This window comes from Caretta caretta, chromosome 6 (assembly GCF_965140235.1).
Source record: "Caretta caretta isolate rCarCar2 chromosome 6, rCarCar1.hap1, whole genome shotgun sequence".
Classification (NCBI taxonomy): Eukaryota; Metazoa; Chordata; order Testudines; family Cheloniidae; genus Caretta; species Caretta caretta.
Window position 1 is genome coordinate 71,028,670 of NC_134211.1, and position 117,047 is coordinate 71,145,716.

General features: G+C 43.3%; 4 protein-coding genes and 1 non-coding gene across 7 annotated transcripts; 2 read left to right on the top strand and 3 right to left on the bottom strand.

The window, feature by feature from the left end:
• Window positions 1-6,091: 6,091 nt before the first annotated feature.
• On the bottom strand, window positions 6,092-51,858 carry KNL1 (kinetochore scaffold 1). 2 transcript variants are annotated; one of them, XM_075129701.1, is made up of 27 exons: window positions 51,737-51,858; window positions 46,562-46,616; window positions 46,087-46,126; window positions 43,734-43,793; window positions 42,614-42,675; window positions 42,050-42,099; window positions 41,014-41,053; window positions 39,564-39,601; window positions 39,166-39,218; window positions 32,345-37,417; window positions 30,271-30,418; window positions 29,053-29,120; window positions 28,812-28,910; window positions 26,422-26,537; window positions 24,172-24,262; window positions 19,795-19,911; window positions 18,902-18,989; window positions 17,498-17,578; window positions 17,020-17,059; window positions 16,792-16,893; window positions 16,221-16,321; window positions 15,849-15,917; window positions 15,568-15,677; window positions 14,792-14,910; window positions 9,559-9,621; window positions 8,692-8,814; window positions 6,092-8,555 (listed from the first exon to the last, which is right to left on the bottom strand). In XM_075129701.1, exons 2-27 carry the CDS (start codon window positions 46,594-46,596, stop codon window positions 8,441-8,443), a joined length of 7,101 nt encoding a protein of 2,366 aa, XP_074985802.1. In that variant the 5' UTR covers window positions 46,597-46,616; window positions 51,737-51,858; the 3' UTR covers window positions 6,092-8,440. The 2 variants fall into 2 exon arrangements, with proteins under 2 accessions (XP_074985802.1, XP_048710799.2); XM_048854842.2 differs by lacking the exon at window positions 9,559-9,621.
• A 320-nt stretch (window positions 51,859-52,178) lies between these two features.
• TRNAS-GCU (transfer RNA serine (anticodon GCU)) lies at window positions 52,179-52,260 on the top strand. Its single transcript has one exon. It is a non-coding gene; the product is annotated as a tRNA-Ser (tRNA).
• Window positions 52,261-63,049: 10,789 nt separating this feature from the next.
• Window positions 63,050-69,980, bottom strand: RPUSD2 (RNA pseudouridine synthase domain containing 2). Its single transcript, XM_048854392.2, has 3 exons — window positions 69,470-69,980; window positions 67,842-68,138; window positions 63,050-64,257 (listed from the first exon to the last, which is right to left on the bottom strand). The coding sequence occupies exons 1-3, from the start codon at window positions 69,953-69,955 to the stop codon at window positions 63,475-63,477; spliced, it is 1,566 nt and encodes a 521-aa protein (XP_048710349.1). The 5' UTR covers window positions 69,956-69,980; the 3' UTR covers window positions 63,050-63,474.
• A 5,698-nt stretch (window positions 69,981-75,678) lies between these two features.
• Window positions 75,679-89,438, bottom strand: LOC125638073 (protein-L-isoaspartate(D-aspartate) O-methyltransferase). 2 transcript variants are annotated; one of them, XM_048853333.2, is made up of 9 exons: window positions 89,301-89,438; window positions 83,381-83,528; window positions 82,303-82,407; window positions 79,844-79,875; window positions 79,184-79,288; window positions 78,015-78,135; window positions 76,761-76,846; window positions 76,372-76,541; window positions 75,679-76,013 (listed from the first exon to the last, which is right to left on the bottom strand). In XM_048853333.2, the coding sequence occupies exons 2-9, from the start codon at window positions 83,496-83,498 to the stop codon at window positions 76,001-76,003; spliced, it is 750 nt and encodes a 249-aa protein (XP_048709290.1). In that variant the 5' UTR covers window positions 83,499-83,528; window positions 89,301-89,438; the 3' UTR covers window positions 75,679-76,000. The 2 variants fall into 2 exon arrangements, with proteins under 2 accessions (XP_048709290.1, XP_048709291.1); XM_048853334.2 differs by lacking the exon at window positions 89,301-89,438 and adding an exon at window positions 89,172-89,260.
• Window positions 89,439-89,482: 44 nt separating this feature from the next.
• CCDC32 (coiled-coil domain containing 32) lies at window positions 89,483-96,321 on the top strand. The gene is made up of 4 exons (XM_048853338.2): window positions 89,483-89,649; window positions 90,520-90,775; window positions 92,024-92,180; window positions 93,294-96,321. Exons 2-4 carry the CDS (start codon window positions 90,532-90,534, stop codon window positions 93,430-93,432), a joined length of 540 nt encoding a protein of 179 aa, XP_048709295.1. The 5' UTR covers window positions 89,483-89,649; window positions 90,520-90,531; the 3' UTR covers window positions 93,433-96,321.
• The last annotated feature ends 20,726 nt before the right edge of the window (window positions 96,322-117,047 follow it).

Consider the following 117,047-nt stretch of genomic DNA (forward strand, 5'->3'; position numbering starts at 1 on the left):
ACAGTTTATTGCCCTACTTTCTATTGTTTGTGTTGGTGAGATATGGAGTCATTGCATTAACTGTTTGTGGGAACATATAATGGTCATAGGTGCCAGAGATGGGGGAGTGAGGACAAAAGGCCATTGGACCTCCCCGACTTTTGAGAACCTAAACTTAGGAGGGATGCAATGGGAGCGGGGGTAGCCCCACCCCTTGTCCACGGACTAGAGCTGGGTGGAATAAAGGCAGAGCCCTGCTGGCATGGAGGGGTGACCAGGCCAAATTTGAATGAGTGGCATTGTGTCCTGGCGCACAGGATCACAAGTAATACCATTCCAATTTGTCCCAGTTTGGTTGCTTTCCCCTCCACCCCATCCCCCCGCTGTCCTTTCAGCATACGTGACAAGGTCTAGAACCTAAGTCAGGAAAAGGAGCCTCCAGTTAGCCAACAAGTTCCAATTAACAGATAATCTGATAAGATGCCACTGCCACTTTATTCATAATTTATATAAAATAATTTTAACGAAAGTAACAAGACATGTCAAGGCAGGGGTGTGCTTAAACAGGAGTATCTACATTTCATTGGTGCATGCCTTAGAATGACCAAGATTTGTATGGCATCCTAGCATTCATCTGCTACTGATCAACAAGAAAAAGGAAGATATTAGGACAAAATGTAATGGCATGGTATCATTATAGACACTGACAGGAAATTGTCTTAACAACATAGACAAAGCATTGCCTAAGCAGGATAGCATTGTTTGTAGATACTTCTAAGTCTTCATGATTTCCATTAAGATATTTAATCTTTTAGTACTGGCAAACTACCAGGCATGTGGACATGTGCAACAGTAACAGCCATCCATAGAGAGAATAGAGAAGATTTTAAAGGTGGACAGCCTGTCTCATATTCAGTAGTAAGAGAGAGCATTTTAGGATTAAGTATATTAAGTAGTACAATATATACACAGCACTCACATTCAGGGTTTAAAAGTCATAACATTTCATGAGCCACCCCCTCATAAGTCAACAGTGGTATCAAGTTGGGGCGGGGGGGGGGGGGGGAAGAACATGGTGAATCTTAGGTAGAGAACAATGTTCTATCCCTCCGCCCCCCCCCCTCACTACTTGATACCACTTTCTTACCTTTTATTTGCATTATGTCCTTCCAATGTAGCTCATAAGTATCTCAAGGCAGAGACCTTTAACTCATTTGTAAAATGCCACATGTAGGTATGTGGCACTATGAAAGTACTACTTGATCTGCTAATTATTTTTCAGTGGTCTTATTCTTTTGCTTAACAAATTGTCTACTTTATATTTGGCAGCAGCTACCATATAATGGTAAATGCCTAACTTCATAAAAAGCAAGTCCTGAAAAGAGCAGTACTTGCCAAATGATCAGCCTTAAACAACACACACACAGATTATAGTATATAGAATCAAAAAGCCATTTCCACTGTAAATTTTTGATCATGCCACCATGGCTTTCTTATCACTGTCAGTACCTATTCTGCCTCCCCACCTCCCAACTAAATTTAAATAAAGCCTGTAAAATGATCTCTTTATATAAAGTCCTCTGCCAAACTAGGTTACAAATTCTGAGGTGAGCTTTAGTTTTTGAGAACTGTGGGCTTTGCAGGAGGGAGACTGGAAAAAGGGAACTAGTTATCTCATAAAGCCTGATTTTCTCTCATTGCGGAGAAATCCCCAGCACAAGAGGAAGCCAAAGGGTTACCAGAGGTGTTGCAGCCTTGGATTCATTACTGAACTTTGCTGACCTCATAGCACTAAGATGAAAGAGCAGGAAATTATTGGCAGTTGTAATCCGACTCCTGGAACCACTCATGCCAACTTTCACTGGGCTGGAAAGGTTAGGAGCAGTTTACTGCTCACATGCGCTGGAGCCCCAGTCAGGCAGACAGGAGCTTCATACGGCTTAGAGCCACACCAGTCTGAAAAGGAGGACAGCAGCAGCCCCAGTTTTTCACATTAACATATAGAGTAGTTCTGATGATAGAGGGGCCTTTATAGGTTTGATTAGAAAAATAAGGTACAAGTATAATGAGAAGTAACTACAAATATCTACCCAGACCAACAACTGCATTTCATTGGCTGGACTGGAGGAATCATAAAAAATATCCACAGCTTTGGGAGCCTGGCTGAGAAAGTTCTACACAGGATTATCAGTTTATCTGAATAAAATTAAATGAGCTGTGTACTGTAAGTGCAAAAGTCTAAGCCATTAGATGTAATGAAGTCCTTGATACCAAACAGGTCATTCTGAGTTAAACGGAAGTAATTTTGAAAGCATAACCCTGAGAAGCATATTTAGAGACCCCATTTCTAATCCAGGAGCATGAGAAGAGGTTTTTTCCTCAGAGTTCCTAAAAAAAGAATGGAATTTACATTGAAGCTAAATATTAGTAGCTTCCATATCTGCAGGTGATGTAAAAAAAGTTTGTGAAATACACACTAAGTTAAAATTTAAATTTTAGTTATTTTACAAGTATAATGGCACATGGGGCTCTTTAAAAAGAACCTGGTTTCTCAAGTGCTAGAGGCACTGGGCCCAACAAGACAGAGGCACAGGCAAGATCAGGCTTTACTCTAAGTCTGATTTTTACTAGATCTTCTGCTGTGGGGATAGATGTAAATCTAATCCCAACTCAAGAGTTTCCTTTTCACTCTCTTATTATCTTCGATGAGTAGGCTAATCACTTGGCATACTACGTTGGGGCACTACCTCGTGTACATGCCTGAAGGCAGAGACTTGAATGGGAGCAGCAGCATGCACCTTCTTTCAACCAGTGCATCTGTCCTAGGGACAGAGTTTTAGATGTTTCCTATGAAAATTAAAGTTGAGGGCACGAGAAATACAATATTTATAATACAGGGCAAAGTGACCTTCATCCTCGTCCTTCATCCTCACCTTAATCCTTCTGCAGCTATTTGGAGAATTTAATCCAGCATCAAATTTGATTTACTCAAGCAAGATGTGAAGACTGAACATGAAGAATGGACACCATGAGCGTTGAGTGGCTTCTGCACTTACCACTACACAGAAATCAGTCCCAAATCAGTAACTGGAGAGAAACTGATACCCTGTGTTTCCTCAGAAAGATTTCCTTCTCATGACACTGTGAATTTAATTTCCGAGTGTAGACAAGCCTTAATTCAGATTAAGGGAAGGTGTGAATTTAAAGTGAATTTAAAGTGAAATAGCTATTTTGGATTTATTCTGAAATAAAAACTTCTACACAACGAGTTAATCAGAAATAGCTATTCTGGAATAGTTCCCTGTGTAAACAAACCATTAGTCAAATTGGAACCCCTCCTGAAACATACACTGTTTATTTTACACGAATGATTTTTTTGTAATTGGTTATTTTAGATGCCTGTACATCACTTAATATTTACAGTCAAAAACAGGTGTTTCAAATTAAATCAGATAAGTGAAAGTACAATAAGTACAATTACCATGTTTTATCACCAATATCTATAAAAACTATCAAGACAGAACACCACAGTCAAGTTAGGATTTAAGTTGAGTGTTTATATTAGGGCTGTCGATTAATCGCAGTTAACTCACGCGATTAACTCAAAAAATTAATTGCAATTAAAAAAATTGCAATTAATCACAGTTTTAATCACACTGTTACACAATAGAATACCAAATGAAATTTATTAAATATTTTGGATGTTTTTCTACATTTTCAAATATACTGATTTCAATTACAACACAGAATACGAAGTATACAGTGCTCATTTTATATTTTTTATTACAAATATTTGCACTGTAAATATGATAAATAAAAGGAATAGTATTTTTCAATGCACCTCATACAAGTATTGTAGTGCAATCTCGATCATGAAAGTGCAACTTACAAATGTACTTTTTTTGGGTTACATAACTGGACTCAAAAACAAAACAATGCAAAACTTTAGCGCCTACAAGTCCACTCAGTCCTACTTCTTGTTCAGCCAATAGCTAAGATAAACAAGTTTGTTTACATTTATGGGAGATAATACTGCCCTCTTCTTATTTACGTCATCAGAACGTGAGAACAGGCATTCGCATGGGACTTTTGTAGCCAGCATTGCAAGATATTTACATGCCAGGTATGCTAAACATTCGTATGCCCCTTCATGCTTCAGCCACCATTCCAGAGGACATGCTTCCATGCGGATGACTCTCATTAAAAAAAAAAAAATGTGTTAATTAAATTTGTGGCTCCTTGGGGGAAAATTGTATGTCTCCAGCTCTGTTTTACCTCCATTCTGCCATATATTTCATGTTATGGCAGTCTCGGATGATGACTCAGCACATGTTCATTTTAAGAACACTTTCGCTGCCGATTTGACAAAATGCAAAGAAGGTACCAATGTGAGATTTCTCAAGACAGCACTCTACCCAAAGTTTAAGAATCCGAAGTACCTTCCAAAATCTGAGAGTGATGAGGTGTGGAGCATGCTTTCTGAAGTCTTAAAAGAGCAACACTTTGATGCGGAACTACAGAACCTGAACCACCAAAAAAAGAAAATCAGTCTTCTGCTGGTGGCATCTGACTCAGATGATGAAAATGAACATGTACCAGTCCACACTGCTTTGGATTGTTATTGAGCAGAACCAGTCATCAGCATGGACGCATGTCCTCTGGAATGGTGGTTGAAGCATGAAGCATATGAATCTTTAGCATATCTGGCATGTAAATATCTTGCGATGCCAGCTACAACAGTGCCATGAGAACGTCTGTCCTCACTTTCAGATGACATTGTGAACAAGAAGTGGGCAGCATTATCTCCTGCAAATGTAAACAAACTTGTTTGAGTGACTGGCTGAACAAGAAATAGGACAGAGTGGACTTGTAGGCTCTAAAGTTTTACATTGTTTTATTTTTTAATGCAGGGGTTTTTTTCATAATTTTACATTTGTAAGTTCAACTTTCATGATAAAGAGATTGCACTACAGTATTTGTATTAGGTGAATTGAAAAATACTATTTCTTTTGTTTTTTACAGTGCAAATATCTAATAAAAAATTTGATTCTCTTAAAGTGTTGAGCTGGGTTTAGAACCCAACACCTCTGAATCCCAGGCCTGTGCCTCTTTTTCGAAAGCTTGGGTAGTTGTTAGATAAAGTGAGCAGTATACACATCGTATTCTGTGTTGTAATTGAAATCAATATATTTGAAAATGTAGAAAACACCCAAAATATTTAAATAAATAGTATTCTATTATTGTTTAACAGTGCAATTAATTGTGATGTTTTAATCGCTTGACAGCCCTAGTTTATATTAAAATAGGGTAGTTCTGACTCATGTTCCTTCTTTTGCATCACCAGCCTCTTCTACAGATGGCATTGTATTCTTATGATAAAAGAGAATTTAAAAAGGAGCAAATACTGTCATTTGTAGATTACTCATACTGAAGTCATCTCTCTCTTTTTATGCAAAATCTAACAACTACCCAGGCTTTCGAAAAAGAGGCATAGGCCCGGGATTCAGAGGTGTTGGGTTCTAACCCAGCTCAACACTTTCAGAGAATCAAATTGAAGACGCAAATGATCAGATACTTTAGAGTTATTCATGGAGTTGCCTGACTGAACAATGGGCATATGCAGAATAATTGTGAAAACTTTAGAAATGAGGTTCTAATTGAATTTATCTTTGCAAATTAATTCTAGTAGATATATTACTTCTACGTTTAGAGTCATAAGTCAAGTCTGAAACCGTAGAGGAAAACTGGGGGAAATTACTCTTTGAATGACAATATGCCGTTAACGTCAACTTCTAAAATCCTTGGAGGAGTTCATGTGTACACACACTATGACTAAAAATTATATGCAAGACTAGAGCTGCTTCATTTCTGCTGTGCTTACATTCTCTCTGCTATTTCCCCTACCCTCTAGGTCTCCAACTAGAGCAGCTACAAAGATCGCTCTGATCAGACAATTCACCATATTCCACCCCAGTCCTTCCAGTCCCCTGATTTTCTTGGCTTAGTTTTTCTTTGATGTCTCTCAGACAATTCATTTACCGCCATGCAGCACAGCACTTTATGAAGTATTGCAGGAGCACCCTCTGCTGGTTAAAAATGTCAAGACTTCATCAATTTAAATATATATTTTAAAATGCATTAAAAGTAGTTTCTGGTACTGCCTCTCAAGAGTCTTCTGCCAGCTTGTGGTCATTTTCCTAGGGTATTTTTATATATATTTTTTCTCCTGTTTTGTGAAAGTCATTCACAGACAATGGGAGGAAATTAAGACTATATACAGGAGAATCAGTGGAACACACACACAGTCAAATTTACAAACAAAAGACAGAAGAAAAATATTGCTGTAATAATTTACAGGTAATGACAAAAGCTAGTCCCATGCTATTAGATAAATTTTCAGATGGAAATCTGATATGAGTTGACAATATCCATTTAACTTCTAAATTATTTCACAGTAAAGAAGAGAAGAAAAGTATTAATGATACAAATGTTTAATGAGCTTTTCTCTACCTTATGTGGAAGGAAAAATTGGAAAAACCAGAGAAATTCATAAAAATATATCAATGCTTAAACATCTGAAAACACATTTTAAAATACTTATACTTTACAGGCATATAGAAACAGTCAGGCACCTACAGAATGGAGAGTTGAGAAGTGCTAGATGCTTCAACACCATAGGAACAGTGTCTGTACACCCAGGACATGACCATGTCAGTCCCGACAATCTGAAGAATATACTTTATTAAGACTAATAAAACAGTCCAGAGTATGCCAAAGGTATTATCCAGATCTCCTAGTTTTGAAACCAAAGAATTCAGTCTCTATGAACAAAATTTGCTACAAAGACTAACATTGAAATATAGTGCACTGATTGCTCCTTAAGGCTCCTAGAACATTACAGCTCATGCAATTTATAGGAAACTTGGGGACAGACAGGATGTCAGTTAGTGATTTCTGTGGCAAATTATATACCAACTTCTCCAGGGCATTCAGCAAATGTTTAGAATTTGTTACTAGTTTATCTATTACCAGTATCAGTACAAAGAGTTAAAGAAAAGCAATGATCTGGATGGTTTGCTAAACAAGGATCCTATTCCAGTGAGGATACAAAAGGAGGACAGGTAAAGGAGATTGTATTTGGAAGAAAAATGCATTTATGATGAAATTTAAAAAAAGGTTTTGCCATAAAGTATCCATAAAGGTAAAGCAAAAAATTCTAGTAGTGGCAGTTTCATTAAAGTTACTAAAATTTTCTTTAGAAACTTAATTATAAAATAATTAAGCAAAACATGATCAATTTGACTGAAATACAACTAAAAGAGCTGCTTGTTTCTGAGACCATAGTACACATCACAAGACATTTTCAGATAGCTGGAATTTGTTTAGCTGGATTTGTTGTATCTATTATAACCATTTGTACCAATACTGCAGATAAAAACAGAGCAAACACTATTTGGGTCTCTGTTTAGGCAGAGAAAAGTCCATCTATTTAATGAAAATCACCACAGAGTTTTTTTTTCTAAGGAAACAGCTCCCTCAAGCAAGATAGTATCAAAATGGTCGGTGCTAGAAGTGTGCTTGATAGATCCAGCCCTTCTGAACATCTCCTACCATGTCACCTCCTGAATACACTAAGCAAAAGCAGATTTACATATCTAGCCTTCTTACCCCTTTGAGAAATAGGGAGCCTAGCCTAAGTAAGTGCATCAAATAGCTTAACACCTTAGCAATAGAAAAGGATCTATGTGCAGAATGATTAGAACCAAATACCACAATGAAAAGTTCACAACTTGATCCATGTGACTTTGGGGTCTGTTGCGCTGCAAAATCAATGGTTAGAAACAGGGATCTGTAACCTTAAAAAGAAACTTCTAACTGTGTGCATGACATTTGTGAATTTCGTAAGTTATAATTTTGTCAAGCAGCAGAAACCAGAATTATAGTTTCTGTGATCTGAGCGACATTCCAGTCAGCTGATATAATCAAACTTGAAATCTGGGCTAGTTAGTGATAATAACTTCCAGTCATGCAAGCCTTGGAAGATAGACAATAGCCCTTGGTAATAACAGACCAGAGAAATTACCAGGCTAATTCTGGTGGTTATAGGAGCTAGAATTTCTTTTATGTGGCAGAGTGTAACAAAAGGGAAACCAAAACCAGCAGTAGCTGGAAGGGTTGGGGAAGAGGAAAAAAATATGAGAAAAGTGGGACAAATTAATGGAAGCCATCTGAAATTCCTCCTTGGCTCTACAGAGATTTCTGCATTCCCTCAGCATGCTTTAGTATAGGAGAGGTATTTGGTAGTAGGCTTACTGAGATTTCATTTCAGTGGTTTAAATATTGGACAATTTCACAGTCAGTTGCTAAATCAGATTCTCATAGCACTGAAAGAAGCTGGCAACTCTTGTAAGTTTGAAGAGGACAGACATCCAGCTTGAGAACTGTATTGACCTGAGTGGATTTAGTGAATGATCAGGGAACCCTGGAGCAAGTTATGATGAATCATTTTGACCATTCTCGTCAGGTAGTTGGTGCCCAGTGGCACATTGGACAGAACAGCAGAAATTTCATCATGGCTGGGAAAGACAAAAAGAAATCATCATCTCAGGTGAGCTTCTGACAGTATACTTCTTAGCATTTAAGCTTCCTGTTCCCTGCTTTGAAGTGAAAAGTATGCCCAAAGTCCTTTATTCTTCTGCTTGTGCTACTCACCCAAGGCTCCCAATCCATTTTTGGACAGTGAAAGGGAGTGGAGCTGATGGGTAGTTGGCAGATAGAAAGAGTGTCACCTCAAACTTTGCAAAAGCTGTGGAAGTGGAGAACAAGAGCTTCACTCTGCATGGAAAACAAAATGTACATGCAGAGGGTTAAGTCGTGGCTTTCTATAATACAGCTTCCTTTGAAATTGTGTCTCCAGATGTGAAAGACTAGTGTCTTAACACAGACGTTACACACAGCCTCACTGTATATTCTTCACTGTATATTCTTGAAGAGCATCAATAGAATTTGTTTATAGTGTAGCAGTGGGTAAGGTTGAAGGAATCTTCCCATTTTAAGTAATAAGGCCCAAGTTCCCCTCAGAAGAAACCAATCTCCCTAAAGGTTAATATGCCACATTTTGTCTTAAGGCAGAATTGTTTTGGAAGGACTAGGGCAGGAAGGGAGAGGAAAGATTCCTTTTCTGGATTTCCACCCTTCAAAAAAAAATAAATAAACAAACCTCATTTCTCCAAATATGTAACTGCACATTTGTTTTGTTGACCTCGCTAAAGAGTACTGCCTTTTCTTTTGTTATGTTGTGATGAGGGACACAGGGCATTAATGAGGGATATTACCAAAAAAATCCAGCCTGTGTATATACCCCACATTAAGGAACATAGAGAAAGGGTTAACTAGAACAGGGATACAAAGAGGCAATGGAAATCTGGAAGAGGGATCCTGCAATGAAGAGTAAGTACTTTTCCAGCTCAGCCCAGCCATGCCACAGGACAAGGAAGCACCATGGGAAAGTGGGAACTGGGAAAATGAAGGATTACTGTGCTTTAAATGAACTAGAAGTTAAGCAATGTGTTTTTCTACCTGTCTGAAGCAAACTTAAGATGTCTTCGCTTTGCTGTTTTGATTTTTTTCCCTGAAGACCAACTGTAAGAAAAAGACAGTTACTTACTGTAACTGAGATTCTTTGAGATGTGATGCAGCTGTGTATTCCACTTAGATGTGTGCGCACCCAGCACACCGAAGCCAGAGAATTTTGCCTAGCAGTACCGTAAATGGGGAGTGCTTGTGCCTTGTAGCCACAGCCCCTCCTTTGGCCATATGAGGTGGGGGCGCCCCAACCCCCCTCAGTTCCTTCACACCAACGTGCAGAGACTAGACTCCGATGCAGAGGGGACAGAAGTGGGTCACAGAATACATGTCTGCATCACATCTCAAAGAACCACAGTTACAGTAAGTAACCATTTCTTCTTCAAACAGATGCAGCAGTGTATTCCACTTAGGTGACTCATAAGCAGTACCCTCCACCCAGAAGGCAGGGCTTAACGCGGGGTGGGCAAACTACAGGCCACGGGCTGGATCCAGGCCCTCAGGGCTTTGGATCCAGCCAGCAGGATTACCCCCTGTGGTGCCGCAGGCCCCATGCTGTTCTCAGAAGCGGCCGGAACCACTTCTCTGGGGCCCCGTGCATTGCCCTTGCCTCCAGGCACCGCCCCCGCAGCTTCCATTGGCTGGGAACGGGGAACCACGGCTAATGGGAGCTTCGGGGGAGGTACCTGGAGGCGTGGCAAGGACAGCACACAGAGCCCTGTGTCCCCCTCCCCTCCCCCCCAGGGACCGTGCAGGGACATGGTTCTGGCTGTTTCCCGGAGTGGCGCGGCGTGGGGCCAGGGCAGGCAGACAGGGAGCCTGCCCTTGCCCCAGTGTGCGCTGCTGCCACCCCAGAGCCACTTTAGGTAAGCGGTGCTGGGCCTGAGCCCGAACCCCTCCTGCACCCTGTCCCCCAACTCCCTTCCCTAAGCCCCCTGCCTGCACCCTGCACCCCTGTGCACCCCAATCCCCTGCCCTGAGCTCCCTCCCGCAGTCCACACCCCTCCTGCAACCCAACCTCCCTTCCCTGAGCCCCCCCATACACCCTGCACCCCAACTCTGCCCCAATCCCTTGCCCTGAGCCAGTTTTTGCACACCGCACCCCCCCACCTCCTGCACTCCCTCCTGCACCCCAACCCCCTGCCCTGCATACAATTTCCCCACCCAGATGTGGCCCTCGGCCCAAAAAGTGTGCCCACCGCTGGCTTACAGCCTACCCAAACAAAGATTACAGGACAGCCCTACCAAAGCTTGCTTCTTCCCTGGCAGATGCGATAACGGCATAATGGTTCGTAAATGTATGGATGGATGCCCACTTAAGCAGCCCTGCAAATGTCCGAACTGTTGTGGAAGACTGCCTCAGTCTGTAGTCTCAAAGGTGGCAAATCGCCTGAAGGCTCTTGGTAGGCAAAAATGCTCTCAAACTCTTAGAGTTTATTAGGATCCCAATGAACTCTATTTTCTGCGCGAGAACCAAAGTTAACTTACTGAGACCCAGACGGGTCAAGCAAAGAGACCCAGACGGGTCAAGCAACCGTAATGTAGCATCGACATGGGAAAGGACTTCCTCTCTGGGACCTGCCTCTCAGTAACCAGTCATCCAGGTACAGGAAGATGTTGATTTTTTCTTCCTGAGGTACACCATCACCACAACCATGCAGTTGGTAAAAACCCTAGGGGCGAAAGAGAGATCAACGGGAAGCACCATATACTGAAAACGGCACTCCACTATGATGAATCAAAGGAATAGTCTAAGGCTTGGCAAAATCACCATGTGAATCGTGTCCTGAAGGTTCGGAGCAGCAAACCAGACATTCTGAGACAACGCAGGGAGGATAGTTGATAGAGTGACCATTCAGAACCTCATGTATTTGATATATTTGTTGAGGCCGTGAAGGTCAAGAATAGGTCTCATTTCTTCCTTGGATCTGGACACCAGAAAGTACTGAGATTAGAAGCCTTGACCCCAGCGTTCTGGCAGAACATCCTCCACTGCTCTCAAAGCCAGTAGCAAGCAAACCTGCTTGAGGAGCACTATCTCATGAGAGGGGTCCCTGAAGAGGAATGGGGAGGGAGGGTCGGTAGAGAGGTGGAAAGGAACTGGATGGCTTAGCCCAATCTGATGGTTCTTAGAACCCAGCTGTCTGGGGAGATCAGACCCCAAGCATTGTGAAAACGAGTCAGCCAGTCCCCAAACAAAGGGTACCGGAAGAAGGGAGTGACCCCTGGAACTCTGCTCTGGACCAAGGAGTCAAAACAGGTGCTCGGGGGGTGCCAGGTGAAGGTGTGTGGGATTGGCCAAACCCCAGACCCAAATGCCTCTTCCTCTGGGACCTATGCCCCTTTCTGGGGTAGTCCTGCTGTCGTGGGGGAGGGAAAGGCTGCCCAAATGCATGCTGTGGATGATACTGCTGCTGATATTGATCACAGCAGTGGTCCCTCTCCACTGCCGGTGTGTACACCCCTGAGAACCGTAGGGTAGCCCTAGAGTGTAGAGTCTCATCCATCTTGTCAAACAAAACACTTATCCATCGAAGGGCAAATCCTCTATGGCCTGTTGCATGTTGGGAGCAATGCCCAAATTTCAGCGGCTAAGATGCTTTCCTCATGGTCACTGCCAAGGTCATCACTCTGGCTGAACTATTCGCCACATCCAGTGCAGACTGCAACAAAGTCTTAGCCACCAACCAGCCCTCAGTGATAAATGCCTGAAAGTCCTTCCTCGAGGCTTCAGGCAGCTAGTTTGCAAACTTAGACATAGCCATCCAGTTCACAAAATCGTATTTGGACAGCAGTGCCTGCTGGTCAGCAATACACATCTGCAAGGAAGAGAAGGTGTAAATCTTCCTACCCACCAGGACCATCTATCTAGAGTTCTTGTCGTTGGGAGTGGAAATAAACCTGCCCTGTTGGGCTCTATTGTTCACCGCAGTTACAACCATGGAGTTTGATGCATTATGGGACTAAAACCCCTCAAATCCCTGCACTGGAATGAAGTAGAATTTCTCCATGGGTTTCACATTAGGCAGTATTGAATCCAGAGTGCTCCAGAGAACCTTAGCAGGTTCTAGGAGCGCATTGTTAGTAGGAAGGGTGACTCTCCCAGGGACAGATGGCTGCAAGAGATCCAAAACATATGGGTATTCTTCTAGAGAAACTCCTCCTGAATACCCAGGGAGGTCCTGGTATGCCTTGACATCCTCTGGTACTGAAGGAGAGGAAGAGCTTGGCAGTGCAGAATTGTTCGAGGATAAAGAGGAAGTGGTTAACTGTGCCATAGCCAGATCCTGCTTCAGGACCAATGGACCTGGATGGACGAGGCTGGAGGTGATGGGAAGGTTTACTGGTGCCTGGACCTATGGTGGCTTGACGGTCACTGCCACAGACCTGCCTGGTGACCTCACCTTAGGGCAAGATGAGGAAAATCCATGGATTCCACAGGTATAGGTAAGGGCATTGGTGGCCAATAGGCTTCCTGACCACAAGACAAGCACTAATTCTGATTGCCAGTGTTCCATAAATGGCCCCCGATGGGAGTCAGACAATGGAGAGTGGGAGAGGAGGAGGAAGATCCCAATCTGGATGCTGATGAGTCCTGGGCTTAAGAGGATAAAGGTGGAGCCAGCTCTGAGGGTGACAGCAACCAGTCTGGCTCATCCGTAGCCCACAACAAAGATAAAACTGACACAGATGGTGGAAATGGTATCGCTGGCACTGAGTACACCTCCATTGTTTCCAGTGGTGGAAGTAGAGTCGACCCCAAAGTCAGCCCTGGTACCAAGGTGATTGACGGTGCTGAAGTGGAAGGTGATGAGTGCCACCACAGTAACACCTCAGCTCCAACTGCAACAGTGCCAAGGAGTTTCCCAGTGCTAAGGTCCCTTCCATTGAGCCTGGTACTTCCCCAGTTCCAGACTGTGGAAGGGGAACACTGGGGTGTAGTGTCAACAGACCTAAGGGTTCAGTGGCCTGTCCAGCCAATGGGGCTAAAAATGACTCAGCCGTGGCAAAGTCTAGGACCAAAGGAGAGGTCGGGGCAGAAGGGCAAAGGAGGTCTGCAGCCACCTGGTATGGTACCGACATGGAAACAATCTAACAGGGTCTCTAACATCCCTACTGAGTCCTGGGGAGCGGTAGGGAGGTTAGCACTAACTCTGTGCTGCTCCATGCTCTTCCTGGAAGAGGCAAGAGTCCCCACAAGATCTAGAGTAGTCTTGATTGGCCTTACATGACCTTTTCGTTGGTACATGCCACAGGGAACGGCTCCTCCGTTTCTTCGGAGAGACACCTGCTCCAGGGCACAAAGTGGCAGCACTCTCAGAACCTGAGAGTGACCTCTGATCCAACAAGGGCCTTGGTATTGAAGCAAGCCACATGGCCTCTTCAAGCAGGTGCTGTTTTAGGCAAAGGCCCTTAGCCACTTGAGTTCATTTTGTGACTGATTTACAGATCGAACACTGCTCCTTGACGTGGGCCTCACCCAAACACCACAAACTCCACGTCTGAAGAATTGTTAGGGATCACTCCCCGACACAATAGACCATGTTTAAACCCTGGTAAGGGCATCAGAAGGGAATACTTAACTAAATACAGCTAACCCTAATTTAACTACCACTAAGTGTACTAATTAATTATATACAACTAGAAAAAACACTAAAATAGTGAGAGGTTAAGACCACACAGAGCAAACAACTCCAGCCACAAGGGGAAAGAAGGATCTGGGAGGAGCCGGGTGGAGGTTTTGGGGTGATGCTGCCCCATAGAGCCAGGGAGGGGCTCATCCCTCGTGGCCACAGCACTGCTCCTCTACTGGTACTGCTAGGCAAAATTCTCCAGCTCCAGTGTGTTGGGTGCGCATACACCTAAGTGGAATACACAGCTACATCTACTTGAAGAACTCTTGGTCCTGACTCCCTGATCTAATGCTTTGGATAGAGGTATGTATCAAAGTGGCAGGTAGCAAGTGATGAAAGATGTGTCAGTAATGAAGCTGACAGAATCCCTGAACTGTTCATTTTCTGCTATTCTGAAGTTAGGGTTTTGTTTTTTAAAAAAGTGCTGAATTTTTAAAAAAAAACAACAAAAACAATGACGTTTTTGGATGTCAGCTGACTTCCATTATTAAAGTTAGACGGAAAGTGTGTTTCAAAGTCTTCTGTTTGTGAGTAGTCACTAACAGCACTTTTTTGGCGTTGAATTGCAGTAGGTGTGATCTTTAATCACTCACTTTGTATTGTCCACTTCTGTCTTCAGAAGATTAAACTTTCCACCCCATCTGTTCAGAAACACAATCTCTTCTCCTAAGAGTCGACAGCGATTCACCACTAATGAGACCTCATGCAGCATCTAAGTGGACAATCAGATAAAGTAATCATATTAGAGTTTACTCTTGTAAGCTACATAACATTTTAAATTGCAGTTCTACTCTAGAAAGTACATAAAAAACCCCATAATCTTAACTGCTAGCTCTACACTCAGTCTGGGATCTAAAAATGAAACTGCTCAAGTATCACCATAGATAAAAATTCCGCTGCCCGAGTTCTGCTCTCAAATATACCTCTGCATCGTTGTGGGAAGGCCAAATTTGGTTCTGCAATTAAAACCACTATTCTATTAATTATGTAGGAACCAGAATAGAATTTCTGTCCTGGATGGTTGTGCTGTCTCTGTAGTACTAACAGAAGCAGTAAAACATTTCAATTGTAAAGCAAGCAGACATCAATCAGGGAACAGATCTATTGATTGAGGAATCTACAGTTATACAGAGTAACCATTCAGAGCAGAACCAGATACTTTACTGTATGATTTATGACTGATTGAAACTACAGCTTTAGAATCACTTTCCTTATGGCAAACACTTAAGCAGCAGAATATGAATTAATTCAAGGCTGAACTTTATTTTAAGAAATCATTGTTAAAGAATATCATCTTTATTCTGTTGATCAGAATAGATTCCATGATCATCTTCTCAGGGCTCCGTAGTTTAGCTTCTTGGAACATTACCTGGGGCAGGTGGTCCATTGTTGTGCATTTTGTATGCCAGGAACCCTGACTTTCAATAAACTGGAAGATGAGCCTTTGGACTAGACATGATGAGAGTGGAGCTTTTTCTTCTGTAAGACAAAAGAAAGAATTATTCTTCAGAACTGTTTATATTTGTAATCAATAATCTCTGTTTGGCACTGCCAGGCAATGCACTTGCAGATAAAGTGCAAGTGTGCAGATGCCTTCCCACAAAACGGCAAACCCAAGGACCAGAGCAGCAAGCCACTTCAGAGCCTTACCATCCAACAGAGATTCAAAGCTCATATCAACAATCTTTCTGCAGGGATTGTGATTGAAAATAGCACCATCTGTGAGAGACCAAAAACAAACCAGATTATAAGGGTGTATTTCCAGACTGTGTGCACTTCCTAACACCTCAGAAATCTCTCTAGAGCAGACATCCAGGTTGTATAATTTAATCCTTTTGTTAAAAAAAAAATCAGGCCCAGACTCCAATCCATAACTACCGTAACTCACAGTTTGAGTGCTTCCATTCTAGTATGTTTGCCCTCTCCTACTAGTATAAGGTCAGCCTGATCTGATGGATTTATATTATGTAAACCTTTTGGTTTGTAAGCCAGAGAAAGCTCCTGCCAGATTTTGCCACTCACCCACTGGTGGTCCAAATGTAATAGTCAGTTCTATAGAATCATAAAGGAAGAAGAACACTGCCTGTTGGTCGCTCCATTCACTGATCTCCCATTCAGTGAAGCTAAAGAAGAAAAACGTGAGTTACAAACAAAGACACAAAGTGGAAAAAGATAAAAGTACTAGATGTACATACAACATCTAGCACCACATAAATGTGCTAATAGAAGCCGGCATTTTGCTGTCCCTGTGGACAGATGGAAACAGTAGCATGAGCATGACCTTCCAGGAAATATTTAAAATTTTGTCTTCTATTGAGAGGTAACACTAAACTTTAAAACAAAAATACTCATTTTGGAAGGGGAGGAGACTGCTATAGGAAGAGATTTTGCAATGTCTCTTTTGTATATAAAATCAGTGCATCCTACTATGCACTAAACTCACAGAAACTTTACTGCTAATTCTACATTACCAGGAGATAGGCTCCCAAATGTAGCAACAATTAAAAATGCATTAGCACTACCAATGTGGGGAGAAGAAACTGGTTGATCTCTGGGATAAGAATCAAAGGTGAAGACCCTTCCCTTCTCTTACTTGTATTTGTCAAGGAGCTCCTCACAGTCACTTGCTTTATTCTTCAGACGGTTTATCTCAGAAAACCCCTGCTTCTTCTGAACCTCCAGATTTGACAGATCCCTACAGAAATATAGCAACAAAATCAGATGCTCCTGGGAAGACAAAGCACCCTGATTCAATCTCTAGAACCTTAGTGCACATGCAGGCTTTAAATAGATGTAAAAGAATCATTGTGCGAAATTCTACCTTTGAAGCTCCTCTTCTTGGACTTTGAGGTTTTCAAGTTCTAAGAAATTTTAAAAAAAGCTATGAAAGATCTGCAAGCAGTATGAGAAGCATGAAAAAAAAAACCCGACTGGCTGTGCAGCCCTGGTTCTCAACATCAGGAGAGACCCCAGAGTGACGGTAATTACCCTTTCTAGGATGTCAGTAGAAATGGGCAATTATTCAGCACTTGTAGAACAATGCACTATAGCCAGCCCATGTTCTTTTCAGCTCATTGTATTCCAAGTTCTGATTTTCCAGAAAAAAGACAAAATGCAGAAAGGATGGTTTTTGTGGATAGCCATCTCCCAACCCAGTGAAGACAACTGTGGTGGTAAGATGCCCACCGTCCGTGTTTGCTTTCACACTAGCCTGGAGGTAGATATCCCCTACTCTGGATCACAAACCTTTCCATCCCCAGAGTTCATTAATGGAAATACACCTCAGCTGGCCCCATTACCTTTCTCAGAGTTTCTCACTTTGGACTCCCACTCTGACACTGGATCACTGATATCTGCTTCACATTCTTCCAACTTAGTAACTAAAGGAAAGAAGCGTTAGAAGCCATTCTCTACCTACCACACTATTCTGAAGCACAGCAGTAACTTCTGCAGGAATTCAGCCTCTCTTTGTATCAGTCAGGCTCAATGTTTAGGTTTCAGTTGTCTTCAGCTATTATAACAATGAGCTGCAGTTTTACTTTGTCAAAAATGACAATATAGACACATGTGACAAGAAGCCTGTAGTTCTAGAGTTTACACAGAAAATTTCAGGTAGCAGTGGATGGTGGGTAAAAATCTTATTTGTGCTATATCCCAGTATAGCAATTTTGAAACTCATGGTGCACATTTCACTTAGTCTCCACGTCCTACTTACAAGGTTCCCTTAAGCCAAATCTACAATCACAGGCCTATCCAACCAGCCTCGTACAGACAAGTTACTCACAGTACAGGACTTGTAATGCTCCAACACCCCTTTGCTAGTTTCTGCTTGTAAGTGATCATTTGAATAGTACAGGGGTGGGCAAACTTTTTGACCCAAGGGCCACATCAGGGTTGGGAAACTGTATGGAGGGCCGGGTAGGAAAGGCTTTGCCTCCCCAAACAGCCTAGCCCCCGCCCCCTATCCGCCCACTCCCACTTCTCACCCCCTGACTGCCCCCTCAGATCCCCCGACCCATCCAACCCCCCCAGGAAGCTGCCCCAACTGCCCTCCCAGCCCCTATCCAACCCCCCCTGCTCCCTGTCCCCTGACTGCCCCAACCCCTATCCACACCCCCGCTCCCTGACAGGCCCCCCCGAGACTCCCACGCCTATCCAACCTCCCATATTCCCTGTCCTCTGACCACCCCCTCCCAGAATCTCTACCCCATCCAACCACCTCCTGCTCCCTGACTGCCCCGACCCCTATCTACCCCTCACCCCCTGAGAGGCCCCCCTGGGACTCCGTCTATCCAATCGCCCCCTGCTCCCCGTCCTCTGACCGCCCCACCCCAGAACCTCCGCCCCATCCAACCACCCCATTCCCTGTCCCTGGAAACCCCCTGCCCCTTATCCAACCCCCAACCACCTCCTTACCATGCCACTCGGAGAGGCAGGACTGGCTTATTGGAAAGCCTGGGAGGTGGGCAGGCACAAGCCACGCTGCCCACGTGGCTGCTGGAAAGGGGGGACAGCAGGGGCAGGGCCAGGAGCTAGCCTCCCCGTCTGGGAGCTCAAGGGCTGGGCAGGACGGTCCCGTGGGCCAGATGTGGCCCGCGGGCCGTAGTTTGACCACCTCTGGAATAGTAACTCTTCCAGAGAAGTTAAGAGGTGTTTATACTCCAGTAAATGAAAATTCTTGAACTAGGATCTGAAACACTTACTTGTTTCCAGAGCAAAAAGACAACTATCCATCTCCCTGAGGAATTCATCCATTTTTGCTATTCTTGACTGTAGTTTCTCCCATTGGATCTAAGAGTAAAATTGAACAATTATGTTTCATTTTTGTTTGGTAATATATTTTCACATAAATCTATGGCTGTATTTAAATAATAGTTCTGGTTTTCTAGGACTCTCACACTGATCTCTGCTTGCTAGGAAATGGACCAGTGAAGCCAATGCAGTCTATCATACTTTGACCTAAAACCAGATAGACAGCAGTTAAGGCAATCACAGGATTTCAGATGACACCAGAGCTGCTTTGCCATAATCTTTCAATCACTTTTCTCAGGAAGAGGAGAGATGATGCAGGGTGCTAACTGAGAAGATAGTTTTTGAGCAAATGCTAACCTGTTTGACCCTTTAAGAAATAAGCAAATTCTGAGATGTCCTTCACAATGGGACAAATGCTCCATTTATTTCTCTCACTGGTGGCCTATGCTGATATCCCCACTCTCATTACTTTGTAGTGCAATATGATCACACCATAAGAAGATAGCAGTGCCCATGTCATTGCTACTCTCCCCCTCCCCTTTCGTACTTTGCAGTGTGTAGCATCCACAGGTCTGAATCAGGAGCAAGGTCCCCACTGTGTAAGTGCATAGAAAGATATTGCCCCTGCCCTAACGTGTTCACAATCAAATTTAAAATAAGATTCCACAATATGAGGGAATAAGTAGGAGATTAACAGTAGTAGAATGCATATTTACATAGGATAGTTATGTGCATGATTTGATAGTCCCAACTCACCTTACACATTTTAAATATAAATGAAATAAATAAATCAGGAATCCCTAATGGCTCTCTACCACCCTCTTCCCTTCTCCAACCTTAATACCTGTGTGTTCTGCACCAAATGATCATACAATTTCACTTTCCCCTTGTGAGCCAGGACTTTACTCTTCTTGGTGAAACAGGATTTCATTTTATTCAACTCTGTTCCAAAGTTCTTCAGCTGCAATGGATGGGAAGAACAATAGGCAAGGTGAATTAGAAAGTTACATAAAGTTAATCTTTGGGACTGATTCAACTGTCTAGTAGCAGCATATGAAAGTCACAAGTAGAGCCCAGCAAATCTGCGGATATCCATGGACCATGTTTGCGGATCACAGATGAATGCGGATCCAAGTTTTATATCTAGAGTCCTGCAAATCTGCAGATATCCTTGTGAAACTGCATTCCATATTCACCATAGTGATATGATTATGATGCATCTTGTTCAAAATATGTCATGAGGTGTGAATGGAAAAGTTATGGTTTGCTGCATATGATTATCCTATATGTATGCATGTATCATTTTTGTATCTGGAGTTATGAATATTTGACTATGCATCTGTATTTCAAATTTGCTTTCTCTTGGGTAACTCCCATAAGGTAATTTACATCCAGTCTAGGTGGCATATTGTGATGGGTCTATTCAAGGTAAGGGCCCATCAACGAAAACAATGGGCCATGGGAAAAGCTTAGCCTCACCTGATGAGTTTTCCTGTGGACACTTGAGCCAATATATAGGTAATGGCTGCTATGACTCATCGAAGCACGCAAGGGCACATGACTAGGTCATGTGATATTAAACTCCATCCTGTGTCAGTATTTTTCCACTAACTGTGGTGGGGCTTTGCTTGGAGCAATGAAGTCCCCTCCACATGGAGGAAGCTATAAAAGGGGGGAAAATGACACCACCACTGGCCTCACTCCCCCTACAACACATCACCTGGAAACACCTTAGGAACAAAGACTGATCTGAGGAAGAGGGTCCCAGGCGAGAAAGAACAAAACACTGCCTGTGTATGGAAGATTGGTGGACTACTGGTACCATCAGGGTAAAACACTGCTTATTTCAAATCCTGTCTAGTTTATAAAATTTAGATTGTAATTTTATTTATTTCTTAGGTAACCAACTTTGATCTGTACACTATTACTTATAATCACTTAAAATATTTCTGTAGATAATAAATTTGTTTTATATTTTTACTAAAACAGTGTGGTGTTTGAAGTGCAAAGGTAAATCTGCTCAGGAACAGGGGCTGGTGCATTGTCCTCTCCACATTGAGTGAGGGGTGGACAGGGAAATAAACTTACACTGGTCAGGCTTTTGACCAGCGCAAGCTGGTACAGCTCTGGGGTCCTAGGCTGTGGAGTTGGGAGGGAGGGGGGCGAAGCTGGCTGGAGCCTCCCTATTCTTGGTTCATGACTGGCTAGGAGAAGCATTCATGTAACTGCAGCTTGGGGTGTCCCAGCTTGTGTATGGCTGTGTAAGAATAAGGCCTGGAGAGGATTGCAGCTTGTCACTGCCTCACAACGTGAGAGGGGCCCAGGCTGGTATGCCAGAGGTCTCAGCGGTACCCCAGTTCCAGGCTGCACCCCAAGGAAGTCCATCACAATCCTCTTTGGGACAGGGGCCAGGTTTGTGGATCAGATGCAGATAAAAATTTTGTATCCATACAGGGTGCTACACACTAGGAATCAAACATTTGGGTCAGGAAGTTCCATAATGATAATCAGGCTCAATACAATTTAGTACTTTATCCTTTGCACAGACTTAGCAAATTGGAAATCCCTTATTCAAAAGGTAGAGTAGCACACAAAGTATCTAAACACCAATAGCATTGGACACTTATGTCCAATAACCAGAGAAGAGGAGCTTTCAGAACATAAAAGGAGTGATATGTATTTTTTTTGCCTTACTGTATATCCTCGTTCATTAGCCCGTTCGTTTCTAAGCCGACACCCCCCCTCCCCAAGATGGATAGGTAAAAATAGTAAAAACTGTATGACCCTTTCATAAGCCGACCTTATATTTCAGGGGTTGGCAAACTTTGGCTCCTGGCCCGTCAGGGTAAGCCGCTGGCGGGTTGGGACGTTTTGTTTATCTGGAGCATTCACAGGCACAAAGCCCCTCAGCTCCTTGTGGCTGCGGTTCGCCGTTCAAGCTCCCATTGGCTGGGAACGGCGAACCGCGGCCACAGGGAGCTGAGGGGCTCCATGCCTGTGAATGCTTCAGGTAAACAAAACGACCATGTATTAGATATTCAATTCAATGATTTCATAGAGTTTAAAATCATCAAATTTTGGTGTAGACCCATTTATAACCTGACCCCCACTCTTTGATGCAATACTTTTGGTAAAAAAGTATTCGGCTTATGAATGAGTATATACGGTAAGTACTCTGAAATTTGTTGCCCTGGTTATTTGAGACACTTAGCAAAACTCTACAATATATATATGGTATTGCCATACTGAATTACATTTGTGGTTCATCTAGTCCAATATCTTGGCTCCAACAGTGGCCAGCTCTAGAAGCTTCAGGGGAGGGTGAAAGACACACACCAGCCACACTCTAGACATGCAGATACATTACAATCTACCTCCACATGAAGGTTTCATTCTAATCCCTAATAGAGATTGGTTTAGTATCTCTTGCAACATTTGTTAGCATTAGCTATAACAAATATCCAAAAGTTGTTATCCATAATGTCCAACCCATCTCTGAATCCTGCTAAGGTCTTGGCCTCAATGACATAATCCTATGACAATGAGTTCCACAGTTTAATTATGAATCGTGTGATAAAGTATTTCTTTATCACTTTTGATTTTACCATGTTCCAGTTTCATTGAATGTCCCCTTGTTCTTGTATTGAGACATTGAAGCTCCTGATCTACTTTCTCAATACTATTAATTATTTTGTATACTTTTATTTGTCCCCTTTTTTTTCAGATCCAAATGTTTTCAATTTCTTCATATAAGAATTTTTCCATGTCCCTAATCATTCTCATTGTCTTTCTCCAAACCCTTGCCAACTCTAATACCCCTTTCTGAGATGGAGTGACCAATGCTGCATACAGCATTCCAGATGGGAGGCAGCCCACTGATTTATATAATGGCATAATATTTTCTGTATTATCCATAACTAAGGCTACGTTTTAGTCATGGGTATTTTCAGTAAAAGTCATGGACAGGTCACAGGCAGTAAACTTGGGCCAGGGGGCCATGGGTGCTGAGGGAGCGGGTGGCCCAGGACCCCTGCTGGTGGTTGGGGGCGGGGGAAGGAGACTCAAGTGGCAGCACATGGCCTGGGACCCCTGCTGGTGCTGGAGTGGGAGAGGGGGGGCTGGAAGGGCTTCCTACCCCTTACTAGGCTCCCTACTCAGTCCTAGGAGCTACAGGAACATGCCAGGGGGAGCCCCTCCCCCAGGTAAGCGCCGCCCTGCACCTCAATTCCCTCCCACAGCCCTGAGCCCCCTCCCACACACCCAAACTGCTGCTGCTGGCGCAGGGGCTGCCTGGCTCAAGCAGCCTCTGAGCCAGCACAGACTGCTGCAGAAGTCACGGAGGTCATGGAAACTCACGGAATCCGTGACTTCCATGACCTCTGTGACAGACAGACAGCCTTATCCATAACATTCGTTACGCATCCTAACATCCTGTTTGCTCTTCTGACTGTAGGAGTGCACTGAGCAGAATTCTTCATTGCATGGTCTACAGTGACATGCCGATCCTTTTCCTGAGTTGATGAATTAATTTAGAATCCAGAAAGGTGTATGAGTAGTTCAAATTTTTCCATCCAACATTCATTACTTTGCATTTGTCAACACTGGTCATCATCTGCCATTGTGTAGTCAATTCTCCTAGCTTGGTTAGGTCCCTCTGAAATTCCTAAGTCTTCTCTGAACTCAACTAAGCCAAATAACTTTGTATCACCCTCAAACTGAAGATTGAAACTAGACAAATTCAGACTAGAAATATGGGGTAAATTTTTAACAGTTGTTAAAACAATTTACCAAGGATCCTGTGGATTCTCCATCGCTGACAATTTTAAAATTAAGATTGGATATTTTTCTAAAACTATACTCTCGGGATTATTTTGGGGAAGTTCTACAGCCTGTGTTATACAAGAAGTGAGACATGATAATCCAAATGGTCCCTTCTGGCCTGAGAACCTATGAAATTTTGCTACCTTACAACTCACTCCCCTTTTCCAGATTGTTAATATACTAAAGCACAAGACTTAATATACAATTCTTAGCTATTCTGCTGTTAACTTTTTGCCATGATGAAAATCATTGTTGATTCCAGCTCTTTATTTCCTGTCTCCTAGCAGGTTTTGAATCTAGAATAACAATTTGCCTTTTGTCCCACAATTAGTGAGTCATGTCCAGTCACCATTCAAGTTTTTATAACTGCATGCAATAAGACTGTAACAGTTGGTATTACCTCTTTGTCAGAGAAGGTCCTCATCACCTCCCAGAGGCTCTTATTCACATCCACCAAAAGTTTATCCTGGACTCCTGCACATAACTTTAAACTGAAATATGAAAAAAGGTCAGAGAACGGTCTTGTTATAGCCATGTAAGCCAGCACACAAGAGGTTATGCATTTTATGCAAATCTACTACACTGAGTTTTAACTAAGCATGGAGATGTAAGTATTTTTTTTAAGTAGGACTCAGTGCCTTTGACTAACTTGTCAGACCTGACTCCCTCACTACCCTTTCACTATCTTTTGGATATTACCCCTCTTTTGATTAAAAATTCCTAACAGACAACATTGTGAAGGAGGTAGTCTTCACAGAATATTTAATCTCCTCAATTTCTTTACACTTAATTATGTTATTCTTTAATCCCAGTTACAAAATTACAGGTCAACAAACTCCAGAAGCGTGAATTTATGTAGAATAAAGGGGCATAATCTCTTTTTGTTGTCCAGGGAATTAAATGCATGAAGACTGCTATATCAGAATGAAAGTAGAACTGTTGGTTTCTAACTGCTGTATAGCTGCTTTATTCTTAAAGAAGCATTTCCGACCCAATTCAGCTCCATTTGTACTATTGTGGCTATGTGAATAGTATGGGTACTGTGGGTACAGCTTAAGTGTGGTTCCTATATTTATAGGAAAAACTCCTCAGAAGTAAAACTAACTGGACTGACTGATCTCCGAGGTTTATATTCGTACTCCTCTTGCTCAAGGTTAATGTACGGCTGCTGGGAGAGTTAGTGAGTAGCTGCAGGTAACATCCTCAGTATGCTGTCATCATTCAATTTATTTCCATATCTGAGCTGGCTGGTTCAGTGCAGTGACTTATTTGGTGTCTAAGATTGGGGCATGGATGAGATCAAGGTGACTAAGGATGAAATCCTGACCCCACTCAAGTCAATGGAGTTTTGCCTTTGACTTCAGTGGAGCCAAGATTTCATCCATAATGTTTACAGGATAAGTAAGGCACCCAGAAGTAATTCCCAATATATCAGAACCTACGCCAATTAACAGGATAAACCTACAGTTTTATTCACAACTTGGAGATTTTGTTGGATATCCATGTAAAAATTTACCAAAAGTGTTTTTTATTTTTATCCTCGGCCTGGGGCATAAAGGCTGTACCATTTTTTTTTTTAATATGGACCATGCTATGGTTATCAAGTCTTTTGTCACCTTGAAGCTGGATTATTGCAATGAAATCTAGAAATTCAAGTAATCTGAAAATTGCAGCTTGCTTTCAGCATGAAAGCACATTAAACATCTGCTGCTCTGATATCTCCATTGGTTACTAGCTGTGTTCCAGGTGAAGTTTAAGGTGGTGTTTTTGAGCTATAAATTCCCAAGTGGCTTTTTCCTTGATTACTTGAGAGACTGCCTCTTCCTGTGAGATACTGTGTTAGATTATCCATGACAGTAAAGCTAACAGTCCATTGGTTTAAACAAGAGGCAACCTGGAATTTATTTCCATCTCAAATCTGCACAAGCCCAGATTTGATGACCTACAGAATATGATGCAAAGCTCATGTTTTCCCCAACTGTCTTTTTTTTTTTTTTTTTTAGGGAAGGCTGAGCATGCAGGGAAGAGTTGTTCAGGGAACAAAGGAGGAGGAAATGGAATTGGTGTTACGGTTGTTAAGGTTTTAGGACGGCTTTTACATTCTATTTCCTATATTTTGTTTTAGCACTTTAACTGCAGTGTGACTAAAGAATCAGATACTAGAATCAATCATGAACAGGAAAACTTAAGTCTCTGGGATATCGTACGGTCTGTATTTTAATTTGATAAATTCTGGAGAATTAGAACAGATAATGGCAGATTATAATCCACCATGATCTTTCTTCTGTTTGCTATCTTTTATCGGCTTTGATAAAAATGTTTACTTCTGCTAACATTAAGTTACATTTACAGGTCAGAGGAGATAAAGAACAAATTAAATCACTGTTGGCAGATTTGTCTCTACCCACCCCCACACCCACAAGTCCTACCAAGACTTTCCCACATTCAGCTTTAACCCATAGGTTTAAATGATACTTGTTTAAAATTAAACAGGCTTACTACAGTCTTGAACTTTTTTCCACCTGTCCATTGGAAAATAATGGAATTACTCCCTTCAGGCCATCCTGCATGCAGCCAAATCTAAGATGATGGGTTAAACAAAAAAACTAACATTCCCTGTGAATGACAAAAAAAACAACCCCTCTCTTACTCTTCTATCATCTGAGAGAGAACCTGGCAATCTTCTTCATAAATCTGCAGCTTGGGGCGATAAATGTACTGGCTGAAAATCAGGTCTTCTGGAGTAGGAGCTGTGTTTACTGCATACTAGAGAGGGAAATAGGAATGAAACTGAAAAATCCAAGAGAGTGCATTTCAGAAACACCAACTTCAAGTCAAATCCACATCCAGAAATTAGTTCCAGGATCAAGATAGTTATTTAGCGGAAATTTTATTGGAGAGAAAGTTCCTATGGCTGGCAGCATGGCCTAGTGGAAAGGGCACAGCACTAGGAGTTAGAAGTGCTGAGTTATATTCCATCCTGTACCAAATTTACTATGCATCTTAAGGTAAGTCACATCACTTCTATACCTCAAATTTACTCACCTTTGTGAAGCACTTTGAGATCTAGGGATGAAGCATGCTACATGAGTGCCAAGTATTTTTATTCTTAAAGGCCAGTCCTAGAGTATCTGTAGACAGGTTACAGTTCAGGAAAACTGGTAGAGTAAAACATGAAGGCTACAATTTTCAAAAGCACCCATGTGACTTAGAAGACCAAGTCCAACTGACTTTCAATCAGACTCCTAAGTGCTTAAGTCACTGGATGCTTTTGAAAATTTTATTCATAGACAAGAATTTACGTAGGCTGTTCTAACTTGACGCAAGGATGGATGAAGGAAGCTTTTGGTTTTGTTGACTGTTCATTCACTAGTAAAATGGCTAGAGTCTGCAAATCCATGTATAACCGCTTTATATCAGCGGATATACGCATCTGTGGATGCAGATGCAGATATCCACGGTCCATTTTTGTGGATTGGATGCGGATACAAATTCTGTATCCATGCAGAGCTCTAAATATAGGATCTCAAAGGCAGGGAAGCAGCTGTCTTCAGCTCTATAGCCTATGAGGCTACTTCCACATCTTCCAGACCCTATATTCCCTCTCCCAACACGTACAGAGAAAAGGGAGGTGATAGATCAAGACAGGTAGCAAAATCGCCCATGCTCCTATTGCCACAGTTTAAGAAGCCAAACAATTTAGGAAACCTCTCCCAACATCATTGTCATATCAGATCAATTGGGGAGGGAGGCAGCTACTTCTGCAAATTAAGTCAGGAAGCCATATTGACTTACTTTGCAGAAGCAGCTGCTTCCCTCTCCAACTGACCTGATACAGCACAAATTAAGCACTGGCTAGGCAGCTGAAGAACAACTTCACCCCCATCTGTGCCCGTAACCCCTGCACCAACCTCCAACACTCCTAACCCTTGCACCAACCTCCTGCACCCCTAACCCCTGCACTGTGCCCCCTTTACCCCTAACCCTTGCACCCCCTCCTGCGCCCATCTGGGGAAACTGATCTGGAGTCATGGAGCGCCTGCTATCATTGCTCCTCCCCCCCCTCACCCCCCACAGTCCTCTAGGGCAGTGGTCTCCAAACTGGGGTGCGCGAGATTATCCCAGAGGGTGCGCGGCAGCAATAGCGCCGCCGGACGGCGCTCCACAGTTTTTTTCTTCGGCAGCAGCTCTGCACGTCCACCGCTGGTGTTCCCCTCCGGCAGCCCACCTGCAGCTGGTCTTCTGGTCTTCTTCCGTCAGTGGCCCGCCTGCAGCGGGTCACTCTGGGGGCGTGCGAGCCAAGAAGTTTGGAGACCACTGCTCTAGAGGGCTGCGGAGGATGACCTGCCAAAGCACTGGCTGGGCAGCCAGAGAGCACCTTTATCTCCCTCCTATGCCCATCACCCCTGCACCACCCTAACCCTAAGCTACTCCTAAGCTAGACAGAGATTGCTGTTATAAGAAGCTAAATGTTCCCACTTTCCAGGAGTGCTGTGTGCATCATCTCTGGCACAACGAGCAGTTCCTATTGGCACAAGGAAGAAATCAGAAACAGAAATTGGACTATTAGACGAGCCCCAATGTAACCATTGCCATTTTACCAATTAGAAGCTGCACTACAGAATATATTTACAAAGCCAGTTTCAAAGCAGAGTACAGGATATGGGAGTAGATCAATGCATACAAAAGAACTACTAGTGCACGTTAGAAGGGCCCACACAGATACTTAGTGCGCAGCAGGCTAGCAGGGGTAGATTCACACCCTGGCATGCCACAAACTAAGCGTTCATGTAGATAAGCCCTTTGTGTGTAATAATTCTGAAGCGCTCTGATCTACAGGGCTGGAAAATAAACTGTCCAGATTTATTCAGAAGTAAACTGGGGGAAAGGGAAGGAGGCTGGTTAGTCTGTGGGCCTGGTAACAAAGATCTTTACAACTCAACTTCTTTAGCTGTCTTTAGTCAGATTCTATAAAATAATTGAAATAAATACATTTTAAGTGGCAGTGATGAGTATGCGTTTGAGAGGTTAGATACTCACATTGGCTGGAAGATGACTCTGCCGGGGCTTCTGAATTAGAATATGGACCTGGAGAAGCGTAAAAAACTCCCCTACTGTGATAACACCATCCTGAAATTTCTACAGAGTGAATAAAGTGTACACATCAATAATTAGAGTATGCTCATTAGCAAGAGTGCATGCAAAAGAGTATCTAAAGAGAAGACAGGCAACATATCTCTTATTAGGAAAAAAATTAATGGCCTTTTAGATACCTACATACCTCAAATAAATTCTGTTCACAAATACTGTCCATGAGAAGCTGACTCTCCATCTGACTGCTTCGCTGCACTAGAGAGAAAGGAGATTGCTGCGGTTCAAAAATAAAACTTTATGAAGTCATGACTGTAGGTCCATACCAGTTCAGATTATAAGAACAATTTTCATACAGTTCAGAGTTTGACCTTCATACCATATGAAAATGCTTTTTCTGCCTAAAAATATGCTTACTCAGAACTTGTCTACACATACGGTACTACAGCGATGCAGATGCACCACTTTAGGGCTTAGTGAAGACACTACCTATGCCAAAGGCAGAGCTTCTCCCATCGGCATAGGTACTCCACTTCCCTGAGAGGCAGTAGTTATGTTGACAGGAGAAGCCCTCCCGTTGACATAGCGCTGTCTACACTGGGAGTTAGGCTGGTATAACTGTGTTGCTCAGGGCTGTGGATTTTCCACACCCCTCAGTAATGTAGTTATACTGATGTAAGTTTACAGTGTAGACAAGGGCTTAGCAGCCAAAGAAATACTGTTGGGAAAATTTGAGGTAATAGGAAAGTTCATTAGTAGTTAATGATATGAAGTTTCTAATGTTTAGAAATATATCCTAATATCATTCGAATATTATTCACATGACTTATTAGGCTGGTGGTGAAAAGGGTTATGGGATCAGAGTTAAGTTGCTTATGAACCTTAAGTCCACCTTTCTCAAATTTCAAGGCTGTTTTTGTTTTTAAATTACATTTTAATTTGATTTTCTGTTCAAAGTATATTTCCAACTTTCAAATCTTATTTGTCTGAATAATCAAATGAAATAAACTTAGCTATATTTTCTTCAGTTCTCTCTGTTATACATTCCATTACTCTCACTTGTATCATCTCAATTGATCTGTGACACCTGAGCCTCTCTATTATGAATACAACCACCATTTCTGGTGAGGACAGAGAAATATTATTGCAGGCCTTCCTTCAACTGGTAACAAGAGTCTGCTTTTTCTAAATCACTTCTTAAGAAAAATGCCATTACAATTTGTACTCATCCACAGAATCGAAGAGCTATCTTAACTGAAAAAGATTAATACATATTACCATACAGCGCTTACATGACATGCAACATCCCCAGAGAAAATAAATGCTGGTAAGAGACCCTTATCTACTGAGCTGATTAAAACCGAAATAAGTTAACAGTTTTAGGTGAATACTGCCAAGAGAGTCTTACTGCTAAGATCTGTGTCAGCTTTAAGAGAATCCAGACTGCTGCTGTTGCTAGAGTTGCTCCTCTCCAGGCTTTTAGCTGATAGACTTGGAGGATTTTCACCCTCATGAGTTTCTACTTGGGTATGAGATAAAATGATACTGGAGGTAGCCTGAAATCAAACAAACATTTATTAGGACACTTGCTATACAACAGCTACATTGTTACTTTCAATAGCAAATCATGTTTAGCTTCTGCATATTTATATGTAGGGCCCTACCAAATTCACGGTCCATTTGGTTCAATTTCACAATCATATGATTTTAAAAATAATAAATTTCATGCTTTCAGCTATTTAAATCTGAAATTTCATGGTGTTGGAATTATACGAGTCTTGACCCAAAAAGGAAGTGTGTGTGGGGGGTCGCAGTACTGCTACCCTTACTTCTGTGCCTTCAGAGCTGGGCAGCTGAAGAGCAGCACCTGCTGGCCGGGAGCCCAAATCTGAAGGCAGATCCACTGCCAGCAGCAGCGCAAAAGTAAAGATGGCATGGTATGGTATTGCCACCTTTACTTCTGCGCTGCTGCCTGCAGAGCTGGGCACTCAGTCAGCAGCCACCACTCTCCAGCTGCCCAGCTCTGAAGGCAACACAGAAGTAAGGTTAGCAATACTGTGACCCCCCTGCAACTCCCTTTTGGATCAGGACCACCATTTTGAGAAACGCTGGTCTCCCCCATGAAATCTGTATAATATAGGGTAAAAGCACACAAAAGACCAGATTTCATGGTCCATGATGCATTCTTCATGGCCGAGAATTTGGTAGGGCCCTATTTATATATACTAAATAGTAGGGCATCCCACTATAAGGCCATACCAGCCACCTGTCTAACTCCCAGCTCTTCTGGCAGGTGGGACTGCAGTCACCTTTCCAGCTTTTGGACATTCTCACCACTCTTTGTGAAGTAAAAGCCCAGTTCAGTTCCACTCCAGAACATCACTCCTCCAAGGACAACCAGTCAGTTGCCTCTTGTTTTGTATGCAGTTGCTAATGCAAACTATTTTGCTGTTTGTCTGCTGTTTCATACCTCCCACCTGCTCTCATTATAGAAATAGTTTAAGGAATTAAAAAATATAATTTTAGAAAAGAGCCAGGCAAAGTTATAAAAATAGAAGTAGGGCAAAGGAATTACAAATAAAGAAATAGAAAAAGCTAAGGGATTAAAAAGAGCCAATCAAAGGCATGACTCATGACTAGTCTATATAACCACATGACCTCACTATTGTTATCCTTGTTCTCCCTATCCCTTCTTCCTGCTGTTTATCCCTCACTTGTTGAGCCTTATCTCAGCTAAAGCTATTCAGGACAAGGACAATATCTTATTCCTTGTTTTCATTCAAAGTTGCACGGTGGTTTAACTCAAGGTATGATTTTAAACAGATTTAATTAAATCTGTGCAAAACCCTGTGTGGACACCTCCAATTCAATTTAAGACAGGATAAGGAATCAGTTTAAGCTAAATCTCTGTTACACACAAAGAACATTATTAAGGGTGCAAATTCAGGCACTGAAAAATGCTAGAATTAAGGTTGCCTGTGCATTTGGCAGGGATGAAATTAAATATTCTGCTAGAGAACAGGTCATAATTCTAAGTATTAACAACATCCTGCTCCATCTTTCTTACTAGCAATACAAGGGTTGCTAAGTTTGGGTCTGTAGGGGAAAGCAAATGAAGCAATGTGACCTTGTCAAATGGTCTGATGACTATGAACACATGTCAAGGAAAGAATTAGCATGAAACTATTAAGGGTGGGTGCTTTAAAACTGGCATGAAAATCAGTACTCTGTTGTCCCAAATTCCTCTCTCTTCAGAAGTGAGTTCCACACATCAATTTATTTTGTAGCTCTGGCAAGAGACAGGAAAGATAGTGGGGAAAGGCAGAGAACCATGATCATTAATGAACTGGTGACTGAGAGAATCCCAAGGAGTAAAGACTACACTAAAACTTTTTAATTCACACGCCTATAATTGAGGCAGAATGAAATCAAAGCCCTGGGGACAGCTGACCACATTCTGATTACTGAGTAATTAGGCTCACCCGCTGTTCTGTTGTGGTATCTTCATCCCAGCTCTCAGCCCTCTTGATCTTCTTTCCTTTCTGGAGTTCCTCTTCCTCTTGTTCCCAAGCTCTCTTCTGGTTGCTGCAAGTTTCTTGCTCCTCTAATGGACAGCTTTTATTGTGAAAGATCTCTTTTTTATTCATCTCTTTACAGGTTCCATCAAGGGGCTCATTTATAATCTCAACTGAATCCATTTCCTCTGGGCATGTAGGAAGCAATTCCTCATCTATATACTGAGAAGGGCTCAAGATCTGCCTTCCAATGGGATAAATGTTGTCAGAGGTTTTGCTGGTGACTAAATTTATTTCTGGAACCTGAGCTTCTACTCCACCCACTGATTTGGCATTGAGGTCTTCTACACTTGGAACAGTGGAATTTCTTTTGTTTGGCAATTTAGGCAAGAAGATACCTAGGGGTAGCTTTCTCACTTGACATTTATCTGTATGTGTTGTGTCTAGGGGTGCATCTCCAGTTTCAAAATATATATTTTCCTCTTCTTTGATATAAAATGCATTAATGGACTCCTTTTCAACATCTTTTCCTAAGTTCAAAGGATCTTCTGGCTGTGTCACCAATTTGGGAAAATTGTCAGCAAGGTTAGAGACAGCAGCAGTTTGAGAGAATGGGACAACTTCTGACTTCCTTCTACAATTTTTCAGCCTTGAACAAATGTTAACAATACCTGATAATTCAGACACAAGGCTGGGATCTACTTGTTCTGCAGGAATGTCATTGACTTGGGAGAATTGCTTAATCTGTTCAGAGTCTTTTTGGGAGTCTTTTTGGGAATCTTTTGTAAGTTTTTCCCATTCAGCAGACACTCCCTCATTTTCCTTAGTCTCTTTGTAAGAAAGTATAACAGTGTCTGCTCCATCAATGTCTAACTCTGTGGATCTGCGTCCATGTCTAGATGAAGTCAACTTCCCTGGATCATCTTTCAAGTCTATACTACCAGTATCCAACATATTAACTGCACCCCTGTTCAAACTATCAGTGATCTCCTTAAATAAGTGAGACTGCTGGACTGGAATTTGAACCCGAGACACACCATTATCATTTTCTCCATCACAATCCAAGAGGCTATTCTCAGCAACTTCTTTTCTTTGACTTTCAATCTTGTAAGTCGAGGATTCTATCTGGTTCTCTGGAAGCTTGAAAGACACTCTCTTTGATTTAAGTTTTACTTGTTTTTTCAGATCCTTGCAGTATACAGAACTTGAGTTGCCCTTGGAAAGGTTAATAACATTCTGTGGTTCCTGAACAATATCCAAAGTGACTTCAGGAAGTGGCAGAGTGACAGGACCAATGGACTTTTCCGTGGCAACATTGTGGATTTTGAGTGTATCTGTTTCTTCCTTTTTATAGGGAAATACTAAAACTGACAAAGCAGGGAAATCCAGGCCATGTTTGTCCCTAAAATCTGAGTGGCATCCCTTATCTAGATCTTCTACGTGCATAAAATACATTTTCTCTCCACATGTAGGGGCCGATGTTCTACATAAATTCTGCTGCTGGTGGTTTTTACTTGACACTTCTTGGTTCTCAGATCCTTTAAGATTATTACTATTAATATCAACAGTGAGAGATGCAGTGATATCCATCTTATCCTGGTTACATGTAAACACAATGGTTTCATTAACAGGAAGTACAGGACCAACGTGGGTGGTTTGTCCACCTTGTAGGGCAATATCATCTGAGGACACTGTATGGATTTTAGTGGTCTCCATGTCATCACCCATCGCAAACACAACTGTTTTGCTATTTGAAAAAGCTTCCTGTCCAACCCCTTTATCCAGTTTTAATCTATCCCCATGCATGACCCTTTCCATAGTTTTATCAATAGTGTGAGATTCAGTTATTTCCAAATCATCCTGATTAAACATAAACACCATTTTATCTCCATGAACTACAGACTGGGTTTGAGGTGCTCTCTCACCTTGTGAGGCAATTTCACTGTTTATTGCTGCTATATGGCTCTTTGTGATCTCCATGTCATTCTCACCACACAGTGAAAACACAACAGTCTTTTCACTAGTTGATCCAATCAGACTTTTCCTTCCAGTCCCTTTACCTAGTTCTGGCACAGTCTGGGATGCAGCCTTTTCCATAGGTTTATCAATTACAACAGTGTTGGGTCTAGTTATTTCCATGTCATCATTGTATGTAAATACAACAGTTTTATCTGCAGGAATTAAGGGTATTACATTACTTGAACTCTCGCCTTGTAGGTAAATTTTATTGTCTGATGCCATGGTGTGACTTTTAGTCATCTCCATATCATCATCCACTGAAAATATGACAGTCTTCTCATTTGAAAGAAACAATGGCTTTAAGCCATTGTTGCTTAACATCTTCTTGCCATATATCAAGGGGCACTGGTCACATCCTTGTTGCTGCACACTATCTGCAGCTATAATGGTAGGGCATGAGGTCAAGTCCTTTTTCTTTGGAAATAAAGTATCTTTTCTTTCCGTTAAAACTGTATCAGGAACATTTACTACACAGCTACCAGTCAAATCCATATTTTCTTCAGAGAAAAACACAACTGACTTTTCCAAAAGAGAAGCCATCTGTGAATTTTTTGTATCTGGCATTGATGTTCTGGCTGTTTTAATGAAGTCATGTTTTGAAGAAAGTGAAGCTGCTTTACTAGTTGAAGAAAGTCTCTCAGAATTTGCAGTGTTTGACAGTACCTTGTTTAATGCTGCCATAGTATGGCTTTGCTGTTGCAATTCAGAATTTGAGTCAATGTGTATTCCTGCTGTCTTCCCAAAATGCACATTTCCTTTAATATCAGAGGGAAGGGTCTCATCACCAGAAGTGAAAGCAAATCTTGGAGCAGCAAGGGCTGGAATTTGGTTATTTCCAGGAGTGTCATTCTTTTGATTTGAGTTCATTCCGAGACTCCCACATTCTATTGCCGCAGTCTGACTTCTAGTAATATCTATATCAGAACCATCAGAAAATAAGAGGGTCTTATTTTGTAGTTGTTGTGGTTTAGATATTACATTGTTCTGAGTATGTGTACTCTCATATTCTTGTGCTACTAGAATAGGAGCAAAGTCAAGAACAGCAGTATGATTTCTGGTTATATCCATACTTTGATTATCTGGAAAAACAACAGTTTTGTCGTTCGTATAGGCAAGTGAAGGGTTGACTAGGCTTCTCCTCAATTGTTGAGATATTTCACAGTTTTGTCTTTGCAAAGGTTTCAGCACACAGTTGTTGCTGGCAATGGTGTGGCTTTTAGTGACTTCCATCTCTTGCTCTTGTGATGAAAAAATAATGGTTTTGGGATTGGGATGGCTTCTTTTAATATCTATGTGATCACCCATTCCTGAAAGAGGATATTCCTTGTCAAGGTTTAGAAGACTTACAGCTTCATTCACTTCGTTGTTCCAGTTCTCTCCTGGAATAGTTTTAGACTGCATTTGTTGTTGGCTTGTAGTTATTCCAGTGTTTTGATGGTCAATGACTACAGCATGACATTTAGTTATTTCCATTTCTTCCTGCTCATTTAAATTAGAAGAGCTAGATTTGTTACCAAAAATTTGAGGTTTGAATTTCACAGAGGTGGACATACCAGCAGAGACAGGGGGAAGTTGACTTGCAATGCCCTTTTCGACATCCTTGGCAATATAACTTCTAGTCAAGCCCATATCTTCCCCTGAGAAGACTATTGTTTTGTCACATGGCCGTGAAACGAGCAGAGGGGTCACTGTGCTGTGTTGAAATGTGCCCTTAGAAGTCCAAGAACCAGGATTTGCACTTGAATTTAGACCCAGAGTCTCAGAAGCAGCTCTGTGATTTTGGATCCCTTTTTCACTTCCGTTATCTGGCACAGAAGATATTGTGTGTGCATTGTTTTTACATTGCCTGAGAACTTGATTATCTGAAGTTATTTGACATTTTGTAACGTTCATGTCATCATCTCTTGAAACTGTATTTTCCATTAGCAAAGAGATGGCATTTTCTGGTTTTTGAAAAGCTTCATAATAAGACTTGCCAATTGCCTTGGAAGTTTCATTATAGTTTACAAATGTACAATTCCCAGTAACTTCCATATCATTACAACTGGAAAAGACAATGGTTTTATCACCATGGAAGATGGGCTCAAAAGAAACACATCCAGGAACCACAGTCTTTGTTCTGCAACCTTGATTAGAGGTTTGTGATGCTTTGTGATTGTCTATCAAGATAGTATGGCTTCGAGTAATACCTTCCTCATCTTCTACACTTACAGTTTTCTTTTCAACACACCTTTGGGGGTCCTGTGGAACAATCAATTGATGGTTAGATGTTCTCTTTAATCTAGATTGGTCAGCAACAAAACTGGATGATAAATCCATTCTGATGGTCTGACTTTGTTTCTCAGTGTTGAATGTGTTATTTTTAGAGAGGGACATTTTTACAGTTTGGCTGGCCGTCATATCCATATCTCCACAAGCCACAGTAACATCACCACATTCTAATTGCTTTGATATGGCCTCACAAGTATTGGGGAACATGGTATTAATGTTAGATACATGACACTTTGTAATATCCATCCCATCATCTTGTCCACTGAAGATTCTAGTCACATTGCTGGTGTTCTCTTGTGCAAGGGAATATACACACTCCACTGGAGAAAATGTACTAGTTTCTGGAAGTTGTGAAGGGACAAAAAACAGGTTCTCCTTGTCAGGTCCTTCAAGAGTGGGGTTGACAAACATTTCACTTGACTTCAGACTTGTCAAGAATTCACTGAAATCTATTTTCTTTACTGGCTCAAAGTCTGGCTTCTGTTGAAGAGACGGACATGCATAATTTGCCTCTGTAGGATCACAGAAAAAACGAAATTCCTTGTTCATTTCTGGCCCTTCATTTTTAGATGTTAACCCAGCTAAAAATGATTTGATGTCTATTTTCCTAGGTTTGTCAATTTCTTCATTGCTTTTAAGGTTACGTGTGATCACTGCAGTGTGACTAGCTGTCATATCCATTTCATTTTCATCCAAAAAGATAAGTGTTCTGTCGTTTCTATTCGTTTGATTGTTGTCTGTATCATGCCACTAATAAAGAACAGGAAATGACAGTTACTGACATATACAAGAAGCGCTAAACCAATTATTCTGGTTAATACACGGCTCAATTAAAATGGCCTAAAGGCCAGTTTTATTTATTTATTTATTTAAAAATACAGACTATCACTTGTATCTGACCTTCTAGGTGAGCAGTAAATAGACACAGCTTTAGCTAAAAATGAAAGCTTACACACCTTCAAGGAAAGAGACAGGGCTCCATAATTACAGCATAATGCTATGTAACATTTTAGAGTTAGAGTTTACTTCAGAACTTTACAGCGATATATAAACTTCTGATATGTTGGATCTATCTTGCTTAGATTATGGCTGGATCACTGATCCTTATTCATAAAGTTGGGTCACTTATGGATCAAAAATGTTCCATTTTTCTTTCCAGTTATATGTTGTGGCCTAATCCTTTCTTCTTGGCTGCAATCAAAAGCCCTCCCTTGTTGCTGGTATATGTATGCTCATATAAGCAATGGGATCTGGAAGTTATACAATTCTTTTTCCCACAACCAAGACGAGAATGAAGAAAAGATTTAGACAGGCTCAACCAATCTAACATAGTGAAAGAAAATTGACCAATAATGATCCACAATTGACCAGGGTCCTCATATTTTATAAAGTGTAGATCAAGGGAAAATATTCTATACACTTTATTTAAAGTACAATTATTTTATGCAATAAGCAGTATGCTTGAAGAAGCATGACCTGTTTGGACTTTTCTAAAACGATCAGGAGCCTAGGCTTTAACTTGACCAGTTTAGCATGTGTTAAGGCAGGGGTCTCAAACACATTGCCCGTGGAGTTATTTCCTGCGGGCTGCCATAGGCAGCCAAGCTCCCCTCACCCCCCCGCCCCACTCCTCCACCTACCTCCCAGTGCTTCCCGCCGCCAAACAGCTGTGATTTGAGTTTGAGATCCCTGTGTTAAGGTATACACTGCCTTGTCTACACTAGACTTTAGAACATTTTAGTTAGCTTGTATTAGATAACCTCTTTAAATCCTAGTCTAGAAAAAGCCAAAGGGCATTGCAACAGCAGCAAGTATCTTGGCAAATGCCTGCCTGGAAAAAAAAGAAGTACGAGCATGTTCCACAACACTGGATTACATGCTCCCAGGATCCATGAGTGAAGTGTAAGAACACACAAGCTCAATGATTTACATGACCAGGATTACAAAAATATTAGCTGCAAGGTTGGATTTTTCACTGCCTGAGTCAGTAGGGAAAACTACAGAGACATACTCAAACACCAACTGTTTACTATCTTTCTGGAACGTTGCAGTGGCCATAGGGATAATGGGATAATGTATCTATTCTTACCTCCATCTTTAAAGGAATATCACTAGATGAGAAAAGCATGGGTGAGCTCTCCCAGCTATGAAAAGGCGGTTGGCACAAAAGTCTCTTCTGCATACCCCGAGATCACAACTAGAAATAATGGAGAAGCTCCCTCTAATGCTGAAATTAGCAAGCTACTTTAAAGTAGAAGTCTGCAGTATCACAATATGATATTCATCAGATTGGAGGGAAATACTTGGAAGAAAGTCTGAACATTTTTCTCTTCCCAAGAGAATTATGAACAAAGATCCTTTTTGTTCAGTAACTCATTTACATTTTAAGTTGTATTTTCATCTTTGTTGGTTAGGCCTCTTGCATTCATTTGTGTAGGAAGTAATAGATTTTTGGACCCAAATATTCTCAGCATGAAAGAGTGAACGTATTCACATACCTCAGTCTGCTGCACCGGTGTTTGGATTGGGGCATGAAGCAAAGTGTCCATCCCTTTTAAGAGAAAAAAGTATTGCATCCATTGAGTTCAGGATCGTAGGAAATGGGGATCTGTGAACTTACTCTACATGTATCAGTAACTGAGTGTGGATAGAACACAAATACAGCCGACTATGATGAAAACTTATTTTAGGGTATATTTGTCTGTCTCTTGTGAGGAAGTAGCTGAGGTCCAACAGCAGGATGCTTGCCAAGCAGTTATGGGGTAAAAACCCCAGTTACACAACAGTTCTCTTCATTAACAGACAGATTGTTCCAGGACTGCTCACATCCTTTATCACAATAAGTAGTTTTGGACAAAAGTAACTTGTTAATAAAGAAATCTATTTTCAAACTTACCAGTAATCTCGCACTGAACAGTTTCAGACCCTTCATTTCTAAAAAAAAGTAGTTTTACATAAACAGTTTACTAAAAGATTTCAAAACACAGAGCTCTCATTTCGGTAATATAGCAAGAAGTGAGCATTAGGCTTGGAACAGTGTTCAGGTATTGAACAGCAGGTAACAGATGCTGTGAGTAGATCTGTAAGATACAAAGTTGCAGTCCAATAACGCTGAAGAGAGTCCTTAACCCAAGAAATTACTGCAACATTACATGTCAAGAAGATACTGCCCGTCCCAAATATCTTGCATACTGGTGAATTATTACTTGCCACTGAGGAAGAGAGAAGGGCTAAAATTAATTCCTTATTCTAAACCCAGACCTTTTGCTTTAGGTTATCCCCTTCTGCTCCCAATGGGCTATAAGGCAGTTTGAGTTCAATCTTCTGTAAACTAAAAGGCTCCAGTAATTCCATCTAAGGAAAAGGGGAGTATCAGGTAAACACCTTGTTCTGCTCTCAGTGAGACTTCTGATGTCCTTTACTGCTCTTTCAGGACAGACAGACTTTAGCATGATGAAGGAAAAATGTGGGGGGTGGGAGAGAAGTGGGAAGAGGGTTGGTTTAAAGCATGTTAGTACCTAGACAGGGCTTGACTCCTTTAAAAATGTTAGCTGTTCGTGGCCAACCCTAAGCTCCTCCCTCACCAACTAAAATGTTTTAAAGGCATCAAACTCTACATTCATGAGGTGCATCAATATGTTTTAAACACTTTAATCAAAATCACACTAATTCTTTTTTTAAACACCACCATTCCCCCTCATTTAGACAAGGCCTTAGAGCACAGATTCCATGGGCTTGTCTTCACTATGACAAGAGGTGTATTTTTAGCATGAATTAGTAAACTCAGTAGGGTTCACTTCAAAGAGCTAACATGTTCAAAATATTTTTATCTAGTATAGAATGATACAAACTATCTTCCCTGTCCCATTAATTTGTTTTTGAAGTGCAAATACCACCACTGTGGTACCTCAATGCTGCATAGGGAGTGGAAGTCTTTGAAACATGCAGGTCTTATTTCTGTTCATCCTTTAAAAATCTTTCTGAAAAAATCTAGGCTTTGTTATTTTCCAAAGACTTCTACTCCCTTCATAGAACTAAGCATCACTAGCAGCAGAAAGCTTGAACAAGAACCTGTTCTAGATTCTTTGGGAGCTATGACTAGTGGCAAATACCATGACCCATACAGCCTTATTATTCTGAGTGGCTGAACTGAACATGCGCTTTCTTCAAGATTATTGTTTCCATAACCAAGCTAAACCCCTTAAACTAATTTTTAAAATAAGAGTATGCCATGCTTAATCTTGTTTGAGAGAAACATTAACTTTGATAGTTGTGTCATGTAAGGAATTTCCCCCCCTCAGAGCATAGCTCTTAAGGTGTGCAAAAAAGCAATTTTCCAAACTTACTGGTTAAATAGGATTTGATTCCTTATATTTGCTGCTCTCTCTAAAAATAAAATGAGAATATAAATATTAAATCAACAAAAGGAGAAGCGACATCAAGACATTCAGAGATAGGAATTAACTGCAGGAAAAAGGTTCTACTCTTTCTGACTTTTGATGTGCCCTCTCAGTCAGAAAACCAGAAGAACAGAACAGCTTGACGTTCTGTTAACTCTTTTCAGGTACTTGCTACACAAACTTTTGGAAGCTGGAAATAGATAGAAGGATATTCTGCTGGGTCTGTAGAAACTGAATGCTAAATACACCTCTACCCCGATATAACGCAGTCCTCAGGAGCCAAAAAATCTTACCACGTTATAGGTGAAACTGCGTTATATCAAACTTGCTTTGGCCTCGAGCATTTCCATTATTAATAGTCACTTCCTGCCCCCTGACTGACCCATCCAACCCCTGCCCCCCTACTGCGCCGACCCTTATCCACACCCGCCCCCTGACAGGCCCCCCGGGACTCCACGCCCTATCCAACACCCCCGTTCCCCGTCACCCAACCGCCCCACCCCCAGAACCATCCAACCCTCCGCTCCTTATCCCCTGACCACCCCCCAAGACCCTCTGCCCCGGCCCAGCACCCTTAACACGCTGCTCAGAGCAGCATGTCGGAGCCAGACACACTCACACGCTGATCCACCGGAGCGCGCAGCCCCACCCCCCAGAGCACTGCTTTATAGTGTTATCTGAATTCGTGTTATATTGGGTCGCGTTATATCGGGGTAGAGGTGTATATAGAATAGGAACGTTTATTTTGATCAAAAGTTCCCTCTTAGTTACATGATCTACAGAACTGTTAACTAATGGGCTCTCTCAGCCTGCATGCAGCTACATAGACTGAATCAGACCTTTCAGTCACTGACAGTTGGCCCCGCCCTACCCTATCAGTGACTGACAGGTCTAGTTCTGCTTATGTAGCTGCATGCAAGCTGAAAACCCACTGGCCAACAGATCTGTAGACCCTGTAATTGAAAGAGAAAGAAATTTTTACCTGTATTTTCTGGCTCTACCACATTAGTTTGAAGATCTGTCTGGAAAACCCTGAAACAAAGAACAGAACAGACATTTTATAAGCTACACAAAATTCTCTCTACTGGAACAAAGGGTGTTCTGTTTAAAACCAAGTTAAAAAAAAATCAGTTTTGATTTCAGCCCTTCTCTATATTGTATGTTCTACAAAATACCTGAACACAAGTGCTCAGAAAGACAAGAACTTCCTGAACTTACCTCCAACTTCCCATGGGAAATTATCTTTATTAGACTTAAAATGAAAGCCACAAAGTGAATTAATGACACAACCAAAACATTCTAGTTATAAAATCTTCCCTTTTGCCCTCTTTTCGAGGCAGGCAGAAGAATGGGTTAAGGATCTCTTCAAATTCCTGAGGTCTCTGACTTTCCATTTTCTCCTGACACCAATAATATTCAGTTCCTTCACTTGAATTCTCATGCATTTATGCAAACCTATCAGTTTCACTGGCCACCAGCTCACTGCCTGGGATGTACATTTATACATAAACAAGCTGTAGATCAGCAACCTTCAGATTAAACTTACTTTATGGTATCTGCAAAGCTGACACGGCGAGAATTCTTCCGACGCTTCTCAGTTTCATAATCCTAAAGATATAGAGAGGACACAACAATATGATTTACAGACGACTGTAGACATAGACTTTAGACATAGTCTGAAGACCCCCAGGAATCCTCAGACCACAAGTTGAAAACCCTACTCTCATGATACAGGACAGACTGTGCGGGCAGACAGGAGTATTTTGAATAGAGGAGTTGAAGAAAAATGGCCAAGATAGTGATTAAGTAAATAGACCATAAAAGAAAGACACAGAAATTAACTAACCACATTCAAAAGCTCAAAGGTCAAATATCGGCATCCTGTATATCTTTCTTGTACTCCTCAGTGAAAAATGGGACAAGCAAACAATTGAAAATTTAAATTCTGTGATCAGTGAAAACCACATGTACACAGCAAACTCCTTCTGGTGAGTAAGTTAAATTTTCCACATCCATATTTATCATAGTGTAATGAACAGCAAAGTCCATGTATAGCCTAGAGCACAGATTTAAAGGAATGTATTACAAACTTGCAGAGCGGCTGGGACTACGTCCACATGTACTATGGGGTGGCAGACATTTACTTGAACTAAATCATGTACTAAAAGTTACTCTGTATAAAATGAAAATATTAATGTTTGTTAACCTTTACCTTAAATAGAGAGTTTGCTGCCTAGTTTTTAACAAGTTAATTTTAGCTTTTCATATGTAAAATCATTTTAACTGCTATAATAGTCTATAAACATTAATCAGCCTTAAAACTCTAAGTCTTATGGACTGTAACAAAAGCAAGTAATATCTACTAATTTGTTAATCATTGCTCTCTTCCCTCTCCTTTTACTTTAAGTAAGTTTGCTTTTGTTAAAGCAAACAAAAAAATAAAACACTGACTGGAATAAACACTTTAGTTAGCCTACAAAATATCAGATAAATGTTACAGGAAGTCCACAGAATTTTAGCAACTGAACCATTCATATTCTTGAGCAGTTATAAGAAGAGTTTCTACATGTGCAGCTATGCCAGTGAGGTGACTCAATCGATGACATTTGTTCAGAACAGATTGCAGTCGTTAAAAAAATATTGACGAGTAAAGGGTTAATCCCTACCTGAGTGAATTCATTCCCACTCCCAAGGTCCTTGAGAGGACTCCGCGGAGCTTTTAAAATCTAAAAGGAAATATTTATAACAGTTGAGAAAATGATTTCTGCAGCTTCAACAATTGGCCTCCTATAAAAGATCAGGCACTCAGGAAAGCTAGCAAATGAGTAACATGTTCCAATACAGACTCTCTCTCCTCTACTATGATCAGAATGCTAATCAAGCACACACTTTGCTGCTGCTTCCTGATTTCTAGAACTTCACCTACCACAAATGACAATTTTATATGAAGATTTCCAAAAAGCAAGACTGTACAAAACTCCATCTGAGAAAAGTAGTGCGCAGGATTGGGACATTAGAAAATGGATGAGACAGTAAGGTTAATTTGGTATTGCACATTGGTGCAGAAGATAAGATTTTTTTTTAAAAAGAGATGTTAATGACCAAAGGAAGATGAGAGTGCAGCAGCTCTTAAAACCTCTTAGGAATTTTTAAAGCAATCATGCAAGATATACATCTTAGGCAAAGAGCTCACTCTGAATTTCTGAGCATATGTCTCATTTCACTGTTTTAAGCACTTCTAATTCTTCTATTAGACAATAAGGTACATAAGGTTGTCCCTTTCAGTAATGAGTTCTTACACTTTTGTCAGAAAGATACTAAATGAGCCCACGTATGTTTTTTCTTAAATTATAAACCTTTCCACGGAAAGGGTGTCAAACTGTGTTAGGTCATTTTGTTATCAGCAATGCTTCCATCCGCTTCCATCCTCTTCCATGATGCAACATACGAACCACTAAATAGTTGTCTGATCTACCAGTATATCCATCGAGCAGCTATTTCAATATGCTGTGGAGAACGGTGAGGACATATCTTCACTACAAAATTAAGTCAACATAAATTAACTCGACATACAGCCACCAGAATAATTACACCTCTACCCCGATATAATGCGGTCCTCGGGAGACAAAAAAAAAATCTCACCGCATCATAGGTGAGACTGCGTTATATCGAACTTGCTTTGGCCACCCTGTTCCTTGTTCCCTGACCGCCCCCTCCAGAGACCCCCATCCCTAATCATCCCCACCAAACCTCCCCGCTCCCTGACTGCTCCGACCCCTATCCACACACCCCTGCGGCAGGAAGCAGAGCGCCGTGGCTGGGAGCTGGCGGAGTGGAGCAGGCTGGGGCTGGGCTGCTCCGCTCCAGGCTGCTCCACTTCTGCCACTGCCGGTGAGTGCGGGGGGGGGATCCTTTCCCCCCAAACCCCCTTCCCCCAGAGACATGGCTGGGTCGAGGGAAGCGAAGTGGGCTGCTCCCGGCCTCCTGCTAATCCCCCGGGCCACTCTGGGACTACAGGGCCCCCAAAAGTGCCCCCCACAGCTCCTGCCCTGTGGTTCCTGTGGGGGGGAGGAAGGGAAGCCACCGAGACCCTGTGGGGGGGGAGGGAGGGGGAAGCCACCGAGACCCTCTGCCCCTTATCCAACCCCTCTGCCCCGGCCCAGCCCAGCCCCCTTAACACACTGCTCAGGGCAGCATGTCAGAGCTTTATCGCATTGTATGTGAACCCACGTTATATTAAGTCGCATTATATCGGGATAGAGGTGTAATCTGATTTTTAATGTCTACACTATGCTCTTTCTGTCGGTGGCTCGCATCCTCATCAGGAGCACTTGCATGGATTTAACTGACAATGTGGGGCACTGACAGCCTGAGCCCCGCCACCTGGGCTCAGACTCTCCCCCCATCCTCCCCAAATCCCTCACCGTGAGGCAGACGAAGCTCAGGCTGTCCTTCCACACACACACCCCCAAATCCCTCACCAGGAGCTGGTGGAAGCTGTCCTTCCCCTCTTACCCCTCCTCCATCCCTCACTGGGACGCAACCGCAGTTCGGGCTCTCCTCCCCACCTACCCTCAAATCGTCATTGGGCAGTGGAGGTGAGGTTCCAGCTCTCCTCCCCACCACCCGCAATTCCTCACTGGGAGGGCAGCAGTGGGCTCTGGCTGTCAGCCCCTGATGGCAAAGGGCGATGTAAGCAACACAGGCTCTACATGGACACTGCATTGACTTAACTACATCAACTTAAGCACTACGTTTTCGCAGAAGTGGAGTTATTAAATTACTGTAGTGAGCGACTTACATCGGCAGGAGTGCCATTTTAATTTAGACGCTTACTGAGTAAGTGGCCAGACTGCACTATAGAAAGCAAGTAGAACAATCAGAAAGAGATGGATAGGCAAACCCACTTGACTTATTCTTTTTTGACTCTGAGGATTTTCCATATGCTAGGGAGAAAAGCAGGCTCATCTATACCAACTTCCACTACTGATAAATGATCTTATTCAAAGTCACACTCACCGAGGAAAGCCTTTGCCTTCTGATGCATTCTGTATGATCACTGAGAAAAGAAAAGAGAAACTGTTAGGGTGTAAACTCACACAAAGGATGTCCTTCTTCAATGACACTATCTTTAGCAACAAGTTTCTAAAATGGGCAGGATTTCATTATTTTTATGTTTAGAAAATAATTCAATCCAAGCCCTCTTGGCACAGCTGATCCCAATGCTAGAGAGCAGAAAAGAAATTCTGGAAAATATAGTGCTGTCCCCCCGTCCCCCCGATGAGACCTCAAACAACCTACTGCTATGAAATATTTGTAGAACTTTCCCTTATTGTAACAACGAAGCTCCCTCTGTCCTTTGGGTTTAATGGAGATGTTAGCATCTCTGGGGACAGCTGCTGTGTGTAGGGCCAAGGACAGGAAATAATCTTTATCCACTAAAACAAAACAATGTTTGGCACCTTAAAATTCTCAGTTGGAAGCTTCAACTTACTTTTCCTCATTTGATTCTGAATAAATCCTGTCCATTTCTGAAGGGCAAGTTTTTCCTGTAACAAACACACAACATTTAAATCCAAAAAACAGCTAAGAGTCAAAGCAATAGGGAAATCACATTAAGCCATGATACTCAACCACTGCCACACCCGGGTCATTGAAGTGGTGCAGGATAACAATCACTATTGTTAAGGTTGCATCATGACATCTGTTTAAAGGTGGACCTAAGTCCTCTAAAATCAACATGCTTAGTTGGATTTCTTTGAAGTTTGGTGTGCCTCAGGAAGGTGCAGGGCAGGGTTAAGGCTCCAAAATTGGAATAATTTAAGCCTGGAGTCACAGAAAAGTTTCTAGGTTTTTTTTTTGGTTTTTTTTTTGCCCAGAGCTACAAGTCAAACTATTGACGCAATGTGGATCAAAATGGTCTCAATCTGTCAAGTTTTATCCAAGGTATTGTATGGCACTCACTAAATCTTTGGGGGACCCAAATTGAGAGTGGTATTTAAGAAAAATGTCCATTTACACTGTGCACGTGCCAATACTAGGAAAACAGCTAGAGTTCAATTCCTGACATTACAAATGCTTTAAACTTGACTTTTGTAAGTGCTCTAGAATCCAAAATGTAACTCTGATTGCTTTGAAATTTGGTGTGCCTCAAGGGAGGACAGGGTAACATTAGTGATCCAAATTTGAGGTCATTTGACCCAGGGGTTCCTGAATTAAAGCTCCCATTTCCAAATGGTTTTCTTTTGCAGCTTCGTTAAAACTGAGAGGTACTAATAAAAACGTAAGAGCTGCCATACCAGGTCAGAGCAATGGTCCATCTAGCCCAGTATCCAGTCTCCAACAGTGGCTAATACCAGAGTTTCAAGGGGGATGTACAGAACAGGGAAATTTTGGAGAGATCCACCCCGGCTTTTTCTCTCTTCATTCCAGGCATGGGGCTACATCCTTGGCTAATAGCCATTTATACACCTATCCTCCATGAACCTATCTAGTTGTTTTTTTCCACCCAGTTATGTTTTTGGACATCACAACATTCCATATCAATGAGTTCCACAGGTTAATTGTGCATTGTGTGAAAAAGTATTTCCTCTTGCTTGTAGTAAACCTACTGCCTATTAATTTCATCAAGGGACCCCTGTTTTTTGTATTTTGGGAAAGGGTATATAACATTTCTCTATTCACTTTTTATATACCATTCATGATTTTATAGACCTTTATCATATCTCCCCTCAATTATCCCGTTTTTAAGCTGAACAGCCCTAGTTTTTTTTCAGTCTCTCCTCGTATGAAAGCCATTCTATACCCCAATCACCTTTGTTACCCTTCTCTGAACATTTTCCAGTCCCACCACATCTTTTTTGAGACGAAGTGACCAGAACTCGACACAGTATTCAAGGTGTGGGCATACCGTGGATTTATATAGTGGCACTGTACTTTGTCTTATTTTCTATTCCTTTCCTAATAGTTCTTAACATTCTATTCAACATTTGACCACTGATGCACATTGAGCTGAAGTTTTCAGAGAACTATCCACCATGACTCCAAGATCTCCTTCTTGAGTGGAAACAACTAATTTAGACCCCCATCATTATATTTGTGTAATTGGAATTATTTTTTCCAATGACTGGATGAATGACAGACCTCTTAATGGCCGTGAGCCCACCCTTCAATTAACAGAACTAAGGAAAAGTAAATCATAAGTCCCCACCTAAGAGAAAAGGAGTTTGAGACTGAGCAGCTGGAAGTTGCTGCAATTTGTGAATCACGGGTGGCAGTTTCATTTTGGAGGGACTATAATCACAGTATTTGGGGGGGAGGGGCAGAAATAAGACAAATTACTTCTTGGGAGGGAAAGGGAAAGATATTAGGGGACAAAGGAGTGGGGGAATAAGAGGTTGGGGTTTGGAGCTTCAGCAAGGAGAGGGGTCTTACGGGGAGGTGGATAAATAGGGTTGAATACTAGGGAAGGCAGGAGAGTTTGTAGGCTCAGATGAGGAAGGTATAGCACTCCCAGCTCTTCCAGTGCACCCCAATACTCTGCACCCCACAACTCTGCCAGTATACTCCAACTGCACTGCTCTCCCAGCTGCCCATGCACCCCAACCAGCCTAAACCTCAACTCTCCTGCATCCCAGCTCTGCCAGTCCCCGCCAACCTCCTGCATTGCCAATTCCCCCAGTCCCCTGCACCTCAGAGCTCTGCCAGTGTGCTAGCTCAAGCGGAGGTAGCACAGGTACATCTACATGAACTAGGAATCACATCTTCAAGGTCAAATGCAGAAGTACTGTTACTCACAGAATACAATTTCAACCTATACTTTAACTTAACCATCATTAAAGCATTAGAATTCTCTCCTATTCCACCTCACTGCTGACGATATCCTTTATTATAAAGGCCCTATGCCTTGCTACTGACATTCTACTACATTCTGCTCCTACACAATTCTGCATAGAAATAATGCATACTGCATCCTGAAGACATACATGCACCTCTTCTCTTTCTTTACACTGGAGGGTGAAAAACAGATTACCTCATCTCACAATCATAGCCGTCTCACACCTCAAAGTAATCCACAGATCTTGACCAAGCAGAATTAACTAAATACCTCCACTGTCAGTTAATCCTGGGGGAATTCTGCGCCAAAGATATAAAAATTCTGCACTAAAAAATTAAAAATTCTGTACACAATATTTTAAAATTTTGCAAAATTCAGCAAATTTTATTTGTCAAAATAACACTAGATAATCACACCAGTTTCAATTTTAGTAATTTATTTCAAAATACCTGTCAGCAAGTATGTCTGCAATATTACAGACACAAAAAAATCCCCCCCAGGAGTAGAGAGTTAAAGAAACCCCTATGACAACCCAGTTCATGTTTCTCTGCCCGCTTTCTCCCCCTCCCAGAGCCCAGCCAGGGTGCCAGACACCCACAACCCCTTCCCACGCCACCCCCCTTAGCATTTCCTGGGTTTCTGACATTAGAGTTTTGCTCAGCTCAATGTTCTGCAAGGGGATAACATATATCACCAACCAACCTTATCTCTGCATTTTGCAATAGCTTTTTGTCATTGAATTATAATATTTATCTCCTCCTGTCTAGTCACAGAAAAGCATGGAGCACTCAACGTCCATATTTTCTAATCTAAGTTACCAGTTTATTCAACATTTGTGCTAGACCAGTGCTTCTCAAACTTTTGTACTGGTGACCCTCTTCAGATAGCAAGCCTCTGAATGCGACCCCCCCCCTTTATAAATTAAGAAAACACTTTTTAAAATATATTTTACACCATTATAAATGCTGGAGGCAAAGCAGGGTTTGGGGTCTAGGCTGACAGCTCGTGACCCCCCATGTAATAACCTCATGACCCCCCGAGGGGTCCCGACCCCCAGTTTGAGAATCCCTGTGCTAGACAATCTTCAACAATCACAACCCATCCATTAAAGTCTCTTTAGAACACTCCCACACTAGCATCAACTTCCTAGACACCACAATCAGCTTCATCATTGGAACCCACAGACAACTGTACGGAAGAAACCTACAGATTGCCACACCTACTTTCACAGACCCAGTAACCCCTTTCCTCCCCACAATTACACCAAAAAATCTGTTATCTAAAGCCAGGTGCTCAGATAACACAGAATATACTCCAAAGATAAGGTCCGGAATATACACCTTAACATTCTTAAAACCATCTTCACCAAACAAGGACAGTCCCCCAAAGAACTAGATCATGTAATGGAACGGACCACCCAAATTCTCCGAGATAACTTCCTCTAATCCCATACCCCTAGTTGCCACCTACCACACTGGAACCCATGTGTGGTATCATTAAACAATTACAACCCATACTCAATGGGGGCCACATCCTGAAAGAGATCTTTCCTGAACCCCCTTTTCTGGCCTTCAGACAACCCTCCAAGTTAATCATCAGAAGCAACATAAGAACGGCTATACTGCATCAGACCAAAGGTCCATCTAGCCCAGGGGTTCTCAAACTGGGGATCGGGACCCCTCAGGGGGTCATGAGGTCATTACATGGGGGTCACGAGCTGTCAGCCTCCACCCCAAACCCTGCTTTGCCTCCAGCATTTATAAGGGTGTTAAATATATACACAAGTGTTTTTCATTTAAAAGGGGGGAGTCTACTCAGAGGCTTGCTATGTGAAAGGGGTCACCAGTACAATAGTTTGAGAACCACTGATCTAGCCCAGGTTTCAGAGTAGCAGTCATGTCAGTCTGTATCCGCAAAAGTATCCTGTCTTCCAACATTTATACATTATACATGTAGACATAGCCTTACAGATTTCCCCTCACCAAAAGACGTCGATCCAATGAAAGATTTACCTTACCCACCTTGCCTCTCTAATATTTTGAGACCTACACAACAACAGCCCTGCGTATGTGAGAAATAAACCATACCAGCAAAAGCGCTGTTCTACTGGTACGATCTGCACTAGGGCTTTTGTCAGTAGAGAAAGGTCACCAAAAAAAATCACATACCCCTAACCAATATTAGTATACCAACAAAAGTTTCTCATGTCGATGTGGCCTAAGAAGGGGGAGGAACAAAATATTGGCACAAACTAGCTATAAAAAACAACTGTCTGGGCTTAATAACGTTAGCATGCAAATGGTCCCAAAACTTATTAATGGGACAGGCTGCATGGAGGTCTCCCCAGAACGGCTGCTGTCTGGCTGAGAACAGGTTTCCATCAGCGGCGGTGGCCGTGTTCGCAACGGAAACAGAAGGGTTTTAAAAACGGAGCGCTCAGCATCCGCAGGCAGCGGCACAGAACCGGCGCAGAGACCTGCACGCGCGGGACCGAGATCTCGGCTTCCCCCTAAGGCCGCGGCGAACACCTCTCGCAAGACTGAGCTGGTCCCATGGGACAGTTACCGTCACCTCACGGCACGCAGGGGAGCGGGAGGCGACCCGCCCTCAGCCCCAGCCCGGGAGAGGGGCCCATGGGGATCCAGGGAGCCCCCCGCCCAGTCAGACACCCTCCCGCCCGACACAGAGCGGCGGCGGCGGCGGCTCTCATGGGACCCGCCCTCCCTGCAGTACCCGGGCCGGGCCCGCTCCCTCCCACCTCTGCTCCGAGCCGGCCCCCCGCAGAGCCCGCTCCCAGCCCCTCACGAGCCGCCGCCATTACGGACTCCTCACCCTCCACAGCTCCGCTCCAAATCCAGCCCTCAAGACACCAACGCCTCCTCGCCGCCGCCGCTTACTCCCACGGCGCCCATCAGGCTCGGCTAGGGCCGCCGCTTCACTATTCAAACCTAACCGCCTATTCTTGCGCATGCGCCCTGACAAATCGCACTCCACAAGTACAATATGGCGGCCCCTACATCCTCCGCCGTACAACATGGCGGCCACCGAATTTCCGTACAACATGACGGCCTCGGTTTAGTCAGCTCTACGTATTGCATTACAATGTCTCCTCCTAAACTGTCTCAGGGCTCGCCCCGAGGCAGAAGTGGAGCTAGGAGCATTGTTCGTTCATGGTGGGAATTTCTTTAGGTGTACTCTGTACAGGGAGCCCAGAAACAAGCTGAGCCTGGCTAGACTCGTTTCTTATAGACTACTGGAGGTTGTAGGTTTCTGTGACGAGGTGGCCGAGTGGTTAAGGCGATGGACTGCTAATCCATTGTGCTCTGCACGCGTGGGTTCGAATCCCATCCTCGTCGCGAGATGTTTTTTCTTCTCTCTATTTCATATATGAAGCGGCTGGATTTACATTATTGCTGGCTGGGAGGGCGGTTGATTATTTAGCAGCGTGCCGAACATGCCCCCCAGCTTCATTGATCTCGATCACAATCGCCTATCAGGGCGCTGGGTGACTATAAAGTGATGGGGGAGCTCGCCAGTGACAGTGAATGCCTCCCCAGCTGAAAGGCAGTTTTCTGCCCCCCCAGCAGCTCCGTAGGGGGCGGGGGGGGGACGGACGCGTGCTGCCTTCCGTCGCACCGAGGCGGCCCAAGCGGCTGTGGTCCAGGCGGAGGAGGCTGCCCGAGGCGGGACGCGCGGGCTGATCCGCACTGTCCCAGGGCAGCGCGCTGGCAGAACCCGAACCGCTCTCTCGTGTAGGGGAAAGATCTGCCCTGTTTTCTTCTAGGGGACATTTCAGGTCTCCGTCATGGGGCAGGCGGGGGGAAGGGGCGCACATCGGGACTACTGAATTATGGGAGACAGCCCCCCTGCTCTTGGTTAGGGGGTCGACTCGCACCTGTCCTTTTTGTTACAGTTTCTGGGCTGCCCCTCTGCTGCAGGCAGGCAACACTTCCTTAGTTACCGAAGAACGCCTGGGCACCTCTTTGTCGCAGAATAGCTGCTTTCCTGTGGCAGGGAAGACACTTGTGCGTCTCACTGTGGTAGGGGGATCATCTGTGTGCTTCTCTCCAGGACCGGCTCTCCGCACCAGCAGAGCAAGCAGGTGCTTGGGGCACAATGCCAGGGGCGGCGTTCCCGCCACCCTTCTTGTTTCCTTTGTTTTGTTTGGGCAGTTGCGCTCTTGGAACTTGGGGCAGCAAATTTTTTGCTTGGGGCGGCAAAAAACCTAGAGCCGGCCCTGTTTCCCTCTGCTGTGGGCTGGTCTGGCCCAGACCTGAAGAAGAGATCTGTGGAGCTCCAAAGCTTGTCTCTTTCACCAGCAGAAGTTGGTTCAGTAAAAGATAGGACCTCACCCATCTTGTCATTCTAATATCCTGGGACCCACAGGGCTGCAACACTGCAGACAACAGTGGACTAGGGAGGCATCTGGGCTTCCATAGTGGGGAGACATATGGAGCCAACAAATGGGCTTTCCTCTGTTATTAGGATAACCTGAAAATCCCTGCTATGATGGTTGCAATATTTGCTTCGCTCACCCTGTGATAAAGAACAAAAACTGGGTTTGTTCCTGTAGTAGGAGTAACCTCACTGAACTATCCACTTTTCCAGGGAGCAAGGAATTAACATCTGGGCTTCTTGCAAGGGGGACTTTTGACCTCTGTCACTGAGGTGAGAAAGTGCAGCTTGGCTGTCCCCTGATGGTGGTAGCGATTTATCTGGATTTCCCTATTTTAACAAGCTGAAGTGTGCTGCTTTCTGTTCTAAATAAGCTTGGAAGGGTTAGATTTTTCATTGGTAAATGTCAGTAAATGTTGATTTCACCATAGACACACAAACTGATGAAAATTATTTCCATCAATAATAATCAAAGTTTACAGATAAGCAAAGTAAGAAAAATTATACCTCAGAACTTATTAGCCTTTGATTGAAGGATGTTTACTTTGTATATTTTTGACATGTCACATTGACAATTTTTATTTTAATGGGTGTACAGCTTTAACTTTTGATTCTCAACATCAGCTGTCCCCTCCCAGCACTATATTACACCTCTCATAATTTCCTGCAGCTGTGAAAATTTAAACTGATAAAAATTGAAAAAATGCTTAAAAATGAACATAGATATTATCCATCAAAATTATATTTAAAAAATTGAATTCTGCCAAGCCTAGTTATAGTGGATGGACATCTGTGCTTCCTTATAGTAGAGAGTAACAGCTGAACTTTCATGAACATTTCCTGTGTCTATATGTTTCCCACTAACACGTATGCCTATCCTCCCAGCTACATGCTTTAAAGGTGATTAACAAAGGAAGTGGGGAAAAGACTTATCCCCTGTTCTAGTTCTTATTTTTAAAGGTCAACAAAGTTCCTTGGGAAAAATGGAAAGAAAGAAAAAGAAAAAAAAGTCCTCCCCCCTGGTTTTTTGAATGAAGAGGTTCCGCTCCTGTCTAGAGTAGAAGACTACAAGCCGGTGAAATTGCACAAATCAAGAGAATAAAAGCTGAGCAACTGACAGTGGAAGGAATTTTTAGTCAGACTCTTTAAAACTCCAATTTTATCTATTTACAACTGTTTAATATTCGTACCTAATATTTTAGAGAAAGGTTATCTTTGCGTGATCTGGTCAGGTGAGAAGCAGCGGACATTGCCCTGGTTATTAATACAGACAAAACTAAGTCCCTGGCCATCGCCATCAAGCACCCTCCAACTCTAGATTACAACTAGCTCACTGTTAACCTGTCCAGATGGGACACTTGGCAGGTAGCAACTGTACAATACTTGGGAAGCATCACAGACAGTGCTGAAGGATGCCAGCGAGAGGTGGACACCCCGCTGCTGCTGCTTTGTTTCGAGCCCTTCAGCAGCCTCTGTGGCAATGTTAAGGAGTACTTGTGGCACCTTAGAGACTAACCAATTTATTTGAGCATGAGCTTTCCTGAGCTACAGCTCACTTCATCAGATGTTTACCGTGGAAACTGCAGCAGACTTTATATACACACAGAGAATATGAAACAATACCTCCTCCCACCCCACTGTCCTGCTGGTAATAGCTTATCTAAAGTGATCAACAGGTGGGCCATTTCCAGCACAAATCCAGGTTTTCTCACCCTCCACCCCCCCACACAAATTCACTCTCCTGCTGGTGCTAGCCCATCCAAAGTGACAACTCTTTACATAATCAAGTCGGGCTATTTCCTGCATAGATCAAGGTTTTCTCACATCCCCCCCCACCCCCATACACACACAAACTCACTCTCCTGCTGGTAATAGCTCATCTAAACTGACCACTCTTCAGGTTTAAATCCAAGTTAAACCAGAACATCTGGGGGGGGGGGGGTAGGAAAAAACAAGAGGAAACAGGCTACCTTGCATAATGACTTAGCCACTCCCAGTCTCTATTTAAGCCTAAATTAATAGTATCCAATTTGCAAATGAATTCCAATTCAGCAGTTTCTCGCTGGAGTCTGGATTTGAAGTTTTTTTGTTTTAAGATAGCGACCTTCATGTCTGTGATTGCGTGACCAGAGAGATTGAAGTGTTCTCCGACTGGTTTATGAATGTTATAATTCTTGACATCTGATTTGTGTCCATTTATTCTTTTACGTAGAGACTGTCCAGTTTGACCAATGTACATGGCAGAGGGGCATTGCTGGCACATGATGGCATATATCACATTGGTGGATGTGCAGGTGAACGAGCCTCTGATAGTGTGGCTGATGTTATTAGGCCCTGTGATGGTGTCCCCTGAATAGATATGTGGGCACAATTGGCAACGGGCTTTGTTGCAAGGATAAGTTCCTGGGTTAGTGGTTCTGTTGTGTGGTATGTGGTTGTTGGTGAGTATTTGCTTCAGGTTGCGGGGCTGTCTGTAGGCAAGGACTGGCCTGTCTCCCAAGACTTGTGAGAGTGTTGGGTCATCCTTTAGGATAGGTTGTAGATCCTTAATAATGCGTTGGAGGGGTTTTAGTTGGGGGCTGAAGGTGACGGCTAGTGGCGTTCTGTTATTTTCTTTGTTAGGCCTGTCCTGTAGTAGGTAACTTCTGGGAACTCTTCTGGCTCTATCAATCTGTTTCTTTACTTCTGCAGGTGGGTATTGTAGTTGTAAGAAAGCTTGACAGAGATCTTGTAGGTGTTTGTCTCTGTCTGAGGGGTTGGAGCAAATGCGGTTGTATCGCAGAGCTTGGCTGTAGACGATGGATCGTGTGGTGTGGTCAGGGTGAAAGCTGGAGGCATGCAGGCATGCAGTTTCCACGGTAAACATCTGATGAAGTGAGCTGTAGCTCACGAAAGCTCATGCTCAAATAAATTGGTTAGTCTCTAAGGTGCCACAAGTACTCCTTTTCTTTTTGCGAATACAGACTAACACGGCTGTTCCTCTGAAATGTGGCAATGTTGTGACACCAAGCTTGCTAGGAATCTGCAGCTCTATGTAGTCGTAGTTGTATGGCAGTGAAATGTGTGCACTAAGGTAGGCTGAAGAGCAGTTGATTGGCATTTATCTCTATAAACTGTTCCATATTAAGTGGCAGGACAAGATCAAAAATGAGAATATTTGTAGCCAAACCCACCAACCACCTCCATCAGCGCTGGTTCCATTTCAGCAGCTTTCTTGGTACAGACATAGTATTATGATGGCAGATCCACAAATTATAAAGCATATTTACTAAGGAATCTTGCCACATGGAAAGTGATCATATGGTTACCAAAAGCTCGGGTGATGCGATAAGATTACCAATGATGGACAAAGACTGAATATCCAGCCAGACTGTCTTAGGAACCTAGCTAAAGATTGATTGGAGTTGTGCTTGATCTGCAAGGAGGCTACATCCCTTTGGGATTTGCTTTGGTGGTGATGATAATGATGAATGAAGATGTCTTTGCTAAAAGATTCAACCTCCCGCACCCCTTCAATGAATGTTTGAGAGGTCACAATAACTATCACAGAGATCTTGATATTTCCACAGCAAAATAGAAGCAGGAAAACAAACTGATTCAGTCTTCTTTAGACATCATAAAGCAGTAAAACAAAACACAAAAATAAAACTATGGAAATTCAATTAAAAAAACTCCTTACAGGTTATCTTTAAAGGGCAAAATGCCTTGGAAATCAGAGAAACTGATGGATTTGCTTTAGCTGTTTTTTAAAAAATATGAAACTGGGAGAGATCAAATTTGTGTTAATAATTTACATGTAAATAATACTTTTCATCTGAAGGGTTCCAAAGTACTTTGTAAACTAAGCACAGCGAACACATTAGGGCAAAGCAAAAATCAGCTGCACATAAGACTGGCCATACTGAGTCAGACCAGCGGTCCATCTAGCCCAATAGCCTGTCTTCTGACAGTGGCCAATGCCAGATGCTTCAAAGGGAATGAATAGAACAGGGCAATCATGGGGTGATCCGTCCCCTGCTGTCCAGTCCAAGCATCTGGCAATCAGATGCTTGAGGACATCCAGAGCATGGAGTTGCATCCCTGTCCATCTTCTCTAATAGCTGTTGATGGACCTATCCTCTATGAACTTATCTAATTCTCTTTTGAACCCAGATATAGTTTTTGCCTTCACAACATCCCCTGGTAATGAGTTCCAGAGGTTGATTGTGTGCTGTGTGAAGAAGTACTTCCTTTTGTTTGTTTTAAACCTGCTGTTTATTAATTTCATTGGATGACCCCTGGTTCTTGTGTTACGTGAAGGGGTAAATAACACTTCTTCTCACCAGTCATGATTTTATAGACCTCTGTCATATTCTCTCTTGGCCTATTCACAATATCTTTATCTATGCAAAGAGGCACATTGGCAGGCTGATGAGTTAGTAAGGTAAGCAAGATATGACTACATAGATCTTGGACACATTTTAGAGGTTCATTCTCTGTTAAATTCCTGCTTCCCAGGCCTTGATGCATTCTCTGGGTCAGGTGTAGTAAAGCAAAGCTCCCAGAAGAGTTTAACAGAGCTGCCAGCAGGGGCTATCGCTGTGTTACTTCTGGGAGAATTCTGTGCCAAAAAATTAAAAATCATGTGCACAATATTTTAAAATTCTGCAGATTGTGTGTGTCAAAACAAACAATATAATCACACCAGTTTCAATTATTTTGGTAATTTATTTCAAAACACCTGTCAGCAAGTATGTCTAACAATAGAGAAGACAAAGATTCAGGAATTTTTTTTTGACAAATAGATTCTAGGCATACTTATACTAGGCATATTTATACAGAACTCTGAGTAATAACTCATTCAAACTACAATACAGAACCATATTTCCCACACCCCCAGAAGCAGTGCAAAGACTTGGGGGAGTCAGGGATAATGGAGAAGCTCAGGGAGAGGGAAATAATTGCTTGAAAGAAGTCTGGGTGTGAACTTGGAGGGTTGTTGGGTATGGGTGGGAAAAGTATGGAACAGGGTTTTTTTTGGGGGGGGGCAGCAGGGTGGGATTATTAGGGAGCTTCCCCCATGCAGACCCTTGCTGACCCCAGCCTCTCCCATTCAGGCATATCTTCCCGTCTCCATGTGTCCATGCACCCCATTCCTATGTATTTCTGTGCTCCCGCATTCCCCCTAACACCCCATCCCCATGTCCCACACCCCTCAGCCAGCCCCCTCCCCATCCCGATATAGCTCTGCACCCATCCTGTGTCCTTGCACCCCCTCAGACAGCCCCCACCCCTCATCCCCATGTGTCCCTGCACTCCCTCCCCCATCCTTGTGTCTCTGTGCCCCAACTCAGCCACCCCCCCTCCCCCATGTGGCCCTGTGCCTCCACTCCATTCAGCCCATGCCCCAGTCTGTCCTCCCCCACTAGCCCTTATGAGCCCCTGTCTGACCCCCAAGCAGCCCCATGCTGTCTGTCTCCCCATATCCCCTTTCTCCTGACCTGGCCCGACAGGCCCTGTGAAGAAGAGACTGCAAGTTCTCTCTCTTCCCTAGCTGACTGCTCTGTTCTAGTGCCACAGCTCCCTTGGGTGGGCAAAAGGCAGAACTGCAGCAATTTTCTGGCAGAAACTATTTTTTGCGGAAAAAAAATAAAAGTACGTGCAGCACATTAATTATGCACACATGCAGAATTCCCCCAAGAGTAGCGTGTTCACGCATATTGCTCTGGAGTGTGGCCATCACTCTACAGGTCCCGGTTCATTACTGGGATTCCTGTGCACTACAGCAACACAAATAAGTGGTGACTTGCATGTAAAGGTAACCAGCCTCCTCTGCCACATATTCTAGTCCCTGTTGACCCAGGGAGCAAGGGATGTATTTGCCCTCAGCAGCCCCAAGCTAAAAGCTGCTGCCTGACAGTGCATGATGCCAAGATAGCACGCTGGCCAAGTCCAATCTTTGGAACCCACCCAAAGAGCCTCATCCACATTAAGACCAGAGCCTGTAGCATTCACATCACACACACAAATATCACAATTAGCCCCCCTTGTTGTCAGTTTAGCACAGAGGGCCAGGAATGAATGAGTCACAAGAGACTGACCAGCCAGCAGCCTCTTTAGATTATGGTTAAGGCACATTAGCAAATGGGCAAGAAGCCTGTACTGTTGTTGTCACTGAAGTTCTCTCTACAAAGAACAGGTACAGCAATCTCAACAATCTTCACTTTCCCCGAGCATCATATCCACCCACATGAAACATGCACAGAATCACTCCACGACGAAGGCCCGCTACCCCATGGTTTTAGCTTAGAATTTTTTTTTTTTTTTTTGCTTAAATCAGTCATAGAGCAGGGTTTATGGTAAACATGTTGACATCTTTAATTATACTACCTTGTAATTGCCTTTGGTATGTTCAATTATCTTTATAAAAAGGAAACAGATTGGACTGCACAAATCTGGCTATCTGCATACAAATTACAACTCATACACACACAATATAACGTAGACAGCAGCTTTTAACTCAAATAAAACAATTAATTGCAATGTTCACAGGGAGGATGCTTGAATAAAAAAACCGTAACCTCCCACAGTTCAAGTTGTTTTGGGGCCAGTAATCACAGGCAGTTTCTCTATCAGCAATGGGACACAATAAATAATGTGGTGGTGTATGAAGGCCTTAATAGTAACTGTTAAGCATGGCCAGAAAAAATGAAGTGGAGATATAGCACTCAAAATATTATCTGTACTTACTCCTTCCCCCAAATTTTCCACAATAGGTCTTTCAGTCTTCCGTTCTCCACATAGGAACATAAATTACTTCCACACTTTAGCATTATAAAGTATTTGCTTCATGTGGTAGTCTTCTTACAGAAGAGATAGAAAAGGCAGCAGAATTAAATTTGGGATTACAGTTGGCTGAAATTTGGAATTTCCAGGTCATGGGAAATTTCAACATTAAAAATTTCTCATGAACTGGAGATTCTGAAAAATTGTGTTTCAGAAACTCTAAAACAGTATTTTCAAAATGAAATATGAAGGGGGTGCTGAGAGTCATTAAACCAAACTGTAAGCCCTGTATATAATGGAAACCATTTCAAGGCTGGGGGTGCAATATCACCCCTAGATCCAGCACCTATGGAAATATGCTCCCAGGTAATTGCTTAGTGAAACTGAAATGATTCGTGTCAGTTTCACTACTTCCCCTCACTGAATAGCAGCTATCAAACTGTCATTTTCAAGGCTACCATTCAGTCCTGAGCAGCCATGAAATGGACATGAACCAGGTCAGCAGCTGCCAGGGATTCCATGGTCCACTAGCCCCATGACAGCCTGACCACATGGATGGCCCAAGGCTGGCAACCCTAGGGCTACCAAATTCCCATGCCAGCTGGCTCCCTGAGCTAATAGAGTATAGGCATCTGGGGCGCAAGTTGACCAGGGAGCCTGGCTCAGTGGCAGACAGCCTGGAAGCCCCAGCTGGAGATGTGGCTCTCCGAGCTTCCAGGCTCCCTATGGTACTGGGAGTCCAGATCCTGAGAGCAACAGCTTGAGGTAGGCCTGCCATGCCCTCATCAGGAAGCATGGAAACCCTGAGAGCTCCAGCTGAAGCTTTCACGGCTTCCAGGCTCTCTGCTGTAGAGCTGGGACCTCAAAATTCATTTCTTCAAAGGATGGACAGAAGAGTTTGCCTATATTGATAAAACAGCACTTTGTTCTTTACCATCAACTTTATGCAGTGATCCACCAAGGGTTTTTTTTTAAAGTGTGTGTGTATATTATATGTGTAGGGTGGGCTGGTTTTTTGTTTTTTTTGTTTTTAATGTGTGCATGCACTCTCAGCAACTCTGGTCTTTCCTGGTGTTGCTAGAGGACCTCTCTGTTGGATGTGTTTATTCAAGTGGCAGAATGATAAATTCAACACATTCTTCAACGTGTCAGTCAGCAAAGATAAACCAGAGTTAAAAAACCCCTTCCCCTGGTGGTGTTACCCTAATGATCTTTCATTTTGCAGAATGGGGCACTGTGACATACTAGCTGGTAAATCATGGAGCCTCTGTACTCTCCCCCCACCACACACACTATAGCCACAGAATAATAAAGAAAGCACTTAGCATTAACACACAAATTACTAGGGAAAGTGGCAGTTGTGCAGTTTCTTACTTTAAGTCACCTTTGTATTTCACAGGGCCAAGATCATGAATCCTGAAGAAACCCTCTTTGAAGATATCACTCCTGTTTGGGCATATAGAAGACTAGATGCGAATGTTCACAGTTAGTCTGTAAGCCTGAACAGGGCAGGGGCTACCTTCTTATTAGGTGTGGGCAATGCATACCATGGTAAGGCTCTCGTCAAGGCCTCTAAGTGCTGCTATAATAATAAAGGGACTATGTATGTTGATCAAACATAGCACTGGGTAGTGAGCGAAGATTTTTGTTTGGCCAAAATCCACACACACTTTTTTCTATTCTAGATGCACTCTTGGCATCGTTAGAATAAGCCGATAACATTCTAGACTTCCTAATATCAACTTACCAGCAATGCACTGGCTTGTACAGGTTTGGGTTTACTGTCTAATGCAGGGCAAGTACAAGCAGCTAGCACACATCTACCAACATTAGCATTATTATTTAAGGTTGGGATGGAAAAATCCACTTTGCCATAGCAAACAGGAAATGTCCCAGTGAGTACATCACTGTCCTGCCCTTCAAAAAAAATAAAAAAATGAACACACAAAAAACAAAACAAAAACCCCACACAAGGTTAACATTTTTTTACATCCTAAAGTCTCTCACACACAAACAGATGGAGTGTTCTAATTCTTGAAATGCCTCAGGTGTGGGTTAGAACTTTCAGAACACGCTGAAACCAAATAACCAAAGTATTTTCAGTTTTACTTCTACTATTCAGAACCCTATCACTGCTGCAATCAGGTGTTTCATTCTGCAGCAGCTCACAAAGTTTCTGAGTAATAGCAGAGGCTGATACTGAAGCTCCTTCTACGGAGGCTGGGAGCTGCAAAATGAAGGCTAGGGTAGTAGAAACACCCCTACTTAGAACAACCAAAAAGTCAAGAGGGTGGAGTAGAGCCATCCCTGAAACAGCAAGCCCCTGCCACCTTCCTTATCAGACTTAGCTTTCTGGCTATTATATGTTTGGTATGCTTTCTAAGCCCTGTGTGTGGGTACATGGAAGGGGGTGGTTAAGATATGTTAGAAAAGATATGCACAGTACAAGATGTACAGTAAAAGGCGTAATGGGGGTTAAGGAATAAGGAGAGGAACTATATGGGAGGAGTTAAAAAATATAGGGAAAGGAAACAGACTGATTAAAATATGTAGAGATTGTTTTGGATGGGAGTACCTACAGATATGGACTCATTAACAGCAAACATGACAATTTCTTTGGGCTACTGAATTTTTAGTTGGAGCAGTATGCTTTTCCAAGGAATTTTGCAAAGCTGATTTAAGGACAGACTATACTCCATCTAGAACAAACAAAAAACAGAATCTGGAAACACACACAAGGATGGAAACGTCTTAATGAGGAGAACTGCACAATGCAACAGAACTCCAAATAAAATGAATGAAAATTAACCTGCCAGGAAAAGAACCAGCTTGCAGTGCCTTGGTATAAACAAAACTAAGAACACAACTGAAACTGATCTGGGTGTGACACCTGAAGTATTTTAGATTGACTAACATCTCCCCAACCCTTAACCAGAAAGACAAGGGAGTTAGATGACAGACACAGGAAAAGGGCCAAGATGCTGATTGTCTTAGTTGTATGCATTTAGTAAGCAACTGCATTCAATCTGCAAACAAGGATGCACCCTGAACACCATGTGGTGAGAAGAGGAAGCAATTGTTCCAAGCTTCCCACCTTTGAGTAATATTTTTTACCCATCACTGTTACCATCTTAAAGGAAAACATAGATAAAGTGTCTTGGATTAACCATCTCTCCCTTCAGTAGCTGTCAGCAGGTTCATTGTTAGGAAAGAGTTCTCAACGCTAATCAGGAAGAACTCTTCCCACCTCCTCAAAATTCACAAGCAATCCAGGCACAACACAATAAATAATGATGGAAGATCGCAGTAGCGCCAATGAGATATTTTTACCGCACACAAGTTCAGGACTTTACCAAATACTTTCATTTTAGTTTTGTTGGAAGGAAACTAAAAAGTCTCAGTATCTATTCTTAGCTCTCATCCCAGTCCTCTAGAGCCCAGTCTGGCATCTTGGAATTGTATTCAAACTCTGCTCCCTTGTAGCGTAAGGCATGCAGGTACATCACAAGCTCCCTAGGAGATGGGTCCTGCCTCACTATTTTACACTCCTCACACAGAGGGTCCTTTTCTTCTGTATGTCCATCCTGATTCCCACTTGAACTAGCTCCTTCAGGGTTTGCTTCATGTGTTTCTGGTCTGGTGTCAGAATTCTGCAAACAAGCCTGTATTTCAGCTTCTTTCTGATCCTTAGAGTCCTCAGTTCTGCAGGAGTCTGTGCTTATAGGCATAATCTCAACTGGCTTAGTACAGTAACCTGAATGGTCACATTCTTTACTTCCCACAATGGGCCTCAGGTCCTCCTCTGAAACGTCCAAGATGCTCAAGCTCTGTTTGGAACGATGTTCTTCCACTAAAGCCCTGAGAAGCTCCTCATCTGTTTTATTAATCTCACCACCCTTACCCTTAGTAGGACCCCAGGCTTCCATATTGTAGATGGGGTCATTGACAATAGGATATCCCAGGAATTGCAAATGGACCCGGATCTGGTGAGTGCGACCTGTGTATGGAAAACACTTGACCACACTGGTCTTGCCATTATAACTAAGCCTTTGGAAGACAGTTTTACAGGATTTGCCTTTGGGGTCCACACGACACACCCCCACTTTGTAAGAAACAACCAGGATGGGTTCCTCGCAGGTCACTTCATTTTCTGGAAACTCCCCAAGCACACGGCAGACGTACTCCTTTTCCAGCTACGGGGGAAAACAGAGTGAATATCAGAAACACATCAATCCAGACAATGTAAATCTCTCTCGAGCTCCAAATACATTAAGCTAAAACTAACCATTCCTGCCCTCCCCTCCACTTACAGATATGTGGGGAAGTTCAGACATTTCAGTTATAGGATTGCAGCTAAACAGGAGAAGCAAACAAGCATCTCAAGTGTACCTCATTACAAAGTGAAGTCTTCGATTTAGACCTACAGTGGCTTCTGTTCCATTCAGGTGTACTTTATTAATGGAATTTGATAACTTCATAATTCAACATTTCAGCTAAGACCTAGGAAACTATTTTAACATTAAACCCAAATTTATTTCAAGATTTATTCTCAGATTTGTGTTACATCCCATACTTTTGTGCCCTTGCTGCAAATCTTAAAAGCCAGAGTCCCACACTGGGATTGGCAGGTTGCGGGTGTGACACCCTGTATCCCACGTTCAGCATTTTTAGATGGTTATGATGTATTTTGTACAAAGTATGCCTTGTGAGGTATCTACAGAACAACACTGTCCTGTCAAAATTTGTGTATCAACATTGTATATGGAGCTTTGAGATTTTACTTTATGATTGTTACTGAAATATGCTGTAGTTCTGGGTAATGCCCACACACTATTTTCTCAAAGACAAAGGCACACTGGCAAGCCAGCTAGGTGCCAAAAGGCCATTACCTGCTTAATCTGAGATACACCAGCAGGAAAGTTGTAAACAAGAAATTGATAATTCACCTGAAGGACAGTTGGCAGTTCACATACGCCATGGAACTGCCGACACCATGACCCAGCAAAGATTTTTCCAGTACAAAGAGTCAGAGTATAAGAAGGGAGAAAAAAATGCCTCTAGAGACCTCTTTTCGCCCATCTTTACTCACAGAAGATCACTTAAAAGACAAAACGTGCATCACTAAACTAAGGAGAGCAGGGGTGCTGGAACAATTTTTATAGTGGGGGTGCTGAGAGTCACTGAACCAAGCTGTTAACCCTGTATATAATGGAAATCACTTCAACATAAGAACGGCCATACTGGGTCAGACCAAAGGTTCATCTAGCCCAGTATCCTGTCTTTCAACAGGTGCCAATGCCAGGTGCCCCAGAGGGAATGAACAGAACAGATAATCATCAAGTGATCCAGCCCCTGTCGCCCATTCCCAGCTTCTGGCAAACAGAGGCTAGGGACACCATTCCTCCCCATCCTGGCTAACAGCCATTGATGGACCTACCCTCCACGAACTTATCTAGTTCTTTTTTGAACCCTGTTATAGTCTTGGTCTTCCCAACATCCTCTGGCAATGAGTTCCATAGATGGACTGTGCGTTGTGTGGAAAAATACTTCCTTTTGTTTCTTTAAACCTGGTGCCTATTAATTTCATTTGGTGACTCCTAGTTCTTGTGTTGAGGAGTAAAGAACACTTCCTTATTTACTTTCTCCACATCAGTCATGATTTTTATAGACTTCTATCATATCCCCCCTTAGTTGTCTTTTTCCAAGCTGAAAAGTCCCAGTCTTATTCATCTCTCCTCATGTGGAAGCCATGCCAGACCCCTAAACATTTCTGTTGCCCTTTTCTGAACCTTTTCCAATTCCAATATATCTTTTTTGAGATGAGGCACCACATCTGCACGCAGTCTTCAAGATGTGCGCTTACTATGGATTTCTGTCTTATTATCTGTCCCTTTCTTAATGATTCCCAACATTCTGTCTCTTAATGTTTTCCCAACATTCTGTCCCAACACCTTTTTGACTGCCGCTGCACATTGAGTGGATATTTTCAGAGAAACACCCCCCAGCTCCAGCACCTATGAGGGAGAGTGGTCCTAGCCTGAAGGTTTTTCCAGCCAGTAAGACTACTGAAAGTTTTTGGGTGAGACAAACTTTTTGCTTTTAAACTTATTAACCTTGGTAAAGTTTAGGAATTTGCTTGCGTGTTTATCTTTTTTCTTCTTTTGTAACCAGCTCTGACTTTTATGTCTTATCACTTGTAAATCACTTAAAATTAGGGCTATCAAACAATTAACAAAATAATCACAATCGCAAGATTAAAAATAGTTGCGTTTTAATTGCACTGTTAAACAAGAGAATACCAATTTAAGTTTATAATAAATTTGTGGATGTTTTTCTACATTTTCAAATAATTGATTTTAAATTACAACAGAACAAAGTGTACAGTGCTCTCTTATTTTTGAGTACAAATATTTGCACTGTAAAAAAAAAATAGTATTTCAATTCACCTCATACAAGTACCGTAGCACAATCTCTATCATGAAAATGCAACTTACAAAGGTAGAATTATTATTTTTTGTTTTTACATAACTGAACTCAAAACCAAAACAAATGTAAAACTTTAGAGCCTACAAGTCGAAGCATGAAGGGCATACAAATGTTTAGCATATCTGGCACGCAAATACCTTGTACTGCCGACCAGAACAGTGCCATGCAAAAGCCTGTTCTTACTTTCAAATTACACTGTAAATAAGAAGCAGGCAGCATTATCTCCCGTAAATATTAACAAACTTGTTTGTCTTGAGTGATTGGGTGAACAAGAAGAACTGAGTGGACTAGTATGAGATGAATTGAAAATTACTATTTCTTTTATCTTTTTTACAGTGCAAATATTTGTAATAAAATATAAAGAGAGCATAGTACATTTTATGTTCTGTGTTGTAACTGAAATCAATACATTTGAAAATGTAGAAAAACATCCAAAATATAATAAATTTAAATTGGTATTCTATTATTGTTTAAGTGTGTGATTAAAGCCACGATTAATTGTGACTTTTTAAAATCTAATTAATTTGTTTTGCGTTAATTGCATGCATTAACTGCAATCAATAGACAGCCCTACTTAAAATCTAAAACAAGTTTATTAATTAAGAAAGATACTGTTTTATCTAAACCAGTGTGTTTGGAAAGTCTCACTTGAGACAACAAAGGCTTTGTAGGAATGACAGACTAGTTTACGAGCTTGTACGGTCCAGTGGGCTACTGAAGGTACAAAGCTGGGACTCAGGGATATGTGGGTGTCTCCCTGTATCTAGTTATTGATGGCAGGGCATATCATTAATGTACTCAGCTGAGAGAGACTTTGCATGCTGGTGGCTGAGAGTGATCAGAGCCTGGAGGTTTGCTGTTTACTAGCAAAGCAACGTAAAAGGCATCCCAGGCTGGAGAGCTAAGGGGCCATAGCAATTCAGCATGCACCCTGGGGAATGTCAAAACAGGATATTGCATAGAACATTTACAGGAAAATTTGAGTCCTTCAAAATTGAAATAGACTTTTTATTAAAACATCAATAACCTCTCAATTGTTGTCTCACAAACTAGCACACTTATCCACTATACAACCTACTAAGGCACCCAAATTCTGCTCAGTGGAGCATCACATTAGCATTTTACCAAGAGCACAAGGGGTGCATGTAATTTGCACCTGTCTTCATCTTAAAGAAGGCTACTTGTAAACTTTGGGACTTGTGTTTGCCCAACAGTCTGTACTTGGACCAAACCTGCTTCGAAAGCTCTTTAAAGATGTACTTTAAAAAACACTTAAGTCCTCAGCCCTCACCTGTCTCTGCCGAACTTGCTCATCAATCCTCTTAGACACTTCTGCAGTCTTGGCAAACATGAGCACACCGGAAGTCATGCGATCAAGCCGGTGAATAGTGTGCAACTCCTTCAGGTTATGCTCTTTGCCCAAGATGAAGATGACAGTATTGTGTCGAAATCTGCCGCATGGGTGTACGGGTAAAGACGAGGGTTTGTCCACGACAACCACCTCGTCATTCTCCACTAAAATCTGGATAGGCTGAGCAGTGACTGGAGGCTCATGGCGATGCACTGTATTCCTCAGAAAATCGTTATTCTACAAGCAAAACAGATTATTAGAGTAGATAGGATTTCCCCAAATAGCCATCTGTGAGAAATAAGGGACAGAAAGCACAGGTCAAGAACAAAGTGGGACCCAACATTAAGAAACCAGCTAAATATATACTACGAAATAGGACTGTATTATAATCATTAAGCATACTGGTTTATCAAATCCTAGCTCAAACACTGCTCGCATGCCTAGTATTCTTTAGGCAGGGGGGAAACTCAATACAAAAAGTCACTTGCATGCAATGCTGTCTGAGGGAGATGAATGCCTTCCTGACTCATGCAGGCGAACAGCCTATGTCCTGAAAGTTTGATCAATTTTAACTAATACAGCTTCAAATACTGTCATGAAATTACATCCAGCACTTTTGGTTTAAAGTCACACCTTAAGTTATGCTGAAAAGCATCCACAGGCAGAGAAAGCCTTACTCTGCGCTCATCATTCATAGAATATCAGAGTTGGAAGGGACCTCAGGAGGTCATCTAGTCCAACCCCCTGCTCAAAGCAGGACCAGTCCCCAGTGTTTGCCCCAGATCCCTAAATGGCCCCCTCAAGGATTGAACTCACAACCCTGGGTTTAGCAGGCCAATGCTCAAACCACTGAGCTATCCCTCCCCCCCCCATGAAGGAGTAGTTCTTCCTGGATGTTTGTACTGCACGTAACTTCGGGTCCTACCACAATACAAACTACTATGTTTAAACGTGGTTGTGGCCAAAATATATTACATTATTTTCTTTTCCCATATGAAGAGAAGAAAAAAACAACATCATGACATGTTAGAGAACTAGGTTCTCTTTATGTAGGCTAGTCTCCTCCCCACTCCAGGTCACCACAAATTAGCTACACACATTTCAAAATATTGTTTTAATTATCAGTTTTTTGTAGTCTAGATAGGGGGCTTGGGGCTCTAGCTGCTCTTGATTTCTTCTAGAGTGGGAAACATGATACCCCTTCCTCCACACACGGAGCCAGGCAATGAACCCGCAACTGCAGTCACTGTTGTAGAGAGCCACCCGGCCAGAGGGCAGGGCTGCTCCCCACGGAGGCAGCCAGGAGCGGCCAGCTGGGGCCATGGGGGTAGCAGGAAGGAGAGCGTGAAGTAGACGAGGGGCCAGGTGGGGGAGAGGGGAGCTCCACGCGGGAACGGATCTCTCTCCCCAAGGGTGGGGAGCTTGTTTCTGAAACTAGCAAATCGATGCGCCTTCCGCCCACCCCCCGAGAGGTAACCTGCGGCCGCCCCCGCCGGTGCCAAGCCGCGGGAAGGTAACCCGGGGTCTGGCGCAGGCGGGCGAGTGGTGGGGTGGCGCCGGGGACCTGCCTTGAGCACGACGCTGAGGTCCCGCACGGGCTGCTCGTTGAGGCGCAGGCGGCCGGCGCTGGCCGCGGCCCGGTAGGAGTCGAGGGGCTGGGCGCGGAACTCGGTGCTGAAGACGTGCAGCAGGCTCTTGCCCACCCAGCGGCCCTTGCAGTAGGTCTGGAAGTCGAAGTGGTAGGGCCGCACCTTGCGCAGCCCGCCCTCGAAGTAGTAGCGGGTCTCGGCGAAGTGCGGCTCGCTGAAGCTCACGCCGGGGTTGCGCTTCCTCGGGGGCGGCACGTAGCGCTCGCCGGGGCCCGGCCGCTTCTCCTCCCCGGCCAGCAGCCGCCGCCTCTTGGCCGCGGGGGGCGCGTCCCCCGGGCCGCTGCTCCCCGGGCCGGGCTCTTCCATGCGGCCGCCCACGGGCGCTAGGGCGGCGAGCGACCAGCGGACTCTCGGGCCAGCGAGCAGCAGCCACGGCTCGGCAGCCGCCGCCGGCCTCGCCCACATGGCCTCGGACTGGGATACGCCGGCGCGTGACGCCCCGGCAGCCCAGCCAATCACCCCTGCCCACTCTGGGTGACGTTGAACACAAGCGGCACGAAACTCCCCGCCCCGAGAACTAGGCGCCGCCCCTCTGCCATTTCCGCGCCGCGGCTGCTGGCCGTGCTGCGAGCCGCCGCCCGCTCGCGGGGGGAGCGTGGGCAGAGCGGGGCCGCGCGTCTCCCCTGAGTCCACAGGCGCAGTTTGCGGGGGGAGCCTGGGGGCCCCTCTACGCTGAAGCCAGTTCCCGGGGGGGTGGGGGCGAGACCCTGCTGCTCCGGCGGCCTGAGCGCTCTGGCACTGGCAGCTGCGGTGATGTGGCTGGTTCCAGAGGAACAGCCGTGTTAGTCTGTATTCGCAAAAAGAAAAGGAGTACTTGTGGCACCTTAGAGACTAACCAATTTATTTGAGCATGAGCTTTCGTGAGCCACAGCTCACTTCATCAGATGTTTACCGTGGAAACTGCAGCAGACTTTATATACACACAGAAATCATGAAACAATACCTCCTCCCACCCCACTGTCCTGGTGGTAATAGCTTATCTAAAGTGATCAACAGGTGGGCCATTTCCAGCACAAATCCAGGTTTTCTCACCCTCCACCCCCCCACACAAATTCACTCTCCTGCTGGTGCTAGCCCATCCAAAGTGACAACTCTTTACATAATCAAGTCGGGCTGAAGGTCGAAACAGCAGACTGGACTTCTACATAGAGTGCTTCCGCCGACGTGCACGGGCTGAAATTGTGGAAAAGCAGCATCACTTGCCCCATAACCTCAGCCATGCGGAACGCAATGCCATCCACAGCCTCAGAAACAACTCTGACATCATAATCAAAAAGGCTGACAAAGGAGGTGCTGTTGTCATCATGAATAGGTCGGAATATGAACAAGAGGCTGCTCGGCAGCTCTCCAACACGAGTTTCTACAAGCCATTACCCTATGATCCCACTGAGAGTTACCAAAAGCAACTACAGCATTTGCTCAAGAAACTTCCTGAAAAAGCACAAGATCAAATCCGCACAGACACACCCCTGGAACCCCGACCTGGGATATTCTATCTACTACCCAAGATCCATAAACCTGGAAATCCTGGGCGCCCCATCATCTCAGGCATTGGCACCCTGACAGCAGGATTGTCTGGCTATGTAGACTCCCTCCTCAGGCCCTACGCTACCAGCACTCCCAGCTACCTTCGAGACACCACTGACTTCCTGAGGAAACTTCAATCCATCGGTGATCTTCCTGATAACACCATCCTGGCTACTATGGATGTAGAAGCCCTCTACACCAACATTCCACACAAAGATGGACTACAGGCCGTCAAGAACACTATCCCCGATAATGTCACGGCTAACCTGGTGGCTGAACTTTGTGACTTTGTCCTTACCCATAACTATTTCACATTTGGGGACAATGTATACCTTCAGATCAGCGGCACTGCTATGGGTACCCGCATGGCCCCACAGTATGCCAACATTTTTATGGCTGATTTAGAACAACGCTTCCTCAGCTCTCGTCCCCTAAAGCCCCTACTCTACTTGCGCTATATTGATGACATCTTCATCATCTGGACCCATGGAAAAGAAGCCCTTGAGGAATTCCACCATGATTTCAACAATTTCCATCCCACCACCAACCTCAGCCTGGTCCAGTCCACACAAGAGATCCACTTCCTGGACACTACAGTGCTAATAAACAATGGCCACATAAACACCACCCTATACCGGAAACCTACTGACCGCTATTCCTACCTGCATGCCTCCAGCTTTCACCCTGACCACACCACACGATCCATCGTCTACAGCCAAGCTCTGCGATACAACCGCATTTGCTCCAACCCCTCAGACAGAGACAAACACCTACAAGATCTCTGTCAAGCTTTCTTACAACTACAATACCCACCTGCAGAAGTAAAGAAACAGATTGATAGAGCCAGAAGAGTTCCCAGAAGTTACCTACTACAGGACAGGCCTAACAAAGAAAATAACAGAACGCCACTAGCGGTCACCTTCAGCCCCCAACTAAAACCCCTCCAACGCATTATTAAGGATCTACAACCTATCCTAAAGGATGACCCAACACTCTCACAAGTCTTGGGAGACAGGCCAGTCCTTGCCTACAGACAGCCCCGCAACCTGAAGCAAATACTCACCAACAACCACATACCACACAACAGAACCACTAACCCAGGAACTTATCCTTGCAACAAAGCCCGTTGCCAATTGTGCCCACATATCTATTCAGGGGACACCATCACAGGGCCTAATAACATCAGCCACACTATCAGAGGCTCGTTCACCTGCACATCCACCAATGTGATATATGCCATCATGTGCCAGCAATGCCCCTCTGCCATGTACATTGGTCAAACTGGACAGTCTCTACGTAAAAGAATAAATGGACACAAATCAGATGTCAAGAATTATAACATTCATAAACCAGTCGGAGAACACTTCAATCTCTCTGGTCACGCAATCACAGACATGAAGGTCGCCATCTTAAAACAAAAAAACTTCAAATCCAGACTCCAGCGAGAAACTGCTGAATTGGAATTCATTTGCAAATTGGATACTATTAATTTAGGCTTAAATAGAGACTGGGAGTGGCTAAGTCATTATGCAAGGTAGCCTGTTTCCTCTTGTTTTTTCCTACCCCCCCCCCCCAGATGTTCTGGTTTAACTTGGATTTAAACCTGGAGAGTGGTCAGTTTAGATGAGCTATTATCAGCAGGAGAGTGAGTTTGTGTGTGTATGGGGGTGGGGGGGATGTGAGAAAACCTTGATCTATGCAGGAAATAGCCCGACTTGATTATGTAAAGAGTTGTCACTTTGGATGGGCTAGCACCAGCAGGAGAGTGAATTTGTGTGGGGGGGGTGGAGGGTGAGAAAACCTGGATTTGTGCTGGAAATGGCCCACCTGTTGATCACTTTAGATAAGCTATTACCAGCAGGACAGTGGGGTGGGAGGAGGTATTGTTTCATGATTTCTGTGTGTATATAAAGTCTGCTGCAGTTTCCACAGTAAACATCTGATGAAGTGAGCTGTGGCTCACGAAAGCTCATGCTCAAATAAATTGGTTAGTCTCTAAGGTGCCACAAGTACTCCTTTTCTTTTTGGTGATGTGGCTGCTTCCCTATCCCATCCCCCCCCCCACTGTCCCCGACCCCCCTGCCCCCTCAACCTCATGGACACTCAGTTGTAGGGGTGCCGATTTTGGTGAGACATATTCCTAGAGGTTTCATCACAGGAGAAGCTATAATGAAAGATTAATTTTGAACTTCAGGCGACTCCAGGGCAACCCGGCAGAGTTGGCAACCCAAGCTGTTGTACAGGAAATAGGTGGAAAGAAAAGGAGGACTTGTGGCACCTTAGAGACTAACCCATTTATTTGAGCATAAGCTTTCATGAGCTACCGCTCACTTCATCGGATGTGGTGGGCTCTAGAACCCACGTAGCAGCATCCAGCTGCAGAGACAGCAACCCGGAGTAGATGCTGCAACCTGCTCCCTGCCCGGCCCCACTGCGCAGACAGGCGCCCGGGGGTGGGTGCGGGGATGGAGGCAGCACAGCATAGGATGGCTAGAGCTCCCCTCCCCTGCTGCTTGGCCCTCACAGAAAATCAGGGGTAGGGAGTGGCACATGACCCCACATGCCTCTCATCTGTTTAGGGGAGCAATGCCCTCCTGTGGATGCAGCTAGAGATGTAAATATTGTTTAAAAAGTTAACTGGTTAAACGATTACAATTATATAGGTTAACCGAAGTCCCTCTAGGTGGGCCCAAGGCCTGTTCCAGCCAGCACACCCAGGCTGGAGTTGGCCGGGCCAGGAGTGGGGGGAAGCTGGGGTCCCTGTGGGGGTTAACGGTTTAGGTCGGTTAACGGTAAGCCGAATGCTTACCATTTAACCTTTTACAGCGCTAGTGGGAGCTTCCTTATTTCAGCCCTATTAATTCGATCATCACCCTTCAGGGCCCAATTTGAGGAGAGAAAATAATTCCAGCTCCTAGAACATGCACAATTCAATTTCAGAAAAGATTCCACAACAATGGTGCTAATCAGCATCATATGAAACATGGGACCTGTCTGTTTCATCTTGAAGAATACCTATTTTTTTCCTCTATTGAAAAGAAGTGTCTCATTTAAGAGAGTCTTAGGAGCCTGTATCTCAATTCTGAGTAAGCATACTTGATTGCTAACATCAAGTCCTGGCTTCATCAGGGGAATTGTGTGTTGATACAGCTGATTAACTAGCTCACTAAAAAGGGGATGAGAAAAGAATACAGGAACTCCTCGCTTAAAGTCATCCCAGTTAACGTTTTGTTGTTACGTTGTTGATCAATTAGGGAACATGCACATTTAAAGTTGAGCAATGCTCCACTCTTACATTGTTTACCTGCCTGCTTTCTCCACAGTAGGCAGCCTCCCTACACTCCCCGCTTTTTCCACAGCGGGCAGCCTCCCTATGCTCCCCCCCGCCTCACAGCATTCCCCAGCCCTGGCAGCGCTTTTCCCCTCATCCCCCCCCCCACGGCAATCAGCTGGCTTGCTGTATTTAGGAGGCAGGAGGACTGGGCGCGCAGGCTCCCTTTACCTCCCCTGCCTCCTATGAGGCAGGGGGTAGGAGCAAGGAAGCAGCCTGCGAAGTAAAGGGGGATGAGGTAGATGGGGGAGGAGGGGAAGAAGAGGCGGGTCAAGGGTGGGGACTTGGGGGAAAGGGGCGGGTGGGCGGGCTGAGGGTTAAGCCCCCTACCTCTGGTGCTTGCAGAGTAGGGGAAGCTGCCACTGCTGCTGCGCAACGTGCTTCTCCTAGCCTACAGGACCTTCAGCCTCCTTGCCTACAGCACCTTCAGCCTCCTTGCCTGCCTCATTAAATCTTGTTAAGTCACTGGAGACAAAGATATTGTCCCCACTCTGAAGAAAGATATCCTTGGCTTGGCCAAGAAAGCAGGTTTTGATGAGGTGGAAGAAGCCGATGCTACACAACTTCTGCAATCACACGGAGAAGAGCTAACCAGTGAAGATCTGATGCAACTAGAGGTGATGAGAGCAATGGAAGAAGAGGGCCAAGAAGTAGAACCACCACCAAGCCATCGAAATTTGACTGCCAAACATCTTTCTGAAGCTTTCCAAATGATTGAAGCTGGCTTGCAAATCCTGAGTGATGACGATCCTGACCGGGAACGCAGATCCAAAGTGATTAGGGGAGTTGGTCATCTAATGACTTGCAAAACAAAATTTACCAAGAAAAAAAGAGGAAAGCAAAACAATCTCTAGATGTGTTTTTTCGAGTTCAGAAAGTTCAGCAAGAGGAGCAGCCAGACAATCTACCCTCTTCCATTCTCTGACTCCACCACCTCAACCAAGCTTCATACTCAGCAATGATTGTAGTATTAAATTGCTTGTTTAAAATGTGTATAATGCCTTTTGTCTGGCAAAAAAAAATTTCCCTGGAACCTAACCCCCCCGCCCCATTTACATTAATTCTTATGGGGAAATTGGATTCACTTAATATCGTTTCACTTAAAGTCACATTTTTCAGGAACATAACTACAACGTTAAGTGAGGAGTTCCTGTATGTTACACATACATACTGTAATTTTTCTTCAAGCATCTGATGAGCAAGTGATGAATATAATGCACTACCATTTAATCAAGTACAATACAAATGAATTCTCAAATCTGAGACAGTATTGCACATTCTCCATTCTTTATTTACATAGATATTGTATGTGGAGCAGACCAAAGAGGACAACTGGGCTTATCTGGTTTTACTCAGTCCAGGAAGAAATCAGACAAAATCTCCACAGCTTAGGAACTGGGTGCTGATTGATCTGGAGGAATATTCTTCTCTCACTCCTCCGTATTGAGTTCTTTAAAAAAAAAAAGAAAAAAAAAAGGCCTCTGTGATGTGTCCAAGTTTAAAAAAAAAAAAGATTTATAAAGCAAAGCCATACACATCTATAGTTGCTTCTTCAGGAACTGTTTCATGAGCTTTTTGTAAATGATACTCTGTCAGACTTCATCCCTATGGGTGGAAAAAAAGGCAACTGTGTTACTGCTATGGATAAATTCAGAATCTTCCTTTACAATGATAATGCACATGAATAGAATATTTATGAAAACAAAAGGCTAGATTGTGATGGAAGCTAGCAATCTCCATTATTCTTTAGTCTCTAAAATACAAGGAAATGCACACAGTTCTCTTGCTGTGCCCGAGGATGTATGCCCCTTCCGTTCGTCTTGCTGGCTGCACCTGCTAGGATTCTGGGGATGGATCTTTCAGCCAGCGGATTCTGGAGGAATGAGCGTCTGTCAACATCATGCCAGTGATAAGGGCAAGTGGAACAAAAGACAAATTACAATCAGGGAAACATATTTTTTACCGAGACCACTGCTTCTCCTTATCTGTCAGGGGAACATAGATCACGCCCATCAGTTGTGTTTCCACGATTTGCCCATCACTGTTTTTGTCATACTGCATCAGAACCTGGTTTGCACCTGCAGGCCCAACTGGCAAGATCAACCGGCCACCTGGCTTCAACTGTTTCAGCAACTGGCAAACAGAAGAGTCAATATCAGCAAGGACCAGAAACAGTTTAAACAAGGAAAGAAAGACAAAAGTAAAGCTGATTATGAGGTCTACTATGTCCACCAAAGGCATTTACAGGTTTGCTAGTTTCACACAGAACAGAAAGGAAGCTATTCCAGTTCTGTTACAGCCACGGGTGCGAGGGAATGAATGCAGACAGACGACATGTCTGTTCATTCTTACCTCCTTTGGTACAGTGTCTGCTGCTGCTCCAACATGGATGGCATCATAAGGTGCTTCTTCAGGGTATCCCTGCCTGCCATCTCCAACTGCAGAGAGGGAATGTGCAATGAAGATGCTTGTTCATGTGGCAACTCAACCTAGAGAGCCCTCTCTCTTTCCTTTCACTTGAAAGGTATGCGAGGAAGGCTTTTGTATGTCAGTTGTGTTGGCAATTTGGATTTCTACAAGAAGCCTACTAAGACAGGCTGCTCTATAAAGTTAATTTTTAAAGGAAGACAGATTTTGGAAACAGGCAACACCATTAGAGGAAGGAAGAACCAAAGCTGGGACGGACCCTACATGACAAAGGAGGTTAGTGCAGACACAGGACTCCAGAGACCTAGGTTTAAATTTGATGGGTCATAGATTCAGAGATATTTAGGTCAGAAGAGACCATTATGATCATCTAGTCTGACCTCCTGCACAACGCAGGCCACAGAATTTCACCCACCACTCCTACAAAAAAAACCTCACACCTACATCTGTGCTATTGAAGTCCTCAAATCATAGTTTAAAGACTTCAAGGAGCAGAGATTCCTCCAGCAAGTGACCCGTGCCCCATGCTACAGAGGAAGGCGAAAAACCTCCAGGACCTCTTCAAATCTGCCCTGGAGGAAAATTCCTTCCCGACCCCAAATATTGCCATCAGCTAAACCCTGAGCATATGGGCAAGATTCATCAGCCAGATACTACAGAAAATTCTTTCCTGGGTAACTCGGATCTCACCCCAACTAATAGCACATCACAGGCCATTGGTAGCCCATCACATCAGAGTTGGTAGTTTCCAACAGTCAAATACAGTTTTTGATACAGTCAAAAACCAAACCCAGTTAATTGGTATTAACTGCAATCTTTACTTAAAAGGGGCTTAGTACTGACATAAAAGAGTTGTTGCACACCTATAAGGACAAAGTTGTATTGAAAGAGCTGCTTGGAGAAGGATCAATTGAAGGGCACCTGCCTACATTATATATGGCTTCAGTCAGTGCTATTAGCCACCTAACCTTTAATTTGCACTTACATGTGGAAATTTAGTTATTCAACAGAAAAATAGTTTCTTAATTAATACTACTGTGACCAGTACCTGAGTACTAAGAAAATTATGCCAACCATAGAAAGGCAGGTCTCCAGAAACAGCAAGGGCTAAGCACTGCCAGACTACAATGCATTCAGGTACAGAAATGAAACACCAAGGTCATGGGCTACAGAGCTCACCAAGAAATTTCACACGTCCAGAAGTGAGCAGAGTTGGATCATCTTCTCTGACATTTCTAATGGATTCACGGACCAGCTCTTCAATATGTTCTATGCCTACTGCTTTCCCTGTGGGACTCACCTGAAAACAGACAGATGCTTCATTATGTGCATACAGAGACTGTGCATTTTACAGGGTGTTTTACTGTTGCAGTGGAAGGATTAGAGAGAATTTCCAGGGACTTGTCTATTATGGGGAATATCTGATTAGGAGGTGCAAATTCTGTATTAAGTTAGTTTTAATGATGGGTAATCCTGTTTATAGAATCATAGGACTCGAAGGGACCTTGAGAGGTCATCTAGTCTAGTCCCCTGCACTCATGGCAGGACTAAGTATTATCTAGACCATTCCTGACAGGTGTTTGTCTAACCTGTTCTTAAAAATCTCCATTGATGGAGATTCCACAACCTCCCTAGGCAATTCCAGTGCTTAACCACCCTGAGAGTTAGGAAGCTTTTCCTAATGTCCATCCTAAACATTCCTTGCTGCAATTTAAGCCCATTGCTTCTTGTTGATTAGGAATCCCCATAGACTGGGCTTGTCATCTTTCAGGTAACATGTATGTGTGTGTATGATGTGTGCACGTACGTACGTGCACACACACACACGCTTACCCAAAAGATGACTAGCCCAGTCTATCGGGATTCCTAATCAGCATTCATTAGGAAAGATGTAGGCATCCGCTACAGGTGGATTGGGAAGAGGAACCAAAAGCCTTCCTTGTCAGGATTTCTTTTTGAAAATGTTACCAATTCCCTGTAGGAGAGTGTCGTGGGCAATCTTCTAGTGCTCTAAGAGTCTATTTTCAGAAACTCTTTTCATTAAGTCATTTTCTGTAGAGTATGTTTCTTAAATTCAACAAAGCAAGTGAAAGTCAGAAAGTGACCGTTTCTGTATATGGCACTTAATTCACTCCCTTTTCAGTGTATACTGGGTTAATCTGTCTACTAGATCATACTTCTGTTGGCAGATACACCATCTGTTTATACTCAAACTGACTGGAAGGATCACATTTATCTCTTGTTTAAGCTGATCTGGGGAGAAAAACCACAATAGCTTGCTTTAAGAAGCAGATTACTTCTCTTCATATTTATCTCAAGCAAAGAAGCAAATCTTGTACTTTGCTCACCATTCTAGCAAAGCAAGCTGTGAGGTAACCACTTCCTGATCCCACATCCAGGGCCTTTGCTCCTTCCACTAGCTGATCCTTCAGCAACTCCAGAGCATGGGCATGCTATGGGGATAACACCAACAAGATGATATCATGATGCACACTTTCACACAGAGATATTAATTTCTCTCATGCCCCTCCCCCAGTTTTTCCAGTCAGAACTGTGCTAATTGTGCAAGCATATTATGTTTAAAACAGAACTTTTTCCTTCCCATGACTCATTTTGCAGTGGTGTCCCAATGTTGAGTTTGTAAAATCATTCTGATGACAGCACTTTCAAAAGTTGTTAGGGATATGGATTTCACTAGTGGAATGTTTAGCAGAAAATATCTGGCTTGTGAAGAAGAGGATCTCTTGAAAAAATAGAAAACTTCAATTATTAACCTTCATAAGACAGAGTTATTGTTTAAAGTAATTGTTCAAGGTTGACTGTCCTTCCTTAAAACTGTTTGTAAGCATTTCACACAGTTGTACAGGACACCAGTAATAAATGACATGTGGTACAAGACAGTGTCCAATGCTCAAGCATATAAGACCTATGTCAACTTGCTATTACATCTTTTAAATTAAAGCTACCTTTAAATTAAAGCTATGAATAGAATGGAAAGTTTATCTTACCATATGGGGTGCACTGATTGTAGCCTTATATCCTGAAAAGAAACCACTGACAGTTAAACACAAGTAGTATGAAATTATGACCATGTCTGAATAATTACTATTAACTACTTTAAAAGCAGTTTGTTTTTATTTTTCTTTCAATATTGCAAACCTTTTCTGTTCTCCCTTCTATCTGAGACCATGTACTGACTTAAACTACCTCCTCTAGGGGGTGTTAATGACAGCAAAGCAATATTTCAGCTCCTGACTGTTCCCATCACCACCTAAGTGTTCCAATCAACACAACTTTTCAGGCTCATTCACAACCAACACAGTTCTTCTGTTGCTTAGAGCCCACTTTTGCAATCACTCCAATCAATAAGAATTCTGAGCACAGAATTGACCTGTTACAAGTTTGTTCATAAGGAAGGGGAGGGGCGGGGGGAGGTAATAGCCACCAAAAATAGTTAAGTACTGTAATACCACAAATTGTCTAGCATTAAGCCACAAAGTGGATAAGCTCAAAATAGAAGACCAAAAAAAAAAAAAAAAATCAAACAGATATTTCAATATGCTTGGTGTAGAAAAATAAGTTGTCTGAGAAATCAACAGAGATGTGGTAGTGGAGGCAGCAGGGAGAAGTCTCAGAATGGATAATAATAATTCAAGGTTCACCCCTCAAAATTTCAGGAAAGGAGGAAGAAAAGCTACAAACACTATCTGCCCGTGCTACAGATGTATGTGTCTGGAGGAAATTTAGATGTCTGTGCTGTGATACCGCAGTGAGAGAGATTTCAGCTTCAGTTTATTTAAAATGTTGATTTAGACCAAGTTGCGAGGGAAGCTTTCAGGGCTGAGTGTGCATGGGTGAAATATCAATGTGAAGTATGGTTACTATGCCTTGTGACTTAGGGAAAAGACCTGTCCCGTAGAACGGAGTAATACTAAAACAAAAGTGTGGGTGTAGTGTTTAGCTGCAGTCATATCAGTTATATGTACCATTCATAATATTTTCATGGAAACTATTCAGTTAATGTGGACATTCATGAATGAGGAGTCCTTGTGGACCTTAGGGACTAACAAATTTATTTGGGCATAAGTTTTTGTGGGCTATAACCCACTTCATCAGGTGCATGGAGGGAAAAATACAGTAGGACTATTTTCCCACAAGGACTCCTTGTTGTTTTTGCTGATACAGACTAATATGGCTACCCCTCGGACACCTGTATTCATGAACGAGCAAGTCACAAAATGGCTTCATCCCTCAAATGCAGGAATTCTACAGCCTAACCCCAAATTTTTTATTTTCCCTAACATCCCCTCCCCCAATTCAAACATGCCTTGTGATTCAAGGTGATAGGTGCCATGGATTTTATTGCAGAGTCAGGATTTTTCCTATTATCTTGGAGCCATCCTTTTTTTTTAAAAAAAATCCCATTTTCTGACTTTGCATGTGGAAGGAAAAAGTTATTTCCAGGAGGCTTTCACTCTAAGTATCACAATCCAGTTCCGGAGAGCACCAAATACTTTACTCAGGGCATACAGAAATACTGTTTACTATTTTCTCCTTTGAGTTTACACTGTTTGCATTTATCTATTTGATTTTTGGATCTACAGATGTTTTAAGGATTTCTTCTTTTCTGGCTCACAAATGACTATTCTCAAAGGTACTGAGTATGCACAACACAACTCCTGCTGAAGTCAACTGGATTTGTGGGCACTTCTGAAATTCACACCAATGGCTTTTTGAGCAGTATGTAGCATACACTCACTACACATGTAGCTGCAGCCTGCTTTCACTGCAGCCTGTATCCACATTTGCCACTACAGTGTGTAGCTACATGCAGCAATGAAAGGCTGCAGTCGGGGAGGCAGCAAAGAAAGGCTTGGGTGGAGGGGAGCTGCCGGAGCCTTTCACTACAGCAGGGAAATGCTCCAACAACAGGACACTACACTGCTAAAAACAGCCGTGTAGACATGAGCTGGTAAGGTATATAGCCTAGAGTTCAGACATACTGGGCACTCTACTTGCCCACCCATGCCAGCGGGACATGCAAGTGTCAGTATACCATACACTGCCCTAAATGTAGACATACCTTGTGTCAAAAAACAATGGTCTATCAACCATCAGGGCTAATCTTCCTATGCTTCATAAAGAGTTTTGTTCTTTAAATATAATGGCCCCATGATCACATCTGAGCATTCCCAGCCTCCAAAGGGCAGATCCTTTTTCTGTTTCTCCCAAAGAAACCCTCAAGTAGACTCATGCTGATACTCTTCTTGATGAGCCAGCAGTAAGAGTGCACATGAAATGTTCCTCTTTCCCATTCTTGACACTATTCCATATAGGCAAGACTTGCTAGCGTTGTAAACCAAGACGTACAAACTCACCCTGTGTCTTCCCTCCACCGTTCAATCACTGAGATTAGTGCAGCCATTACACACACCATAAAAGTGTCAATCCGCTACAAATTTCTTACCTATTGACTGAGGAGAATCCATGTATGGGAAATACTTGGTGTAGTGGGCTCTATCTGTGGCCGTTAACACATCCAAGACCCGTTGAGATTTAATCACTCCATTTTCTTAAATAAAAGAAACCACAGAAAGAAAGATTTCAGCTATTTAGTACTGTAACATATTCAGGTTGGACAGAGGCAGTGGAGGGTTTGGGAGGGATAGGCAATAGAGCTACTTGCATGTCTCCAGGTTTGTGGTTCACATCTACCCCAGGTAACTAGTGAGTAAAAGTAGCTACCCTCCAATAGCAGTTTGATGCCCTGCATCAAATAAGTTGACAATCTCAGGTCAGTTCCTGGCAGGCAAGTGCCTGCATTACCAAGCAACACACTTGGCAGCATCAGCAAAGAGGCAAAGGACTAAATGGACAGATTTAATTACACTCTGACCCCCTTATATGGTTTCTTCAAGTCATATTAAGGCACCTTGGCAGGATGTAAAATTATGAAGTTAAGGAGAATGACTGCAGAGAAGTTCACAGTTCCTTCATTCCTAATTTCTCTGCAGTAACTCCCGCTGAGAGAACAGCTGTGTGGCTCTAGCAACAGGGGAATTCAAAGCTATTACCGTTACAACCCAAATCATTTGCCCAAAATGGAGTAGGAATACCAATAACTATTCTAGTCCCAAAACAGCTCATTGGAGTTAACCGCATAGAGCACTGACTGTAAAAGTCAGTTATATCAGCTTCAGTCTCCCTATGCTCTATGTAATTGATTACAGAATCATACAAGAGGTGTTTTGCACATACCCAAATAAGTGACACATATGAGAGACTTTGGGTCTGGATAGTTTTTCCTACTAATCCTAGCATCCTGTCCTGTTTAGGATTAGAAACAGAACAGTTTCAGGCTGTGACATCCAGATTCTGAAGTGGCTGAAGATAAAAGTGCCAAGACTACTGCAGGACATTTTAGAATGATGGATTACAATCCCACTCAGTCTAATGTGAAAATCAAACCTACAACTGTTAAAGTACTGAGAAGTTTCATTATCAGCTTTAAATGTGAGCCCTGAGGGGCTGCTGGTGGTACTCACTGTAAAGATTGTTGAGTAGCTCAGCATGTGTTTTCCCACTTGAAGTCCAGGCCATGGTTCTTGTGAGCAACAGTCCCATGAGCACAGTAAATATAGCACACTGCAGCACACGGCTCATGTCTCAGAAATGCACAGTGGCCTCCCAGGCCTTGCATGCCAGTCATTGGGGGAGGGGGGGGAAGAGGGTGCAGAAAGCAAGAGAGAGAGACAGACAGACTTTAAAACAAGCTCGGATAACACCCAGCAAAACTCAAATCCTTCCCAGTCACAAATGGCCAAGATTAAAATGATATACACATCCTATAGCCATTAAACAATTTTAGCAACCACTACATTTATGTTACATGATGTGCCTCATTACCAAGCGTGAAGAATCAAGCCCTCTGACCAAACAACAGACAGAGCACGGATTGCTGCAATGCAAGAATTCCTCATATTGCTTTGCCAACACGTCTTAATGTGGACCTAGAGAAAGCACCTCCATGAATAAAAGGGTACTTCAGTTTAGGAACAGAGATGTCAGTTAGGGCTAACTGATGATTGTTCATATGATGTGGACACTTATTCCCAGAGAATATGGAATTAAATGCCCAAACACACATGGCAACAGCTTTCTGTCACCACTAACCTGGGCTGGATTCTAACTAGCAGTATAGAAATAAAAGGTTCTGTATCCAGTTATCACTTTTTTGCACTTCTCTGTGTTATGACCAACAGTGACCTCTGTTTTTGAAGATTCACCCATTCCGAAGATATGAAGATGTCCCTGGACTCACATAAGCCCTTAAATTCATTTTCTTTAATTAAAAAATTAACCAACATTACAAACACAACTTGAATGTCTAAAGAAGGAAAAAACTAAACACTATTGCTACACAAGTCTATAAGTATACAGACTATTATAGCACATAAACACAGCTCCTGCATTTCTATATTTTGCAGCAACTAAAAATTGATTCTCAAAATTCAAGGAAGTGGGGAGGAATCTGTGTCATTTAAGGGCTTTATAACAGTCCCCTGATTACTGGGGAGCTACTTCAAGTACAGTTCTGCTTTGAAGAGTGTAATGGCATTTTCTTACTCCTTGTGTATATGTGGTCAGTTGTATTGTACTTTTTTTAACATTAGAGTCAGCACATAAGTTTTTATTAGCTCGTAATCCTTTTAGTCTCTCAAAGCCAACACAGCAATGGGAGAGTGAGCTGCAGTTCCTGTTCCATGATATGCACCAGAATTTTTTTCTAACTTCCAGCCAGTGATATCAGTGCAACCTACTGTCTTCAGATTCTGCTGTAATGATGTCTGTGAGGTAGCAATGCTTGTGCAATCCCTTCCCCTTCAATGTAGTGCACAGATGTCACTGAGCTTAATTTGGCCTGAAGAGCTATTTTTGCTAATGATGATGTGCAAGATGGTAAAAACCCAGATTGATTGTCAGAGCCTACGCTGAGTTTGCAGGACTGGGTGTTGGAAGAGACTCTGACCTGTAAATTAAGCACATTTGATGCAGAAGTATCAAGACAAACAAGAAACCTACAATGTTATTTCAGTAACCTTTCAGAGTAGAACTACACCTTAAACCTATCACCCTGTGTAACAATATACAGCAATGCCACTGTGACAGTCTGCACTTTTATGTTCATTCCTTTTTCCAAGAGTGTGCTAAATTTTGTCATAATTGGATAAAAAATTATTTGTATCCAATTATTATTTTTATGCCTCATTACTTGTAGTCACTTAAAATCTTTCTGTAGTTTAGTCATAGAATATCAGGGTTAGAAGGGACCTCAGGAGGTCATCTAATGCAACCCCCTGCTCAAAGCAGGACCAATCCCCAATTTTTGCCCCAGATCCCTAAATGGCCCCCTCAAGGATTGAACTCACAACCCTTGGTTTAGCAGGGCAATGCTCAAACCACTGACCTATCCCTCCCCCTGAAGTTAATAAAGTTGTTTTACTCAAATCAGTATGCTTGGATTGAAGTGTTTAGGAAACTTCACTGGGGATAAAAGGATTTCTGCATATCATTTTCTATTAATAAAATGATAGATTTTATATGAGCTTGTATTATCCAGGAGAGGGCCGGGCAGTACAAGATGCACATTTCTGGGGAAAAGTCTGGGACTGGGAATTTGCTGCCGTTGCTCTGCAGTGTAATTCAAGTATAGCTGGCCATGGCACTCATATAATATAGCTGGGAATATATGTGAGGCCAGACCAAGAGTGGTTGCTTTCACAGCAGAGCAGTATAAAAGCCACCTCAGGCTGGAGAACTGAGGGGACACAGCTGTTCAACAGTCCAGATTATACCATGTGTAATGTCACAGCCACACACCAATTTAGGACACGAAGTAAAGAATGAATCCAACCAAAGCTGCAGAGGGAACCTAAGCAGAAAAGACATAAGCTAGATAAATAGGAGTTTGGCCAGGGTACTGGAGCTCAAACACCTATTTTCACTAAAATACCACCACATCATCCTGATTTTGACTTTTTTCTCCCACATGCCACAACAGTTTGCAGAATATCAGTTGCCCAGCTTTTACTTTAAGTGGATTTAATGCTCTTGATGTGTGGACTGATGGAAGCCATTAAAGATTGCAGCTTTGAGAGTCCAAATTTTACTTTATAGATGGCTGCTAGGTAGATGTAGAGTCTCTGCCAGGGTGGATTTTCATATCTCTGAACCTTCTGCTATCTGTACATTTAGTAAGGGGGAATAACCTTTAAATCTTTGTACTTCTCAATCACAGTTACATACAGCCTTCTGTACTGGTCAGTCATTCCCACCCCCTGCCCTCAAAGCAAAGGGAAATTAGAATTAAACCATAGGGTCTCTATAATTACTCAACTTTCATGACCAGTGTGATCTAGATACGCAAACAATGATGAAAAGGAAGCGACATGCAGTCAAGTAAGAGATGGAAAAAGCAAAGAAGGCTAAAACATGGCTTTCTGCCTTGGTCTGACCCAGAATGCTGGGAAAGGCAAGGGGAATGCCCAACTCTGCCCCCATCCCCACCAGGGCTTACTGCAGGATCCTGTTAAAACTGAAAATTACAAATAGCGTTGAGCTAGTAACAAGTTCTCCATGTCAACTACCTGTTCCTTCACATACTTTATTGACCACCCAGAGACAAGTTTAGTTTTCAAGGACACCTTCCTCTCAAAAAAGTGAGAGTGAGGAATTCCCTTCTCACCTCAAAAGAGAGACCATTACTCTCTCCAGGTTGTACCATGATTGGCAGAAGGGTGACCCAAAACTCCAGGCTCACGGCCATAGGCAGAGGATATTTTGCACGTCTATAGCCTTTCTTCCAAGGACATCTTTAGGGTCAAATTCACTCACAGAACATCAAACCCTTTTTTCAGACCATTTTTTTCCCCTACAGGAAGAACAGTCTCACACAAATCATGAGTTGTTTTAAATGAAATCTTATAACCTAGCTCTAGGATTTATCACAGGCAAGTAAAAGAAAGAATTACTTTTGTGACTTATTATATCTGGCTAACTCCGGGTTACCTCTGCCCGAAACTCATAACAAAATAATATCGATACCCATACAGGATTTCTAGAGATTATTAATTTTTTTCAGTTATTCCTTTTGCCATAAAGATTTTACTCGTTCTGTAGAAATCACAAGTGGAGCTTAATATTGAATAGTAGTGAAATTAATGCTTTAACATATAATATTTTGTGATTAAAGTACAGATCTCCATGGTGCAGAATGCAGCGCTGAAATGGTATAAATGTGATGTCAGTTAATATTACAAGGGTGAGGTGGATTATTTATTTTCAGTTTTAAAACTTTACTTGCAATATGAAAGTTGACTAGCATTTGTTCAGCTGAGAGATTTCCTCTCCCCTGCCCCACTGGTTTTAAAAGATGTTAAAGAAAATCAGATGGGAGAAGCCTGAAGGCAGTCCCACTGTGACATGTACTGGGAATGAATCCTTAATTCTGATGTACAATTATAGATTCATAGATATTAAGATCAGAAGGGACCATTATGATCATCTAGTCTGAACCCCTGCACAACGCAGGCCACAGAATCTCACCCACCCACTCCTGCGAAAAACCTCTCACCTATGTCTGAGCTACTGAAGTCCTCAAATCGTGGTTTATTTGAAGTCAATGTGAAAAAGCAACCACTCCCTAGATAGGAATAAGATCAGTCCACTGACTCCATCTGATCTGGTATCTGACCAGCAGCAATGGCCAAAACTGGTTTCTTCAAGACAAGGCCCCTTAAATGCACCCCAATCAATTGTGCTGTGCATTAGGGGTAGGGGAGGAAATGCCTTCTATACCCCTACAAGCAATGAATCTTCAGATCACAAACTATTTCAGTACCTCACTTATTTTAACTTGCATAACTATAGATGCTATTGCGTTGTGGAGCTGAGAATTAATGGACTATGGGAATTTTCCTAAAAGAGAAAGCCTTAAGGCAAGGGTGCATGTGTGACAAACTACTCCATACTTAAGTGATAAAAACGTTTTTCCATCTCTTTACAGAACTTAAAATAACTAAAAAAACCCCACTCTTTAATATTAATCAAAAGTTTGTTAGTTTTAAAGGGTGCACCTGGAGAACACATGGCAACACTGGAATGGGATAAGTGAAAGCAACAGCAGGGATTCAAGATGTTATGTAACATACTAATTTGTCAGAAGATTCCCCCTGAGAATATTGCTGATTATTACCTACAGCGTTCTCCACCTAACTACAGGTTGCTTAATTACACAATCAGTTTACGCATATAAGAATCAGAGCATGATCAGCGGCAAGTTATTACAGTAGAACCGTGGAGTTAGGAATACCAGCGTTAGGAACTGACTAGTCAAGGACACACTGCATTTGGAACCGGAAGTATGCAACCAGGCAGCAGCAGAGATGGAAAAAAAAAGGAAAAAAAAAACCAAATACAGTACAGTACTGTGTTAAACATAAAGGGAAAGCAGCACTTTTCTTCTACGTAATAAAGTTTCAGAGCTGTATTGAGTCAATAGTCAGCTGTAAACTTTTGGAAGAACCGCCATAACGGTTTGTTCAGAGTTAGGAACATTTCCGAGTTATGAACAACCTCCACTCCCGAGGCGTTTGTAAGTCTGAGGTTCTAGTGTAAAAGTTAGCTACACCAGGACCTTTTAAAAATTCACTATTCAAAGTAAGCTGTAAACGCTGCTCGCTGATGCGTTAAAACTCCTGCCCCTTCACTTATCCGAAGAGGTTTGGTCCACCCGCGACCTTTCCCACTAGCGATTAGCAGCTGCAGCACAGTGCAAGGCAACACGTCACTGGGGTATAAAAACATCCCGTTGGGAAACAACACGTGTGTCTCAGTGGCCAAGGGAACGTGCAAGGTCCTGAGAGGGCTGGACAGTTTCCAGCTCTCTCCATGCCTCCCTCCCTTCGCGCTTGCACCCAGGAGCGGGCGCGCAGCGTGGGGCAGGTCCCGGGCGGTGCGCTCAGCAGACAGCGACTAACCAGGGTTTGTAAAATCAAACCTCTGACTCCGGTGCCAGCGAGTTAAAATCGGAGGCAAACAAAACAAACCCTCCCACCGCTCGAGCCTGCGGGAACCGGCCGGCGCTGGCAGCCCTCGCCCCGGACTGGCTGGAGGCCCCAGCGCTGGGTGAAGGAAGCTGAGGGGCGCCCCCCCCCCGGGCTGGGATCGAGGCGGGCAGGTGGCGCCGCGGGAGGCCGCGGAAGGGAGCTCTCCGGCGGGAGGCAGGGCGCGGCGCAGCTCAGCCCCGCCCAGCGGAGCAGGGACTCCGGTACCCACCGAGCCCGCGGGGAACGGCCACTTAGGGCGGGGGAGGGGGCGGACAACGCTACGTCCTTCCCTAGCATATCCGACCAGGACCCCGCGCTGCCCCTGCGGAAGTGGAGTGGGTCAGTGCATCAGCCTCACCTGCGCAGGCGCACTAGGGCCTCCTCCTAGCCCTCATACCGCAGACAGACCCACTTTCACGACCCCTGTGCTATGTGTAACAACGACTTGCCCTCCCGCGCTCCGTTTGTTATGAGAAGAGGACAAGTTCCGCCCGGTTTCAAGATGGCGTCATGCCAAGAACCGCGCAACGTTTCCCGCCCCTTCTCTCCAGGAGGAGGAGTAATAGGCACTTTCCTGTAGCCAATGGCTGGCACGGCAGGGCTGCCCTTCCATTCGCTGATTGGTCAGGCTACACGTCAGAGAAACCTCAGTACGTCCCCATTCGTCCTACCCTGGAAGGAAGAGGGGGCAGCAGTGAGGGACTCAGGTAGGTGGGGGTCTTGGGCTCTGCGGGTATTGGGGTGTCGCTGCTTCCTCTGTGCCGGGAGGGGCTGTCACCGCACCTCTGGCTTCAGCTGGGGAAAGGTCTGGGAGGCTGTTCCCCCAAGAGGTGGTAGCAGCTCCCCGAGGCTGATGGGCCTCCATGATGAGGCCATTGGCGGCTCCACCATCCTTTGGACTTGACCCTGCTGAGATTTTGAGCCTTTATTTTTATGCCTGGCCCATGCCCCCGAGGCAAAGAATGTGCCCTGCATGGAAGATGGGCAGCCTCCCCCCAGTTATTTACCCAGCCCTAGCCTCTCTGTGAATGGGGATGTGCATAAAATGTGCATGAAGTGTGCAAAATCCACACTTGGCTTTTTGGGATTTACGTAACCTGAGCAACAAGATTTTTGTAATCATGCCTTTTTGGTCCATGTGACTAGGCTCTGGCAAACCTGAGACTTTGTTCACTGTGGCAGAATTGCTGCATTATGAAGTAGTGTTTGGTTTGAAAATTTCAGGTTTAGCTGAATGGCCTGTAAATCACAGGATGGACCTATCAAAATCAGGGTGGCTCTTTACAAAATATAGTGTAAACTGGAGATTATTTTAAACTGACTGAGGTGCAAGCTTTTCTGAATCATTCTACTATGACTCATACAGCAATAGATCACATAATCCCAGTATGCAAATACAATCTATTAGTACAAATTTCCCTTTATGGAAAGTGAGAAACAAGACTTTGTGATTTTCTGAAAGGAGCTTTCTAGAAATCTAAAATCTATTTAGACTTAAGGCTGGGGAAAAAATCATGTGTAGATGGAAACGTTGTTTTACAGGTGACGCTTACAATTCATCACATGTATTTTTTCAGGATTTCTGCATAATGAAAATGATTGAGAATGTTGACTCTGTAGTAACTAGGTCAAGCCAGGACCTCTGGGCTGAAATCTGTTCCTGTCTGCCAGATCCAGATCAGAAAGAAGACTTTAGTGATGCTTTTACAGATTGCTTCACAGATTCTTACATCAGTAGAGAAAGCCAGGATGAAGAACCAGACGGTTCTTTCCAAGCAAATCTGAAGCCCTGGGCACCTCTGAAAGATTCAGAGACATATTTAGCATCGCTAGGTGAGTAGATATTAAAATTCTGATTTCTGAGTTTGCTTCAGTCAGAAAGTAAGTTTAGAGAATGGTGAGGGCTTCTGTATCTCTGTTAATGTAATTGTAACTTGGGATGACACTCATCCCTTTGAATTAAAAGACTCTGGACTCAGGCTCCCATGAGGATTTGACTTGTACCCAGTGTTGATAGTGCACTGAAGTACTGGCAATCTGAGGAGCTGCAAAATTAGCTTGGTTGAGCTTCAGCTGGACGGTTAAAACTGAGGCCCTTTCTACACATTTCTGGGTATTTCTATGGGTGAATTAAAGATCCCACACCTTCTTTCAAAAATAATTCAGAGTTAACCACTGTTCCTCCTCTAAAAATAGTTTCCACTGCATTTAACTATGAATGGGGAATGTGTTCTGAATTACCCATATCTAATTTGTTGCTTTGTGAAACATTTTGGGACACTTCTAATCATTCTGTTAAATATGTTGTGTGCTTATGGAGAGAAATGCAGTTTACTCTTGATCTGTGACCACTGTCCAGCTTGGGGGAGAAAAACTTAAAACAGATACCAGTGGTACTTTCCTAAGTCCTGCACACTAAAGAGACCAAAAAAAGAAGTCCCTCACAGTAGTTGTGCAGATCTTCATAATGTGATTATCTCTCTTCTTTCTTGCACACTTTACATGTCCTGACATCAGTTGTTCTCTTGTGCTTTGATCAGTTGTCAAATAGTTAGTTGACACTTAAGTTCTTATGACTAGGCTTCGGAGTCAGTACCCTGTTGCAGCTAATAGGAACTCTTTGTACCTCACAGTTACGGTTTCAGCCTGTGTGCAGAGTTGCAAGGTTTCACAATTTTTGCAACCACAAGGGCTAGAGACTTATGTCTTAAAACGACAACTTAGCGTCTGGAGCACAAGATGACAGCCTCCAAAAAGAAATACTGGCCTGTTATGCCACCACAAGCTGGCCCAATTTGACTCCTTCCTATGACATTGTTCTCTGTCAAAACTACAGTGAGCATAAGTTAATACATGAGCCAAATAAAGAAGAAATCCACAATAATGGAATTTTTAAAAAACAACCCTATTGATTTAAACAAAAGAATGCACTCCTCCAGATTTCAAGTAGTAGTAAAATAGTTAACTTTTAAATATCATTTAATCATGTAGAGTTAATCTAACCCTTTGGATTTAAACTCTCTCACCATAACCTCCTGTTTTTTCTCTTTCTTCAGTAAAACTTCTTTTTCTTCCGCCCAGAGAGAAGACTGATGAGAATTAAGGGTTTGTCTCAGGAAGTGACCTCCAAGGATATGCTGCATACTCTGGCCCAAGCAAAGAAGGAATGCTGGGATAGGTTCCTGCAGGAAAAGTTTGAGTCCGAATTTTATGTGGAGGGACATGAATCTGAAGAGAGGTAACAAACATGATGAGGAAACGCCAGTCAGACTGATTCAGGGATTACCATTAGCAAATAGAGCAGAGATTTCTTTTAAAAGAGTAAAATAAAATTGTTGGAGATTTCTAGTGAAGTGTGTGTGTGTGGGAATTACAGCATTACAGTAATATTGTTACTTAACGCTTTGCCTCTTCCGAGCAATTCACTGATATTATTACAGCATTTCAGTGAGGCAGGAAAGTAGTCATATCTCCACCTTATACATAGGATGACTGTGGCAAAGAGGGTAAGGCCTGAATTTTTAAAAGTCCACTAATTTTGGGTGGCTCAATTTTGGGGTGTCCAACTTGACACATGTTGCGCCTGCTTTTCATAGGTGCGGTGACTTCAGTTGCTTTATTTAGAATGGTGGGTGCTCAGGCATGCTGAAAATATGGCCGAATATGTCTCCGTTTGGAAATATCTAAAAATTTAGGTCTAATCCTAGAGTGAGAAGCTCCATGCAGGCCAGCTCCTGATTCTGTGCAGAGCCCCACTGAAGTCCACACTGCTCCAGCAAGAGAGATACCTGTGAGGAGCTTCTTGTAAGATCAGGTCCGGGCAGGACTTGGTGTCAGAGCTCAGATTAGAACTCTTGAGTTCCTGGCTTCTGTTTCTATGCTTAGTCTGTAGTGCTCCTGTGAGCTCTTTCCCTTGAAAATAAAGTTTTATATAAGTGCTAAGTATTAGCATCCTCATTAGGTAGGTCAGATAAAGGAAACAGAAATTGTTCTGGCTTGGACTGCATGTTCTCCTCCATAGCACAAAGGTCCTAGTTCCGTCTCCTGAAAGATGCCATTTTCTATATATTGAACTGCAGTCCCTTAGAGACAGTGTCCTGACTTGTGTTACAGATGCCATTAAAACATCATGTGGGGATGTCAGGAACCAAACATTCATCTTCTTGAGCACAGTGGATTCCTGTTTCTTCTCTGGCACACAGATTAGTCAGTTAATAGATCCTTCCTGTACCCATAGGAGAGCCTGTAAAATGGAAGAAAGGCCTGTGGAGGGTTAACACCACCAGATTTTATAATTCAGTACTGGCTTTTACTGCTGCCTTATATTTAACTTCTTACTTCTTTCCCTCAGCACCCTGGAACATTTAAAGCGGTGGCTGCAGCCTGATAAAGTGGCAATCAGTACTGAAGAGGTACAGTACCTGATTCCCCCAGAGTTCCATATAGAGAAGCAAGAAACTGAAGAAGAGTCTCCAGCAGCAGAACAATGAAATGCACTCCAACCATGCAAAGCAGCTGTCCAAGGACTGACAGAGCTGCATTCAGTGGCAGTAATAAAAGGGTAGGGTGAGGAAATTGCCAATTTTTGGTCAGCAAGGGAAAGAGCTATGGACATCCAGAGGATAAAATTGCATTTGTTATCGACAGGAGTGAAGTGTCCTGCAACTTTGTGCATGCTGGACTTAAATCTTGTTTTTAGCTACGTGGTTTCCCATCTTGTAGTAAACCAGTCATTCCAGTTTAAAAAAAAAAAATTTTATAATTCACTGAAATGATTACTGAACATGATGTAGCTGGTCAAAAAAGCTGGTCAAAAAAGGTGATATCCTTGAGTAGTGCAGCTAGTAACTCAAAAGACTGAGTCATTTCTTCCTCCTTTCTTGTACCCTCTCTTTGTGGCTATATCTTTCCTGTTGTTAGCTTCACAGGCGTTATTCGTTGATCTGTTACAACAATTCCGCTGTAAAGTTATCTGTAAAACTCCACAATTTGTGCTTGAGTTGGCTCTAAACGGTATCCTGGAGAGATGAGAAACATTTGCTCTGTTTGGTTTTGGTGCAAACTAAATGGGATTCTACTCTCCAATGATAATTATCAAAGCCTGTTTAAAATTCTTCTCTTTATAATGTACCAGCCTGGAATATCACATTTATTGGACCTTCAGACAGTCTTGTATGAAAAGAGGTGTTTCTCTACCTTTTTCTTCTGTTTGATTTGTTTCTCACTCCCCCCCTCCCCCGAGAGGGGCAGGTTAGATTCTAAATCTAAATGATAGATTTTAAATCAGTGGCAGTGACAACCGATCAATGGATTATTTTCATGTTAAATAATTCCTTGTGAGTCTTACATTAAGCCTGTTTCTATAGATACTTGATCTGTTTTATCTACAGCAAGTTGTCCCCGTCCCCCATCATTACTCAAAGGGTCTGTAATCCTGACCTTTGTATGAGACTGACTCTTATAATTATTGTATAGCTGCAGTTTCTTATATGGTATCAACAGCATAGGGCAATAGAGAGCAATGGCTTACATCTTCTGCTGGGGACAGTACTTAAAACTGTAGTGATTAGTTCAAATACTTTATACCGATACAGATGTTATGTAGCAAATATGGATCTGTGAAAATGCACTTGCAAAACAGCTTCTTGAAATACCTACCCGTTTCTATGTCTCCATAATTGAGTAGTGCTATTGTTTGTTTTGAAGCGAGCCATAGTTTTACTGCTACTTGTGAGCAGGAAGTCCAGTAGGATGACTTGGGACTTGTCTAAATGGGGAAATTTACCTGCAGAACTATACTGGTATAGTTATGGCAGTATAAGTCCTTGCATGAACACACTTATTCCAGAATAAGTGTCTACATGGGAAATTTTCCCAGTATAACTATACTGGTCTAGTCCTGTCAGTAAATTTTCCTGTGTAGTCATGAGAAATACAGCTCATCATTTGAACATACAGAGTTGGGTCTTTTATTGGCCCACAGCTGGGAAGAATTTACAGTATTAGTGCCAGTGAAAACCTGGACTTAAGTTTTCTTCAGTGCAAAGCTATTTATTTGAAAGAAATCCGACAAGCAGCAAAAAGGTTATACAATGCTTCTTCCTAATAAGCCTCAATTCCCCAAGCATAAACTCTCTTAGTAACTATGCTGGCCCTACGCATTATCCTGATTGGCAAATAAAGCAGGTATAGCTACCAGTTCTAGATGAAGACCTCTTTTCCTTTTCTTCTTAAGCACTTGGTCTGTCAAATGTCCCCAGGGCAGCGTGTTGGCTACCCTGAAACCCTGTGACCTAAAAATCTCTCGCAGAAGGGTGTTGGCTATAGTGGCCGTCCTACAGCATCACAAGCCTCCTTAGATATTAGTTGGGGTGGCAGTGGCACATAGGATTATTCTGCAGTACTTATACACTTATCTCCAGGGAGTCATATGTCCTCGAAATATGCCCTGTTGGCATTTCATGACTTGTTTTTTTTTCCTGCTTAATATTTTTGGAAGGGACTACAGGCACAGACTGAAGGCCGACTAACATTTACCTTTTCATCAATCATTCACCTGAGCTCTTTTTGTTGTGCTGTCCTAAGGAGTCAGTTGATGCAAGTCAGTTAGTACCAAGTCCACCATCTGTATGTTTTCTGCCTGTTTTCTAGGTGGTCTGACCATTGGCTGACCGTGACAGTTCTTCCAGATCAGCACAGATACACAGAGCCCCACGTAAACATCCAAAGTACATAGTTGTGTCAGCATACAAATGCAGTTTCAACACTCTCACTCAGTAACTTTTGATACCACCTGTCTGATGCTAAGGGAATGCTGCTCCCAAAATCCCCTAGCAAATTCATATTTACTAAGCTGTACCAGACCCAGGTCAACCACAGTAATTCATAATTCAGCACCATCTCAACATTAAGGACAGGAGATTTATAAGATGTGGGTTTTTAAAATTAAATTTCCACTATTTAACTCCCCAAATTTTAAAATGCTATTTAAAAATAGAATAAGTGTAAATTTAAAAATCTCTTGCTTTATTATACATTGATACTGAGTTTCTATTCTGTAGCTGAAACTATGTTGTCAGACTATAATGAGGGTGACTTCCTATTTGATACTGTTCACAAGAACATGTAAATGATTTCCTCTTTTTTGTAATCGGAGATTGTGGTTAGGATATTTTATGCTACACTGTAGTTTCCCTTTAAAGCTGCTAGTAAGGAGATTATACACCTGGAATCAGAAAGTCTCAAACTAAGTTGAAGTTTCAACAAAATTTAAATATTTGAACCTACAGAATGAGTAACTGAGGTAATCTCGTGCAAAAATAAACCAGTTTCTATGAGTTAAATTTTAAGTATAATATAATAAAATGAAGCTAAATATATGAATTGACTCTTCTGTTTTTCCAGAGGGGGAAGCTTAGAGCAAGCAATTTTGGTTTTTGATTTTTCCATTTTAAAAAGTATCGAGATCCCCAAGGAAAAGGAGGATGGGTGGATAAAGCTTTGTTGTCTGAATACATCATTAGCAACTGAGCTCTTCCTGTTTACACTGATGTGCCACCAGTCACATAGCATCCCCACTGGATGTCACTGCCCTGAACAGTGTACATTAGTAAGGTGTAGTAGATTACACACTGAACTATGGACATGTAGTCCTATGTCCTTTTGAGCCAATCTTGGTACCTCAGAGATGGGAAAACTGAAAGGGGAAGTGGGCCGTTGTAGTCTGTAAATAGTTCCATTCAATTCCATCAGTGAAGCCAGTTGTGTGAGGGGCAGAGTACCTTCAGGTCCCACTCAGCTGAGTCCCACATGCAATAATATCAATGGGAGTGTTTATTGGCTTCAAAGGGTGCAGGATCAGGCCCACTGACTAGTGTACTAAGCCTTTTGCAGGACAGGGTGAAATATGTCTTTGCTATAATTTAACTCTAAACAAAATGCAGAAAAACTTATAAAAACATACCTGTACGAGATTGTCAGGGGGGTAAATGGGTGTACAAGATTCAGGATAATGATGAATCAGGCCCACAAAACTCTCCACATCTTCACAACAGAGAATTAAAACTATCAAAACTTAAAGCCTCTCTATTAAATGGCTTTTAACTGGAGATCAGACTCGGATAAAACACCAGATCCAACCCTCCCAATGTTGGTAAAACCTCGATCCAAAGTTTCTGTCTCAGGCTTATCTCTACATCTGACTTGATCCGGACATATACAGTGTGGCAGAAAGGCTAATATGCCACTTCTGAGAATAAACAGAGAAACAAGGGAAATTGGTTGATATATCAACATTGAAGCTGATATGGCACAGTAATATGTTAAAGTACAGAAAAATTTAGATGCACTACAGCTGAGTAAAAATGTATGTGTGTATACAGTAACTCACAGAAATTGTACTTTGACTGGACAACATGGATAAATAGAGGAACACCAAAACTACTATACACACTTTTATACAAGTGATAAAATATGACTTTCTTGCAGCTAGGGGGAAAACACAACCACCAAGGAACGAAAGCTAGCGTGCACCATGAACAACTTCCAAAAATGTCCAAAACAAGTGCTTTCAGGAAATCAAACAAAAACAAATCCAAACTGGAGAAAATACCACCCCATAAACCTACTTGAATTTTACCCCAGTGCATCCGTGGGAAAGTGAAAATGAATGAGCTGTATAAGAATCAAGTTTGAATCTAATATGCTTCAGGATACTGAACAATAGAATAAAGCACAAGAACAAGCACAAGAACAAATCCGCATAGACACTCCCCTGGAACCCCCACCAGGGGTATGCAATCTGCTACCCAAGATCCATAAACCTGGAAATCCTGGACGCCCCATCATCTCAGGCATTGGCACCCTGACAGCAGGATTGTCTGGCTATGTAGACTCTCTCCTCAGGCCCTACGCTACCAGCACTCCCAGTTATCTTCGAGACACCACTGACTTCCTGAGGAAACTACAATCCATCGGTGATCTTCCTGAAAACACCATCCTAGCCACTATGGATCTAGAAGCCCTCTACACCAACATTCCACACAAAGATGGACTACAAGCTGTCAGGAACAGTATCCCAGATAATGTCACGGCAAACCTGGTGGCTGAACTTTGTGACTTTGTCCTCACCCATAACTGGGGACAATGTATACCTTCAAATCAGCGGCACAGCTATGGGTACCCGCATGGCCCCACAGTATGCCAACATTTTTATGGCTGACTTAGAACAATGCTTCCTCAGCTCTCGTCCCCTAATGCCCCTACTCTACTTGCGCTACACTGATGACATCTTGACCCAGGGAAAAGAAGCCCTTGAGGAATTCCACCATAATTTCAACAATTTCCATCCCACCATCGACCTCAGCCTGGACCAGTCCACACAAGAGATCTACTTCCTGAACACTAGGGTGCTAATAAGCGATGGTCACATAAACACTATCCTATACCGGAAACCTACTGACCGCTATGCCTACCTACATGCCTCCAGCTTTCATCCAGACCACACCACATGATCCATTGTCAACAGCCAAGCTCTACGATACAACTGCATTTGCTCCAACCCCTCAGACACAGACAAACACCTAAAAGATCTCTATCAAGTGTTCTTACAACTACAATACCCACCTGCTGAAGTGAAGAAACAGATTGACAGAGCCAGAAGAGTGTCCAGAAGTTACCTACTACAGGACAGGCCCAACAAAGAAAATAACAGAACGCCACTAGCCATCACCTTCAGCCCCCAACTAAAACCTCTCCAACGCATCATCAAGGATTGTTTACCTTACCTGATCACTCTCCTTACAGTGTGTATGGTAACACCCATTGTTTCATGTTCTCTATGTACATAAATCTCCCCATTGTATTTTCCACTGAATGCATCTGATGAAGTGAGCTGTAGCTCATGAAAGCTTATGCTCAAATAAATGGGTTAGTCTCTAAGGTGCCACAAGTCCTCCTGTACTTTTTGTGGATACAGACTAACACGGCTGCTCCTGAGACCTGTCAATAGAATAATAGATACTGATTACAGGATACTGACCTATAGAATAATAAAAAGGTGTTACCTGTTCTGACCATTGACTGCACTCCTTCCACATAAGAAAAAAACCCCATGACCGTATCCTTATGTGCACTAGGAGACGTGACAGAGCAAATAGCACAAGGAAAAGGATGGATGAAACAAATCAGCTGCTGGAAGAACAAACCAACAATAAAATTCTTGACCACAGCATTAACAGTAGCATCATGTGAAAGGTTAATATTCAGATGATAAAACAAATACAGGACAGTTACCATGAAATGTAGAAGCTGTTTCTGGACTACAAAAAAACAAATTAAATTTCCTATTCTCTCCTCCACCCCCCTATACATCTTCTAACTCTCCTTGGCTTCTACCTTTTACTATTAGTATTTTTCTTTAATCACAGTATGGAATGACTTTTTTTCCTTAAATTTGTCCAGAAATGTGGATAATTCTGGTATATGTGACAGCTCAGTATTACTCTGATAATAGTTCATATTTAATCTGGAGGAGAATAAAGTTAAAAAGGCATTTTAATAAAATAGGAATTCTTGCTGTTTAAAGGAAAATTAGTTTAAGGTGGACACCTCTGGCCAGGACTACACTCCAAAATCAGGTTGATATAAGCTGCCTTGCTTGTGCTTATGGCACCTTAGAGACTAACAAATTTATGCTCAAATAAATGTGTTAATCTCTAAGGTGCCACAAGTACACCTTTTCGTTTTGTGGATACAGACTAACACAGCTGCTACTCTGAAATTTGCTTGTACTTGTGTCTACGCTTAAATTTCTCTCCCACCGATGTAAATGCCATGTTATGGTAATGCAGTAACTCCACTGTGACGTTATTGACATGAACTGTGACCATATAGGTTTCAGAGTAGCAGCCATGTTAATCTGTATTCGCAAAAAGAAAAGGAGGACTTGTGGCACCTTAGAGACTAACCAATTTATTTGAGCATAAGCTTTCGTGAGCTACAGCTCACTTCATCAGATGCATTCAGATCATATAGGTCATTGTTGCAGTCAGGGTCCTATGGTTACACCAGGTCTTGTACAGAGGAGGTCAAGTGGGGTGTTTATAGAAAGGTTGTAGTTTGCTGGTTATGATTATGCACTCTGTATGTGCGTATCATTTTTGTATTTGAAGTTATGAATATTGGCTATGTACTTGTATCTCAAAGTGTTTGATTCTAAGTAGACTCAGTGAAGCATTTGGTCAGCTTCTTGAGAAAGGACTATTCTCAGTAAGTGCCCAATTAAGAAACACTTAACTGACAATGGACTTTGGGAGACGCCAATCCACATCTGAGCTTTCCTGGGAACGTTCAAGCTAACAAGTAAACGGTGTCGGCCTGCAAAAAACTGAATCATTCATGAACATTTGACTTGCCTGGTAGCTACAAGCTCCATCTCGTTGCTGTGACTTTGCACAGAAGAACAAAGAGGTTTCTGCTCACAAGAGAAAGAATATAAAAGGCCTTGGAAACCCCTCCATTTTGTCTTCAGTTGGCTTAAGAGATGGCCTCTCCATCCCCCAAAAATGCCTGAAAAAAACTGGAACAAAGGACGGTAATTGGGGGTGTGAGTGATTGCTGGACCCAGTGCGAGCGTAGACACTGTGTGGCCTATGTTTACCTTACCAGTCCTCCAGCAGCTGTTCCACAATCATAGAATATTAGGGTTGGAAGAGACCTAAGGAGGTCATTAGTCCAATCCGCTGCTCAAAGCAGGACCAACACCAACTAAATCATCCCAGCCATGGCTTTGTCAAGCTGGGCCTTAAAAACCTCTAGGGATGGAGATTCCACCACCTCATTCCAGTGCTTCACCACCCTCCTAGTGAAATAGTGTTTCCTAATATCTAACCTAGACCTCCCCCACTGCAACTTGAGACCATTGCTTCTTGTTCTGTCATCTGCCACCACTGAGAACAGCCGAGCTCCAGCCTCTTTGGAACCCCCCTTCAGGTAGTTGAAGGCTGCTATCAAATCCCCCCTTACTCTTCACTTCTGCAGACTAAATAACCCCAATTCCCTTAGTCTCTCCTCGTAAATCATGAGCCCCAGCCCCCTAATCATTTTCGTTGCCCTCCGTTGGACTCTCTCCAATTTGTCCACATCCCTTCTGTAGTGGGGGGACCAAAACTGGACGCAGTACTCTAGGTGTGGCCTCACCAATGCCAAATAGAGGGGAATAATCACTTCCCTCAGTCTGTTGGCAATGCTCCTACTAATACACCCCAATATGCCATTGGCCTTCTTGGCAACAAGGGCACACTGCGGACTCATATCCAGCTTCTCGTCTGCTGTAATCCCCAGGTCCTTTTCTGAAGAACTGATGCTTAGCCAGTCGGTCCCCAACCTGTAGCGGTGCATGGGATTCTTCCTTCCTAAGTGCAGAAGTCTGCACTTGTCCTTGTTGAACCTCAGATTTCTTTTGGCCCAATCCTCCAATTTGTCCAGGTCATTCTGGACCCTATCCCTACCCTCCAGCATATCTACTTCTCTCCCCAGCTTAGTGTCATCTGCGAACTTGCTGAGGGTGCAATTAATCCCATCATCCAGATCATTAATAAAGATGTTGAACAGAACCGGCACCAGGACTGACCCCTGGGGCACTCCGCTTGATGCTGGCTGCCAACTAGACATTGAGCCGTTGATCACTACCCGTTGAGCCCGACAATCTAGCCAGCTTTCTATCTACCTTATAGGCCATTCATCCAATCCATACTTTTTTAACTTGCTGGCAAGAATACTGTGGGAGATATCAAAAGCTTTGCTAAAGTCAAGATATATCACAACCACTGCTTTCCCCATATCCATAGAGCCAGTTGTCTCATCATAGAAGGCAATCAGGTTGGTCAGGCATGACTTGCCCTTGGTGAATCCATGTTGACTGTTCCTGATCACCTTCCTCTCCTTCAAGTGCTTCAAAATGGATTCCCTAAGGACCTGCTCCATGATTTTGCTGGGACTGAAGTGAGGCTGACCAGTCTATAGTTCGCCGGGTTCTCTTTCTTCCCTTTTTAAAATATGGGCATCATATTTGCCTTTTTCCAATCGTCTGGGACCTCCCCCAATCACCATGAATTTTCAAAGATAATGGCCAGTGGCTCTGCAATCACATCAGCCAACTCTCTCAGCACCCTTGGATGCATTAGATCTGGACCCATGGACCTGTGCATGTCCAGCTTTTCCCAATAGTCCTTAACCTGTTCTTTCACCATTGAGGGTTGCTCACCTATTCCCCATGCTGTGTTGCCCAGTGCAACAGTCTGGGAGCTGCCCTTGTCTGTGAAAACCAAGGCAAAGGAAGCATTGAGTACTTCAGCTTTTTCCACATCTGTCACTATGTTCAGTAAGGGTCCCACACGTTCTCTGACCACCTTCTTGTTGCTAACATACCAGTAGAAACTCTTCTTGTTACCCTTCACATCTCTTGCCAGCTGCAACTCCAGTTGTGCCTTGGCCTTCCTGATTACACCCCTGCATGCTCTAGCAATATTTTTATACTCCTCCCTAGTCATCTATCCAAATTTCCACTTCTTGTAAGCTTCCTTTTTGAATTTAAGCTCACCAAAGATTTCACTGTTAAGCCAAGCTGGTCACCTGCCATACTGGCTATGCTTTCTGCACTTTGGGATGGTTTGTTCCTGTGCCCTCAATAAGGCTTCTTTAAAATATAGTCAGCTCTCCTGGACTCCTTGCCCCCTCATATTAGCCTCCCAGGGGATCCTGCCCATCAGTTCCCTAAGGGAGTCTAAGTCTGCTTTTCTGAAGTCCAGGGTCCGTATTTTGCTACGCTCCTTTCTTCTTTTTGTCAGTATTCTGAACTCAACCATCTCATGGTCACTGCTGCCTAGGATGCCACCCATTTCTACTTCCCCTACCAATTCTTCCCTGTTTGTAAGCAGCAGGTCAGGAGGAGCACTCGTACCAGGAAGTTGTCCTCAACACCCTCCAAAAACTTCCTGAATTGTCTGTGCACTGCTGTATTGCTCTCCCAGAAAATGTCAGGGTGATTGAAGTCCCCCATTAGAACCAGGGCCTGTGATCTGGAGACAATGCCTGACACTGACTGGTCTGGTCAAAACTGTGACCTCCTCTGTCCAGGGATCATGGAAACTGGAAGCCACCTCCCACCCCCACCTTTGAAACCCCCACATATTTTTGAAATGCCTTTTCCTGACTTGCCCAGTTTGGCAAGCATAGCTAGCAGCTCTCATAGACTTATAGGCTTTAAGGCCAGAAGGGACCATCATGATCATCTCATCTGACTTCCTGCACATTGCAGGCCAAAGAACCTAACCCTCCCAATCACGTAAGAGACCCATAACCTCTGGCTGAGTTATTGAAGTTTTCAAATAATTATTTAAAGGCTTCAAGTTACAGAAAATCCACCATTTACTCTAGTTTAAACCTGCAAGTGATTCATATTCCATAGGATGGTGAAAAATCTTAGGGTCTCTGTCAATCTGATCCTGGGGGAAACTTCTTTCCTGAATCCAAATATGGTGGTCACTTAGACCTGAGCTTTTCTGCAGGACACAACAGTGGACATCTGGGAAAGAATTCTCTGTAGTAACACAGAGCCCTCCCCTTCTAGTGTCCCATCACTGGCCATTGGAGATATTTGCTACTAGCAGTTGCAGATTGCCTACATGCCATTGTAGGCAGTTTCATCATACCATAAACTTATCAACTCTCCATAAACTTATCAAGCTCCTTTTTGAAGCCAGTTAGGTTTTTTGCCCGCACTGCTCCCCTTGGAAGACGGTTCCAGAACTTCATTCCTCTGATGATTAGAAACCTTCATTTACTTTCAACCCTAAACTTGTTGATGGCCAGTTTTATATGCATTTGTTCTTGTGTCAACACTGGTGCTTAACTTAAATAACTTCTCTCCCTCCCTGTTATTTATCCCTATGTTGTATTTACAGAGAGCAATCATATCTCCCCAGAGCCTTCTTTTGGTTAGGCTAAACAAGCCAATCTCTTTGAGTCCTCTGTCATGAGGTAGGGTTTCCATTCCCCTGATCCTCCTAGTAGCCCTTCTCTGCCCCTGTTCCAGTTTGAATTCATCTTTCTTAAACATGAGAGACCATGACTGCACACAGTATTCCATATGAGATCTCACCAGTGCCTTGTATAATAGTACTAACATTTCCATATCTCTACTGGAAATACTTTGCCTGATGCATCCTAGGATTGCATCACATTGGTGGCTTATAGTCATTCTGTGATCAACCAATACACCCAGGTCTTTGTCCTCCTCTGTCGCTTCCAACTGATAAATCTCCAGTTTATAGCAAAAATTATTGTTAGTCCCTAAGTGAATGACCTTGCACTTTGCACTATTAAATTTCATCCCATTTCTATTTCTCCAGTTTTCTGGGTCATCCAGATCTTGTATGGTATTCTGGTCCTCCACCATGTTGGCAATACCTCCCAATTTTGTGTCATCTACAAATTTTATTAGTACACTTGCATTTTTTGTGCCAAGGTCATTAATAAAAGTGTTAAGATTGGTCCCAAGACAGATCCCTGAGGAACTCCACTAGTAACCTCCCTCCAGCCTGACAGTTCACCTTTCAGTATGACCTGCTTCCCTTTCACCAGTTCCTTATGCATCTTTCAATTCTCATATTAATCCCCCATCTTCTCCAATTTAACTAATAATTTCCCATGTGGAACTGTATCAAATGCTTTACTGAAATCCAGGTTAGATTAGATATACTGCATTTCCTTTGTCTAAAAAAATCAGTTATTGTCCCAGAGAAAGAGATCAGGTTGGTTTGGCATGATTTACCTTTTGTAATACGTTGTTGTATTTTATCCCAATTACCATTTATATCTATAACCTTAACTACTTTCTCTTTCAAAAGTTGTTGCAAGATCTTGCATACAATTGAGGTCAAACTAACAGGCTTGTAGTTTCCCGGATCACTTTTTTTCCCCCCTTCTTAAAAATAGGTACACCGGACCCTTGCTAGAACGCGCGTCTATATAACATGAATTCGCATATAACGCAGTCGTGGCCATGGATCCCAAATTTAATTACTTTAACTGGAATTCATTTTAACGAGGTCCCCGCGTTAACGCGGTACTGCGCATGGATCCCAAATCCCGCGTTCTAGCGAGGGTCCAGTGGACTATATTAGCAATCCTCCAGTCATAGGGTATGACCCCTGAGTTTATGGATTCATTAAAAATCCTTGCCCTTGGTCTTGTAATTTCAAGTGCCACTTTCTCTAATATTCTTGGATGGAGATAATCAGGGGGCCTGATTTGGTCCCATTAAGCTGTTTGAGTTTGACTTCTATCTTGGATGTGGTAATTTTTACTTCCATATCCTCATTTCCATTAGTCACCCTGCCACTACCCCTAAGGTCCTCATTACCCTTATTAAAAACTGAGGCAAAATATTTGTGATGATGTTGGGCCGTGCCTAGATTATTTTTAATCTCCCCCCAATCCTTTGTGTTTAGCAGTCCCATTTCTTTCCTTGTTTTCTTTTTATTTATATGGCTGGTGAAGCTTTTACTATTGGTTTTAATTTTCTTTGCAAGATCCAACTCTGCTTGGCTTTTGGAAGTTCTCACTTTTTCCTTGCACTTTCTGACCTACAAGAGGTAGCTTTGCTTGCTGATCAGTCACATTTTTCATTCCTTTTAGGCTTTCCACATTCTCTAAATAATCTGTTTGAGATGCTTACTCACCCAGCGTGGTCTGCAACCCTGCCCTATAATTTTTTCCCCCTTGCTTGGGATGTAGGCTTCAGATAGTTTCCACAACTTTGACTTAAAGTAATTCCCTCCTTCACATTCAGATCCTTAAGTTCCTCATTCCAGTTTACATCCCTATTTCTCTTAACTTTTAAAGTTTTCTCTTTTGAGATCAAGGACCCTAGTTGCAGATCTATTTTTGTTTATCCTTCCATTTAGTTTTAATAGAATTAGCTCATGATCACTCAAACCAAGATTGTCTGGTCTGGGGTTCCGTCTGCCGGCTTCTGCCTGCCAGGGTCCCGGCTGCTGGCCCCGCTCAGCCGGCTGCTGGTTTGGGGTCCTGGACCTGTCCATGTAGAGTAGGTACCTACCTTCTCCCTGGTTCTAGCCATTCTCTTCCTCTCTCTGCACTGAGATGAGGGTGAGAGAGCACGGAGACCAGGGCTGGGGGTGAAGGAGCAGGTTGGGGTGCAGGGTCTGGCCAGGAGCTAGCATGAGGGAGGGGGCTCAGGGTTGGGGCAAGAGGTTTGGGTGTGGAGCGCTTACCTGGGCTGTTCCCATTTGGTGTGAGGGGTGCAGGTGGGAATGTGGGGTGTGTGTGTGTGCAGGAGGTCCCGTTTGGTGCTCAGGGCAGGGGGCTGGGTATGTGTGGGGGGTGCTGGAGTCAGGACTGGGGTTATGGGGGGGTGCAGGGGTCAGGGCATGGGGCTGGGGTGTGGGGGAGGATGTGGGGGTGAGGGCTGGGGGTGTGGGTGTGCTCCCAGCCCCCTGCCCTGAGTGGCTCACGGCAGGGGGCTGGAGGGGATGTGCCCGATTCCACCCCCTTTCCCAAGGCCCCTGGAGCAGAGAGCGTGCTGCGTTTTCCCTCTCCCCCACTGTAGCAAGGGCCGTCAGCTGATCGGCAGCAGGGAGGGAGAGGAGGAGGGGCAGGAACCCAGCATGTTGGGGGAAGAGGCGGGGGAGGGGGAAGCTTGCCTGCCCTGCAAGGAGAGAGTGGTGGGCGGGGGGCAGAAAAGAGCGGGCCGGGCCGGGCAGGAATTTTTATGGCACGCTGCTGTCTGCTGGGGTCTGGCAGACAGCAGCATTCCATTAAAAACTGGCTCGCATGCTGTCTTTGGCACGTGTGCCATAGGTTGCCAACCCCTAGCATCTACAAGATTGAACTTTGTGTCTTTCTTCCCCAAAGTGATTTTGACCCAAACAGAGTCTGTTTTATCTATTCCATAAAACTTTTAATTTCTTTACAGTCTATCTCATCATTAATATACAACGCCACTCCATGACCTTTACCTTTATTTCTGTCTTTCCTGAACAGCACATACCCTTGAATACCTGTACTTCAGTCATGACTATGATCCCACCATATTTCTATTCTCCCTATAAGATCTGGTTTCACTTCCTGTACCAGGAGTTCTAGTTCTTCCATTCTGTTATCCAGGCTTCTTACATTAATGTACAAACATCTTAGTTGTTTCTGCTTGACTTTGCCCAGATTCCTCACCCAATTAGATAAAATCAGTCTACTGCCAATATTGCCTGACTGTTGATGTCATTGGTTTGGCACAATCTTTTCTCTTAACGTCTGTTCTCCTACACACTGCTGTTCCTTTCTCCATTGCTGTATTCTCTCTTTCTTGATTTTCCTCCTGGTCAATATTAGAATCGGACATGGAGATTACATGAGCATCTCCCAAACATCCCCAGATTCCTAGTTTAAAGCTCTTTTAATCACGTGTGTCAACCTCTCTCCCAGATGTTTATTTCCCTCCCTACTCAGAAGGAGTCCATCCCAGGAGAACAGTCCTCTGTCTATGAATGCCTCCCAGTGGTTGAACATCCCAAAGCCCTCCTTATAGCACCACTGCCTGAGCCATCTGTTGATCATCATAATCTTGTCTCTCCTTCATTCTCCTCCTCTAGGGATAGATAGAATCCCACTGCAGATCACCTGGGCTTCCATTTCTTTAAGAGTCTTCCCAGCCTGGCATAGTCTCCCTTGATACATTCCATTGATAATCTAGTGCTATCATTTGTTCCCATGTGAAGGACAATCAGTGGATTCTTTCCTGCTCCAATTTGGAACCTCTTCAGCCTCAGGTCCACATACCATATCTTAGTTCTCGGCAGACAGCACACTCTTCTGTTCTCCAGATGATCTCTGGTGACAGGCCTGTCTGTTCTTCTTAGTAGGGAGTCACCAATCACATTGACCTGCCTCTTCCTCGTGTTGTGTGATTCTCTGGCCTTCTTCCTGTTCTTGCTGACTGCAAGTTCTCTTGTCTTTTGTTCTCCCTTGCAATCTTCTGCAAGTCATCCTCTGTCCTCCTGGGGCTTAACACTCTGGCTATCTCCATTGACTCTTCCCCTCTTCTTGTAGGATTACCCGCTCTTCTCTTCTTCCTTGCCCTCCCATCTTCTGTTACTGCTTGCTGTGCCCCTTCTTCATTTACCAACTCAGCAAACCTGTTGCTCAGCTTTATTTCTCCTTCTCTAGCCAGACTTTTCCTCTGCCTAGTTTGCATAGTCACATGCTTCCACTGGCCACTTTCCTCATCCAGCTGTCTACTCTCACAGTTCTCTAGTCCAGCTTGTATCTGTGAGTCTTGAGTTTTCCCTTCTGTCTTCTCTCACCTTCCCTCCATTATCTGCTTGAATCCCCTCCAAAACTCAATCATTGTTTGCACCTGCATCTCCAAAACTTGGATATTCTCTTCCATCAGCTCTATCAGGTAGCACTTCATACAAATAAAGCTCTTTTTGGGTACCTGCTCCAGGATAATGTACATCTTGCAGTTTCCACATCCGGTCATCTTCATTGTCTCTTCCATTCCTTGGGTCACTACAACTATTGCCTCTATATCGGTCATAAGTCTTCCTGCCTCACCTCCTGTCAAGGAAAAAACAAAACAAAACCAGAACACTCCTCCACCAAACTCACCTTACAAACTTCCACTCAAACTCCCCTATTTTCAGCTGTTTCCTGGCTGCTTCACTACGTTTATAGGCCCCTAATCAGAGAAGCCCTGTCCCCTAATCAGGGCTCTGCTGTGATCAAAGGCTCTTCTTCTCTTGTGGCACACTGCCCCTTTCCAGCCTCTGCAAAGTGAAGAAAAGAACACCACAACAAAACAAACACAAACCAGTTAGCAAGGAAACAAACTGTTGAGAATTCAGGAACAGGAGCTAGCCTCCTCCTTTCTTCTCCAACAGAACTCCCACTCAAACTTGCCAGGTTTCAGGTCTGTTTGCTGGCTCCTCTGCCGCTCCTCCTTTGTTGTGTGTTTTCTTTCTGGCTATATGCTCCAGACATGCTTCTGCCTGGAGGTATTGGGTCTCCTGGGCCTGTGTGGAGAACACGCTGTGCAGGCACAGCTAAAAGCAGTCACAGAAACTTGGACATCCACGAGCAGATTGCATGGGGGAATGCAGGTGAAGGGGTACTACAGGGAGCAGCAGTAGTGCCGCTGGCGGTGTTTTAATTAATCCACTTTGGAAGTGAAATTATTAGTTTGGAACGATTTTTTTCAGGGTGAAGTTCTGTAGTGCAGATTAGTTATTCTGCTTCTGGCAGTCCTCTTACTGCAGTTGCGTGCCACTCTGCCTTATGTCTGGATCGGCCCGTCCATTTATATATCTTGACACAGAGTCACCACCCTGTTCAAATGCTGGAGCCCAGCCAGGTGCACGCCTTTGCAATTCCAGCTTGTAGCAAGTCCATACGCCCAGAATCACATACCCATGATCGTAGCCATACCCAGTGCTTCTGTGTGGTCCTGTCAGGAGGCCCTGACCTTCCTTGCCCTCTGGGGAGAGGAGCATGTCCAATTCCATTTGAACAGCAGTCACTGGAAAATAAAGAGCTGCAAGTTGCTGGTAGAGCAAAGACAGGAGAAGGAGCACTTCTGGGACAAGGACCAATCCAGCTTCAAAGCAAAAGAGCTCCAGCAGAACTACAAGAATCTGAGGGACAAGAACATGACCTCCGTTAACGCTCCCATAACCTGCCCAAACTATGAGGAACTGGACCGGCTTTTTGCAAGGGAGGTCACCACCAAAACCTGACATGAGGTGCAGGGTAGTTTGGAGTTGAACATGTAAGGCACCTATACAACCCCAGACCCAGACCAGGAGGAAACTGCTGTGGGGAGTGTTACTACTACTAAGTATTATGTGCTGTATTACAATACAACTGTATAGGGAGATTTAAACAACTTTCTTCTGGCTGCCTGCTGAGCACTGCCATGTTGGACGGATGTGAGCGATGAGCTCCGTCCACCTGCTCCCCTGCACTTAGTATGCTCAAAAGTCCACACCAGAGATCTTAAGCTCCACTGGATTTCTCTCTTAAAGTATCAAATCTTACAACCACTGGCCACATGTGCCACCCTCCCACCCCACTTCCCATGCCGCATAAGTCTCCCTCTCCTTGTCTGTGTCCCTCTGTCCCTCCATTCAAGATGGTGGCACCGTGGGGGTTAAAAATCAAACACACTGCACAGCAGGCATGTTTATCATAACCGCAGACACAGAAAAAGCAATTGAAAAGGTACTTTGGCTCACAGTTTGACCAGTGCCCTGAAGCATTAGCTACTTTTACATTTTATAGGTAAGTTGCCAAAATTAGGCTACAGAGACATTTTGAAATAGAGATTATCAGGCATTCATGGCTATTTTGAATCAGCCCCTCACAGGCTCGTTTACTCTTTGGGTTCAAAGTAATTATTGCAAAAGTCTCTTTATTTTGTAGTGCACTTTGAGCTGATCTGTAGGAGTTATAAAAAAAAGAGAATGTAAAGCAAAGAGAATGCTCTATTTTGGCACACACATTGCGAAGCAATGCAGCCTTCCCTGGGCTGCCCATATAGGTGGTCTGCATCTGACAAAAGTCCAAGGGAAGCAAAAGAAGACAGGGAAAAGATGTTTGCTGACTTTGTGAGTGTACCTCAGCAGTCGAGGAAGCAGATGGGCAGAGGGAAGGTTTCCCTTAGCAGTCTGAGAAGCTCTGAAGGGAGCACCTGGGACACAGAAAGGGAGCACCTGGACAAAGAAAAGGACACGCAGGACAGGATGCAGAGGCCAACAATTCTGCTGGAGAACATGTTCATGCTCTGCCCCCAATAGCCATGTCATGCACTTGTGGAGAACACAGGATACTTGGAGCCCCCTCACTCTCCCCCAAATATCAGGCCCTTCTACACCATTCAACTGCCCCCTCTACCCCAGGATAAGGAGAACAGTTTTGACCCTCCACCTACCCATTTTTGTGAGCCCATCAGTGCAAACATGTACTAACTTAACATGTTCTGCCACAGCTCCACTAATCTGAAGTTTGCACTCTTATGTTGAATCAATGAAAGTTTTTATGATGCAAAATTCATCTGAAAAAATGTCACTGCAGTACAACTCCCCTCAATCACATCAGTTCCTCATAAAGTGTTTTCATCAGCACATTTCATTTCTTACTTTGGTTACAAGACACCACTACACCCTGATCTCAAAATACATTTTCCCTCATACTATCAAAGTGTTTATGAACCCACATTTCATTCATTTCCTTGTTACAGTACATTGCTGTACCACTAGTACACCCTGGCCTACAGAAAGGAACACAAGGCATCCCTGACCCTGGTCCTCTGAGTCATTTGGAATGTTCTGTAGGAGCACCATTTTGGGCTGCTCGTAACATCCAGACTTCTTTTGGGAACTCACCTTGGAATATTCAGCCTTCTTTCCCTACTGGCTGAGAGTCCTCCATAGGCTGACACACCAACTGAGGGGAGGTAATTTGTTCCACCTCTTTTCAGGGATTGCTAGTTGGTTCAGCCCCTGGGGCAGGCTAGAGCAGCCCTCAGGGGTGCTCTAATTTGTAAACGCTCCCTCCTCATCACTGCCATGACCCCCGCGGTGGGAATCATCAGGGTGTAAGATTGGCACAGCAATGCCTCTTCTTGCCTCCTCCGGCCCACTCAGATCTACTTCTGACATCTCTCTTGCCCCCTGCTCCAGGGAGTTTTGCAGGGGGAACAGAGCTGGCAGAGCCTGTTCTGAACAGAGTGATGGTGTTCTGTTCAGGGACAAATCTCTGAGTGTGCTTATTCCTGCCTTTGGCCCCGTTGCCTCCAGCACCAAAGATGAATTCCTGCACTGGGTCTGTTTCTGCTCTCTCACACAACAGTATAAGAAGTAATTCTATTGAAATCAGTGCAGTTACACCAGTGTAAAACCAGTGTGAGGGGAAGATCAGGCCCAGTGGGGTAAACTGCAGTTGGCTATGGCACTTCATTTACTAATGTGACATGCCTAGTCCATGTTAACTGTCAAAGAGACGTATTGCCAGTGAATAAGTAGCTTGCTTACTAGCCTGCTCACATTCTCAAACATCCCTAGAACTGTAATAATAACCAAGAGAAAACAACAGTCAAGCAAAATATAATCTATGGCTGGTAAACAGGAAGGTTGTTGGCAAAGCACTAGGTTGTTGGCAAAGGGCGTGCATACAGAAAAGCTTATACAACAATACATCACGCTTAAAGACAAATGAATGGCTTCATGGCAGAGGTGTTCATATTTACAAAGCTAATGTGATTCATTATTCAACAATCCTTTCTAAATTAATTTGCTTTATTTGAAGAGAATTTTTTAAACATAAGTAGGAGGCAAAGCGGTGTTTGACTAAAAACAAATTAGCACAACACAGCGTCTGTCTCTGACTTCTACATAAAAACTAATTGGGGGATAGGTGGGGGAAAGTGATCTCTCGAGCAGTGGAGCTGCACACAATAAAATTGGGTACATTTGCTTGTATTTGATAAACTCGGATTCTAGAAGTCTATTTGCTGAGGAAAAATGCAGAATTTACAGTTTTACAGAGAATCTTTAGTTTTTACATTTTGTGAAAAAATAAAAACATGTACAGTAGAACCCTATTTATCCGAGCCTCCATTATCCATCTCTCTGTACTAACTTAACCACCAACAGCCCGGATCTGATAGTGGCATGGCTGGCGTGGTCTGCTTGAGTCCCTGCCACCCAGGACAGCCTGCTGAGTCCCCGCCACCTGGGGTGGTCTGCCTGAGCCCCCGCCGCAGTCATCCCCAGGCCGCTGGTGGTTTGGTTAATATGGAGAGCTGGATAAAAGAGGCTCAGATAAATAGGGTTCTACTGTATATCAGTAAAACACTGTGTTCAGCTGATACCTATATATATTGTAGCGAGGGAAACTAAAGTTAATTGTTTCATTTTAATCATGGAAATATGTAGATATTTGTTTTTTATAAGAGAAATTTGTTGTTTTTTTTTAAATCACGGAAAACTAGGATCCCTGTTGATAAATGAACTGTACTATTAGCATGCCATGTACGTGCTCTTAGAATACTTGCAGGTTTCCAGTGATGATTCTATTTTCTTAAACAAACAAACTAAATGCTTATCCACCAAGAAGTGAAAAGAAGATAGCTACCGTGTATTTAAACAGCCCAAATTGGTATAATTAATGCATGGACTGGCAACAGTATATAATAATGATGATCATAAAGCTTGCACTTCTATATGTTCTTTCATCTGAGACTCTTGATGGGCTTTACCAATATTAAGGAATGAAGCGTTACACTTGATTGTGAGGTAAATAATTATTATTGTCATTTGGTGGCTGGAAAAACTGAGGTATGCAGAGATTCAGGGACAATGCTTTCAGACGTGACCTCTGACTTTAGGTGCCCAACTTGAGACACTTTGGATCTGATTTTCAGAGTTGCTGAGCACTCACATCGCTCCAGAAGCAGAGGCCATGTGTGAAAATTTTGGCCCGAATTGTTCTGATCTTCCTCTGTTATCCTGTTGCAGGTCTGATGCATAGAGACATACTGTAACAAATCCACAGCAACCTGGGCCTTCTTGATTGTATCTGTGCTGCACGATGATAGAGATCCAAACACTTCACAGCAACAGTAAGGCATAGGCATAATTTGACTTCTATATTTGGGGGGGCAGGGCTACGCCTGTGGGGGGCAAATTCAGATAATATCTTAGTAATTATCTGATAGGAGCATTGTATCTAATTCCTATATCAAGAAAGAAAATTAAATAAATATTAGACCCACTCAGCTCTAATACTAACATGTTCTGACATCTTGTGGCAAGTCACTTAAGGGACACTGGTTAGGTTTAAATTGTAATGTATATTCTTACTCAGATACTCTTACTAAAGTCAGAAGGGGCCATTGTGATCATCTAGGCTATTCTCCTGCACAATGCAGGCCACACAACCTCACCCACCCACTCCTGTATTAGATCACTAACCTCTGGCTGAGTTACTGAAGTCCTCAAATCATGATGTAAAGACTTTAAGTTACAGAGAATCCATCATTTACACTAGTTTAAACCTGCAAGTGACTCATGCCCCATGCTGCAGAAGAAGGCAAACCCCCACCCCACTGGGTCTCTGCCAATCTGACACAGGGGAAAATTCCTTACTGACCCCAAATCAGTTAGATCCTGAACATGTGGGCAAGACCCAACAGGCAGATACCTGGGAAAGAATTATCTGGAGTAACTCAGAGCCCTCCCAATCTAGTGTCCCATCTCCAACCATTGGGGATTTTTGCTACTGGCAGTCGTCGATGGGCCACATGCCATTGTAGGCAGTCCTATCATACCATCTCTTCCATAAACTTATCGAGCTCAGTCTTGAAGCCAGTTAGGTTTTTTTTGCCCCCACTACTCCCCTTGGGAGGCTGCTCCAGAATTTCACTCCTCTGATGGTTAGAAACCTTCGCCTAATTGCAAGCTTAAATTTGTTGATGGCCAGTTTATATCCATTTGTTCTGGGGTCCGCATTGGTGCTTAACTTAAATAACTTCTCTCCGTCTCTGGTATTTATCCCTCTGATGTATTTATGGAGAGCAATCATATCTCCCCTCAGCCTTCTTTTGGTTAGGCTAAACAAGCCAAGCTCTTTGAGTCTCCTCTCAAAAGGTAGGTTTTCCATTCCTCAGATCATCTAGGTTGCCCTTCTCTGAACCTGTTCCAGTTTGAACAACTCTTTGAACAACTTAAAGATGGGAGACCAGAACTTCACACAGTATTCTAGATGAGGTCTCACCAATGCCTTGTATAATGGTAGTAACAGTTCCCTGTCTCTACTGGAAATACCTTGCCCGATGCACCCCAGGACCGCGTTAGCCTTTTTCACAGCTGCATCACATTGATGACTCATAGTCATCCTGTGATCAACCAGTACATCCAGATCTTCCTCCTCCTCTGTCACTTGGAACTGATAAGTCCCCAGCTTATAGCAAAAATTCTTATGGTTAGTCCTGTGACAAAGTTCCTCCTCTACCTTGGTGGGTCTTGCGCTTATTGACGGATTTTCTCACCTTGGAGCTTCACGGCAGCCCTCAGTTTGGCTGTTTTCATGAACCCACAGTCCAGGTCAACTCCTCCTGTGTCTGACCAGGAGTTGGGAGGTTTGGGGGGAACCCGGGCCCACCCTCTACTCCGGGTTCCAGCCCAGGGCCCTGTGGAATGCAGCTGTCTAGAGTGCCTCCTGGAACAGCTGTGCGACAGCTACAACTCCCTGGGCTACTGCCCCATGGCCTCCTCCCAACACCTTCTTTATCCTCACCATAGGACCTTCATCCTGGTGTCTGATAATGCTTGTACTCCTCAGTCCTCCAACAGTCCGTGTTCTCACTCTCAGCTCCTAGCGCCTCTTGCTCCCAGCTCCTTACATGCACACCACAAACTGAAGTGAGCTCCTTTTTAAACCCAAGTGCCCTGATTAGCCTGCCTTAATTGATTCTCGAAGCTTCTTGATTGGCTGCAGGTGTTCTAATCAGCCTGTCTGTCTTAATTGTCTCCAGAAGGTTCCTGATTGTTCTGGAACCTTCCCTGTTACCTTACAGGGAAAAGGGACCTACTTAACCTGGGGCTAATATATCTGCCTTCTATCACTCTCCTGTAGCCATCTGGCCTGACCCTGTCACAGTCCCTAAATGTATGACTTTGGACTTTGCAGTATTAAATTTCATTCCATTTCTATTACTTCCATTTTCAAGGTCCTTCAGTTCTTCTATGATATTCTGGTCCTCCTCCATACTGGCAATACCTCTCAACTTTGTGTCATCTGCAAATGTTATTAGCACACTCCCACTTTTTGTGCCAAGGTCAGTAATAAAAATGTTAAGTAAGATTGGTCCCAAGACTGATCCCTGAGGAACTCCACTGGTAACCTCACTCTAGCCTGACAGTCTCCCCTTTAACCAGTTCCTTATCCACCTTTCAGTTCTCATATTAATCCCCATCTTTTCCAAGTTAACTAATAATTTCTCATGTAGAACTGTATCAAATGCCTCACTAGCATCCAGGCAGATTAGATCTACTGCATTTCTTTTGTCTAAAAAATCAGTTATCTTTGCAAAGAAAGATATTAATAACTTTGTTATTACCTCTTGAATACAACAATTGAAACAATTGTAAAAAAATCTACAAATACTCTATCTTTTAAGCTACTTACTTTTTGCAGCTCACCAAGCTTGGAACAGATCATTTAACTTTAGGAAACATCCTAACAGCCCTTTCTTATCTTAACCACCTGTTAATCACCCTGTTTAGAAACAAAATTCGGACTCCCTGCCTCAGGGGTGCAAGCTGGAAGCAGCATTCTCCTGTCCTCTGCAGAACTCATTACATTGTACACTCAGGCTGCCTGCCTGAGGCTTGCAGTTGGGGGAGAGGGGGGCAATGCTCTCCCCAGCCCCAAACTCCGCCTTTGCAGTCAGTATAGAACTCCAATCTTCCTCCAAAAGCAAAGGCCCCTACTGGAGAGTCTCTGGGTCTTTTTGTAATCACAGGGAGTGACTGCAGCTAGAGTAGACACCTCTGAATTAACTTTTGTCCAGCTAGCTCAGGGCCTTGAGTAGTGAGGCTGTGGCAGTGGGTGCTTCATGGCAGCCTTGCACCATGAGTAATTACCCTGGGCTCTGGGTGGGCTCATACAGCTTGTACTGACACACATGCTGCTGGTAGCTTTACTGCTCTGGGATCTGAGCTAACTAAATTAGCACTAGTTTGATATGTCTGCTTGAGCAGCAATCACAGCCTGTGATGACAGTACCTAGGGAGACCCTCTGTTAGCAGCATAGGGCTTAGGAAACATGTCATAAATCATTCAGCTTTTATCCATCCAGCTAACCTGCTCTCTGATTAGGGCGGCACTGTGTCTTAATAGATGGGACATGGAGTTAGGAGACTATGTTCTGATCTTTGCTTTGCCACTTACCTGCTCTGCGTGAGCTTGGGCAAGTCCCTTGACCCCTCTGTATTGCTGTTTCTATGTTCATGGATGGGTGTTGTGA

Excerpts from the sequence above, each read along its gene's own strand:
- KNL1 (XM_075129701.1), bottom strand. The coding sequence starts at position 46,596 with ATGGACAGGATTTATTCAGAATCAAATGAGGAAAA. Across the intron at positions 19,912-24,171 it reads GGACCTTCTCTGACAAAGAG|CTGAAGAACTTTGGAACAGA; the intron begins GTAATACCAACT and ends CATCCATTGCAG. Across the intron at positions 18,990-19,794 it reads ATTTGGTGCAGAACACACAG|ATCCAATGGGAGAAACTACA; the intron begins GTATTAAGGTTG and ends TTTTACTCTTAG.
- RPUSD2 (XM_048854392.2), bottom strand. The coding sequence starts at position 69,955 with ATGTGGGCGAGGCCGGCGGCGGCTGCCGAGCCGTGGCTGCTGCTCGCT. Across the intron at positions 68,139-69,469 it reads ACCTCAGCGTCGTGCTCAAG|AATAACGATTTTCTGAGGAA; the intron begins GCAGGTCCCCGG and ends TTTTGCTTGTAG. Across the intron at positions 64,258-67,841 it reads AGCAAGTTCGGCAGAGACAG|CTGGAAAAGGAGTACGTCTG; the intron begins GTGAGGGCTGAG and ends TTTCCCCCGTAG.
- LOC125638073 (XM_048853333.2), bottom strand. The coding sequence starts at position 83,498 with ATGAGCCGTGTGCTGCAGTGTGCTATATTTACTGTGCTCATGGGACTG. Across the intron at positions 82,408-83,380 it reads GCTACTCAACAATCTTTACA|AAAATGGAGTGATTAAATCT; the intron begins GTGAGTACCACC and ends CTTTTATTTAAG. Across the intron at positions 76,847-78,014 it reads TGGACGTGTGAAATTTCTTG|TTGGAGATGGCAGGCAGGGA; the intron begins GTGAGCTCTGTA and ends CCCTCTCTGCAG.
- CCDC32 (XM_048853338.2), top strand. The coding sequence starts at position 90,532 with ATGAAAATGATTGAGAATGTTGACTCTGTAGTAACTAGGTCAAGCCAG. Across the intron at positions 90,776-92,023 it reads GACATATTTAGCATCGCTAG|AGAGAAGACTGATGAGAATT; the intron begins GTGAGTAGATAT and ends TCTTCCGCCCAG. Across the intron at positions 92,181-93,293 it reads GGACATGAATCTGAAGAGAG|CACCCTGGAACATTTAAAGC; the intron begins GTAACAAACATG and ends TCTTTCCCTCAG.